General features: G+C 43.2%; 3 protein-coding genes and 1 long non-coding RNA gene across 4 annotated transcripts; 2 read left to right on the top strand and 2 right to left on the bottom strand.

The window, feature by feature from the left end:
* The first annotated feature begins 2,032 nt into the window (after positions 1-2,032).
* LOC145879937 (Cl-/H+ antiporter 5b) lies at positions 2,033-7,016 on the top strand. Its single transcript, XM_082977209.1, is given in 5 exon segments — positions 2,033-2,150; positions 3,051-3,091; positions 3,093-3,171; positions 3,240-3,348; positions 6,659-7,016. Coding segments are annotated over 5 exon segments (438 nt in total). The 3' UTR covers positions 6,750-7,016.
* Positions 7,017-36,068: 29,052 nt separating this feature from the next.
* Positions 36,069-116,975, bottom strand: tnfsf10l (TNF superfamily member 10, like). Its single transcript, XM_014207390.3, has 6 exons — positions 116,488-116,975; positions 86,148-86,297; positions 42,347-42,383; positions 41,938-42,045; positions 39,250-39,413; positions 36,069-37,249 (listed from the first exon to the last, which is right to left on the bottom strand). Exons 1-6 carry the CDS (start codon positions 116,710-116,712, stop codon positions 36,959-36,961), a joined length of 975 nt encoding a protein of 324 aa, XP_014062865.1. The 5' UTR covers positions 116,713-116,975; the 3' UTR covers positions 36,069-36,958.
* LOC106609049 (uncharacterized) lies at positions 113,677-114,480 on the top strand. Its single transcript, XR_001329626.3, has 3 exons — positions 113,677-113,765; positions 114,038-114,122; positions 114,401-114,480. It is a non-coding gene; the product is annotated as an uncharacterized LOC106609049 (long non-coding RNA).
* Positions 116,976-129,581: 12,606 nt separating the features above from the next.
* On the bottom strand, positions 129,582-136,726 carry si:dkey-171c9.3 (uncharacterized). The gene is made up of 2 exons (XM_014207446.3): positions 136,636-136,726; positions 129,582-133,526 (listed from the first exon to the last, which is right to left on the bottom strand). Exons 1-2 carry the CDS (start codon positions 136,636-136,638, stop codon positions 132,186-132,188), a joined length of 1,344 nt encoding a protein of 447 aa, XP_014062921.3. The 5' UTR covers positions 136,639-136,726; the 3' UTR covers positions 129,582-132,185.
* Between the last annotated feature and the right edge of the window lie 7,453 nt (positions 136,727-144,179).

The following is a 144,179-nucleotide window of genomic DNA, read 5'->3' as shown; positions in this document are numbered from 1 at the left end:
ACATGGTGCCGAAGACGTGAGTAGTGGACTGTCGTTCTTTTTCAGATAGAGAGGGAGAGAGAAAGAGAGAATGACACAGAGAGAGAGTGTGTCTCTATACTTATTTTACTTGTAATGAATGACCCTCTCTGTTTTTCTCCTGTTTTGATTGTCTAAGTAACTGATTGATTGGTTGATTAATTGATTAACACAATTATTAAGTAATTGATGAACTTACTGACTGATTGACTTCCTCCAATCCCCCCTCATCTTCCCAGGAAATAACACTCGTCCTGGCCACTACCCGGTGCTAGAGGTCCTGGTTGTAAATGGAGCTACAGCCCCACTATCCTTCCCTAATAGGTAGTAGTTATAATGTGTGCCAGTATAACATGTACTAATGCACTACCAGTGTGAAATAGCACACACATACTGTATACACATTATAAACAATTTGCTGATGTTGGGTTACCAAGTAGCTTTTATTAATGAATAAAACTAAAAACAAACTTCAGTTACACCTGCTTTGGCCTGGATTTGTCAATATATAGTTCATACATGCATAATCTATGAGCAGAATTACTCTCTTACTGCAATTATCCACAAAATCTGTAGTTTGACCTATTTCTGGAAGCTGTGCGATGCCATTTAACCTACATGTTCCCTCACGTGGGCCAGCCACCCAGCAATTTGAGTTTCAGCCAATGAGCTTCAACCCCCTCGCCATTTGAGTGACAGTTAGCAAGATGCACACACAGCAAAGTGAGCTCAATAACGTGGTGCACATATCTGTACATACAGTGCCTTCGGAAAGTATTCAGACATTTTGTTACGTTACAGCTTTATTCAAACATTTCCCTCATCAATCCACACACAATACCCCATAATGATAAAGCAAAAACTTAAATTTTATTGTTACTAATTTATATATTTAAAAAAAATTAGACCCTTTACTCAGTACTTCGTTGAAGAACCTTTTAGCGATTACAGCATCGAGTCTTCTTTGGTACGCTACAAGCTTGGCACACCTGTATTTGGGCAGTTTCTCCCATTCTTCTATGAAAATCCTCTCAAGCTCTGTCAGATTGGATGAAGAGCGTTGCTGCACAGGTATTTTCAGGTCTCTCGAGAGATGTTCGATCAGGTTCAAGTCCGGGCTCTGGCTGTCCCAGTCTGAGGTCCTGAGCGCTCTGGAGCAGGTTTTCATCAAGGATAGCTCTATACTTTGCTCTGTTCATCTTTACCTCAATCCTGACAACTCTCCCAGTCCCTTATGCTGCCACCAATATGCTTCACCGTAGGGATAGTGCCATGTTTCCTACAGTCGTGACGCACAGCATTCAGGCCAAAGAGTTCAATCTTGGTTTCATCAGACCAGAGATTCTTGTTTCTCATGGTCTCAGAGTCTTCAAGTGCCTTTTGGCAAACTCCAACTGGGTTGTCATGTGCCTTTTACTGAGGAGTGGCTTCCGTCTGGCCACTCTACCATAAAGGCAGGCCTTTTTGGTGGAGTGCTGCAGAGATGGTGGTCCTTCTGGACGGTTCTCCCATCTCCATAGACGAACTCTAGAGCTCTGTCAGAGTGATTATCGGATTCTTGGTCACCTCCCTGAACAAGACACTTCTCCCCCGATTGCTCAATTTTGCTGTGCGGCCAGCTCTAGGAAGTCTTGGTGGTTCCAAACTTCTTCCATTTAAGAATGATGGAGGCCACTGTATTCCTGGGGTCTTTCAATGCTGCAGAAATGTTTTGGAACCCTTCCCCAGATCTGTGCCTCGACACAATCCTGTCTCGGAGCTCTACAGAAAATTCATTTGACTTCATGGCTTGGTTTTTGCTCTGACATGCACTGTCAACTGTGGAACCTTATATAGACAGGTGTGTGCCTTTCCAAATCATGTCCAATCAATTGAATTTACCACAGGTGGACTCCAATCAAGTTGTAGAAACATCTCAAGGATGATCAATGGAAACAGGATGCACCAGAGCTCAAGTCCGCGTCTCATAGCAAAGGGTCTGAATACTTATGTAATAAGGTATTTCTGTTTTGCCATGGAACAGATGGTGTTAAACCACCCTGACAGGGTCATCTTCAAGGGCTGTTGCTCTCCAGGGGTGGACTCTATCACCCCAGGGTTGAATGACATGGTGGGGGCTGCTGCATGTTTGGGTAAGGAGATCACTAAATGGCCATGATGGGAGGGTCAACAGGGTTGAGCTTAGGGATAGGTGTATGGTTGGAGTTAGTAGGGATGTGCATCATTCCCTTTCAAGACGATTCAATATGTATCTCGATACCTGGACTCTGAAACAACACAGGAAGAATACGTTTTTGTTTGAAACGATTCGGGTCGATTCGGTTTGATTAGAGGAACGAATTTTGTTTGATGCAATTCAATGGATTAGCATTTGTTGATGCACTAACACATGATGCGCCCTACATGGTCAGACCCTCCCTTGGTAGTGCTCAGGAGGGTATGAGTGTAAGGACGGTGGAGGGGATGGTAGCAGACACAGGATTCGTCCTGGTGGTCTCACAGGAATCTCAGAGACTAGTAGTCTTTGTACTGAGGAGGGTCCTGGTCATATCTCTGGGGTGGGGGGTGTGTGAGATGCAGAACCAACTATCTCATTATTTTTCTTTCTCACAGTAACCATTCTCTCTGCTACTCACCCATTGTTTGTCTGTCTCTTTTTGTTGGTCTCTGTATCTCTGTCTGTCTCTCTCTCCTTCGCTCATTGTGTCTATGTTTGCTTTGTGTTTGCCAATCACTGGCACAGGTGATGTGTGTGTTTGCCAATGGACATGTTTGACAATGAGGTGTGAGGCAATGTTGTGAGCAATGTTGGACTGTGTGGCTGATCTGTACTTGTTAACGTGTGTCTGTTAATTTGTAATCTTCAGCCATGTGTGTCCGTGAGGCCCATTACAAATCAGTATCTGTTTGCATATCGCTGTGTGTATGTACTTTAGTTGTATGCATCTATGATGAAATCCTCCCCACTTTCTCTACATCCTCCTTCCCCACGTTCCCACCTCCATCCCCCCTCCCTCTCCTTCCCCTTTTAGACAAGGCTCGCATGCGACAGGAGGTGGTGGTCAGTGCCTCGTTTAATGTTCTTCAAGGAACACGTGCCCCCTCCGGACCCCCCCCGGGCCCCCTCCGGACCCCCTGTTGTCAAACTGAGGGGTAAGGTCTCACTCACATGGATAGTATGTTATATAATATTATGTTTAAAATATGTTATATTTCAATAGGTATCCTGGACCTTTGTCCCTTCCCAGTGACAGACCATACCCCCATGGAGATAGCTGTGGACATCTTCAGGAAGCTGGGACTCAGCCAGTGACTGGTCACACATAACGGGTGAGTAGGGGAGAGGGTGTGTGTGGGTCAGGGTTGGGGTCAAATCAATTTAAATTCACTCAATTCAGGAAGTAAGCGGAAATTCTAATGTACATTTTTCTCAATGCTTCTCCATGAGCAAAATTTTGCATTTGAACTTCAGTTGGGACTGAACTGAAATGGAATTGACCCCAACTCTGGTGTGTTTACTGTAGCAAGTTTGGTTTGAAAGAGCCTAATGGGGAGAGAGCAAAACGGAGAACAGCTTGATGGCAAGGAGGGTTGTTTCTCAGAACCTCAGATAACTGAATAGAATGATGCTCTGTAATCACCAAAACATTCCATTCTATTGTCTTTACAACATACGAGATTCCATGAAAAATTACTGGTCTTGGTGGTTTCAAACTTCTTCCATTTAAGAATGATGGAGGCCACTGTGTTCTTGGGGACCTTCAATGCTGCAGAAATGTTTTGGTATCCTTCCCTAGATCTGTGCCTCAACACAATCCTGTCTCAGAGCTCTACGGACAATTCCTTCGACCTCATGGCTTGGTTTTTGCTCTGACGTGCACTGTTAACTGTGGAACCTTGTATAGACAAGTGTGTACTTTCCAAATCATGTCCAATCAATTGAATTTACCACAGTGTACTCCAATCAAGTTGTAGAAACAATGATGATCAATGGAAACAGGATGCACCTGAGCTCAATTTCGAGTCTCATAGCGAACGGCATTTTTTTTTATATTTTTAATACATTTGTTTACATTTCTAATACCTGTTTTTGCTTTGTCGTTGTGGGGTATTGTGTGTAGATTGATGAGGATTTTTTTGAATGTAATATATTTTAGAATAAGGCTGTAACGTAATAAAAAGTACTTTCTGAAGCCACTGTATGTAAGAATGCTGTTCTTTGACTATAGCTCAGCCTTCAACACCACAGCTCCCTCCAAGCTCATCATTAAACTCAGGGCCCTGGGTCTGAACCTCGCCCTGTGCAACTGGGTCCTGGACTTCATGACGGGCCGCCCCCCAGGTCGTTAAGGTAGGAAACAACACCTCCACAACCCAAGTGTGCACGCCTCCAACTCAATCATCAAGTTTGCAGATGACACAACAGTAGTAGCCCTGATTACCAACAATGACGAGACAGCCTACAGGGAGGAGGGCCCTGGTGGAGTGGTGCCAGGAAAATAACCTCTCCCTCAACGTCAACAAAATGAAGGAGCTGATCGTGGACTTCAGGAAACAGCAGAGGGAGCACGCCCCTATCCACATCGACAGGACCGTAGTAGAGAAGGTGAAAACAACAGAGCCTCTTCAAACTCAAGAGGACATCAACCACCCGAGCCATGGCCTGTTCACCCCGCTATCATCCAGAGGGTGAGCCAGTACAGGTGCATCAAAGATGGGACCGAGAGACTGAGAAACAGCTTCAATCTCAAGGCCATCAGACTGTTAAATAGCCATCACTAGCTGGCTTCCGCCCGGTTACTCAACCCTGCACCTTAGAGGCTGCTGCCCTATGTAAATAGACATGGAATCACTGGTCACTTTAATAATGACACTCTAGTCACTTTAATAATGTTTACATACCGCTTTACTCATTTCATATGTATATACTGTACTCTATCCTACTGTATTTTAGTCAATGCCACTCCGACATTGCTCGTCCTAATGTTGATATATTTCTAAATTCCATTCTTTTACTTTGAATTTGTGTGTATTGTTGTGAATTATTAGATACTATTGCACTGTTGGAGATAGGAACACAATAATTTTGCTACACCCGCAATAACATCTGCTCTCTCTATATATGTGTGACCAATACAATTTGATATGGCCGTTGTTGGCAAAAAAGCATCATTAAATTGTTGCCAGCAGCACAGTTACAGTCACCAACAATCTGGATAACATGAAAACAACCTAACCAGCTCTGCTAGAGTGAGTGAAATGGTCAGAGGTATTCTCTCATTTGTGTCTGGAAGTAGCTAGCAAGCCCAGTTAGCTTGGGTGCTTGACAGCAGTTCAGAAGTCTCAGATCAACCCTTCTCCTCGGCCAGAGCGTCCAGTGCGCTCTGACCGCTCCGATAGCGAAACGCTATGAATTTACGAACAGACAATCTGAAAACGCTCTGAATTTACGAACGCCAAGAGAGCACTCTGAGCGCACTCTGGCACTCCAGATTGAGTTTACGAACACACCCATAGACTGAGCAGCTGAATCCAGGTAAAAGCTATGATCCCTTGTTGATGTCACCTGTTAAATCCACTTCAATCAGAGTAGATGAAGGGGAGGGGACAGGTTAAAGAAGGCTTTTTAAGCATTGAGACATGGATTGTGTATGTGTGCCATTCAAAGCTCGAATGGGCAAGACAAGACAAATATATAATTATTTAAGTGCCGGGGTATGGTAGCAGGTGCCAGGTGCACCGGTTTGAGTATGTTAAGAACTGCAACGCTGCTGTGTTTTTCAAGCTCAACAGTTTCCCATGTGTATCAAGAATGGTCCACCACCCAAAGGACATCCAGACAACTTGACACAAGTGTGGGAAGCATTGGCGTCAACATGGGCTAGGATCCCCGTGGAATGCTTTTGACACCTTGTAGTCCATGCCCCGACGAATTGAGGGCAAAAGTGAGTGCAACTCAATATTCGTGTTCCTAATGTTTTGTACACTTGTATTTTGTCTATTTGTCTCTCTCAGAACATCAATAGATACATTTAGGGTATACAATAGAAAAGGAAAAGTGTGTGTTTGTGTGCGCGTCTGTGTGTCTGTGTGTCTGTGTGTATGCGTGTCTGCGTGTGTGTGAATACATCCTCATCTCCATTCCCAGAGAATGAGTGACAGTGAACATCCCTCTCTCCTCTCCTCCCTCCATCCCTCCATCTAAACAACATCATAGCCTGATTAGAGAGAGGGTGGAGTCTGTCAACAGAACAGAATCTTCACTACACACACACACACACACACACACACACACACACACACACACACACACACACACACACACACACACACACACACACACACACACACACACACACACACACACACACACACACACACACACACACACACACACACACACACACACACACACACACACTTAGACCCGGAAACCTTGTATGGTGATGTCAGTGTGTATTGTTTGGTTGTCTAGTAGGATGGCTCTTGTTGATTTGAACACAAAACCAGACCTTTGAATTGGATACAAGTTTCCTCTCTTTCATAAAGATCTCTCTTATGTGCAATTTAAAACTCTCTCTTTCCCTCTATCTCCACCTCTCTCTTCCACCCGTCCCACTCTCTCATCACCCTCTCTCAGGATGTTGTTGGGAATCATCACTAAGAAGGACATTCTGAAGCACATGGCACAGATGGCCAACAGAGACCCACACTCCATCCTCTTCAACTGACCTCCTCTCCTACTTCCATATCATGCACTCCTCTATGGGACTAGAAAGAGGATGACTGGCTAATTAAGACTGTCTCCATACTCTTCAACTGAGCTCCTCTCCTCCTTCCATCCCTCATGCACTTCTCTATGGGACTGGGAAGAGGACACCCACCATTTTGGACACCTCCTTTCCTCTGTCTCCTTGCATCCCGCCATCTCTCCTTTAATCCACTGCCCCATGGGAATGAGAAGAGGACACCATCCCCATAGGAGCGAAGATACATGAAGACTGTCTTGCTGCCCTAATAAAAGTGGGGACTCTCAAGGGAGGGAAGGAGAGATTGTGGAAAAAGAAGTGGCTACAGACAGAAGATATCATAATGGCAAATCATGAAGGAATATTTATGATGCATTGATACCACTGACACAGACAGGATGGGAAAATGAGGGGAAAGAGAAGGGTAGGGATAAGAAGGGTGAGGAGAGGTGGTGGGAAAGGGCTGACTTAAGTGTTACTGATATTAGCCACAGTTAGAAACATAGCCCCAAGCTAGCTTCCTCTACCCTCAGGGAAGGGATAGGTTGGGAAAAGAGGATTCAGATACTTGCGCACACAAACAAACACACACCAAAGACTCTCTGGCTGCCTGGGAACTACTCCGAGACATATTCAACAGACTGCGAGAGCTGCAATATCGCACACACACAGAGAGAGAGACAGGCCAACGCTGTAAACACCAATCTGTGCCTTCTTCAGGAATTTATTAGACAGATGTCTATGGTCATAATCTCTGTGAGAATGTATATTTAAGGTATCTTTAACAAGCAAGAAGTGTGTGTGGGTTGGGGGCGGAGGTGTGTGTGTGTGTACGGACTGTGTGTCAAAGTGTTGTGTGTGTGTGTGTGTATGCATGTGTCTAAGTGTGTGTGTGCAAGTGTGTGCTGAAGTAAAGCTAGAACACAAAAGGGAAACATCAGTTTAGTATTCCTCCTAAAATAGTCCCCATTACTGCATAGGTATGTTTCCATGACAACCTTGTTGCCTTCGTCAATTTGATACGCAACAGGCGTGGGAAAAGGATGACAACACACACACACACACACACACACACACACACACACACACACACACACACACACACACACACACACACACACACACACACACACACTGACAAACTGTCCGGTTATTTGAATACAATGCAGTTAATTACAGGTGACTTCCACAACTACAACAGAATGCTAGAGAGCTAAACGGACACAAAGAGACTTCACATGGTGATCAGGTTACTGACCTGCTCAGATTCACACATTCCTCAAACACTTACTTGTTGGAAGACACACACAGGGACACACACGTGTGCGTGTGTTTGTGTCTGCGCATATGTGTCCTCAGGTGTGGGAGTATTTTACAAAAAGTGAAAGATTGCCAATATGGAACAGTTTCTGAGTTGAAAGATTTGACATTAAGGAAGTTCACACCCATGTTCCAAGTTAGTCAAGTTGTCAGTTTAACCTTGTCAGTTTAAATTGTTTGTCAAGTTGCCGATTTAATATGGTCAGTTTAAATTAGTCAAGTTGTCGGTTTAACCTTGTCAGGAATCTCGTGGTCTTTTCTCTTCTCTTTTTCTGATCCTTAAATCTTTTTTGAATTGTGAATCAAATGGGAATCAATTCTAAATCGAATTGTAATGAAATGGAACCCAACAAACTGTAGTGCAGTTCTTTGATCCAACGACTAAGGGTTACTCGTGCACATACACATAGACGCAGTATTGCTGTACTGAAGGTACTGTTAGTAAGGTAGAGGTCTCACAAAACTGTGTGTGTGTGAGAGCTGGGGTGTCAGTGTGTGTGTGTGTCGATGAGTTCTTGTGATGTCTTGTGTTTATAATCAACAATGTTATCGGATTATCTCATAATCGTATCCTTATGTTCTTGTAGGAAAAACCATTTTAATCACATCTTTCATATCAAATCAAATGTATTTATATAGCCCTTCGTACATCAGCTGATATCTCAAAGTGCTGTACAGAAACCCAGCCTAAAACCCCAAACAGCAAGCAATGCATGTGAAAGAAGCACGGTGGCTAGGAAAAACTCCCTAGGAAAAACTCCCTAGAAAGGCCAAAAACCTAGGAAGAAACCTAGAGAGGAACCAGGCTATGAGGGGTGGCCAGTCCTCTTCTGGCTGTGCCGGGTGGATATTATAACAGAACATGGTCAAGATGTTAAAATGTTCATAAATGACCAGCATGGTCAAATAATAATAATCATAGTAGTTGTCGAGGGTGCAACAAGCACGTCCGGTGAACAGGTCAGGGTTCCATAGCCGCAGGCAGAACAGTTGAAACTGGATCAGCAGCACGGCCAGGTGGACTGGGAACAGCAAGGAGTCATCATGCCAGGTAGTCCTGAGGCATGGTCCTAGGGCTCAGGTCCTCCGAGAGAACGAAAGAAAGAGAGAAAGAGAGAATTAGAGAGAGCATATTTAAATTCACACAGGACACCGGATAAGACGAGAAATACTCCAGATGTAACAGACTGACCATAGCCCCCCGACACATAAACTACTGCAGCATAAATACTGGAGGCTGAGACAGGAGGGATCAGAAGACACTGTGGCCCCATCCGATGATACCCCCGGACAGAGCCAAACAGGCAGGATATAACCCCACCCACTTTTCCAAAGCACAGCCCCCACACCACCATATATTCACTGTTTCCTTTTTATTATGGCATTATTGCCGTCATTCATCAGTTTATCCACCCATCCCTCCCACATGCTCACTTCCATCTTGTTATGTGTCCCAAATGGCACCATATTCACTATATAGTGCACTACTTTTGACCAGGACCCATAGGGAAGTAGTGCAGCATGTAGCGAATAGGCTGCTATTTGGGACGCAAGCCCTGGTCACTCCTTTTTATTGTCATCCCTCTATCCACCCATTCAATCTGTTTATTCCCCCATCTTCCTCATCATCACATCATGACATAAAGACACAAGGAGTTTGTTTTGGCACCTGCTGTGATTCTCATGCTGTACTTGTCCACTCATTTCTCTCTCCATCTTAATGTGATTCTCATGTTCACGGACACTCATTTTATCACTAAATCTCACACTCACCCATTCCTCCATCCATCCACCCATCCTATCCTCTATTCTTTTGTTCTCTCAGTCTCTGTCCTCAGACAACTCTCTCTCTTCCGTACTGTCCCCACCGTCCCTCTCTCTCTTCCGTCCGAAGCGACAAAACATTCCAAAGATGATTTCACAATTTCTCTCTCTCTCTCTCTCTCTCTCTCTCTCTCTCTCTCTCTCTCTCTCTCTCTCTCTCTCTCTCTCTCTCTCTCTCTCTCTCTCTCTCCTCTCTCTCTCTCTCTCTCTCTCTCTCTCTCTCTCTCTCTCTCTCTCTCTCTCTCTCTCTCTCTCTCTCTCTCTCTCTCTCTCTCTCTCTCTCTCTCTCTCTCTCTCTCTCTCTCTCTCTCTCCTCTCTCTCTCTCTCTCTCTCTCTCTCTCTCTCTCTCTCTCTCTCTCTCCCCCCCCTTGGAACTGGAAGTGCAATAAGATAAAGGGTTGGGTAAGGTTTTGAGCGGGGCACTGGACAGTTTTTTCCTTCTCTCACTGTAGGGGCCACTTCCTCTGCTACTGCCAACCTTTGTGTGCTTGGCTGGGGTTTAAAGCCTTATCATTGAGACGGATCACTGAGACTGTGCTTACAATGAGCACCTCCATACTTCCTAAAAACCTTATCAGAAGTTTAATGATTTTTCATTCTGAATGTGGAATGTTGCATTGTTTTCATGCCCTATGAGGTATTCCAAAATTCCGTGTCCCTCCCAGAATTACAAAAGAGTCCAAATTCCTCTGAAGTCTGGGCAATGTGCTCGTTGCACTCGTATTGTTCTGTGTGTGTGTGTGTGTCTGTGTGTGTGTGTCTCTGTCTCTGTCTCTGTCTCTGTCTCTGTCTGAGCCACACACACACAGTTGTCTGGCCCCAGTTGGTCTATCCAGGATGTTGTTGGTTTGTTTCCTAGACCTGGCCACAGACAGAGGGTGTAGGGGGTGAGGAGGGGTGTGGGCTCCAGTCTTAGAAAGCCAATTTCCTGACTGGCCCTTAGAACAACAGAGAACTCTATAGACTAATAACACTGGAGAGAATGGAGAGAATGTCAACGTTGCAGATACGAAAAAGTGTGTGCGTGTGTATATGAGAGAGAGGTGTGTGTGTGTGTGGCAGGATGGGAGGTGGTGGAAAAAAGGGGGATTAAAAGAGGGATTAGTCCTTGTTCACACTCCTTAGAAAATAATGAACGAGGGAGGAGGGAAAAGAGAACGGTTAGTCAAACAAGACCCTAAGACTCACATAGCCTTCACTGGTCACCTCAATCATACCACAAGTGTGGGCATAGAAATTGAATGATGCGGTTCAATGTCTTACATGTAATTGACATGCCTTGATTGAACTCTGTGGATCATGTAATTGTTTCACTAATTGTAATTATCTCAACGTCGATCAGAAGTAAGAACTCCTAATGGCCAGTTGGAGTTAAGCATTATACAGAACAATACGAATAATTTACCTAAACCACTTGGCTGTAAGTTCTAGAACTTGGCCATATTTTAGAACTGACCTAAACACTGCTGGGGAACTCTATTTGGCCCCATCCAAGAGGACCACATGCGCGCTTACACATGCAAACACACACGCACGCACGCACGCACACACACACGTTATGATTTTTTTTGCAGGACGTAACACATCATACGAAATGGATGACGTAGTACACAATTGGATGACGTAGTATACACAAAAAAGGGACCAGTTTTGGCATGTGAGACCCACTTTAAAAACTACTGGCTGAAATTATACAAAAGTTCTGGAGCATCACTTCAAGATTCGATTTAGCTGGCCCTGGTGGACGGAGATTGCACCAGGTGAAAAGTGATTGCATTTGTTTTTAAATCGGGCTAACTCCCGGGTGTGAGCCAGGTGCCACGTTCAAAGCCCACGTCAAAGTCGATTCAAAACAAGGTGAGGTATGTCAAGCACGTGGAGTAATGATTTAGAATGCAAGTGTTCACATACAAAAGTTGTTTGCTCTTGATAATAACGCATGTGTGATCAACTGACTCGATTTGGTCTTATGTAGCAAAATTTGAAATAGTTTTTTTTTTACATTGGATAAAAGTAGAGAATCAGAGCTAGAAAATGGTATAATCATACACTATACACACACAATGGGAAAGAAATTGTGCTTTGAAAGTTGATGAACTTGTAACCCCACTTTTGAGAAAATGGCCCTTGAATGTTTTGGTACACCTACTGGAGAGCTCTTTGTTTACACCCATTCAGCATCGTTCAAACCCTCTTAAGCCTTAGTCCCACCCATCTCTTTAAGGATTCACATGCGAAGCCATGTGCTAAACAGACCTTGGACATCACATTACCGTCTCTGGTAAACACGCACTATATCAAATAAAATCAACATTTATTTGTCACATGCACAGGATACAGAAGGTGTAAACGGTACAGTGAAATTGTTACTTGCATAATGTAGTCTTGTTTAGCCGTGAGTTTTTTTGTAAAGCTAACTAGCTAAACAATGAACCACAATCCAAACTCATAACATTACTACCCTGCATGAATCTGCAGGTACCTAACCAACTAGGTTCAATGTTAGCTAGCTAGCTAACATTAGGCTATAACTAGCAATGCAAATAGTTCTGAGATATGAATACTATTACTATACAGATCATAGCGAGCCAGCCAGCTAACATTAGCTAGTTAGCTAACAGTACGCTTTAACTTGCAATGAAAACAGCTTTGACAAAATTTGAAACATTTAATTTTTGAAAATGTAACTCACTAGACTCTCTTACATGGATGAACGCTTCTCCCTCTGTCACGTATGCTATGGTTGCACTTAGTTTAAAGATGTACTGCTGAGAAAGGTGTTTCATATAACAGCCTTCTCTGTATGTTCTCTTTTTGACTCCCTCCACATATTTGCAATCAAACGGCAGAATTTTCTCCATCTCCTTAGCTATCATACTCTGCTTCCACCGGGCTTTCCAGTGATTTTGTCACTCGGCCCTCCAGAAAGTGGAGAGCAACACTTCTGCAGTTCTTTGTGATGTCTTTCAAAAAAGCCACGTTAGAAAGGATTACCAACACATACTGAGCAGCTCATGTTATAGACAGAAGCGGGCTACATGGCAGACCAATCCGAACTCATCTCGGAATGACCAGCCCATCCATTAGCTCAGGTAAGGCTAGCGGAAAGGTTCCTGCCTCTCCTGTCAAGTAGTGACGCGTGACATATGCCTTGTTTCCTGAAATGAGTCACATGTACTTTTAAAAGTAAAACTAGTTTGAAAATCTGAACATAGACACTTCCGTTCAAAAGTTTTGGGTAACTTAGAAATATCCTTGTTTTTTAAAGAAAAGCACCTTTTTGTCCATTAAAATAACATCAAATTGATCATAAATACAGTGTAGACATTGTTAATGTTGTAAATGCCTATTGTATCTGGAAATGGCAGATTTTTTTGTGGAATATCTACTGTACATAGATGTACAGAGGCCCATTATCAGCAACCATCACTCCTGTGTTCCAATGGCACGTTGTGATGGCTAATCCAAGTTTATCATTTTAAAAGGCTAATTGATCATTAGAAAACCCTTTTGCAATTATTTTAGCACAGATGAAAACTGCTTTGCTGATTAAAGAAGCAGACTAGTTGAGTATCTGGAGCATCAGCATTTGTGGGTTCGATTACAGGCTCAAAATGGCCAGAAACAAAGAACTTTCTTCTGAAACTCGTCAGTCTATTCTTGTTCTGAGAAATGAAGGATATTCCATGTGAGAAATTGCCTAGAAACTGAAGATCTCGTACAACGCTGTGTACTACTCCCTTCACAGAACTGCGCAAACTGTCTCTCACCAGATTAGAAAGAGAAGTGGGAGGCCCCGATGCACAACTGAGCAAGAGGACAAGTACATTAGTGTCTAGTTTGAGAAACAGATGCCTCACAAGTCCTCAACTGGCAGCTTCATTTAATAGTATCTGTAAAACACCAGTCTCAATGTCAACAGGGAAGTGGCGACTCCGGGATGCTGGCCAGCAAGACAGAGTTGCAAAGAAAAATCCATATCTCAGACTGGCCAATAAAATAAAAGATTAAGATGGGCAAAAGAACACAGACACCGGACAGAGGAAGATTGGAAAAAAAGTGTTATGGACAGACAAATCTAAGTTTGAGGTGTTCGGATCTCAAAGAAGAACATTTGTGAGACACAAAAAATGAAAAGATGCTGGAGGAGTGCTTGACGCCATCTGTCAAGCATGGTGGAGGCAATGTGAAGGTCTGGGGGTGCTTTGGTGGTGGTAAAGTGGGAGATTTGTACAGGGTAAAAGGGATCTTGAAGAAGCAAGGCTATCATTCCATTTTGCAACGCCATGCCAAACCTGTGGACGGAGCTTAATTGAAGCCAATTTCCTCCTCCAACAGGACAATGACCCAAAGCACAGCTCCAAATTATGCAAGAACTATTTAGGGCAGAAGCAGTCAGCTGGTATTCTGTCTATAATGGAATGGCCAGCACAGTCACCGGATCTCAACCCTGAGCTGTTGTGGGAGCAGCTTGACTGTATGGTACGCAATTTAGTGCTCATCAAGACAATCCAATTTGTGGGAGGTGCTTCAGGAAGCATGGGGTGAAGTCCCTTCAGATTACCAAATTGACAACTAGAATGCCAAAGGTCTGCAAGGCTGTAATTGCTGCAAATGGACGAAAGCAAAGTTTGAAGGACACAGTTATTATTTCAATTAAAAATAATTATTTATAACCTTGTCAACGTCTTGACTATATTTCTTATTCATTTTGCAACTCACTTCATGTATTTTTATGGAAAACATGGACATTTCTAAGTGACCCCAAACTTTTGAACTAGTGTGTATGTATTTATATATATCCATTGATTATTGTCTATTAAACTGAGTGTGGTTACCTTTCTCCAGGCCCATCCCTCAGCTTTTTACCAAAACAGAGGCAGGGCGAACATTTTGTTATTGTTTCATCTGTGGATTTGCCCTTTAAACAGCTGCATATTATCAAGATATCAAAGTGTCACCAACAAAAAGGTAAACAAAATGCCTACAGCAAATGCAGCATATGGCATTCATTTTTCACATGTAAATAGCACTTTTCAGTAGTGATCAAAGCATGCCATTCCATGATTGCAGCGTTTGTTTTTCAACTTGAATCAATGAGCCCAATCAGTCCTCCATGACAACAAAATCCTAAACAACAGAGTAGGGCTGGCTAATAAGTCCTTAGTTTTGGGGCTATGGTCAGGTAAAACAATTTGGCTCATCTATACTTCTGTCACACCCTGATCTATTTCACCTGTCCTTGTGATTGTCTCCACCTCCTCCAGGTGTCGCTTATTTTCCCTGGTGTATTTATCCCTGTGTTTCCTGTCTCTCTGTCCCAGTTTGTCTTGTATGTTCAAGTCAACCAGCGTGTTTTTTTCCCCGTGCACCTACTTTTCTATTAGCTTGTACTAGTCCTTCCGGTTTTAACCTTTGCCTGTTTTCTGGACTCCATTCCCGCCTGCCTGACCATTCTGCCTGCCATTCTGGATCTCTGAACTGGTTTTGACCTTTTTGCCTGTCCATGACCATTGTCTTGCTTACACCTTTTGGATTGTTAAACCTGTTATGGCTAGGGGAACACCGCTAGCGGAACCCCTCGACAATATCCGGTGAAATGGCAGAGCATGAAATAAAACAAATATTAAATATTTAACTTTCATACATTCACAAGTGCAATACACCAAATTAAAGCTGAACTTCTTGTTAATCTAGCCATCATGTCAGATTTCAAAAAGGCTTTACAGCAAAAGCACACCATACAAATATGTTAGGTCAGCGCCTAGTCACAAAAAAACATACAGCCATTTTCCAGCCAAAGAGGAGTCACAAAAAGCAGAAATAGAGATAAAATGTATCACTTTGATCTTCATCAGATGGCACTCATAGGACTTCATGTTACACAATACATGTATGTTTTGTTCGATAAAGTTCATATTTATATCCAAAAATCTCAGTTTACATTGGCGCATTATGTTCAGTAATGTTGTGCCTTGAAAACATCCGGCGAATTTGCAGAGAGCCACATCAATATACAGAAATACTCATAAACTTTGATGAAAGATACAAGTGTTATGCATAGTATTAAAGATAAACTACTCCTTAATGCAACCGCTGTGTCAGATTTCAAAAAGCTTTACGGCAAAAGCACACCATGCTGCAAATGGACGACACCATCTGAGTACAGCGCTCAGCCACCAAAACAAGCCATACAGATACTCGCCATGTTGTGGAGTCAGTAAAAGTCAGAAATTGCATTATAAATATTCACTTACCTTTGATGATCTTCATCGGAATGCACTCCCAGGAATCCCAGTTCCACAATAAATGTTTGTTTTGTTCGATAAAGTTAATCTTTTTGTCCAAATACCTCCTTTTTGTTTGCACGTTCAGTTCACTAATCCAAATGCACAAGACGAAAAGTCAAAAAAGTTCCATTACAGTTTGTAGAAACATGTCAAACGATGTATAGAATCAATCTTTAGGATGTTTTTTTTATCATAAATCTTCAATAATATTCCAACCGGACAATTCCTTTGTCTTTAAAAATGAAAGGGAACGCAGCTCGCTCGCAAGACTTAGCTCATGGCATTCTGCCCGACCCCTGATTCAAACAGCTCTTATTCTCTCCCCCTTCACAGTAGAAGCCTGAAACAATGTTCTAAAGACTGTTGACATCTAGTGGAAGCCTTAGGAAGTGCAATATGACCCCATTTACACTTTATATTGATAGGCAATCACTTGAAAAACTACAAACTTCAGATTTCCCACTTCCTGGTTGGATCTTTCTCAGGTTTCCGCCTGCCATATAAGTTCTGTTATACTCACAGACATCATTCAAACAGTTTTAGAAACTTCAGAGTGTTTTCTATCCTAATCTACTAATTATATGCATATTCTAGTTTCTGGGCCTGAGTAACATGCAATTTACTCTGGGCACGCTTTTCATCCAAACTTCCCAATGCTGCCCCCTATCCCTAAAGAGTTTTAATAAACCATCTCCTGTGTCTGCATCTGGGTCTCGCCTTGTGCCCTTATAACTTCCATATTTCAAAGTCCTATTCTTGAAGATCAAGGGGTATAAGATTTATTGGAAAGACTGGAATTCTGATATACTTTGGTTTCTAATGTAAAGATATAATTTAATCGTATTATTATATGTAGTAGAAAGCGATGGGTTAGAAGAAGCCTACATAACCAACCCATAAAGTAAAGTGTAACATCTATATATGGCCAGCTATGTAAACTTTAACATTGATTTATGCTCCAATACATGTCGTTCAATTGGTAACATACATTTTTGTCTTCTAATGCATTTTAGGGGGAAAGTCATCTAACACCAACTGAACGTAATCAGATTACGTTACTGAGTTTGGGTATTCCAAAAATTACGTTACTGATTACAATTTTGGACAGGGAGCTAATAACAATAATGGATTACTTTTAGAAAGTGACCTACCCAACCCTGTATTTTGTAGAGAGTTGTGTTTACTGTTTTGCAAAATAAAAAATGTGTAGATTTTTATTGTATGTGAGAGCAATGAGCAATTACTTAGTTTTGCTAAAAATAATACTATCGTGCTCATTAGGTTATGATGGAGATCAAGTCGACCCCAGTTTTATTAAAAGTGTCTTAGCAACCGAGAAAAATTGTAACCATTCCATCAATCAAATGTCCCACAGTTATGAGGCAAAGGTGTGGGCACACACACGACTCGAATTACACAAATTCCTTCAGCACATTGGACTCATAAACACTGACTGAGGGACCAATAGGAATGTGTGTCATTCGAGTCACAAGGCCAGGGTGGAATCCTCTCTCCCTCTAACCATGACTTATAGGACCAGTCTATACAGGCCAGGGTCAGTACTCTAATACTTGGTTTCCCTCTCTCCACCTCCCTTCTTCCCTCTCTCCTCTACTACAGTATAGGACTTTAGTAATTTATTTGGCTTCCCTCTCTGCTCTCCATACTGCGCCTGTGTAACAGAAGTGGTTTGAACCCAGTGAAATAAAGCAAAAACAAGAAGCTGAGAGACAAAACCAAAGTTAGGGTGGCAATTACAATGTGTTGTAGCTGGCTTCAAAAGTGGAAAACCGTCTACCCCGGGCAGCCTTGCGTGCCAGCCTCTACTAGGTCAACCCTGAAAGACAGATTGTCCACATCAATAGGACATCCTGGTTTAAATAAAGTTGATATCTTAATATTGGATTTGTTATGTGAGGTATCCTGCCGTTTGTATCTGTTTCTACTTTTGTACTAAAACAAATACATACCAGCAGCCAAACCAGATGATGGTCGAGTCTCCACAAGTTCAAAGCGGACAAATGTTACAATACATATTGGTTTGATACATACTGCATGCCACGCACACACTTGAGTTCAAAGCAGACAAAAGGTTTGATACTGGTTTGATACATACAGTACATCTAATGCAGCCATGAAAATAGACAGAATACTATTTATAATATCATTGGTTGCAGAGCAACTGTGGGTGTGTCCCAAATGGCACCCCACCTGTAACTGCTGCATAGATCATGGAATCATATGGACATTGGGCTTTACACATCACAGTTCTAAGGGGAGAAAATTATTTTATACATAGAAAATATATTTTATACATAGAGTACGTAGCCTTAGCCATACATACATGAGGGATACACTTTCCTACATTTGGTCAGGCATGGGAACCGTCAGAACACCATTTGTATCATGGCAGGCAGCAATGGAACCAATTGAATAGTCCCAACCTAACTTCTCCCATCTCAATCAAATGGGCGAGGTTGCTCAAAGGCCTACTTAAAAGAAAACAACATTTGAACCTGTGAAGGACTGGAAGGGCTTAGACAACATAATTGACAACACACTGGCCCTCATTTTGACTTCACGCCTTTGACTGATGAGAATTCAGTTTGGTAGAAAAAGACTGGTAAACCCAGCTAACAATTCTAGGAAAAGAAAATGTTTTCGTAATGTTACCTGTAATGTTACCCTGATGTTTGAGGGTCCAGTTTTCCGTTTAGTTATGGGAACATTCCATGTTATCAAAAATCTTCTGAGAACCTATTTAGCACGTTTTGGTGTTAGAGTTAGAAACATTTCCTTAAATGTCAAACACAACTTACCCAGAATGTGGTTACCATGTTCTCAGAATATCCTATATTAACTTCTGGACACGTTTCATAAGACGCTGCAAGAACATTTGTGTGTCCAGGTTTCAGAGGGTTAGGCGAATATTTCATCAATGTCACACCAAACATACACAGAAAATGGTTGCTATGTTCTCCAAATATAAGATACTGTTCTAGACAAGTTTCATTGGAACGTTGCAAGAACATTCCTGTGATCAAAGAAGTTTTTAAACATAGGACATTCTGTCATGGTCCCCTGGAGGTTTTTGTCTAGTTCCCAGCTTGCTCCGGGGAACCTCCCTAAAGACATTTTTAAGACGTCGCCTGATGGTCCCAAAGAAGCGCTCTCCTCCCAAAAAATGTTCATTACACATTACCTCTTGCTACTGTTGCTGAGCCTATTAAGGTTCTGATTGGTGAACCAGTGATCCATTCACAACTCTTTGTTTGTTGGCAAGGTTAGGGACCCCAGGAAAATTCCCTTGAGGTTAGAAACCTGGAGTTGTGTGTGTGTGTGTGTGTGTGTGTGCCAGATACATTAATACATCATAAATCGTTATTATTCCCGCCGTCATTTTTCATGTGGTATTGATATGATTGATATGATGAGATGTTTACGATAGGAGCGAGAGGTCAGTGGTTAGAGCCCTCGTCAGAATATTCTCCAACGGTTTGGCCTGTTGGCATGACTCTGACCGGTTGACCACAGTGGGCCGGCTGAGATCACTGGATTGGCGTCACCAGGCATTTGCTTCTTTATCTTTCCATTCTCAATTTTGTCCACATCATTTCAGGAAAAGCGCAACCAACTAAAACATCCAATGCGTGCTTCCCCACCAAATGATGACAATCTGTGGCATTTAGGAAGACTAAATTGGTCTTGTTCCAAAACGCATCCTTCCTCCCTTTATTGAAGTAACCACTGAATTGATATGACCACTGATCTGATATCAGTCAATCAGTCAATCAAATGTATTTATAAAGCCCTTCTTACATCAGTTGATGTCACAAAGTGCCTCTACAGAAACCCAGCCTAAAACCCCAAACAGCAAACAAAGCAGGTGTAGAAGCACGGTGGCTAGGAAAAACTCCCTAGAAAGGCCAGAACCTAGGATGAAACCTAGACAGGAACCAGGCTATGAGGGGTGGCCAGTCCTCTTCTGGCTGTGCCGGGTGGAGATTATAACAGAACATGGCCAAGATGTTCATAGATGACCAGCATGATCAAATAATAATAATCACAGTGGTTGTTGAAGGTTCAACAGGTCAGCACCTCCGGAGTAAATGTCAGTTGGCTTTTCATAGCCGATCATTCAGAGTATCTCTACCGCTCCTGCTGTCTCTAGAGAGCAGGTCTGAAACAGCAGGTCTGGGACAGGTAGCACGTCCAGTGAACAGGTCAGAGTTCCATAGCCGCAGGCAGAACAGTTGAAACTGGAGCAGCAGCACGGCCAGGTGGACTGGGGACAGCAAGAAGTCATCAGGCCAGGTAGCCCTGAGGCATGGTCCTAGGTCCTCTGAGAGAAAGAAAGAAAGAGAGAATTAGAGAAAGCATACTTACATTCACACAGGACACCAGATAAGGCAGGAGAAATACTCCAGATATAACAGACTGACCCTAGCCCCCGACACATAAACTACTGCAGCGTAAATACTGAAGGCTGAGACAGGAGGGGTCGGGAGACACTGTGGCCCCGTCCGACGACACCTCCGGACAGGGTCAAACAGGCAGGATATAACCCCACCCACTTTGCCAAAGCACAGCCCCCGCACCACTAGAGGGATATTTTCAACCACCAACTTACCACCCTGAGACAAGGCCGAGTATAGCCCACAAAGATCTCCGCCACAGCACAACCCAAGGGGGGTGTCAACCCAGACAGGAAGATCACGTCAGTGACTCAACCCACTCAAGTGACGGACCCCTCCCAGGGACGGCACAGCAGAGCACCAGCAAGCCAGTGACTCGGCCCCTGTAATAGGGTTAGAGGCAGAGAATCCCAGTGGAGAGCGGGGAACCAGCCAGGCAGAGACCGCAAGGGTGGTTCGTTGCTCCAGTGCCTTTCCGTTCACCTTCACACTCCTGGGCCAGACTACACTCAATCATAGGACCTACTGAAGAGATGAGTCTCCAATAAAGACTTAAAGTTTGAGACCATGTCTGCATCTCTCACATGGATAGGCAGACCATTCCATAAAAATGGAGCACTATAGAAGAAAGCCCTGCCTCCAGCTGTTTGCTTAGAAATTCTAGGGACAGTAAGGAGGCCTGCGTCTTGTGACCATAGCATACGGCAGGACCAAATCGGAAAGATAGGTAGGAGGAAGCCTATGTAATGCTTTGTAGGTTAGCAGTAAAACCTTGAAATCAGCCCTTGCTTAACCTCTTGCTTAACCTTAACCTCTGCGTCTTGTGACCATAGCATACGGCAGGACCAAATCGGAAAGATAGGTAGGAGGAAGCCTATGTAATGCTTTGTAGGTTTGCAGTAAAACCTTGAAATCAGCCCTTCGTTCCGCTAGCGGAACACCTGCTCCAATATCCAATGATAGGCGTGGCGCGAATTACAAATTCCTCAAAAATACAAAAACTTCAATTTTTCAAACATATCACTATTTTACAGCATTTTAAAGACAAGACTCTCCTTTATCTAACCACACTGTCCGATTTCAAAAAGTCTTTACAGCGAAAGCAAAACATCAGACACCCATTTTTCAAGCTAGCATATTACGTCACAAAAAACAAAACCACAGCTAAATCCAGCACTAACCTTTGATGATCTTCATCAGATGACACGCCTAGGACATTATGTTATACAATACATGCATGTTTTGTTCAATCAAGTTCATATTTATATCAAAAACCAGCTTTTTACATTAGCATGTGATGTTCAGAACTAGCATTCCCACCAAACACTTCCGGTGAATTTACTAAATTACTCACGATAAACGTTCACAAAAAACATAACAATTATTTTAAGAATTCTAGATACAGAACTCCTTTGTGCAATCGAGGTGTCCGATTTTAAAATAGCTTTTCGGTGAAAGCACATTTTGCAATATTCTGAGTAGATAGCCCAGCCATCACGGCTAGCTATTTTGACACCCACCAAGTTTAGCCCTGACCAAACTCCGATTTACTATTAGAAAAGTTTGATTACCTTTGGTGTTCTTCGTCAGAATGCACTCCCAGGACTGCTACTTCAATAACAAATGTTGGTTTGGTTCAAAATAATCCATAGTTATATCCAAATAGCGGCGTTTTGTTCGTGCGTTCAAGACACTATCCGAAGTGTAAATAAGGGTCACGCGCACGACGCATTTTGTGACAAAAAAATTCTAAATATTCCATTACCGTACTTCGAAGCATGTCAACCGCTGTTTAAAATCAATTTTTATGCCATTTTTCTTGTAAAAAAGCGATAATATTCCGACCGGGAGTGGTGGTTTTCGTTCAAAGACGAAAGAATAAAAACATGGAGTCGACTCGTGCACGAGCCTCAGTCTCATAGTACTCTGACCGGCCACTATCCAAACGCGCTAATGTTTTTCAGCCAGGGCCTGCAAAGCCACGATTCAGCTTTTTGCCGCCTTCTGAGAGCCCATGGGAGCCGTAGGAAGTGTCACGTAACAGCAGAGATCCCCTGTTTTGGATAGAGATAATCAAGAAGGCCAGGGAATTGTCAGACAGGGTACTTCCTGTACAGAATCTTCTCAGGTTTTGGCCTGCCAAATGAGTTCTGTTATACTCACAGACACCATTCAAACAGTTTTAGAAACTTTGGAGTGTTTTCTATCCAAAGCTAATAATTATATGCATATTCTAGTTTCTGGGCAGGAGTAATAATCAGATTAAATCGGGTACGTTTTTTATCCGGCCGTGAAAATACTGCCCCCTAGCCATAACAGGTTAACAGGAAGCCAGTGTAGAGAGGCTAGCACTGGAGTAATATGATACAATTTTTCGGTTCAAGTCAAGATTCTTGCAGCCATGTTTAGCACTAACTGAAGTTTATTTTGTGCTTTTTCCGGGTAGCCGGAAAGTAGAGCATTGCAGTAGTCTAACCTAGAAGTGACAAAAGCATGGATACATTTTTCAGCATAATTTTTGGACAGAAAGTTTCTGATTTTTGCAACGTTATGTAGATGGAAAAAAGCTGTCCTTGAAACTGTCTTGATATGTTCGTCAAAAGAGAGATCAGGGTCCAGACTAACGCCGAGGTCCTTCACAGTTTTATTTTAGACGACTGTACATCCATCAAGATTAATTGTCAGATTCAACAGAAGATCTCTTTGTTTCTTGGGACCTAGAACAAGCATCTCTGAGTTTAAAAGTAGAACATTTGCCGCCATCCACTTCCTTATGTCTGAAACATAGGCTTCCAGGGAGGGCAATTTTGGGGCTTCACCATGTTTCATCGAAATGCACAGCTGTGTGTCATCCGCATAGCAGTGAAATTTAACATGATGTTTCCGAATGACTTCACCAAGAGGTAAAATATATAGTGAAAACAATAGTGGTCCTAAAACGGAGCCTTGAGGAACACCGAAATTTACAGTTGACTTGTCAGAGGACAAACCATCCACTGAAACAAACAGATATCCTTCTGACAGATAAGATCTAAACCAGGCCAGAACTTGTCCGTGTAGACCAATTTGGGTTTCCAATCTCTCCAAAAGAATGTGGTGATCGATAGCTTCAAAAGCATTACTAAAGTCTAGGAGCACGAGGACAGATGCAGAGCCTCGGTCTGATGCCAATTGTGTAAGGTCAGTGTTAGGGAAGGATGGAAAGACGCAGTTTTTTAACTTTTTGATCAGACCACGGGGCACCACAGAGCAACAGCTGAATGGTATCACTAGGTGGAGATGACTCAATGTTGAAACACAACACATCTTCGGTTGGCATGCCCACTGTCTACTCCTTATCTCTGGTCTCTCATAAAACATTTTTGCATAATGATTCTTAGTGAGATCACCATGGTTACATAAAGATAGATAAATACAGAAATGTAATATCATGAAAGTACATTGTCAGCAGATGAGGTGAGTTTGTCAAATAATCTTTGAAAATACTTTGAGAACCAGAGGGGTCCAATACTACAAAGCAGGATCAACGCATGAGCCAGCTAATTTGCTTAAATATTCTGAAATAACAGTTTTTTAAAGATAAGTTTGAAATGAGCATGGTCTAATTGACTCAACAACTGAAAACACATCAAAAAGGACCAAGGCACTCTTCATATAATTCATTAAAATTTCAAACTAAAAACAAATATCTCATTTTGGATTTCTTAATTAAATCAGAAACTCTATAGTTATTTCTGGTTGTTTATCAATATAAGCTGGCTAAGGCCTCGATTCAATCAGATCAAATTAAATAAAAATCTATAAAATGTGTCACATGTTTCGTAAACAACATGTGTAGACCAACAGTGAAATGCTTACTTATGGGCCCTCCCCAACAAAGCAAAGAGAAAAATATAAAAATAATTGAAAAAATTTGGAATAAATACATAATGAGTAACAATAATTTGTCTATATACACGGGGTACCAGTACAGAGTCGATATGCAGCAGTACACGGTAATTGAGGTAGATATGTAAGTATTGGTCAAGGTAAATTAACTAGGCAACAGGATAGATAAACAGTAGCAGCAGCTTATGTGTTGAGTCAAAAGAGTTACTGCAAAAAGGGTAGAATTGGCAGGCTGACTGCTAGGAAGGTCCACCAGAGCTGTTGCCAGAGAATTGAATGTTAATTTCTCTACCATAACCCGCCTCCAACGTTGTTTTAAAGAATTTGGCAGTACGTCCAACCGGCCTCACAACCGCAGACCATGTGTAACCATGCCAGCCCAGGACCTTCTTCACCTGAGACCAGCCACCCGGAGAGCTGATGAAACTATGGGTTTTCACAATTGAAAAATGTCTGCACAAACTGTCAGAAACCGTCTAAGGGAAACTCATCTGCTTGCTCGTCGTCCTCGCCAGGGTCTTGATCTGACTGCAGTTCGGCGTCCTAACTGACTTCAGTTGGCAAATGCTTCACTTCGATGGCTACTGGCATTCTGGTTTCAACTGTACCGGGCAGATGGCATCGTGTGGGAGAGCGGTTTGCTGATGTCAACATTGTGAACAGAGTGCCCCATGGTGGCACTGAATTTGAATTTGAATGCACAGAGATACTGTGGTGTGATCCTGAGTCCCATTGTCGTGCCATTCATCTGCCGTCAACACCTTATGTTTCAGCATGGCCCCATGTTACAAGGATCTGTGCACAATTCCTGGAAGCTGAAAATGTCCCAGTTCTTCCATGGCCTGCAAAATCACCAGATATGTCACCCATTGAGCGTGTTTGAGATGCTCTCAATCGACGTGCACAGCAGCGTTTTCCAGTTCCCGCCAATATCCAGCAACATCGCACAGCCATTGAAAATGAGTGGGACAACATTCCACAGACTACAATCAACAGCCTGATCAACTCTATGCAAAGGAGATGTGTCGCGCTGCATGAGGCAAATGGTGGTCACAACAGATACTGACTGGTTTTCTGATCCACGCCCCTACCAACAAATGCATATCTGTATTTCCAGTCATGTGAAGTCCATAGATTAGTGCCAAATGTATTTATTTCAATTTGTATTTGTATTTATTATGGATCCCCATTAGCTGCTGCCAAAGCAACTTGCTTGTTCCATAAGGTGTTTTTTTATCTGTTTTTTTTATCTAATTTTACTGCTTGCATCAGTTACTTGATGTGGAATAGAGTTCATGTAGTCATGGCTCTATGTAGTACTGTGTGCCTCCCATAGTCTGTTCTGGACTTGTGGCATGTCTTCTGGGGTATGCATGGGTGTCTGAGCTGTATGCCAGAAGTTTTGACAGACAGCTCGGTGCATTCAACATGTCAATACCTCTCATAGATAAAAGTAGTGATGAAGTCAATCTCTCCTCCACTTTGACGCAGGAGAGATTGACATGCATATTATTAATATTAGCTCTCTGTGTACATCCAAGGGCCAGCCGTGCTGCCCTGTTCTGAGCCAATTGCAATTTTCCTAAGTCCTTTTTTGTGGCACCTGACCACACGACTGAACAGAAGTCAAGGTGCGTCAAAACTAGGACCTGTAGGACCTGCCTTGTTGATAGTGTTGTTAAGAAGGCACGGCATCGCTTTATTATAGACAGACTTCTCCCCATCTTAGCTACTACTGCATCAATATGTTTTGACCATGACAGTTTACAATCTAGGGTTACTCCAAGCAGTTTAGTCAAATAATTTCCGCGTTATTTATTACAAGATATAGTTGAGGTTAGGGTTTAGTGAGTGTTTTGTTCCAAATACAATACTTTTAGTTTTATAAGTATTTAGGGCTAACTTATTCCTTGCCACCCACTTTGAAACTAACTGCAACTCTTTGTCAGTCATTTCAGTCGCTGTAGTAGCTGACGTGTATAGTGTTGAGTCATCAACCCACACATAGACACTCTGGCTTTACTCAAAGTCAGTGGCATGTCGTTAGTAAAAATGTAAAAAAGCAAGGGGTCTAAACAGCTGCCCTAGGGAATTACTGATTCTAACTGGATTAAATTTGAGAGGCTTCTATTAAAGAACAGCCTCTGTGTTGTGTAGACAACTCTTTATCCACATTATAGCAGGGGGTGTAAAGCCATAACACATACATTTTTCCAGCAGCAGACTATGATCGATAATGTCAAAAGCTGCACTGAAGTCTAACAAGACAGCCCCCACAATTATTTTATCATCAATTTCTCCCAGCCAATCATCAGTAATTTGTGTAAGTGCTGTGCTTGTTGAGTGTCTTTCCCTATAAGCGTGCTGAAATTCTGTTGTCAATTTGTTTACTGTAAAATAGCATTGTATCTGGTCAAACACAATTTCCAGAAGTTTACTAAGGGTTGGTAACAGGCTGATTGGTTGGCTATTTGAGCCAATAAAGGGGGCTTTACTCTTCTTGGGTAGTGGAATGACTTTAGCTTCCCTCCAGGCCTGAGGGCACACGCTCTCTAGTAGGCTAAAATTGAATATGTGGCAAATAGGAGTGGCGTTATCGTCTGCTATTATCCTCAGTAATTTTCCATCCAGATTGTCAGACCCCGGTGGCTTGTCATTGTTGATAGACAATAATAATTGTTTAACCTCTTCCACACTGACTTTACGGAATTCAAAAGTACAATATTTCTGTTTCATAAGTTGGTCTGATATACTTGGATGTGTAGTGTCAGCGTTTGTAGCTGGCATGTCATCCCTAAGTTTGCTTATCTTGCCAATGAAAAAGTAATTAAAGTAGTTGCCAATATCAGTGGGCTTTGTGATAAATGAGCCATCTGATTCAATGAATGGAGCCGAGCTGGATTTTTTCCCAAAAATGTAATTTAAGGTGCACCAAAGCTTTTTACTATCATTATTTATATAATTTATCTTTGTTTCATAGTATAGTTTATTTTTATTTAGTTTAGTAACATGATTTCTTAATTTGCAGTACATTTGCCAATCAGTTGGTCTGCCAGACTTAATTGCCATACCTTTTGCCTCATCCCTCTCAACCATACCATTTTTCAATTCCTCATCAAACCAAGGGGATTTAACACGTTTTACAGTCATTTTCTTAATGGGTGTGTGCTTGTTAGTAACTGGAATAAGTAGTTTCATGAATGCGTCAAGTGTAGTGTCTGGTTGCTCCTCATTACACACCACAGACCAGCAAATATTCTTTACATCATCAACATATGAATCACTACAAAACGTATTGTATAACCTCTTATACACTATATTAGGCCCAGCCTTTGGAACTTTGGTTTCCTAGATATGGCTATTATATTGGGATCACTACATCCTATGGATTTGGATACTGCTTTAACACAAATTTCTGCAGCATTAGTAAAGATGTGATCAATACATGTTGATGATTTAGTTCCTGTGTTGTTTGTAACTACCCTGGTAGTTTGACTGACAACCTGATCCAGGTTGTAGGCACTGGTTACAGTTTTACGTTTTTTCTTGAGTGGGTAGCTTAATGATAGCCAGTCAATATTTAAATCAGCCAGAAAATATACTTCTCTGTTGATATCACATACATTATCATGCATTTCATACATTATCCAGATACTGACTGTTAGCACTTGGTGGTCTATAGTAGCTTCCCACAAGAATGGGATTTTGGTGAGGCAGATGAACCTGTAGCCATACTATTTGACATTAGATCGTCCCTAAGCTTACTGGAATGTGGTTCTGAATATAGACCGCAACACCGCCACCGTTGACCATTTCTGTCTTTCGGTAAAAGTTATTAACCATGTATTGCTACCACTGTATCATCGAAGGTATTATCAAAGTGAGTTTCAAAGATAGTCAGAATAGGAATGTCATCTGTTAAAAGCAAGTTATTGACTTCATGGACCTTGTTTCTTAGGCTACATATGTTAATATGGGCTATTTTTAGCACTTTTCTGGGTTGCTTAATTGTTTTTAATGCTTTACTGGGAAGCTTATCAGTGGTAGACCTACTCATGTTATTTACATCATTGGAGCTGATGGTGAGCTGCATAAAGTGGTCTTCCTACCAGTGCACACCGCTAACAGTGTAACTCTGGTTTATAGGCTCATGATTACTGCTGTAGAATAAACAGATGTATTCGGTGCAATTAGGGGTGCATACATTTAATTACTTCCATTGTGTTTGCCAATGCCTCTAAGACCCCTAAGATCATGTACTTGACTTCTCCTTATATGAACTGTAACTCAGTAAAATCTTTGAAATTGTTGCATGTTCCGTTTATATTTTTGTTCAGTGTATTTAGCAGTCTTATGGCTTGGGGGTAAAAGCTGTTCAGGGTCCTGTTGGTTCATGACTTGGTGCAGAGATCGTTAACCTATGTTTGGAGGTGTTGGAGGTTTAACTGCGGTATGAGCTGACAAATAGGTGAGCGGCTGCTCGTGTGTGTCACAAACCACTCCCTTCCATATGACTGCTACTGCGTTAGAAGCTCAAAACGGCAATCGAAGGTTCATTGCATCCAATGGCTACCGATAAAGTAACACAAGGAGCTGCTTGTGGATTTGACAGCTCTAACAGAGTTCCACCTCCGACACCACCAAAACATCGACTATGCGGCTGTGAGCAAGTGTGGATCTGATTAGAATCTAGTCTTAACTAATTGATCCGGTTTTGTAGTATACCACTCTGGTAATAAGGAATCCAATCCATTACAGTATTACCATTATTCAGCACTTTATTTAACACACATTTAACATCATAGTCAAAGGAACATCAGAATACAATGTATACACGTTCCACAAGTGGCCTATCATTATCAAACGAGTTAAAACAGAAAAACATTTGTAAAGGAGTGTAGGAAAGGATAGGATTGTTTCCCAAATGGCACACCATTTTTTATTTAGTGCACTTCTTTTGATCAGGCCAATAGTGGCCTGGTCAGAAGTTGCACACATTGTAGGGAATAGAGTGCGATTCGGGACACAGTTTAGGAGAGAACGTATGGTTGAAGCATGTAAAAAAAAGAAGAAAAAAAAGGAAACAATACACCTTTTGTTCTGAGAATGTGCCCTTTGGTTTTATAATGGTTTTCTCCTCTCTCTGTTTCTCTTATACACACCACAGAGAGAGAGAGATTGACACACAGAGAGCGCAGTATAGCTATGTAGAATAAGATCTCAGTCTTTATCACATTTCACACCCATCCCTTACACATGCAGCTACTACACCTCTCTCAACACCCATGCGTACACGCACGCACACCTAGAGTTCACTGAACCATATTCCCATGAAAAAAAAAAAAACTCTAATTTTACAACTGAACTGTTACAATATACTCTGTATCTTTTTCAAGGACAGGGAGAGACTTTGAAAGTAACCAACATAGTATCTGGCAGTGATTACATTTATGATTATAGTGTATCAATTCAGGCTTTCAAAGGCATATTTACATATAAAAACACACACAGGACCCAAGGTGCAAATCTTCTATAATGGGTATTCCCAAACTGAATTGAGAGACGAGCTTAAAGTTTTCCTAACTGACCATAATTTTCACTTGTCTGACCGCTGTCATGATGACGAGTTTCTCACACGACTGGCCTATCTGGGTGATGTTTTTTCTCGCCTGAATGATCTGAATCTAGGATTACAGGGACTCTCTGCAACTATATTCAATGTGCGGGACCAAATTGAGGCTATGATTAAGAAGTTGGAGCTCTTCTCTGTCTTTATTAAGAAGGACAACACACAGGTCTTTCCATCATTGTATGATTTTTTAGTGTGAACTCAAGCTTACGGACAATGTCAAATGTGATACAGCAAAGCAGCTGAGTGAATTGGGTGTGCAATTATGCAGGTACTTTCCTGAAACGGATGACAGAAACAACTGGATTCGTTATCCCTTTCATGTCCTGCCTCCAGTCCACTTACCGACATCTGAACAAAAGAGCCTCATTGAAATTGCAACAAGCGGTTCTGCGACAATTGAATTTAATCAGAAGCCACTGACATATTTCTGGATTGGGCTGCGCTTAGAGTATCCTGCCTTTTGAAATCGTGCTGTTAAGACACTGATGCCCTTTGCAACCACGTAACTGTGAGAGTGGATTCCCTCACTAGCATGAAAACTAAATACAGGCACAGACTGTGTAGAAAATGATTTAAGACAGACTCTCTCCAATACAACCCAACATTGCAGAGTTATGCACATCCTTTCAAGCACACCCTTCTCATTAACCTGTTGTGAGTTATTCACAATTTTCGGTGAACAAATAAGGTTTTATATGTAAAGAGCAAAATTATTGATTATTATTATTATTTGTGCCCTGTTCCTAAAAAGAGCTCTTTGTCACTTCCCACAAGCCGGGTTGTGACAAAAACTCACACTCATTCTTATGTTTAAATATGTATCGCATAGTGTGTGTGTGGTAGGCTTACAATGATGGCAAAAAAACAACATTTGAAAGTGCGCTGACCCTGGTGCTAGAGGGGGTATGTAGCTGGAGGTTGTTTGAAGGGGTACGGGACTATAAAAAGTTTGGGAACCATTGTTCTATAACACAAAAAATTTCATATTCACATAACCAACATGCTACAACGTAGAGAAATTGAATTTGCTGGACTGAATATGTATGTAATAAACGTACAGCTCCAATGTGTGTGTGTGTGTGTGTGTCACAATTGTCGTATTGATGAGACCAAAACGCAGCAGGTATGTGTATGCTCATCTTGACGTTTTAATAAATTCAAAATGAACACAAAAGTAACAAAAAAGAACGAACGATCAACAAAAGTCTGGTAAGGCACAAGGCTAAACACAGAACAATCTCCCACAAATGACAAACAAACACACCCTAATATATGGGACTCTCAATCAAAGGCAAATAGACAACACCTGCCTTCAACTGAGAGTCCCAACCCCAATTAACCAAACATAGAAACAGACACACTAGACTAAACATAGAATACATGAAAATCAAACAGTGCCCAAAACCCCCGGAATACTTAAATCAAATGCCCCTTCAACAAACACACCCCCCGAACCACATAAAACTAATACCCTCTGCCACGTCCTGACCAAACTACAATGACAATTAACCCTTATACTGGCCAGGACGTGACAGTACCCCCCCCTAAAGGTGCTAACCCTGGAAGCACCTGAAGAATAACAAAACCCCAAATAACAACAAAAAAATCCCCCTAAACTAAAGGGAGGGAAGGGAGGGTGGCTGCCGTCACCGACGGCACTTGTGCTACACCCCCCCTCCCCAACCCACCTATGCAGGTGGTGGTTCAGGCTCCGGCCTATTGTCCTCCAGAGTGCCGACCGACCCGATCAGCCTCGGACCGTAGGCAGACTTCCCCTGCTCCGGATCACGGGCAGACCTCCACCTCTCCACCCTGTATGCAGACTCAGCATTTAAACAGTTAATCTCTTTAAGTTCTGAATTGTCAGGCTTACTCAGTTCAAGGTTGCTGCTAGACTCCCTTGGGTTTTGGTCATCGGCAAACTCTGGGCCGATGGGCCACTCTGGCTGATCCTGGCCGATGGGGCACTCTGGCAGCTCCGGGCAGTCTGGCCACTCTGGCAGCTCCGGGCAGTCTGGCCGCTCTGGCAGCTCCGGGCAGTCTGGCCGCTCTGGCAGCTCCGGGCAGTCTGGCCGCTCTGGCAGCTCCGGGCAGTCTGGCCGCTCTGGCATCTCCGGGCAGTCTGGCCGCTCTGGCAGCTCCGGGCAGTCTGGCCACTCTGGCAGCTCCGGGCAGTCTGGCCACTCTGGCAGCTCCGGGCAGTCTGGCCACTCTGGCAGCTCCGGGCAGTCTGGCCACTCTGGCAGCTCCGGGCAGTCTGGCCACTCTGGCAGCTCCGGGCAGTCTGGCCACTCTGGCAGCTCCGGGCAGTCTGGCCACTCTGGCAGCTCCGGGCAGTCTGGCAGCTCCGGGCAGTCTGGCCACTCTGGCAGCTCCGGGCAGTCTGGCCACTCTGGCAGCTCCGGGCAGTCTGGCCACTCTGGCAGCTCCGGGCAGTCTGGCCGCTCTGGCATCTCCGGGCAGTCTGGCAGCTCCGGGCAGTCTGGCAGCTCCGGGCAGTCTGGCAGCTCCGGGCAGTCTGGCAGCTCCGGGCAGTCTGGCAGCTCCGGGCAGTCTGGCCGCTCCGGGCAGTCTGGCCGCTCCGGGCAGTCTGGCCGCTCCGGGCAGTCTGGCCGCTCTGGCAGCTCCGGGCAGTCTGGCCGCTCTGGCAGCTCCTGGCAGTCTGGCCGCTCTGGCAGCTCCGGGCAGTCTGGCCGCTCTGGCATCTCCGGGCAGTCTGGCCGCTCTGGCATCTCCGGGCAGTCTGGCCGCTCTGGCATCTCCGGGCAGTCTGGCCGCTCTGGCATCTCCGGGCAGTCTGGCCGCTCTGGCATCTCCGGGCAGTCTGGCCGCTCTGGCATCTCCGGGCAGTCTGGCCGCTCTGGCGGCTCCTGACTGACGGGCGGCTCCTGACTGACGGGCGGCTCTGGCGGCTCCTGACTGACGGGCGGCTCTGGCGGCTCCTGACTGACCGGCGGCTCCTGAATGATGGGCGGCTCTGGCGGCTCCTGACTGACGGGCGGCTCTGGCGGCTCCTGACTGACGGGCGGCTCTGGCGACTCCTGACTGACGGGCGGCTCTGGCGACTCCTGACTGACGGGCGGCTCTGGCGACTCCTGACTGACGGGCGGCTCTGGCGACTCCTGACTGACGGGCGGCTCTGGCGACTCCTGACTGACGGGCGGCTCTGGCGACTCTTGACTGACGGGCGGCTCTGGCGACTCTTGACTGACGGGCGGCTCTGGCGACTCTTGACTGACGGGCGGCTCTGGCGACTCTTGACTGACGGGCAGCCCTGGCGATGTCGGACTGGGATGACGCACTTGAAGCCTGGTGCGTGATGCTGGTACTGGACGTACCAGACTGGGAACACGTACCTCCAGGCTAGTGCGGGGAGCTGGCCTGGGGCTCCATTCTTGCCCCGCAAAACTGCCCTTGTGCCCCCCCCCAAAAAAATTATTGGGGCTGCCTCTCGAATTTCCTAAACTCTTCCATCGCCCTGGAAACGCTCCTCCTTAACTCGGCCCATGTCCATCCTTCCTCCTCGTTCCTCTGCTGCTTGGTCCTGGTTTGGTGGGAGATTCTGTCACAGTTGTCGTCGGTAAAGGAGGACCAAAACGCAGCAGGTATGTGTATGCTCATCTTGACGTTTATTATCTCAGAATGAACATACAAAAATAACAAAAAAAGAACAAACGATCAACAAAACAGTCTGGTAAGGCACAAGGCTAAACACAGAACAATCTCCCACAAATGACAAACACAAACACACCCTAATATATGGAACTCTCAATCAAAGGCAAATAGACAACACCTGCCTTCAACTGAGAGTCCCAACCCCAATTAACCAAACATAGAAACAGACACACTAGACTAAACATAGAATACATGAAAATCAAACAGTGCCCAAAAACCCCGGAATACTTAAATCAAATGCCCCTTCAACAAACACACCACCCCGAACCACATAAAACGAATACCCTCTGCCACGTCCTGACCAAACTACAATGACAATTAACCCTTATACTGGCCAGGACGTGACAGTGTGTGTGTGTGTGTGTGGTGGTGTTGTATCTAAGCCTAAAGGTCCATGTTCATAACTGTTGTCAGATTGTGTGTTGGGAAACCTTGTGTGTGTTGTACTACACTGTATGAAACTGAACTACAATGATATATCAACCCAAAGAGGAAATCTATAGAGGAACAGAACATGCTGGGGAACAATGTATCTATAACATACTCTGTCTTGTTTACGGTTGCAAAATTACAGTTACTTTCCCAAATTCTCAGGTTTTCCAAAAAAGACGTGTTTGGGGTCCTGTGTGGCTGTGTTGGTAAAACATTGACGCTAGTAATACCAGGGTAATGGGTTTTATTCCCGTTGGAGCTACTAATAGGAATATGTAGCAGGTTGACATGAGTCTTGTCCTGGAGGCAGGTCATAGTATGTTACGATTCCCGGGTTTCCTACTTATTCCCTCCTAATTCTAGCAATCTTCCAACATTTTGGGAAAGTTATCGGAATGAACTTAACTGGCAGGTGCCTTGGTACCGTTAGTGGGGTGTAGTGTTTTTTTGGGTCTCCTTACGATATTTTTGCAACTAGTAGGAGTGTCTATGTATGAGCGAGGGTCCAGTGAGAAACAAATGTTGGAAGTGACAGGATTAAAACAGCAACCAAACTAATAAAGATGGCTGTCACACTTGTGAAAAATAAATAAAAAATGATGGTTCACTTGGTGTCTCCACCCTCTCCCTCAACTTTACACAGTATAATAACTATACAGATGGAGGCTCTTAATTTGCAGTGCAGGACATTTCTAAATTGTTGTGTATTTGAGGTTTAAAAAGGCTTCTGAAGTTTGTAATTTCCACTTTGAAATTTCAGACTTGATTTTCCCTTACGAAAAATGTATCAACCCCCACAAAAATGTCCATGAATTATAATATAATTATAATAATTCACATTTCCTGTTGCTGCAGGATTATGTTCCTGCTGTAGCAAACTGGATCAAATTAAGATCCTACATCTGTACATACACTATAAACACAGATACAACCCACCACAGATTCTCTGAAGCAGAGGTTAAATTGTACGTCACCCAGCTTTGTGTGTGTGTGTGTGTGTATATGTGTAAGAGAGAGAGAGTGTGTGGACGTGTGGGTTGCATGTGCTGCGGAGTCCCTATCATGTGAATGTCTATGCATTTGAATGTGTTGCGTGTTCTGCGGTGTCCCTCTTGTGTGTCTGTGTGTTTTTCTGCATGTGTCTCGTGTCTGGTGTGTCTGACTGTGTGTGTGGGTGTATTTCGTGTTCCTCTTTGAGAGAGAGAAAGTATTTGTGTGTGTGTCTGTGTGTGTATTGTGTGTGCCTCTTTGAGAGACAGAAAGTGTTTGTGTGTGTTGCATGTTTCTCTGTAAAACAAAGAATACAAAGCTGGCAGGCGCACCCCCAAACAAGCCCTGCTGTATATTTGTTTAACCTTTCCTCCGAGACAACCACGGAGCCAATGAACACTGAAGACACACACACACACACACACACACACACACACACACACACACACACACACACACACACACACACACACACACCACACACACACACACACACACACACAGCCTCCGCTTGTGCACTTACAATTACCAGACGACAAAGGGAGGTGTTGTGTGTGTCTCAGAGAGAGAAGTGAAGTGTGTCTGTAGGGCAGGGAGCAGTGCTGTGCTGTGTATGGTTTGTGTTTAGATTAATGTGTGTTTACTTTCTGCCGATTGTTGCTGACTGGCATGGGCTTAAAGTAGGTCCGACAGTGGGTGTGTGTGTATGTGTTTCCCGGCATCAGTATGCTGTTCCACAGGTTACATTGGACAGACAGGTGAAGACCAGAGAGATTCCAGAGAGAGAGAGAGAGATTTCAGAGAGAGAGAGCAAGAGAGAAAGAAAGACAGAGCAAGAGAGACAAAGTTTATTTAAGAGACTGGTAGGGCCGCATACCCCTCTTTTGCGCACTCTCTCTATGTCCTTTCTTTGTACTGTCTGTTCCATTCCTCTGCCCTTTCCTTATCCTCCTCTTCTTCTCCTTTATCCAATCCATAACTGTGTTCAACAGTGTCCAATGTCGTTTAAACAACAACGAAACAGAGTCCTCTTCCAATCTGTCGTACATCCAAAGTTTAAAAGTCCTGCAGCAAGCAAAAGTCATCCACTCTTCTTCTTTCTCTAAATGGTCTTGTATACAACATATTAGTAATTTTTCTAATTTCCCAAACTGCCAAATGTCCAGTTAGAACCCTTGGAACAGACAGTCAACTTCACAGAACTAGAATGATTAGAATATAATTGATTCTAGTTCTGTGCTCAACTCCTTTCTATACAGTCAGTATGTAATGTATGTATAAATGGCACAGATACAGTGAGCATACTGCACCAGTCTTGGCTATCACATCATCACATATATTTCTTTGTCCTTTTTTTCTGCTACCGTTCTGTTCCATAGTTCCACAGTTCCACATTATATGATGTGAATTATAAAGCAATACATTCTTCTGTCTTTTGATTCTCTGTGTCCATCCAATGTTTTCAGGTTCATAACTCCCTCCTTCACATGTAGAATCTACAGATCTATTTACAATTCACTTTGGAAAGAACGGGGGAGTTAGTCCTTGGGGTCTCAACCTTCCCTCCTTCTCTCCTCTAATCCCTCCTTTCACCCCCTTTCCTCACTCTGGCAATGTCCTCACCCTGCCTCCGTTCCTCACCCTCTCCTTTTCATCCCACCCCATACCCTCTTCTGGCAGTGGTCTCCCCTATCTCTCCCCTCCATCTCCCCCTCCATCCATCTTTACAGATCCAAACGGAACGCCCCAAAATAACTTGATGACTCCTCTGCATGAACCATGGTGGGGGAAGAGACTGAGACGAAGAGCTCATCCCCGGCCCTCAGCTCAAACAGCCCTCCCTGGTAGACAGAGTGGAGGGCGTACTCTGCCTCTGGGGCCCAACACTTAGTGCCTACGCCCTTCAACAGCTGGATGGGCCGCAGGTAGGACGTCTTCTTGTAGACACACTGGACCAGCTGGTGACTGGCTGTTGGCTGGTCCCCTTCAGTGGGCGATGGGTAGCGAAAGTAGACCTAGGGATGGAGGGACGAGGGAGGGAGGGAGGGATGGAGGGAGAGAGATATACATATTACTCAGCGTGATAAAATGAATTATGATATGATTATAATGCAGTAGAAGACTTGTCTTAAGGATGTATCACCACTTAATAGTCTTATTATGATCGCATTTGATGCTCACTATATTAAAAAAAAACTTTGAGTCTCATACCTGGTCCCACAATTATACAGTGCCTTGCAAAAGTATTCATCCCCCTTGGCATTTTTCCTACTTTGTTGCATTACAACCTGTAATTTAAATAGATTTTTATTTGGATTTCATGTAATGGACATACACAAAATAGTCCAAATTGGTGAAGTGAAATGAAAGTGAAATCACCCCCTTTGCTATCAAACCCATAAATAAGATCTGGTGCAACCAATTACCTTCAAAAGTCACATAATTAGTTAAATAAAGTCCACCTGTGTGCAATATAAGTGTCACATGATCTCAGTATATATACTTGTTCTGAAAGGCCCCAGAGTCACTACTAACACTACTAAGCAAAGGGCACCACGAAGCAAGCGGCACCATGAAGACCAAGGAGCTCTCCAAACAGGTCAGGGAAAAAGTACAGATCAGGGTTGGGTTATAAAAAAATATCTGAAACTTTGAACATCCCATGGAGCACCATTAAATCCATTATTAATAAATGGAAAGAATACGGCACCACAACAAACCTGCCAAGAGAGGGCTGCCCACGAAAACTCATAGACCAGGCAAGGAGGGCATTAATCAGAGGCAACAAAGAGACCAAAGATAACCCTGAAGGAGCTGCAAAGCTCCACAGCGGAGATTGGAGAATCTGTCCATAGGACCACTTTAAGCCGTACACTCCACAGAGCTGGGCTTTACGGAAGAGTGGCCAGAAAAAAGGCATTGTCTAAAAGCATGTGGGAGACTCTCCGAAACATATGGAAGAAGGTACTCTGGTCAGATGAGACTAAAATTGAGCTATTTGACCATCAAGGAAAACACTATGTCTGGTGCAAACCCAACACCTCTCATCACCCAGAGAACCCCATCCCCACAGTGAAGCATGGTGGTGGCAGCATCATGCTGGGGGGGATGTTTTTCATCAGCAGGGACTGGGAAACTGGTCAGAATTGAAGGAATGATGAATGGTGCTAAATACAGGGAAATTCTTGAGGGAAACCTGTTTCAGTCTTCCAGAGATTTGAGACTGGGATGTAGGTTCACCTTCCAGCAGGACAATGACCTTAAGCATACTGCTAAAGCAACACTCGAGTGGTTTTAGGGGAAACATTTAAATGTCTTGGAATGGCCTAGTCAAAGCCCAGACCTCAATCCAATTGAGAATCTGTGGTATGACTTAAAGATTGCTGTACACCAGCGGAACCCATCCAACTTGAAGGAGCTGGAGCAGTTTTGCCTTGAAGAATGGGCAAAAATCCAAGTGGCTAGATTTGCCAAGCTTATAGAGACTTACTGCAAAAGGTGGCTCTACAAAGTATTGCCTTTGAGGGGGGAGGGGGGTAAATAGTTATGCATGCTTAAGTTCTGTTTTTTTGTCTTATTACTTGTTTGTTTCACAAGAAAAAATATTTTGCATCTTCAAAGTGGTAGGCATGTTGTATAAATCAAATGATACAAACCCCCCAAAAATACATTTTAATTCCAGGTTGTAAAGGCAACAAAATAGAAAAAATACCAAGGGGGGGTGAATATTTTCGCAAGCCACTGTACATGCACTGTGTGAATTGGAAATGTGTTTTTTGCATATCCCAACTCTCCTTGGGACAATCTCGGAGAGTGGGGTCAACGAAAGGGTCAGCCATTATCAATGGCAACCTTGGAGCAATTAGAGTGAAGTGCCTTGCTCAAGGATACGTCGGCAGATTTGTCACCTTGTCGGTTTGGGGATTCAAACTAGCTACCTTTACTTGCCCAATGTTCTAAACGCTAGTCTACCTGCCGCCCTTATACAGTATACTTCAATGTCAAATGTGTTTACCTGAGAGTACATGTAGTAACGCCCATCCTGGGGCACACGCAGCCTCCCATTGGCTAAGGTCATGTTGTAAAGGTGGGCTCCGAAGCTCTGATTGGTCCATGAGCGGACTGGGTGGCGACATGATTGGTGGAGGTCGGGCTGCGGGGTGGGATACACGGGAGACCCTGTTGGAGAGAGAGAGTGTGCGCAAGAGAGAGAGCGAGGAAAGGAGAAAAATGGGCAGCAGCGGGCACAGAGAAAAAAACGATGCGAGGGTGAAACGGAGGGAGAGGCAGAAAAGAAGGGAGCATAGGAGGAGTAACCAAACAGACAAGTAATATTCCTGCAGGAAAATCTATATCAGTTAAGTGTGAATGTGTCCCAAATGGCACACTATTCCCTATTAAGTCCTATTGGCCCTTTATAAGGTACACCTATTTATTAAAGGGTCGGACCCCCCTTTGCCTCCAGAACAGCCTGAATTCTTCATGGCATGGATTCTACAAGGTGTAGTTCAAACATTACTCAATTGGTATCAAGGGACCTAACATGTCCCAGGAGAACATTCCCCGCACCATTACACCACCGCCACCAGCCTGTACCATTAACACCAGGCAGGATGGGACCATGAACTCATGCTGCTTACGCCAAATCCTGACTCTGCCATCAGCATGACACAACAGGAACCAGGTTTCATCGCCTCCTAAATTGTCCAGAGTTGGTGATCGCGTACCCACTGAAACAGCTTGTTCTTGTTCTTAGCTGATAAATGTGGAAGCCGGTGTGGTCGTCCGCTGCAATAGTCCATCCGTGACAAGGACCGACGGAGTTGTGCGTTCCGAGATGCTGCTCTGCCCACCACTGTTGTACTGCACCGTTACTTGCCTGTTTGTGGCCCGCCTGTTAGCTTGCATGATTCATGCCATTCTCCTTCGAGCTCCCTCATCAATGAGCTGTTTTCACTGCCACTGACTGGATGTTTTTTTTTCTCCAGACCCCTTGACTTTTTCCAAATTTTGTTATGGTACAGCCTTATTCTAAAATGGATTCAATTGTTTCCCCCCCCAACCTTATCAATCTGCACACAATAGCCAATAATGAAATAGCAAAAACAGTTTTTTTTGTGCAAATGTATTAAAAATAAAAAACAGAAGTACCTTATTAACACAAGTATTCAGACCCTTTGCTATGAGACTCGAAATGGAGCGGCTCAGGTGCATCCTGTTTCCATTGATCATCCTTGAGATGTTTTTACAACTTGATTGGAGCCCACCTGTGGTAATTAAATTGATTGGACATGATTTGGAAAGGCACACACTTGTCTATATAAGGTCCCACAGTTGAGCAAAAACCAAGGCATGAGTTCGAAGGAATTGTCCGAAGAGCTTCGAGACAGGATTGTGTTTTTGATTTGCATTATGTGGTATTGTTTGTAAATTGATGAGGGAAAAAAACGATTCAATACATTTTAGAATAAGCCTGTAACGTAACAAAATGTGGAAAAAGTCAAGGGCTCTGATGCAAGATGTCTTTAATTTGAACAAACTGATTCCTAATGTTCCTATTTGTTAAACCAAACAAATGCGCTTGCATGGATGCACACACAAACACACACACATTCATAGCCCTTTGAAGTGTGTGTAAGTGTGCATGCACGCCTGCGTGCGTGTATGCATGTGTACATTCCTGTAATGTCTCCTAGGGCTTTTTGGCTGGTCTGGAATGGACTTCCTTATTGCCTTACAAGAAGAGCCAGGAGTTTTGCCAAGACAGGAGACCTTCCAGATCAGGATAAACTTCTGGCACTCATAAGGAATTAAAGTGACTTATTTCCTTATGAGAAAACTTGACTCCCTCTCTTCCTCCTGACTGTTTTTTTTTATTTTTTATTTAACCTTTATTTAACTAGGCAAGTCAGTTAAGAACAAATTCTTATTTACAATGACGGCCTTGGAACATTTTTTTACCTCGTCAGCTCAGGGATTTCATCTAGAATACTTTCGGTTAATGGCCCAACGCTCTAACCACTAGGCTACCTGCCGCCCCTGTTGCCTAGCAAAGAGACAGGCCTTGGCCTGGATGGCTAGAGGGAGAGAGGGAGAGAGGGAGAGAGGGAGGGAGAGAGAGAGAGAGAGAGAGAGAGAGAGAGAGAGAGAGAGACCGTGCCCTGAAGAGCAGTGGATGCTGCTAAGGGGAGGACGGCTCATAATAATGGCTGGAATGGAGTAAATGGATTGGTGAAAAACAGATGAAAACCATGTGTTTGATACCATTCCATTTACTCCCTTCCAGACATTATTAAGAGCTGTCCTCCACTCAGCAGCCTCCACTGCTTTAGAGCTGATGGTAATAACACCAGAAACGCAGGCCAAACCTGACTACAACCTGCTGTAGCATTTCAAATAATTTCCCATAAATAGCCTACTATTTGAAAGTATTTTCAAATACTTACTTCTAATACTATTTCTAAATACCTGGGTTAAATCCTTTGGAGTGTATTTGAGTATTTTCAAATACTTTCCAATTGTATTTCCAAATACATTCAAATATTAAACTAGCTGTCTTTTCAAACAACAAATATCTAAATTACAAATGTAAAAGTAACTGAAAAGTAAATAGAAAAGTAATTGAAATACCTTAAATAGTATTTGAACCCAGGTCTGGTACACACACTAGCACAGACAGAGAGACACACACACACACTCTCACCTTGAGTGCTGCTGTCTCTGAGGGTCAGGTGGGCTGACGGCCGCTGGGGCACAGAGGTAGCGAACTTTGAGCCCGAAGTGTTGAAGGTGTGCGGTAACGTTCTCGCATCTGACAGAGAGAGACGCATAAACATGACATCATCATCATTACCATCATCACCACCACTATCGAGGTCATGACAGATAAAGACAAAATGTAGTTCCAGATTCAACACCACGATAGGGGGTATACATGTACTGCATGTATAGATAGTTTTGTCATTGTTTTTTTTTGTCACACAATAGGTCATGCAGGTAGAGTATGATAGGAGATAGGTATTCCGGTTGATAGAGTTTTAATTGTTGTCATTGTTACTGAGCGTCACACAACGGTCATACAGACAGGTACAGTATTTGAGAGATTGACTCACCTTGAAATGTCTGTTTTGAGATTATGTTCTCTGTCACCTATAAAATTAAGATAAAGATGTCGTATGAGAACAGTTGGCATTGGTGCTGGCAGAGACTAGATCAGCATCATTATCTTTATGATAGAAACTTCCAAAGTATAGACATCGAAAGTAAAAAAAAAACAACCAGCATCATCATTATCCCCATCTTCATCACTATCAGTCACGTGCTGAGGTTAAGTTTCTCCCTTATGCCGTTTCACTGGCATGTACTGTAGTCTTGACTTACTCAAACTTAAGACACTGATACAGTCAAGCTTTCATTTCATAACACACTCCATCTCGCTCTCTTTCACTCCTTCTCAAATCCCTTACTCCTTTGACGGAGGTTTGGTGGGTACGTGCGAAAGATAAACAAACAAAATAAAAAGATCCAAGAAGAGATATCACTTATTTGTTGGGCAGAGTGTGTTTGTGGGATAGATTCAAGATGCATTGCTGAAGTTCTGCTCCGGGCATAAAGATATTGTAGGAAAACGTCTCAGGAAAGCCCGTGTGATGGTATTTACACAATGCATGTAGGCAGTGGAAAGACGGATATAGACATTGTGGGAGAACATAGCAGGAAAGCCAGTGTGATGGTATTTACACAAAACATGCTGACAATTGGCAGCAACAACCAGTGATATTTCAAACTGTACTCTGTACTTTGTGTACGGTATGTGTATATAGCCTTGTTACTGTTATGTTATTGTGTTACATTTAGAATTTTTTACTTTAGTTTATTTGGTAAATATTTTCTTAACTCTTCTTGAACTGCACTGTTAAAACCTCTATGGGCTAGGTGGGACGCAAGCGTCCCACCCGTGGTGCACTCCATCAACAGCAGGTGCATTTCAAGAGCGGCAAATTTGAATCCAAATAAATGTCAAAATTCAAATTTTTCAAACATACAACTATTTTACACCCTTTGAAAGATAAACATCTCCTTAATCTAACCACGTTTTACGATTTCAAAAAGGTTTTACGGCGAAAGCATAAATTTAGAGTATGTTAGGACAGTACATTTACAAGAGTTGTGTGTAATGTTTTGTCAATTCAAAGACAGGGTCACCAAAACCATAAAACCAGCTAAAATGATGCACTAACCTTTTACAATCTCCATCAGATGACACTCCTAGGACATTATGTTAGACAATGCATGCATTTTTAGTTCTATCAAGTTCATATTTATATCCAAAAACAGCGTTTTACTATGACATTGATGATGAGGAAATCGTTTCCCTCCAATAACCGGCAGTCAAGTCAGCAACACAAATTAAATAATTAAAATTAGAAAACATTGGTAAAATATTATATTGTCATTTAAAGAATTATAGATTTACATCTCTTGAATGCAATCAACTTGCCAGATTTAAAAATAACCTTACTGGGAAATCACACTTTGCAATAATCTGAGCACTGCGCCCAGAAAAATAAGCGTTGCGATACAGACAAGCCGTCATGTTGGGGAGATCTAAAATCAAAAATACTATGTAAATAATCCATTACCTTTGATTCTCTTCATCAGATGTCACTTCCAGGTATCACAGGTCCATAACGAATGTAGTTTTGTTCAAAAAAGCTCATCATTTATGTCCAAAAATCTCCGTCTTGTTAGCACATGATCTAAGCCCGCCGGACTTCACTTCATGAACGAGGGGAAAAAATATATTTCCGTTCGTTCAAACATGTCAAACGTTGTATAGCATAAATCATTAGGGCCTTTTTTAACCAGAACATGAATAATATTCAAGGTGGACGAATGCATTCTCTTTTATAACGTATTGGAACGAGGGTACCCAACATGAACTCGCGCGCCAGGTGTCTAATGGGCCATCATCGTTCCATGGCTCTTGTTCGGTCAGATCTCCCTCCAGAAGACTCAAAACACTTTGTAAAGGCTGGTGACATCTAGTGGAAGCAATAGGAAGTGCCAAAATATTCCTTAGCCCCTGTGTTTTTCAATGGCATAGGTTTAAAGGTAATACAACACATCAGGTATCCACTTCCTGTCAGAAAATGTCTCAGGGTTTTGCCTGCCAAATGAGTTCTGTTATACTCACAGACACCATTCAAACAGTTTTAGAAACTTTAGAGTGTTTTCTATCCATATATAATAAGTATATGCATATTCTAGTTACTGGGTAGGATTAGTAACCAGATTAAATCGGGTACATTTTTTTATCCAGCCGTGCAAATACTGCCCCCTAGCCCTAACAGGTTTTAAGGGCTTGTAAGTAAGCATTTCAAGGTAAGTTCGGTGCCGTTGACAAATAATGTTTGATTTGATTTGTTGTTAGAAAGACCCTGTTCTCTGTCTGTCCGTCTATGTACACTACCGTTCAAAAGTTTGGGATCACTTAAAAATGTCTTTGAAAGAAAAAATATTTTTTTGACCATTTAAATAACATCAAATTGATCAGAAATACAGTGTAGACATTTTTAATGTTGTAAATTACCTTTGTAGCTGGAAACAATAGGCGCACAGAGGCGCACAGAGGCCCATTATTAGAAACCACCACCCCTGTGTTCCAATGGCACGTTGTGTTACCTAATCCAAGTGTATCATTATAAAAGGCTAATAGATCATTAGAAAACCCTTTTGCAATTATGATAGCACAGCTGAAAACTGTTGTTCTGATTCAAGAAGCAATAAAACTGGCCTTCGTTAGACTGGTTGAGTATCTGGAGCATCAGCATTTGTGGGTTCGATTACAGGCTTAAAATGTCCAGAAACAAAAAACTTTCTTCTGAAACTCATCAGACTTTTCTTGTTCTGAGAAATGAAGGCTATTCCATGTGAGACATTGCCAAGGAACTGAAGATCTCATACAACGCTGTGCACTACTCCCTTCACAGAACAGCGCAAACTGGCTCTAACCAGAATACAAAGAGGAGTGGGAGGCCCCGGTGCACAACTGAACAAGAGGACAAGTACATTAGAGTGTCTAGCTTGAGAAACAGACGCCTCACAAGTCCTCAACTGGCAGCTTCATTAAATAGTACCCGTAAAATACCAGTCTCAAAGTCAACAGTGAAGAGGTGACTCTGGGATGCTGGCCTTCTAGGCAGAGTTCCTCTATCCAGTGTCTGTGTTCTTTTGCCCATCTTATTCTTTTCTCTTTATTGGCCAGTCTGAGATATGGCTTTTTCTTTGCAACTCTGCCTAGAAGGCCAGCATCCAAGAGTCGCCTCTTCACTGTTGACGTTGAGACTGGTGTTTTGCGGGAAGAACAAACAGGACAATGACCCCAAGCATATAACCAAAGCAACGTTGGAATGGCTTCAGAACAATGTGATGGTCCCATGTTTCATGGAACTAACACTTTACATGTTGCGTTTATATTTTTGTTCAGTGTATGTTAGTTCAGCTATACGCCCAAATGTTGAGCAAACTCACAATCCTATTGCAACTGGTTACCTTACAGTTGTACGTTGAGTAAACTTCAATGCTATTTTGTTGAGAAAACTCACAATCCTATTGCTGCTGGTTGCTTTACAATTGTACATTGATAACATTTTATTTTACAGTGCACGCATACATACACAAAACACACACACACACAAGACAATTGCTTTCACATTGCAGTTTTGGTTTATAGCGCGAAGATCTGTGTTCTAAATGTGACCAGGGTTAAAGATTGAGCACCGACTGCAACCATAACAGTAAAACCACCAGCTGCAATAACAACAACAAACAAACAAAGTCTTCAACCTTTCACCCTTTTTACAGAGGCCCTAGTACAGTACAGACCCTGTAGAGAACGAACTGAGACACAGGGTCCTGATTCACTTAAAGGGATAGTGCAAGATTTTCAGACGAACTCGGATACCATTTTTATATCTCTGCATCCAAGATAAAGGAAGTTAAACGTAGTTTCGCGAGTCAATGCTAACTAGCGTTAGCGCAATGACTGGAAATCTCTGGACGCAGAGACCTAAAAATGGTATCCACGAGTTCATCTGACTAGGGAAGTAGATAGAGGGCTTCAATGCCAAAATCTTGACCTATCCCTTTAAAGTTCTTAAGAACGAATTTGAAAAAGTTCTTAAGATGATTCTGCACAGAGCCTTACTGGGCCAGTAATCAAACTAGGTGTGCTGATCTAGGATAAGTCCCCCCCCCCCCCCCCCCATGTAATCTTATTAATTACGATCTATGAGGGCCAAACTGATCCTAGATCAGCAGAACTACACCGTCATGCTTCGTGAATATGGCCACTGATATCAGAAAAAGCAGATAAACAGGGTCTTGATTCACTAAACATTCTTAAGAAGGAATTTGAGAAAGTTCTTACGATTTTGTGTACGTACTTCATAACTTCCTTAAGAACTTATTTGCGTTTTTTTTGTTACGAAGCTTCTTGGATTTTTTTCTCTAGAATGTTTTACTGAATCCATGCCCTCGTTATTCACTGGAAAAGATAGTGAAAAGGAAAGAAGGAAAGAGGGAAAACAAGGGGAGAGGGAAAGAGGGAAAGACAAGTATGCACATGAACAAGTATTAGGCCTACTCTGGGAGCTTAGAAGAAGATTGAAACCCAATCCTTTAATATGTGTGTGTGGTGCAGGTCTGGGCCAGTCTAAGCTCTCCATAGCTATGTGGTGCAGAAAGGGAAACTTATCTTGCCATAATCTACTCAAATAAGTTACCGTTTCTCAGTTCCTTCAGCAGGGCTGATGATTAATATGTAACTTATATCTCATTTAAGAGACAGATATAGAAATATGATAGATAGAATGAACATGGTCTGAGTGATATACACATCTGGATCTATGGAACGGACAGGGAACCTTATCTAGGTCTGATCTAATCTAATAAGTTACTGTTTTCCCGTTCTTTCAGCAGGAGTTAACATTAATAAGTAACTTATACCTCCTGTAAGACAGTTCTAGAAATACAGTAGAATGGTCACAGTCTGAGTGATATACAGATCTGAGCTAGTGGTCTTAAAGTGGGTGAATCTTAACTAGTACTAATATACTCGAAGAAGTTACCATTTCTGTCTTTCAGCACGGCCAATGCTGTAATAAGTAATTTATACCCTCCTATAGGTATAGAATAGAAATATAGTATATTGAATTTGTATTTGTATTTATTATTGATTCCCATTAGCTGCTGCCAAGGAAGTTGACAAATATTACAATATTACAAACATTACAATACATTCAGAACAGATTTCACAACACACTAAGTGTGTTCCCTCAGGCCCCTACTCCACTATCAAATATCTACAACACAAAATCCATGTGTACTTGTGTATAGTGCGTCTGTTATCATGTGTGTGTATGCATGTGTCTGTGTGTAGGTTTGTGTTGCTTCACAGTCCCCGCTGTTCAATAAGGTGTATTTTTATCTGTTTTTTAAAATCTGATTCTACTGCTTGCATCAGTTACCAGATATGGAATAGAGTTCCATGTAGTCATGGCTATATGGAGTACTGTGCTCCTCCCATAGTTTGTTCTGGACTGTGAAGAGACCTCTGGTGGCATGTCATGTGGAGTATGCATGGGTGTCTGAGCTGTGTGCCAGTCGTTTAAAATGACAGCTCTGTGCTTTCAACATGTCAATACCTCTCACAAATACAAGTAGTGATGAAGTCAACCTCTCCTCCACTTTGAGCCAGGAGAGATTGATGTGCATATTATTAATGTTTGCTCTCTCTGTACATCCAAGGGCCATCTGAGCCAATTGTAATATTCTAAAGTCCCTCCTTGTGGCACCTTTTATTTATTTTTATTTCACATTTATTTAACCAGGTAGGCCAATTGAGAACAAGTTCTCATTTACAACTGCGACCTGGGTAAGATAAAGCAAAGCAGTGCGACAAAAAACAACACAGATTTACACATGGGATAAACAAACGTACAGTCAATAATGCTATAGAAAAATATTTATACAGTGTGTGCAAATTAAGTAAGGAGGTAAGGCAATAAATAGGCCAAAAGTGGCAAAGTAATTACAATTTAGAAATTTACACTGGAGTGATATATGTGCAGATGAGCATATGCACGTAGAAATACTGGTGTGCAAATGAGCAGAAAAACAAAAACAAATATGGGGATGACGCCTTGATAAGTTCCTTTCCTGAGGATGGCTCACCTCTCACAGTTCTGGGTGACTTTAACCTCCCCACGTCTACCTTTGACTCATTCCTCTCTGCCTCCTTCTTTCCACTCCTCTCCTCTTTTGACCTCACCCTCTCACCTTCCCCCCCTACTCACAAGGCAGGCAATACGCTTGACCTCATCTTTACTAGATGCTGTTCTTCCACTAATCTCATTGCAACTCCCCTCCAAGTCTCCGACCACTACCTTGTATCCTTTTCCCTCTCGCTCTCATCCAACACTTCTCACTCTGCCCCTACTCGGATGGTATTGCGCCGTCCCAACCTTCGCTCTCTCTCTCCCGCTACTCTCTCCTCTTCCATCCTATCATCTCTTCCCTCTGCTCAAACCTTCTCCAACCTATCTCCTGATTCTGCCTCCTCAACCCTCCTCTCCTCCCTCTCTGCATCCTTTGATTTCCTCTGTCCCCTATCCTCCAGGCCGGCTCGGTCCTCCCCTCCTGCTCCGTGGCTCGACGACTCACTGCGAGCTCACAGAACAGGGCTCCGAGCAGCCGAGCGGAAATGGAGGAAAACTCGCCTCCCTGCGGACCTGGCATCCTTTCACTCCCTCCTCTCTACATTTTCCTCTTCTGTCTCTGCTGCTAAAGCCACTTTCTACCACTCTAAACTCCAAGCATCTGCCTCTAACCCTAGGAAGCTCTTTGCTACCTTCTCCTCCCTCCTGAATCCTCCTCCCCCTCCCCCCCCCCTCCTCACTCTCTGCGGATGACTTCGTCAACCATTTTGAAAAGAAGGTTGACGACATCCGATCCTCGTTTGCTAAGTCAAACGACACCGCTGGTCCTGCTCACACTGCCCTACCCTGTGCTTTGACCTCTTTCTCCCCTCTCTCTCCAGATGAAATCTCGCGTCTTGTGACGGCCGGCCGCCCAACAACCTGCCCACTTGACCCTATCCCCTCCTCTCTTCTCCAGACCATTTCCGGAGACCTTCTCCCCTACCTCACCTCGCTCATCAACTCATCCTTGACCGCTGGCTACGTCCCTTCCGTCTTCAAGAGAGCGAGAGTTGCACCCCTTCTGAAAAAACCTACACTCGATCCCTCCGATGTCAACAACTACAGACCAGTATCCCTTCTTTCCTTTCTCTCCAAAACTCTTGAACGTGCCGTCCTTGGCCAGCTCTCTTGCTATCTCTCTCAGAATGACCTTCTTGATCCTAATCAGTCAGGTTTCAAGACTGGGCATTCAACTGAGACTGCTCTTCTCTGTGTCACGGAGGCTCTCCGCACTGCTAAAGCTAACTCTCTCTCCTCTGCTCTCATCCTTCTAGACCTATCTGCTGCCTTTGATACTGTGAACCATCAGATCCTCCTCTCCACCCTCTCCGAGCTGGGCATCTCCGGCGCGGCCCACGCTTGGATTGCGTCCTACCTGACAGGTCGCTCCTACCAGGTGGCGTGGCGAAAATCTGTCTCCGCACCACGTGCTCTCACCACTGGTGTCCCCCAGGGCTCTGTTCTAGGCCCTCTCCTATTCTCGCTATACACCAAGTCACTTGGCTCTGTCATATCCTCACATGGTCTCTCATATCATTGCTATGCAGATGACACACAATTAATCTTCTCCTTTCCCCCTTCTGACAACCAGGTGGCGAATCGCATCTCTGCATGTCTGGCAGACATATCAGTGTGGATGACGGATCACCACCTCAAGCTGAACCTCGGCAAGACGGAGCTGCTCTTCCTCCCGGGGAAGGACTGCCCGTTCCATGATCTCGCCATCACGGTTGACAACTCCCTTGTGTCCTCCTCCCAGAGTGCTAAGAGCCTCGGCGTGACCCTGGACAACACCCTGTCGTTCTCCACTAACATCAAGGCGGTGACCCGATCCTGTAGGTTCATGCTCTACAACATTCGCAGAGTACGACCCTGCCTCACACAGGAAGCGGCGCAGGTCCTAATCCAGGCACTTGTCATCTCCCGTCTGGATTACTGCAACTCGTTGTTGGCTGGGCTCCCTGCCTGTGCCATTAAACCCCTACAACTCATCCAGAACGCCGCAGCCTGTCTGGTGTTCAACCTTCCCAAGTTCTCTCACGTCACCCCGCTCCTCCGCTCTCTCCACTGGCTTCCAGTCGAAGCTCGCATCCGCTACAAGACCATGGTGCTTGCCTACAGAGCTGTGAGGGGAACGGCACCTCCGTACCTTCAGGCTCTGATCAGGCCCTACACCCAAACAAGGGCACTGCGTTCATCCACCTCTGGCCTGCTCGCCTCCCTACCTCTGAGGCAGCACAGTTCCCACTCAGCCCAGTCAAAACTGTTCGCTGCTCTGGCACCCCAATGGTGGAACAAGCTCCCTTACGACGCCAGGACAGTGGAGTCAATCACCACCTTCCGGAGACACCTGAAACCCCACCTCTTTAAGGAATACCTGGGATAGGATAAAGTAATCCTTCTAACCCCCCCCCCTTAAAAGATTTAGATGCACTATTGTAAAGTGGTTGTTCCACCGGATATTATAAGGTGAATGCACCAATTTGTAAGTCGCTCTGGATAAGAGCGTCTGCTAAATGACTTAAATGTAAATGTAAATGTAGGTAGGTCGTTGGTTGGTTGGATGGGCTATTTACAGATGGGCTGTGTACAGCTGCCGCGATCGGTAAGCTGCTCTGACAGCTGACGCTTAAAGTTAGTGAGGGAGAAATAAGCCTTCAACTTCAGTGATTTTTGCAATTCGTTCCAGTTATTGGCAGAAGAGAACTGGAAGGAAAGGTGGCCAAAGAAGTGTTGGCTTTGGGATGACCAGTGAAATATACCTGCTGGAGCGCATGCTACAGGTGTGTGCTGCTATGCTGACCAGTGAGCTGAGATAAGGCAGAGCTTTACCTAGCAGAGACTTATAGATGAGCTGGAGCCAGTGGGTTTGGCAACGAATATGCAGCGAGGACCAGTCAACGAGAGCATTCAGGTCGCAGTGGTGGGTAGTATATAGGGCTTTGGTGACAAAACGGATGGCACTGTGATAGACTGCATCCAATTTGCTGAGTAGAGTGTGGGAGGCTATTTTGTAAATGACGTCGCAGAAGTCAAGGATCGGTAGGATAGTCAGTTTTACAAGGGTATGTTTGGCAGCATGAGTGAAGGAGGCTTTGTTGAGAAATAGGAAGCCGATTCAGATGTAACTTTGGATTGGAGATGCTTAATGTGAGTCTGGAAAGAGAGTTTACAGTCTAGCCAGACACCTAGGTATTTATAGTTGTCCACATATTCTAAGTCAGAACCGTCCAGAGTAGTGATGCTAGTCGTGCAGGCAGGTGCAGGCAGCGACTGGTTGAAGAGCATGCATTTAGTCTTACTTGCATTTAAGAGTAGTTGGAGACCACGGAAGAATTGGTGTACGGCGTTGAAGCTCGTCTGGAGGTTTGTTAACTCAGTGTCCATAGAAGGCCCAGAAGTATACAGAATGGGGTCGTCTGCATAGAGGTGAATCAAAGAATCTCCAGCAGCCAGAGCGGCATCATTGATATATACAGAGAAAAGAGTCAGACCAAGAATTGAACCCTGTGGCACCCCCATAGAGACTGCCAGAGGTCCGGACAACAGGCCCTCCGATTTGACACACTGAACTGTATCTGAGAAGTAGTTAGTGAACCAGGCGAGGCAGTCATTTGAGAAACCAAGGCTGTTGAGTCTGCCGATAAGAATGTGGTGATTGACAGAGTCGAAGGCCTTGGCCAGGTCGATGAAGACGGCTGCACAGTACTGTCTTTTATTGATGGCGGTTATGATATCGTTTAGGACCTTGAGCGTGGCTGAGGTGCATCCGTGACCAGCTCGGAAACCAGATTGCATAGCGGAGAACGTACGATGGGATTCGAAATGGTCGGTGCTCTGTTTGCTCACTTGGCTTTCGAAGACTTTATAAAGGCAGGGCAGGAAGGATATAGGTCTGTAACAGTTTGGGTCTAGAGTGTCTCCTCCTTTGAAGAGGGGGATGACCGTGGCCGCTTTCCAATCCTTAGGAATCTCACATGATACGAAAGAGAGGTTGAACAGACTAGTAATAAGGGTTGCAACAATGGTGACTGATCATTTTAGGAAGAGAGGGTCCAGATTGTCTAGCCCAGCTGATTTGTAGGGATCCAGATTTTGCATCTCTTTCAGAACATCAGCTGTCTGGATTTTGGTGAAGAAGACCCGGGGGGGGGGGGGGGGAGAGCTGTTGGCCGGGGTTGGAGTAGCCAGGTGGAAAGCATGGCCAGCCGTTGAGAAATGCTTATTGAAATTCTCGATTATCGTGGATTTATCAGTGGTGACCGTGTTTCCTAGTCTCAGTGCAGTGGGCAGTTGGGAGGAGGTACTCTTATTCTTCATGGACTTTAGTGTCCCAAAACCTTTTGGAATTAGTGCTGCAGGATGCAAACTTCTGTTTGAAAAAGCTAGCCTTTGCTTTCCTAACTGACTGTGTGTATTGGTTCCTGACTTCCATGAAAAGTTGCATATCGTGAGGACTATTCGAAGCTAGTGCAGTACACCACAGGGTGTTTTTGTGCTGTTCAAGGGCAGTCAAGTCTGGAGTGAACCAAGTGCTATATCTGTTCTTAGTTCTACATTTTTTGAAAGGGGCATGCTTATTTCTAATGGTGAGGAAAGCACTTTTAAAGAACAACCAGGCATCCTCTACTGACGGGATGAGGTCAATATCCTTCCAGGATACCCGGGCCAGGTCGATTAGAAAGGCCTGCTTGCTGAAGTGTTTTAGGGAGCATTTGACAGTGATGAGGGATGGTTGTTTTACCGCGGACCCATGAAGGACGCAGGCAATGAGGCAGTGATCACTGTGATCTAGAACTAGAACCAAAAAATGTGATCATATTACTCCAGTGCTAGCCTCCCTACACTGGCTTCCTGTTAAGGCAAGGGCTGATTTCAAGGTTTTACTGCTAACCTACAAAGCATTACATGGGCTTGCTCCTACCTATCTTTCCGATTTGGTCCTGCCGTACATACCTACACGTACGCTACGGTCACAAGACGCAGGCCTCCTAATTGTCCCTAGAATTTCTAAGCAAACGGCTGGAGGTAGGGCTTTCTCCTATAGAGCTCCATTTTTATGGAATGGTCTGCCTACCAATGTGAGAGACGCAGACTCAGTCTCAACCTTTAAGTCTTTACTGAAGACTTATCTCTTCAGTAGGTCCTATGATTAAGTATAGTCTGGCCCAGGAGTGTGAAGGTGAACAGAAAGGCTGGAGCAACGAACCGCCCTTGCTGTCTCTGCCTTGCCGGTTCCCCTATTTCCACTGGGATTCTCTGCCTCTAACCCTTTTACAGGGGCTGAGTCACTGGCCTACTGGTGTTCTTCCATGCCGTCCATGGGAGGGGTGCGTCACTTGAGTGGGTTGAGTCACTGACGTGGTCTTCCTGTCTGGGTTGGCGCCCCCCCCCCCCCCCCCTTGGGTTGTGCCATGGCGGAGATCGTTGTGGGCTATACTCGGCCTTGTCTTAGGACGGTAAGTTGGTGGTTGGAGACATCCCTCTAGTGGTGTGGGGGCTGTGCTTTGGCAAAGTGGGTGGGGTTATATCCTGCCTGTTTGGCCCTGTCCGGGGGTATCATCGGATGGGGCCACAGTGTCTTCTGATCCCTCCTGTCTCAGCCTCCAGTATTTATGCTGCAGTAGTTTATGTGTCGGGGGGCTAGGGTCAGTCTGTTACATCTGGAGTATTTCTCTTGTCTTATCCGGTGTCCTGTGTGTATTTAAATATGCTCTCTCTAATTCTCTCTTTCTCTCGGAGGACCTGAGCCCTAGGACCATGCCTCAGGACTACCTGGTATGATGACTCCTTGCTGTCCCCAGTCCACCTGGCCGTGCTGCTGCTCCAGTTTCAACTGTTCTGCCTGCGGCTATGGAACCCTGACCTGTTCACCGGACGTGCTTGTTGCACCCTCGACAACTACTATGATTATTATTATTTGACCATGCTGGTCATTTATGAACATTTTAACATTTTGACCATGTTCTGTTATAATATCCACCCTGCACAGCCAGAAGAGGACTGGCCACCCCTCATAGCCTGGTTCCTCTCTAGGTTTCTTCCTAGGTTTTTGGCCTTTCTAGGGAGTTTTTCCTAGGGAGTTTTTCCTAGCCACCGTGCTTCTTTCACATGCTTTGCTTGCTGTTTGGGGTTTTAGGCTGGGTTTCTGTACAGCACTTTGAGAATATCAGCTGATGTACGAAGGGCTATATAAAAATAAATTTGATTTTGATTTTGATCCTGGTTGAAAACAGCAGAGGTGTATTTAGAGGGCAAGTTGGTCAGGATGATATCTATGAGGGTGCCCATGTTTATGGATTTGGGGTTGTACCTGGTAGGTTCCTTGATAATTTGTGTGAGATTGAGAGCATCTAGCTTAGATTGTAGGACGCCGGGGTGTTAAGCATATCCCTTGGCCTCCCGGGTGGTGCAGTGGTCTAAGGCATTGCAGTGCTAGCTGTGCCACCAGAGACTCTGGGTTCGAGCCCAGGCTCTGTCGCAGCCGGCCGCGACCGGGAGGTCCATGGGGCGGCGAAAAAAATAAATAAAAAAAGCATATCCCAATTTAGGTCACCTAGTTGTACGAACTCTGACGATAGATGGGGGGGTGGGGCAATCAATTCACATATGGTGTCCAGGGCACAGCTGGGAGCTGAGGGGGGTCTATAACAAGCGGCAACAGGGAGGGACTTATTTCTGGAGAGATGGATCTTTAAAAGTAGAAGTTCAAACTCTTTGGGCATAGACTTGGATAGTATGACAGAACTCTGCAGGCTCTCTTTACAGTAGATTGCAATTCCGTCCCCTTTAGCAGTTCTGTCTTGACGGAAAATGTAATTGGGGATGGAAATTTCCACATTTTTGGTGGCCTTCCTAAGCCAGGATTCAGACACGGCTAGGACATCAGGGTTGGTGGAGTGTGCTAAAGCAGTGAATAAAGCAAACTTAGGGAGGAGGCTTCTGATGTTAACATGCACAAATCCAAGGCTTTTACGGTTGCAGAAGTCAACAAATGACAGTGCCTGGGGACACACAGGGCCTGGGTTAACCTCTACATCACCAGAGGAACAGAGGAGTAGGATGAGGGTACGGCTACAGGCTATAAGAACTGGTCGTCTAGTGCTTTGGGAACAGAGAATAAAAGGAGCAGATTTCTGGGCGTGGTAGGATAGATTCAGGGCATAGTGTACAGAGAAGGGTATGGTAGGGTGCGAGTACAGTGGGGGTAAACCTAGGCATTGAGTGACAATGAGAGAGGTTGCATCTCTGGCGGCGCCAGTTAATTAAGCTACAGTACCTGCCTTGGGACCTGCTTTGTTGATCGTGCTGTTAAAAACCTCACTAGGGTAGGGGGCACTATTTTCACCTCCGGATGAAAAGCGTGCCTAAAGTAAACTGCCTGCTACTCAGGCCCAGAAGCTAGGATATGCATATAATTGGTAGATTTGGATAGAAAACACTCTAAAGTTTCCAAAACTGTTAAAATAATGTCTGTGAGTATAACAGAACTGATATGGCAGGCGAAAACCTGAAAGAAATCCATCCAGGAAGTCTGATTTTTTTATGTTTGTAGTTTTCTATTGAATGCCATTGCAGTATCCATTGACTTAGGACTCAAATTGCACTTCCTATGGCTTCCACTAGATGTCAACAGTCTTTAGAAATTGTTTCAGGCTTGTATTCTGAAAAATGAGGGAGTAAGACCACTTTGAATGAGTGGACACTGCAGTGTCCCAGAGGTTTTCATGCGCATGACCGAGAGCACGCCTTTCTTGTTTTCCTTTTATATTGACGAAGCTATTGTCCGGTTGAAATGTTATTGATTATTATGACTAAAAACAACCTGAGGATTGATTATAAACATCATTTTACATGTTTCTACGAACTTTACTGATACTTTTGGATTTTTCGTCTGTCTGTTTTGACTGCCTTTGAACCTGTAGATTACTGAACAAAACGGAGGTTTTTGGATATAAAGAGGGACTTTATCGAACATTTATTGAGTAAATAGGAGTCTTGTGAGTGCAACCATATGAAGATCATCAAAGGTACGTGATTAATTTTATCACTATTTCTGACTTGTGTAACTCCTCTACTTGGCTGGTAACTGTTTGTAATGATTTGTCTGCTGGGCGCTGTTCTCAGATAATCGCATAGTATGCTTTCGCCGTAAAGCCTTTTTGAAATCTGACACCGTGGTTGGATTAACAAGAATTTTTATAATGAGAATTTCTCTTTTTGTATTTGGCGCTCTGCAATTTCACTGGATGTTGGCCAGGTGGGACGCTACCGTCCCAGGTACCCATATGATTAAGAAGGTAGAGCTGCGCTTTATTATGGACAGACTTCTCCCCATCTTAGTTACTGTTGTATCAATGTGTTGTGACCATGCCAGTTTACAATCGAGGGTTACTACAAGCAGTTTAGTCACCTCAACTTGTTCAATTTCCACATTATTTATTACAAGATTTAGGGTTTTGTGAAAGATTTGTCCCAAATAGAATGCTTTTAGTTTTTGAAATATTTAGGACTAACATTCCTTGCCACCCATTCTGAAACTAACTGCAGCTCTTTGTTAAGTGTTGCAGTCATTTCAGTCGCTGTAGTAGCTGATGTGTTGAGACACACTGGCTTTGCTCAAAGTGGCATGTTGTTAGTAAAAATGTTGTTTGACCCTTCCAGAACAACCACCTTGTTCACAAACATAGAATCATTCACAGCCTAAAATATCTCAAATTCATTCTATAATTTTTTCTATGATTTCAGACAGTCACAAACACAACATGGTATTGCCTCTATTGTGACTTTTTCTCTGTAGGACACTGTGGAGCAATCACAGCCATAGACTTCACGCCTGACATCCAATCTCATGATAACCCCTATACTGGAGTTTCCAGTCCTCTATATGCTTCACCTGCATTCATGGGCCAGGGAGGGGCAAGACAGTGCTGAAGCCCTCTTTAGAATAGGCATAGCACCTCTTTAGAATAGGCATAGCACCAGCAAAAAACAATCTATAACACATCCTACCCTAAATTGTTTGTATTTATTGGAGGTATTGCCTAAGAAACAAACAACTCCTCTACATTATTCACTGTTATATCACATTGGCAGGCACTCACTGGCCTGTCCAGCAGCCAAAGTGTGAGTGTGTGTGTGTGCACGTACACACATTTACCTGTCCAGCAACCAGACTTGAATTATCAATCCCTGGATGAGCCGCTCCATATAAACACAATCCATTAAAAGACATTCCTTAATCAAAAGTGGTGCTTTACAAAGGGAATAGGGTGCCATTTGGAACACATCCTATGATAAAAGTTTGTAAATATCTCACCTCTTAAAGTTTAGGATAAACTTGTCCAGAGTTCACAGTTTGACAATCTTCTGGTTCTACATGTTATATGTTTACTATGAATGTCATACACTGAATAATAAGTATACTAGATCAGCATACCAAATGGCACCCAATTTCCCAATATAGTGCACTACTTTTGACCAGAGCCCTATAAGCCTTGGTCAAACGTAGTGCATTAAATAGGGCATAGAGTCCTGTTTACTATGACTGTCATACACTGCTCAAAAAAATAAAGGGAACACTAAAATAACACATGCTAGATCTGAATGAATGAAATAATCTTACTAAATACTTTTTTCTTTACATAGTTGAATGTGCTGACAACAAAATCACACAAAAATAATCAATGGAAATCCAATTTATCAACCCATGGAGGTCTGGATTTGGAGTCACACTCAAAATTAAAGTGGAAAACCACACTACAGGCTGATCCAACATTGATGTAATGTCCTTAAAACCTGTCAAAATGAGGCTCAGTAGTGTGTGTGGCCTCCACGTGCCTGTATGACCTCCCTACAACGCCTGGGCGTGCTCCTGATGAGGTGGCGGATGGTCTCCTGAGGGATCTCCTCCCAGACCTGGACTAAAGCATCCGCCAACTCCTGGACAGTCTGTGGTGCAACGTGGCGTTGGTGGATGGAGCGAGACATGATGTCCCAGATGTGCTCAATTGGATTCAGGTCTGGGGAATGGGCGGGCCAGTCCATAGCATCAATGCCTTCCTCTTGCAGGAACTGCTGACACACTCCAGCCACATGAGGTCTAGCATTGTCTTGCATTAGGAGGAACCCAGGGCCAACCGCACCAGCATATGGTCTCACAAGGGGTCTGAGGATCTCATGTCGGTACCTAATGGCAGTCAGGCTACCTCTGGCGAGCACATGGAGGGCTGTGCGGCCCCCCAAAGAAATGCCACCCCACACCATGACTGACCCACCGCCAAACCGGTCATGCTGGAGGATGTTGCAGGCAGCAGAACGTTCTCCACGGCGTCTCCAGACTCTGTCACGTCTGTCACATGTGCTCAGTGTGAACCTGCTTTCATCTGTGAAGAGCACAGGGCACCAGTGGCGAATTTGCCAATCTTGGTGTTCTCTGGCAAATGCCAAACATCCTGCACGGTGTTGGGCTGTAAGCACAACCCCCACCTGTGGACGTCGGGCCCTCATACCACCCTCATGGAGTCTGTTTCTGACCGTTTGAGCAGACACATGCACATTTGTGGCCTGCTGGAGGTCATTTTGCAGGGCTCTGGCAGTGCTCCTCCTGCTCCTCCTTGCACAAAGGCGGAGGTAGCGGTCCTGCTGCTGGGTTGTTGCCCTCCTACGGCCTCCTCCATGTCTCCTGATGTACTGGCCTGTCTCCTGGTAGCGCCTCCATGCTCTGGACACTACGCTGACAGACACAGCAAACCTTCTTGCCACAGCTCGCATTGATGTGCTATCCTGGATGAGCTGCACTACCTGAGCCACTTGTGTGGGTTGTAGACTCCGTCTCATGCTACCACTAGAGTGAAAGCACCGCCAGCATTCAAAAGTGACCAAAACATCAGCCAGGAAGCATAGGAACTGAGAAGTGGTCTGTGGTCACCACCTGCAGAAACACTCCTTTATTGGTGGTGTCTTGCTAATTGCCTATAATTTCCACCTGTTGTCTATTCCATTTGCACAACAGCATGTGAAATTTATTGTCAATCAGTGTTGCTTCCTAAGTGGACAGTTTGATTTCACAGAAGTGTGATTGACTTGGAGTTACATTGTGTTGTTTAAGTGTTCCCTTTATTTTTTTGAGCAGTGTATATTCATGCTGTTTCACATGTGTACTTAGAGGAACAAAAGTTAATATATGCCACCTATACAACAACATAGGCCTATATATCCTTTAAGCAGGGTTCATACAGACATTGGGAAGTCAAATTCAAGGACTTTTTCAAGCACTTAATTGTATTTTTCAAGGACCGAAATGTTATACAATTGTATAATTTATATAATAGTACATATAATGCCTAATATAGAACCCCTCCCTAATAATAATATATTTTATTTTTTTTAACCTTTAATTTAACTAGGCAAGTCAGTTAAGAACAAATTCTCATTTTACAATGACTTTAAGACGCCAACACTTTTTTTAGGCCTTGCCATTGTATTGATATTGTAATTATTATTACATTATAAAATATGTGAGAATAATGTGGACATTGCCTGACTAAATAGCCTATGTGGCCGACGCAGGCAGAGATAAGCCATGGATAACGGTAGCATTAATCTCACCATCACTGTTTTTATAATGAGAAGGTGACCAAAAACCAGCTTTGTTTTTTAATGGAAGTATTTGTATGAAAAGCCCAGTTGAAGCCAATATTAGATGTTGTCGTGCTCATAATAACAGCACATGCTTTTACCGCAAAAAGAGCAGCACAACACACTTCAGTTAAAGCGGCAGGAAACAAACAAAAGTGGCCACATCTCTCACAAAAATCACGGATAATTATAAGGGAGCAGGAGAACAGAAATTGGCTACAATAATTACAATAACTTTTCAAGCACCAAATTGAATAAATATTTGATTTTCAAGGTAGGCCTATTCCAGTACTTGATTTTCTGAGCTCCAAATTCAAGTTCATCTAGGCTACTTCAAGCCCCTTGTATTGTTTAAAATTGCTGTTTGTTGTCATTACATCCAGAATAATTAATAGGAATGGCTTTGTATGTTGTGCAATAGTCTATCCTATACCCTATTGCTCACAGTAGACTCGGTGTCCAATCCGAGGCACAAAAACGTATTAAAACATTAACTCAATACCTTGACGCTTTCTTTGTTAAATCTAATGAGACCCTGCTGTAAATCAAGCAGACAACAGATGATCTTATAATAAAAAGCATGAGCTGGCGCACACCCACAAAAAAGTTGATAGAGGTGCTGACTAATGGCGAGTAAACGGTATGCTATAAAAATAAAAAAATATAGTCACACTATATACAAGCTCCCAGTTATTTATTGGGTAACCACCAACGTTTCGGCATCACTGTGTCTTCTTCAGGTTGAAGAAGGCACAATGATGAAGAAGGCACAGTGATGCCAAAATGTAATTACTGGAAGCTTTTATGTAGTGTGTGTGACTTTATTTATTGTTATTGCAAACAACAGATGATCAACATTAATTCGCTAGGGATATTAGATACAACGTGGATCCAGGCACAACTGTCTTCAATGGGGTACCGAATGAGACACCAATATATTCTGAACATTAAATCATGAACACCTTTTTTTTCCAGCACTTGGCCTGTTGTTGCATCGCAGGCGCTATCACAACAGCTGTTGTTCACTTGACTGTCATTCGGAAAATTCCTTCCAGGATCAGATGATGATGCGTAAAAATATAATGGCGTAACTAATCAGCTGGACACCAAATGGCATCCAACAAGTAGTATGTATAATTATTGAAGAACCACGTTAACGACAGTGTCGATTTAGGTTTTACGTATCAAGGTATGGTGACTCAGTTAGAAAAATTCATTTTTGCAATGCATACATTGTTTTGGATTTGTGTGCCCATGAAAACAGTTTTCACCCAATAACATAAGGATACAGGAAATTATATGTAGTTACACTGCATTTCTGGGATTTCTACACAAAAAATACTGTAGGACAGCTAGATCCAGGATTCTTACATGGTTCAAGTTTAATGGCTAATTTAACTGGTTAATGCTTAATATATGATATAAAGTAATTGCCATAAATGCAAGGACAGAAAAGTAATGTTTTATGTCACACAATTTTTGGACAAATCTGTCAAGACACCAACCATGATAAAGGGTTAAACATAGGTTTTAAATCAACTTGTGAATTTTATTGAAAATAGCAATGATCCATCCTTATATCTTAATGTAATGACATGAAAACAATTGGCAGATTACTATCAATGACTTACCAACAGCTGTAACAAGTTGTCCAGTGTAGGGAATCTTCACTGGTACCTTAGCTTATAGAAAGACCCATGTAAAATGAGTGCACAAAACATTATGAACACCTGCTCTTTCCACGACATAGCTTTTACCTGGATTTACCTGGATTCACCTGGTCAGTCTATGATCCTTTATTGATGTCACTTCTTAAATCCACTTCAAATCAGCGTAAATGAAGGTGAGGAGACAGGTTAAAGAAAGATTTTTAAGCCCTGAGACATTGAGACATGGATTGTGTATGTGTGACATTCAGAGGGTGAATGGGCAAAACAAAATATTTAAGTACCTGGTATTGGTATTTAAGTGCTTGGTATGGGTATGGTAGTAGGTGCCAGGTGTACCGGTTTGTGTCAAGAACTACAACGCTACTGTGTTTTTCACACTCACTGAGTAGATGCAGTTTACTCAGTGTGTGTGTGCGTGGTACTCAGTGTGTTCCTATGTGTGGTGTACTCAGTGTGTGTGCGCGCATGTGTTCCTACGTGCAATACTCTGTCCTCTCCACTGCACCGTAACCTAAGTATGTAACCTGACTCTCAGACATACCAACTCTGACTGAGCTGCTGCACATTGTTGGCAGAGAGAGAAAGAGAGAGGGCGGAGAGAGACCAGTTTACAGTACACAGCAATACTACCACCACAACCCCGCCATACCAACTTGACCTTAGCTACTTTATTAACCAGCCTCCGTCTCTCCCTTTCCCTCTCTCCGTTTCTACACACTCTGCTTCCTTGTTCTTTCTCTCTGTCCCTATAACTCTACCTTTTTTCACTCTCTCTCTCAAGCTCTCTCTCTCCCTCTCAATCATTCCATTATTTTATTTTCCTCTTCCAAACAGTCTGCTTTGTTCACAGGTTATGGAGCAAGACCCCCGTAGCACGCTCCACTCCAAGATAATAATTTTCCCCCTTTATTTCTTCCTCTCTTTTTTTCTCCTTTTTTTGCTTTTTTTAAAAGACACAATGGGCAAACAGACAGACAGACAACTCCGAACTGGGTGGAACGCAAACCTTGACCCAGGACGGAGACAGGGATGGCGGGAGCAAGGGACGATGGAGGGACGGATGGAGAGCAAAGAGAGGGGTAGACACTAGACAAACAGATGCCTTTTGTGACCCCCCACACCTGGCTGTCATTCGTTATTCATTTTTAACCCTGTTGAATATAGCCCACTTTGTTGGTACACATCACGTCCCATACCTCCTCATCCTCGGGCAGGTGTTGAAGGGAGGGAAGGAAGAAAATAACACAAAGAGCACGCTGTTGTATTCGGCGAATGTGACAAATAGAAATTTGATTTGATGAGTGTGTGCATGTGTGCTCTTTGATGTGTTAGATGGTTAAGCAATGTATCTACAGTAACCAAGATCTAGACAAAATCTATCTACAGTTACTACATATTCCCCTCTATTTACTTCCTTCCCTCCCTACAACCCATGCCCGAGGACAAGAAACTTCCGAAATTAACCAGCAATTTGTGTGTGTGTGTGTGTGTGTGTGTGGGGGGGGGGGGGGGGGGGGGTTAAAAAGAAAGGATTGGAATGAGGAAGAGGGAGGGAGGGCGGACAAAACGAGCCATTGAGACTGGGCAGCGGAAGAGGGGATAGTGAGGATTATCTACAACGTTTGGAGAAGGCTAGCTGAGGAGGGGGGTCACGTATAACACACATGCAAGGAGCAGAGGAGAGATGGATAAATTAACAATTTGGATGACTATGGATCAGATGAGTGGAGGAGAGAAGGAGAAAGGAGAGGAGGATGGATGAGATACGAGGATGACTATGGGTCAGATGAGTGGAGAAGAGGGGGAGAAAGGAGAGGGGGATGAATGAGAAGGACTATGAGTGCTGTATGGTCTCCTTGTCTCTAAGGTGTTAATAATAGATTATACCAGCCATGTCTGGTTAAAGCCACATGTGCCTAAGAGATTAGAATGAATGAAGGAACACCAGTGTTCTCTTCAAGTTGACCTGACATACTTGTTCCCTTCAAGTAAAAAATAAAATAAAAATCAACTTATTTAACCAGATAGGCCACTTGAGAACAAGTTCTCATTTTCAACTGCCAACTGGCCAAGATAAAGCAAAGCAGTGTGACACAAACAACACAGAGTTATACATGGAATAAACAATCGTACAGTCAATAACACAATAGAATAAAATCTATATACAGTGTGTGCAAATTAGGTAAGATTAGGGAGTTAAGGCAATAAATAGGCCGTAGTGGCAAAGTAATTACAATTTAGCAATTAATCACTGGAGTGATAGATGTGCAGAAGATGATCTTGCAAGTAGAGATACTGGGGTGCAAAGGAGCAAAAAAAAACAAAAAAACAATATGGGGATGAGGTAGTTGGATGGGCTATTTACAGATGGACTATGTATAGGTGCAGTGATCTGTGAGCTGCTCTGACAGGTGATGCTTAAAGTTAGTGAAGGAGATATGAGTCTCCAGCTTCTGTGATTTTTGCAATTCGTTCCAGTCATTGGCAGCAGAGAACTGGAAGGAAAGGCGGCCAAAGGAGGAATAGGCTTTGGGGATGACCAGTGAATTATACCTGCTGGAGTGCATGCTACGGGTGGGTGCTGCTATGGTGACCAGAGAGCTGAGATAAGGCAGGGCTTTACCTAGCAAATACTTATAGATGACCTGGAGTCAGTGGGTTTGGCGACGAATATGAAGCGAGGGCCAGCCAATGAGAGCATACAGGTCGCAGTGGTGGGTAGTATATGGGGCTTTAGTGAGAAAACAGATGGCACTGTGATAGACTGTATCCAATTTGCTGAGTAAAGTGTTGGAGGCTATTTTATAAATGACATCGCTGAAGTCAAGGATCAGTAGGATAGTCAGTTTTACGAGGGTATGTTTGGCAGCATGAGTGAATGATGCTTTGTTGCGAAATAGGAAGCCGATTCAGATTTTGGATTGGAGATGCATGATGTGAGTCTGGAAGGAGAGTTTACAGTCTAACCAGACACCTAGGTATTTGTAATTGTCCACATATTCTAAGTCGGAACCGTCTAGAGTAGTGATGCTGGACGGGCGGGCAGGTGCGGGCAGCGATCGGTTGAAGAGCATGCATTTAGTTTTACTTGCATTTAAGAGCAGTTGGAGGCCACAGCAGGAGAGTTGAAGCTCGTCTGGGAGTTAGTTAACACAGTGTCCAAAGAAGGGACAGAAGTATACAGAATGGTATCATCTGCATAGAGGTGGATCAAAGAATCACCAGCAGCAAGAGCGACATCATTGATGTATACAGAGAAAAGAGTCGGCCCGAGAATTGAACCCTGTGGCACCCCCATAGAGACTGCCAGAGGTCTGGACAACAAGCCCTCCGATTTGACACACTGAACTGTATCTGAGAAGTAGTTAGTGAACCAGGCGAGGCAGTCATTTGAGAAACCAAGACTGTTGAGTCTGCCGATAAGAATGTGGTGATTGACAGAGTCGAAAGCCTTGGCCAGGTCATTGAAGACGGCTGCAGGGTACTGTCTTTTATCGATGGCGGTTATGATATCGTTTAGGACCTTGAGCGTGGCTGAGGTGCACCCGTGACCAGCTCGGAAACCAGATTACATAGCAGAGAAGGTACAGTGGGATTCGAAATGGTCGGTGATCTGTTTGTTAACTTGGCTTTCGAAGACCTTAGAAAGGCAGGGTAGGATAGATATAGGTCTGTAACAGTTTGGGTCTAGAGTGTCTCCCCCTTTGAAGAGGGGGAATTTGACAATTTGTTTATCTTCAAGTTGACCTAACTTGTTCCCTTCTAGTTGACATTACTGTACTCTTTACAGTGAAGCATCAGTGTCACTGCCCTTTAGTAGCTCCCATGGAGGGTGTCTAGCAATGGAGCATTGGTCTTTAATGGTCTCCAACCCTGGTACAGGAGAGCTACTGTATGCAGGCTTACACTGGCACATCTGATTCAGCTAAACAACTAATCGTCAGGAGCACAAAAAGGTTTCAACCTTTTGGTCTTATCTAAGGCTATAGGACTTCCGTTTACATTCCTAAGCACTAATGCATACATGCCATCACTAATCCCTCTCCTGCCTTCTCTAAGTTTTCCTCCCCTCCCTCTCCTTCTCCATACACTCTCCTCTCCCTCTGTTTCAGCCATCTCTTTTCAGAAATGTGTAATCTCTCTAGTTCAAGCCACTATCCCCACCTGCTTCAAGATTTCCACTAGCATCCCAGTGCCCAAGAAAGGGAAAGTAACTCAACTGAATCACTACTAACCTATAGCACTCACCTCTGTTATCATGAAGTGCTTCGAGAGGCTAGTCAAAGATCACATCACCTCCTCCCTCCCTGACACACTTGACCCTCTCCAATTTGCCTATCGCCCTTACAGACCAACTGATGACGCAATCGCCATTGCACAATGCCCTCACCCTTCTGGAAAAAAGGAATGCATATGTGAGGATGCTGTTCATCGACTACAGCTCAGCCTTTAATAACATAGTACCCTCTAAGCTCACCACAAAGCTCATGGCCCTGGGTCTGAACTCCCTATGCAACTGGGTCCTGAACTGCCACCAGGTGGTGAAGATAGGCAACATTATCTCCTCGACACTGATTCTCAACCCAGGGCCCCACAAGGGTGCGTCCTCAGTCCACTCCTGTATACCCACGACTGTGTGGCCTCATTCAGTTCCAACTCCATCATCAAATTCAGAGTTCCAACTCCATCAAATTCGCTGATGACCTGAAAGTTGTAGGCCTGATTACCAACAACGACGAGGCGGCCTACAGGGAGGAGGTAGGCACTCTGACGGCATGGTGCCAGGTAAACAACCTGTCCCTCAACATCAGCAAAACAAAGTAGTGGATTGTGGCCTTCAGGAGGAACCAGGCTGGGCACGCGCCATCCTCATCAACAGGGAGACAGTCAAAAACTTAAAGTTCCTTGGCTACACAACTCCAAGCAGCTGAAATGGTCAAATTACAAGGACACTGTGGTGAAGCAGGCATGACAGCGACTCTTCAACCTCAGGATGCTGAAGAAATTCTGCCTGTCCCAACGGGCCCTCAGTGTTCTACAGGCGCAACATTGAGAGCATACGGTCGGGCTGCATCACAGCCAACTCCATCGCCGCGGATTGCAAGGCAATACAGTGGGTGGTACGCTCAGCCGAACGCACCATTGAGTGCACACTGACTGTCCTCCAGGACACCACCAATATTTTATTTATATAATTATTTAATATTACATGTATTGCTTTAATTTCATTTTGACCTTCATTGTTGGAGCGTGGACCTTAAGATGTTCCCTGTAATTACACCTGCAACCCTGTACATGTGACTATTCAAATTATAATCTAATAGCTCTCGTTCTCTCCCTGTGCTTCAGCCCTCTCTCCATACCCCACATCTGGAACCACAAAAAAGGTGTTACATCTAACACACACAGGAGGTCCAGCGGACACGAAAAACACTGTCCCCTTTCTTTTGTTGTCTCCATTCCTCTATTTCTCTCCATTCCTTAGTCTTCCTCTCTTTCCCCTCTATTCCACTCTCTCTCCTTCCCTCCATTCCGCTCTGTTCCTCTCCATACAGTAAATAAGTCTGTGTTCCACGGTCAGGAATTCGACTACGTCATAGAAACTTACTCTCTCTCCCAGTGATAATAACTACCAGGTGTGTCCGCTACATGTTCTAAAGAATGGAATGCCTTCGTGAAAAGTAGGTTGAGTCTTTTCTTTCTCTTTTTTCCTTTTCAATTTCCCTCCTCTGTTCTTCTCCCTCTCTCTCGCTCTTCCATCATTCCCAGACTCTTCCATTTATCTCTCCTCTCCTCTTTTCATCCATCAATCTCTTTTATTTAACTTATCTCCATTGATTAACCTCCCTCCATTCTCTACCACCTTTCTTCATCTATCACTCACTTTTCTTTTTCTCTACCCTGCCTCTCCATCATCAAGTACGAGGACAGATTTTTAATTGCGTTATTCATCGTTGTGGCAATAGGCCTAACCAATCACAGCATTCCGTGGATCTATGTTAATACACTTCATGTCTCCGAGTGTGATTGTGTGTGCCCGCAGTGTGTGTTTGTGTGCGCGCGTATATGTATGTGTGTATAGTATTTGTGTGTGTGTTGTTGTCCATGTGTTTCACATTAGGATCTAGAATGCCTCTGTCTCTGCTGATAGATAATGGACTACAGCCGCTCTCAATTAGCACACAGATTTGATGACCCACTGGGAGTGTGTGTGTGGGCGTATGTGGGAGAACCCCAAAATACTTTCTTACAGACAGAGAGAGAGTGTGTCTATAGGAAAGGCAATGCATTACACTGTGTCTTAATGACAGCTATCGAGAGTTCAAGCTAAAGTGCGTATGTGTGATTGTGTGCATCCACTTGCTCAATCGCTCGAATGTGTATCTTGGATAGGGAGATATAATATATTCCATATTAACAGTGGCTATGTGAGGGCTCTAGCAAAACGGTTTGGTTAAAGCTAGGCCAGTTTTTCAGCTCAAGTGTTTTATACAAAGACAGAATCTAACACAGACCAGCCAAAGCTCCACAGAAAACCATTGGCACTCATTAGCCTGAGTATTTTCATGCAAGAACACGGAGCAGAAAGAGCAAGCCAAGTGCTGGGTTTGGCTTACGCTACCCTAATGTTAGCCATATAGCCTAACACTTGTTAACCCTAATTGAAAAAAAAAAAGCCTTGCCCTAGTTGCATAGAACATTAAGTGTTTCCCTTAAGGATTTACCTTAAGGAATAATTTTCCCTTACCTTAGGGAATTGTTTAAAGTGGAATTGACAAGAGTTTTAGCAACATAAAATCTGTTCATATACACACAGGTAGAATAGGACACTTTTTATTTAAAAAAATTGACAAGCGAACACTTAGATGGTCATTTTCAAAAAAAAATTCATAGAATGTTTGGGAATGACTTATAGTAAGGCATTTGTGAAAATTCAACATGCAATGTAGAGTAGGAAAGCGGCCATGCGTTTGGACAATTAATAGACACTGCAGTAAATAAAACCTAACAAACTTGTCCAGGACCGGAGTCTAAGCAGACATAGCCAATCAGAGCTACAGTAGGCCTATATGCAAATAAGCCATTTGCCACAATGGCCTGAAATCAATCATTTGAACTGGAATGTGTGTTTACAGGCAGTAGCAACAGTTTGAATTCAGCTCATTAGAACGCATTTGCCAAAAGCCACCTTCATGGATATCAGCAAATATGTGAATACTACGGGTGCCCTCTTACGTGTGGGAACTTCACAGTTCTATTGATCAAACAACCAGGAAAAGGTAGGCTCTCTCCCCCTCAGCTACCTATAAACATCAACTACGAGATCACCAACTAATGCTAGACAGAGAGAGGTAAGCTAAAATCTAACCAGGGAACATTAGATAAATCCACTCAAACATTTTAAACCGAAGTCAGAGTGCAACATTTTCATAGCGTAGCTAGGACTATTGCATGTACACTTTCGCCCGCTGCATGCTGTAAATGGGACAAACGAAAGCAGCGTAATTTAAGTTAAATTCACAGATGCGCATCAGGCTGTAAGTTCATATAGTAGATGACTCAACTGTTGTCTCATTTATACTCGCTTGTGTGTTCTATTCGGCCTGCGAGGCCTTGTGTTTGACACGTGTGCTAGCCTATTAGCCATGTTATGACTGACTTGTGATCATTGCCCTTGCTAGTTTGATTGTATTGACATCCCCAGCCTTAGTTACAGTCGTCCATTTTTCTTCAAAATATTGAGTCATTGAAACTGAAACGGTGCATCCCGAATGGGTGGAGGCAGCAAACAATGTACAAGGCCAGCTGTGATTTACAACCTGATAGCAATATTTTTGTGACAACCAAGAAATGTATTGGTGAATTAAACTCAGCAAAAGAAGAAACGTCCTCTCACTGTCAACTGCGTTTATGTTCAGAAAACTTAACATGTGTAAATATTTGTATGAACATAACAAGATTCAACAACTGAGACAAACTGAACAAGTTCCACAGACATGTGACTAACAGAAATTGAATAATGTGTCCGTGAACAAAGGGGGGGGGGGGGGGGGTCAAAATCAAAAGTAACAGTCAGTATCTGGTGTGGCCACCAGCTGCATTATGTACTGCAGCGCATCTCCTCCTCATGGACTGCACCAGATTTGCCAGTTCTTGCTGTGAAATGTTACCCCACTCTTCAGCCAAGGCACATGTAAGTTCCTGGACACACCACACCATGACGGACCCTCCACCTCCAAATCGATCCCGCTCCAGAGTACAGGCCTCGGTGTAATGCTCATTCCTTCGACGCTAAACGCAAATCCGACCATCACCACCTGGTAAGACAAAACCGCGACTCGTCAGTGAAGAGCACTTTTTGCCAGCCCTGTCTGGTCCAGCAATGGTGGGTTTGTGCCCATAGGCAACGTTCTTGCCGGGGATGTCTGGTGAGGAGCTGCCTTACAACAGACCTACAAGCCCTCAGTCCAGTCTCTCTCAGCCTATTGTGGACAGTCTGAGCACTGATGGAGGGATTGTACGTTCCTGGTGTAACTCGGGCAGTTGTTGTTGCCATCCTGTACCTGTCCCGCAGGTGTGATGTTCGGATGTACTGATCCTGTGCAGGCATTGTTACATGTGGTCTGCCACTGCGAGGACAATCAGCTGTCCATCCTGTCTCCCTGTAGCGCTGTCTTAGGCCCCTCACAGTACCGACATTGCAATGTATTGCCCTGGCCACATCTGCAGTCCTCATGCCTCCTTGCAGCATGCCTGAGGAACGTTCACGCAGATTAGCAGGGACCCTGGGCATCTTTCTTTTGGTGTTTTTCAGAGTCAGTAGAAAGGCCTCTTTTGTGTCCTAAATCTTCATAACTGTGACCTTAATTGCCTACCGTCTGTAAGCTGTTAGTGTCTTAACGACCGTTCCACAGGTACATGTTCATTAATTGTTTATGGTTCATTGAACAAGCTTAGGAAACAGTGTTTAAACCCTTTACAATGAAGATCTGTGAAGTTATTTGGATTTTTACAAATTATCTTTTAAAGACAGGGTCCAGAAAAAGGGACGTTTCTTTTCTTGCTGAGTTTATATTAATCATGTATTGAACTGCATCCATCTATTCTGCCAACAATGCCTTACTGTACGTCATGGAATTTTTTGTTAAATAGAACCTATTTTTAAAACCTCTTATGAAGTTAGTTTTGAAGCATAAACTGGGAATTTGATATTTTTAACAAATATTATAAATTTCTGTTTCATATCTGCAAAGTAGTTAACATGCTGTCAGTTCCACTTTAAGGGCGTTGCACAGAGCCCCTAAACGTTCCTTAGGTAAGGGCATAATGTCAAAAGTGCATAATGTCAAATGTGCATAAAGATGGCAGAACTCAGATATGACATTGTTTTGGCACGATCCAGTGAGTTTGTAAACTACGGTGCGCGACATGGTTCAATGTGCTAATAAATCAGCACAAAATAACGTTTCGGTTTTTCACATTGCCTGGATCTTGAAGCTAAAATTGGGATCATGTGTTCTCAGCTAATATCCTTATAAAAAAATAGTAATGGAGAGCAATGTACAATACAGTTTTCAAGAGGGGAAGTAATATTTTACAAGTATCTACTTTTCTTCTCCAAGAACTTGGGCTACAATACAGTGGGTGCAGTCAGGCAGATGGTCATTCTGAATGAGACATTGTGTAGCCTCAGGGGGTTCGCTTTGGACAAGCTCAGTCTCATACATCCCCAATCCAAGTCAATTAACAGGCACATACATTCACATGCACACTCGTGCATGCACAAACAAATATATACATGCACACTATCCAAGTAAATTTACACCACAAGAAATAAGACATTCCATTTCTATTACAACTGGCGACAGGACTGGCGATAAGACAATTGTATAATTGTGGTGGAACGGTGACTGTCAGAGTGTGTGTCTGTATTGAAGTGGAGAAGTAAGGAAATGAGGGGGATGCAGAAATAATCAGACACCAACACAGATGAGGAATGCCTGTGGTGGTGTCTGTGTTAAGGTAGTGTGTGGTACAGACTATGACTCATCATTAAACTTACTGACTCAGTAGAAATCAAGGTAATCTGAACCAAAAGCAGACCTATGTGACCCAGGGTCCATATGTATCAAGCACCTGATTAGGACTGCTGATCTAGGATATGGTGGTCCTGACTGCCATGTAATGTTATTCATTGTGATCTAAAAGGCAAAACGGATCTCCGATACAGATGGCCCGAGATCTATGTGACTCATTGTACTACCAGAGATGGCTGATTTAGGTTGTGTTGATCTATGATGGTCAGACTCTGTGAATGGTGCCCCATATTTTAGGGGCAAGCGAGCTCAACTGAGTGTGTGGTTACGTGTGTATGTGTGGCTTTTGACTGTGTGTGCACGCGTGTTCACATGTACATGTTACATGGGTGTTAAAAACCCCATTAAATGGAAGACACCATATAGCTTTATGAAGGATCCCTAAACATGACAGACGGAACTAAATCCAAACACTTTAACCCAATGCTGTCAAACCCAATGCTCTCCTCACAGTAAATTTGCGATCTGATTTTTAACAGTGTTAAATGTAACACTTTCTTAGAAATTATATGTGACCATTTCATACAGTGTGAAACTAATACTTTTCAAAGTGTTGATAAACCAACACCCCAAGAGTCTTGGGTACATAATACCATGGGTGTTACAAATTTCAAATCATTGATGATGCTGTTACACTTTCTCAGTGTTAGGGAATCAAAAAATGTGGTGTTACAGTAACTTTTTTCGGGGGTGTTGTTTTAACAGAGGTACCAGTACCACCCATGACTATGTTTGCTAGTGACAGAGACATGATTGTTGCATTCAATGGCTTTCAACCTGTAGCCTTAACCAAGTGAGTGCCTAAGTGAATATTTTATCATAAATATTTTATTTATGACAATACATTTTTTTATTTATTTTTTTACAATACTATACTTTGACAGCCAGCTTTACCCTAACACAGTTGTTTGAAACTTCTGGTTTGCAGGCCACATCAGCAAGTCACATTATATTGGCTGACAAAGTGTTATATAATTCCTATTGGAATCCAGCCAGAGTTAGGATAGCCAACAATTGGAACTTTAAACACCCGCAACTGCAGTTAGAATGACTGCCAAGGTTGGAAAGATTTATAAATAAGACTACCTAATAGGCTTGGGCAGTATCCAGATTGTCATACCTATATACCAACCTTGTGCCATACCAGGATATGCGGTAATACTGGCACTGAACACAAGGGGCGCTGTTTTCGAACTCCACTGATAGCATTGCTATCCTTCGGATTACAGAGTAACAAGTACATGTAACATCTCATAAAGAATGCTAACTAAATGCTAACGAGCGCATTGCAAACATTTTGTACAGTTTCTGACCTAAACTATAGAAATATACAAGTAATTCAAAACACAGTTTGCTGCATGCATAAATAAAAATTTGCCAGAAAGGCTCCTGATCCAGGAGCGGATTCTTTGCTGTTATCAAGCGAATGCTTAATTTTGGAAGACGCTAACCCTTAGCTAGAAAGCTAACTAGCTACTAAATTAGCAAACCAAATGCACAACTGCAAAGCATTTAGTACATTTTAGACAGTTAACTTAATAGCTATAAAATATCTATATGGCAAACATTTAGTTGTGAATTCCATACTGTATTTAGATCACCTGGCGCATGCTGCACAACAATGAGTGACTCAGAAGGCTCCGGTCTCTCGCCTTTGTGTGCTTGTAAACAAACACCACATGACTGGGGACTACTTTAAGCTTCATAATAACGTGAACGGTGAAATGAAGAACGCAATGTTCTTTATCTCCTAACGTATTGCACAACTAGACTGCAGGTATTTACTTAAAGTACCTACAAATATTCAAATTTATTTAAAAAACTTCAAAGAAATCATTTCAATGGTATTGAAAAACCATCCCGTGGCTTTTTCCAAATACCCCGGTATACCGTATATACTTTCGTAATAGTTTCTGAATGCACTGTATATATTTACACTCCGGACTCTGACATTGCTGGTCCTAACATTTCTATATTTCTTAATTCCATTCTTTTACTTATTGTCACGTCCTGACCAGTATAAGGGGTTATTTGTTATTGTAGTTTGGTCAGGACGTGGCAGGGGTGTGTTTGTTTAGAGTATTTTGGGGTTTGTTGGACAATGTTCTTATTTAAGAGGGGTGTTTGTTTAGAGTGTTTCGGGGTTTGTTGGGTTATGTTCTTGTTAGTCTATTTCTATGTTAGTTCTAGTATGTCTATTTCTATGTGGTGTTTGTTGGGTTGACCTTCAATTGGAAGCAGCTGCTCCTAGTTGCTTCTAATTGAAGGTCCTATTTAAGAGGGGTGTTTTTCTATGGGATTTTGTGGGTAGTTGTTCTTTGTATAGCTGTAAGCCTTACAGGACTGTTTATCGTTGTTGTTTTTTGTATACGTGTGTTTTGTTTTGGTTTTCCTTCTTTCTACCTAATAAAAAGATGAGTATACACACTCCCGTTGCGTTTTGGTCCAATCCATACGAAGCCCGTGACACTTATAGATTTGTGTGTACTGTTAGATATTACTGCACTGTTGGAGCTAGAAAAACAAGCATTTCACTACACCAGCAGTAACATCTGCAAAATACAAAGCACGTGTATGTGACCAATAACAGTTGATTTATGTGATAATGAGGTCCCTCTCATTTCGTTTTCAAAATCAAAGAGTTAACGTAAATTAACTCAACACAGTCGAGTTAGTGGTGATTCCACTGTGATTCAAATAACACTTCATTTATTCACTGCAGGTGGTGTTGATGTCAATCCCACTGGTGGAAACCCCACTAGAATCAACACTCAGATACAACACTCAAAAACACTTTTTACCCTAACACTTAGATTTAACACCAGTAAATTTGCTGTGCTCTCACACAGAATGGAATGTACGTAGAGGACCTTCATGCTGACAGCCAGTGGAATGTTCCCTGAACACCAGTGTTATTCAAATAAATAGTGGATTGGTCTGAGTCAGCCAATCTGCACCTAGTATTTGGCTCGTCAGTTGTACAATGTATAATTTAGAACTATTTACCGCTTCAATGTCACACACACAAACACACACACACACGGGGCACATTGGCTTCCTCAGACCAATCCACTATTTATTTGTAGAACACAGGTGTGAATCTATATGATTATTTACAGTCCTTCGACTTGGCCACACAATAGAACTCTGGCGTGATAGAATTCAAAAATATAATTTTTTTACAGGTGATGACAAAGGCATAAAATGAATGCCAAGCGTCAGATCTGGAGGAAACCTGGCACCATCCCTACAGTGAAGCATGGTGGTGGGAGCATCATGCTGTGGGGATATTTTCAATGACAGGGAATGGGAGACTACTCAGGATCAAGGGAAAGATGAATGGAGAAAAGTACAGAGAGATCCTTGATGAAATCCTGCTCCAGAGCGCTCAGGACCTCGGAAGGTGAACATTTGCCCTAGTCAACAACCCTAAGCACACAGCCAAGACAACGCAGGAGTTGCTTCGGGACAAGTCTCTGAATATCCTTGAGTCACCCAGACAAAGTACAGACTTGAACCCGATCAAACATCCCTGGACAGACCTGAAAATATCTGTGCAGCGACACTCCCCATCCAGCCTGACAGCGCTTAAGAGGATCTGCAGAGAAGAATGGGAGAAACTCCCCAAATACAGGTGTGCCAAGCTTGTAGCGTCATACCTAAGAAAACTCGAGGCTGTATACCACAACCCCTTGGGCCTTATTGCTTAAATATCTACTGTAGGGATAGGGGGCATAGCCTATATCTGTGAGGTCTTATCTTAGAGATGTATGCCTTGATGCCCTTGGCCAGTTTGATGCAGGGCCCTATCTAGGGAATAAGTTGTGTCTGTGTTCGTCTTACCTTAGATGTACAGTACCAGTCAAAAGTTTGGACACACCTACTCATTCAAGGGTTTTCTTTATTTTTACTATTTTCTACATTGTAGTCAAAACTATGAAATAACACATATGTAATCATGTAGTAACAAAAAAAAAGTGTTAAACAAATAAAAATATATTTGAGATTCTTTAAAGTAGACACCCTTTGCCTTAATGACAGCTTTGCACACTCTTGGCATTCTCTCAACCAGATCATGAGGTAGTTACCTGGAATGCATTTCAATTAACATTTATGTGTTGTTCGGGTCTGTGGGACCAATTTTCAATGTTTACTAAAGTAAAAAGGTTTTTTCAACCTGAGACACATTGGCCTTGGCTCATTTTCTGTGAATAACATGTAAAATAACACATCGTCATTGAGTGCACACTGTGCACCCCCCTAAATATTTACATTACATATGTGGTGTCCGGGTCCACTGGACGGAAATAAAAGTAATAAAAGTGTGGAAAAGTGTGTAGGTGAAAACAAGTAAAAATTAAACAAAAAGGTTTTCTGTGTGCCTTCACTCTTGTCTTCCTCCTCTCTGGGGCCTGCTGTTTCAACATAGCACCAATAACCTGTCTCACTCCCTGCCTGTCTGCCTGTCTCCCGCTTTTCTCGCTCTCACTTTACCCTTTGTAGTGTGTGAAATTACACAAATGTCTTGCGGGAACCTGCACACTTATTACAATACATTATTTCGATACATTGTAAAAAATTCTGTATTTCCCACACTCTACCCCAGCCAGGTGCAAATTGGGGGAGGGACAAAACAAATAAATACTTTGCATGTGTGGCTCCTTACGACAATCAATCGGTATGGCAAAAAAGAATCTCTGCTCAGAGGGCCTGAGAAATATTTTTGCAAAGAGAGAAGCTAGTGTGGAAGGAGCGTGTCCCACTTCGGAAGATGAAGAATTTTCAGAATATGAGGATCACGTCTCTGTCAATTCGGAGTCTGACAGTGAGTTGGAAGAAGAGGAAGAGATTGACACTCAGCCAACCCCAGGACCTCCCCGTCAGCAGTGAGCCCCAGGACCAGCCTCATTTACATGCATACTTTGGGGTTCAAATCAAATCAAACTTTATTTGTCACATGCGCCAAATACAACAGGTGTAGACCATACAGTAAAATGCTTACTTAACCAACAATTAAGTTTTAAGAAAATCCCTAAAAGATGAGAATAACAAATAATTAAAGAGCAGCAGTAAATAACAATAGCGGGGCTATATACAGGGGGTACTGGTACAGAGTCAATGTGTCAATGTGCAGGGGGCACCAGTGTCGAAGTACTTGAGGTAATTATGTACATGTAGGTAGAGTTATTAAAGTGACTATGCATAGATAATAACAGAGAGCAGCAGCAGCGTAAAAGGGGGGGGGGCAATGCAAATAGTCTGGGCAACCATTTGATTATAATCTTCATCCGGCACAGCCAGAAAAGGACTAGCCACCCCTCATAGCCTGGTTCCTCTCTAGATTTCTTCCTAGGTTTTGGCCTTTCTAGGAAGTTTTTCCTAGCCACCGTGCTTCTACAGCTGCATTGCTTGCTGTTTGGGGTTTTAGGCTGGGTTTCTGTAGAGCACTTTGATATATCAGCTGATGTAAGAAGGGCTATATAAATTAATTTGATATGATTAGCTGTTCAGGAGTCATGGCTTGGGGGTAGAAGCTATTCAGAAGCCTCTTGGACCTAGACTTTGGCGCTCCGGTACCGCTTGCAGTGCAGTAGCAGAGAGAACAGTTTATGACTAGGGTGGCTGGAGTCTGACAATTTTTAGGGCCTTACTCTGTCACCACCTGGTATAGAGGTCCTGGATGGAAGAAAGCTTGGCCCCAGTGATGTACTGGGCCGAACGCACTACCCTCTGTAGTGCCTCGCGGTCGGACGCCGAGCAGTTGCCATACCATGCAGTGATGCAACCCATCAGGATGCTCTCGATGGTTCAGCTGTAAAACCTTTTGAGGATCTGACGACCCATGCCAAATCTTTTCAGTCTCCTGAAGAGGAATAGGTTTAACTTGTGTGCTTGGACCATGTACGTTTGTTGGTGATGTGGACGCCAAGGAACTTGAAGCTCTCAACCTTCTCCATTACAGCCCTGTCGATGAGAATGGGGGCGTGCTTGGTTCTCCTTTTTCTGTAGTCCACAATCATCTCCTTTGTCTTGATCATGTTGAGGGCGAGGTTGTTGTCCTTGCACCACATGGTCAGGTCTCTGACCTCCACTCTACAGGCCGTCTCATCGTTGTCGGAGATCAGGCCTACCACTGTTGTGTCATCGGCAAACTGAATGATGGTGTTGGAGTCGTGCCTGGCCGTGCAGTCATGAGTGAACAGGGAATACAGGAGAGGACTGAGCACGCACCCCTGAGGGGCCCCCGTGTTGAGGATCAGCGTGGTGGATGTGTTGTTACAGTGAGGGAAAAAAGTATTTGATCCCCTGCTGATGTTGTACGTTTGCCCACTGACAAAGAAAAGATCCATCTATAATTTTAATGGTAGGTTTATTTGAACAGTGAGAGACAGAATAACAACAAAAAATCTAGAAAAACACATTGATTTGCATTTTAATGAGGGAAATAAGTATTTGACCCCCTCTCAATCAGAAAGATTTCTGGCTCCCAGGTGTCTTTTATACAGGTAACGAGCTGAGATTAGGAGCACACTCTTAAAGGGAGTGCTCTTAATCTCAGTTTGTTACCTGTATAAAAGACACCTTTCCACAGAAGCAATCAATCAATCAGATTCCAAACTCTCCACCATGGCCAAGACCAAAGACCTCTCCAAGGATGTCAGGGACACGATTGTAGACCTACACAAGGCTGGAATGGGCCACAAGACCATCGCCAAGCAGCTTGGTGAGAAGGTGACAACAGTTGGTGCGATTATTCGCAAATGGAAGAAACACAAAAGAACTGTCAATATCCCTCGGTCTGGGGCTCCATGCAAGATCTCACCTCATGGTGTTGCAATGATCATGAGAACGGTGAGGAATCAGCCCAGAACTACACGAGAGGATCTTGTCAATGATCTCAACGCAGCTGGGACCATAGTCACCAAGAAAACAATTGGTAACACACTACGCCGTGAAGGACTGAAATCATGCAGTGCCCGCAAGGTCTCCCTTATCAAGAAAGCACATATACCTGCCCGTCTGAAGTTTGCCAATGAACATTTGAATGATTCAGAGGGCAACTGGGTGAAAGTGTTGTGGTCAGATGAGACCAAAATGGAGCTCTTTGGCATCAACTCAACTCGCCGTGTTTGGAGGAGAGGGTATGCTGCCTATGACCCCAAGGACACCATCCCCACCGTCAAACATGGAGGTGGAAACATTATGCTTTGGGGGTATTTTTCTGCTAAGGGGACAGGACAACTTCACCGCATCAAAGGACGATGGACGGGGCCATGTACCGTCAAGTCTTAGGTGAGAACCTTCTTCCCTCAGCCAGGGCATTAAAAATGCGTCGTACAAAATAAGCAGGGGATCAAATACTTTTTTCCCTCACTGTACCTACCCTTAGCACATGGGGGTGGCCTGTCAGGAAGTCCAGGATCCAGTTGCAGAGGGAGGTGTTTAGTCACAGGGTCCTTAGCTTAGTGATGAGCTTTGAAGGCACTATGGTGTTGAACGCTGAGCTGTAGTCAATGAATAGCCTTCTCACATACGTGTTCCTTTTCTCCAGGTGGGAATGGGCAGTGTGGAGTGCAAAAGAGATTGCATCATCTGTGGATCTGTTGGGGCGGTATGCAAATTGGAGTGGGTCTAGGGTTTCTGGGATAATGGTGTTGTGAGCCATGACCAGCCTTTCAAAAAATGTCAGGGCTGCAGATATGAGTGCTACGGGTCGGTAGTCATTTAGGGAGGTTAGCTTGGTGTTCTTGGGCACAGGAACTATGGTGGTCTGCTAGAAACATGTTGGTATTACAGACTCAGATGGGGAGAGTTTGAAGATGTCAGTGAAGACACTTGCTAATTGGTCAGCACATGCTCGGAGTACACGTACTGGTAATCTGTCTGGCCCAGCGGCCTTGTGAATGTTGTCCGGTTTTAAAGGTCTTACATCGGCTGCGGAAAGCGTGATCACACAGTCGTCCGGAGCAGCTGATGCTCTCATGCATGTTTTAGTGTTACTTGCCTCGAAGCGAGCATAGAAGTTATTTAGCTCGTCTGGTAGGCTCGTGTTACTGAGCAGCTCTTGGCGCTGCTTCCATTTGTAATCTGTAACAGTTTGCAAGCCCTGCCACATCCGACGAGCGTCAGAGCCGGTGTAGTAAGATTCTATCTTAGTCCTGTATTGACGCTTTTCCTGTTTGATGGTTCGTCGGAGGGCATAGCAGGCTTTCTTATAAGTTTCCAGGTTAGAGTCCTGCTCCTTGAAAGCAACAGCTCTCTCCCTTTAGCTCAGTGTTAATGTTGCCTGTTGCCTTCTGGGGTATGTACGTACAGTCACGATGTCCTCGATGTACTTATTAATGAAGCCAGTGACTGATGTGGTGTACTCCTCAATACCATTGGAAGAATCCCGAAACATATTCCAGTCTGTGCAAGCAAAACAGTCCTGTAGTTTAGAATCTGCTTCATCTGACCACTTGTTTTATATACAGAGTCACTGGTGCTTCCTGCTTTCATTTTTGCTTGTAAGCAGGAATCAGGAGGACAGAGTTATGGTCAGATTTGCCAAATGGAGGGCGAGGGAGAGCTTTGTATGCATCTCTGTGTGTGGAATAAAGGTGCTCTAGAATTGCTTTCCCTCTGGTTGCACATTTAACATGCTGGTAGAAATGAGGTAAAACTGATTTACGTTTCCCTGCATTAAAGTCCCCGGCCACTAGGAGCGCCGCCTCTGGATAAGCGTTTTCCTGTTTGCTTGTGGCGGAATACAGCTCATTGAGTACGGTTTTAGTCCCTGGCTCGGTCTGTGGTGGTATGTAGACAGCAAGAAAAATACAGATGAAAACTCTCTAGATAGATAGTGTGGTCTACAGCTTATCATGAGATACTCTACCTCAGGTGAGCAAAACCTTGAGGCTTCCTTGGATATCGTGCACCAGCAATTGTTTACAAATATGCATAGCCCCCGCCCCGTGTCTTACCAGAGGCTGCTGTTCTGTCTTGCCGATAGAGTGTATAACCCACCAGCGTTATGTTCTTAATGTCTTCCTTCAGACACGACTTGGTGAAACATAAGATATTACAGTTTTAATGTCCCGTTGGTAGGATATACGTGCTTTCAGTTTGTCACATTTATTTTCAAGCGATTGAACATTAGCTAGCAGAACGGAAGGCATGGGCAGATTAGCAACTCGTCGCCTGATCCTCACAAGGCATCCTGATCTCTTTCCGCAAAACCTACGTTTCCTTTTCCGGCGAATTACGGGGGATCTGGGCCTGGTCGGGAGTCCGCAGTACAGTTGAAGTCGGACGTTTACATACACCTTAGCCAAATACATTTAAAAACTCAGTTTTTCACAATTCCTGACATTTAATCCAAGTAAAAATTCCCTGTCTTAGGTCAGTTAAGATTACCACTTTATTTTAAGAATGTGTAATGTCAGAATAAAAGTAGAGAGTGATTTATTTCAGCTTTTATTTCTTTCATCACATTCCCAGTGGGTCAGAAGTTTACATACACTCAATTAGTATTTGGTAGCATTTCCTTTAAATTGTTTACCTTGGGTCAAACGTTTTGGGTAGCCTTCCACAAGCTCCCCACAATAAGTTGGATGATTTTTTTCCGATTCCTCCTGACAGAGCTGGGGTAACTGAGTCAGGTTTGTAGGCCTCCTTGCTCGCACACGCTTTTTCAGTTCTGCCCACACATTTTCTATAGGATTGAGGTCAGGGCTTTATGGTGGCCACTCCAATACCTTGACTTTGTTGTCCTTAAGCCATTTTTCCACAACTTGGCTTGCAAGTATGCTTGGGGTCATTGTCCATTTGGAAAACCCATTTGCAACCAAGATTTAACTTCCTGACTGATGTCTTGAGATGTTGCTTCAATATATCCACATCATTTTCTTACCTCATAATGCAATCTATTTTGTGAAGTGCACCAGTCCCTCCTGCAGCAAAGCACCCCCACAACATGATGCTTCCACCCCGTACTTCACAGTTGGGATGGTGTTCTTCGGCTTGCAAGCATCCCCCTTTTTCCTCCAAACATAACGATGGTCATTATGGCCAAACAGTTCTATTTTTGTTTCATCAGACCAGAGGACATTTCTCCAAAAAGTATGATCTTTGTCCCCATGTGCAGTTGCAAATCGTAGTCTCGCTTTTTTATGGCGGTTTTGGAGCAGTGGCTTCTTCCTTGCTGAGCAGCCTTTCAGGTTATGTCAATATAGGACTCGTTTTACTGTGGATATAGATACTTTTGTACCTGTTTCCTCCAGCATCTTCACAAGGCCCTTTACTGTTGTTCTTGGATTGATTTGAACTTTTCACGCCAAAGTACATTCTTCTCTAGGAGACAGAACGCACCTCCTTCCTGAGTGGTATGATGGCTGTGTGGTCCCATGGTGTTTATACTTGCATACTATTGTTTGTACAGATGAACGTGGTACCTTCAGGCATATGGAAATTCCTCCCAAGGATGAACCAGACTTGGAGGTCTACAATGGGTTTTTTCTGAGGTCTTGGCTGATTTCTTTTGATTTTCCCATGATGTCAAGCAAAGAAACACTGACATTTGAAGGTAGGCCTTGAAATACATCCACAGGTACACCTCCAATTGACTCAAATTATGTCAATTAGCCTATCAGGAGCTTCTAAAGCCATGACATCATTTTCTGGAATTTTCCAAGCTGTTTAAAGGCACAGTCAACTTAGTGTATGTAAACGTCTGACCCACTGGAATTGTGATACAGTGAATTATAAGTAAAATAATCTGTCTGTAAACAATTGTTGGAAAAATTAATTGTCCTAACCGAATTTCCAAAACTATAGTTTGTTAAGAAATTGGTGGAGTGGTTGAAAAACGAGTTTTAATGACTCCAACCTAAGTGTATGTAAACTTCCGACTTCAACTGTATATCCCTCGCATCCTACTCATTGAAGAACTCCGTCTAATTTGAGGTGAGTGATCCAACTTCTGATGTCCAGAAGCTCTTTTCGGTCATAAGAGACGGTAGCAGCAACATTATGTACAAAACAAATTACGAACAACAGAAAAAAACTAAATAGCAAGGTTGGTTATGAGCCGATAAGACAGCAGCCCTACCCTCCGGCGCCATCTTGTATTCTTATCCTTGCTGGTGTTTTCAGATCCAATGGGGAATCCACAGAATCCTTGTGGGATGCAGCAACTGGCAGAGAACTTTTCTGTGCAACAATGTCTCTGGAAACTTCCACATTACTTCCAGGATTATCCGATTCGATAACCGAGACACCAGATCAGCTTGGCGGCAGAGAGACAAGCTAGCTGCAATCAGGTCAGTGTGGGAAAAGTGGGTGGACCACCTTGCCCTGTTTTACAACCTTGGGCCCAACATTACTGTTGAAGAGCAGCTTATGCCATTTAGTGGCCGCTGCCCCTTCAGGCAGAACATACCGTCTAAACCTGCAAAATATGGAATCAAGATCTGGGCTGCCTGTGATGCTGCTTCATCATATGCGTGGAACTTGCAAGTGTATACGGGAAAGCCAGATGGAGGAGCCCCTGAGAAATACCAAGGGATGCCGGTAGTCCTGGACATGACACAGGGACTCCGTGTCCAGAACATCACATGCAATAACTGTTTTACTTCGCACAAGCTGGGACAGGAGCTCCTCAAGAAGAAGCTGACAATGGTAGGAACCATACAAAAAAACAAGACAGAGCTCCCACCTCAGCTGTTGAATACACGGAACAGGTCTAATAATTCCTCTAAGTTTGTGTTCACAGCCTACACGTCCCTAGTGTGCAGCATACCAAAAAAAAAGGCAAACGTGGTAGTCATGAGCACGCTGCATAGGAATGGGAGAATCTGTGCCCGGGAACATAAAAAAACAGAATTCATAATGATTAAAATGTCACAAAAGGAGGGGTGGACAATTTAGACAAGCTGGTGACTGGCTACAGCTGCAAAAGAAGAATCCTACGCTGGCCACTTGTGATATTCTTCAATATCTTGGACATCTCGACATACAACGCGTTTGTCATCTGGATGGCGTTGAACCCAGATTGGAGCAGAGGGAAGCTCCAGAGAAGATGGCTCATTCTCGATGAGCTGGGCAAGGCATTGGTAAGACCTCAAATCCACAGGCAACATATCCCAAGGACCCCAGCTTCTGCAGCCATCGTGAGGAGGATTCAGGTGCCCCATCTGCCCGACCCATAGAAACAACACCTCCAATACCGGAAGAAAGTGTGGGTGATATTGTTGCATGTGTGTGTGTCTGACTCTCTTACCTTGGCCTGCAGTAACTATACATGTGCGTGAGATGTTAGTAAAATTCCTGAAGTGTTTTCATCATTCTAGATTGTAGCAACAACAAGAAGCGCTGTGATGTGTGTGGACCCAAGAAGGACAGGAAGACAGTACACATGCATCAAGTGCAAGAAATACATTTGTAACACACACAGTAAAAAAAAAAACTATGTCCCTCATGTGGTGTGTAGACAGGCCTTAATTTGTGTTCAATGGGGCTCATTTATCATTTCCATAAAATACTGTATGTAAAATGTGTCCTTCCGGTTTGTTCAGTTCCAAGCAATAAACATCAATAGTGATGAAAATACTTGTTTAATTTATATTTGTTCAAGATAAACATGATTTATTCTACCGATTTCTTGAGCATAAGTTTTTTAATTTTAAATAAATTAATAGCACCTATTATTGATAAATGTGATCTAGCAGAGGTAAATGGCAAATATTAACCATGTATGCTGTCTATATTGCTTGTAATTGATATCAGTCAACATCTCAGTATTTTTACGTAAATCGTTATGGCTGTATTGTTTTAAAAACCCAATAATGTTGTGGGTCCATCAGACACATGAACATTGGGTAATTAACAAAAACATGGAAAACACACAAGAGTTTTAACAGGTGTGCCTTGATAAAAGTTAATTTGTCGAATTCCTTTCCTTCTTGATGCGTTTGAGCCAATCAGTTGTGTTGTGACAAGGTAGGGGTGGTATACAAACGATAGCCCTATCTGGTAAAAGACCAAGTCCATATTAGGGCAAGAACAGCTCAAATAAGCAAAGTCATGAAGGTCAGTCAATGCGGGAAATTCCAATAACTTTGAACGTTTCTTCAAGTGCAGTCAAAAACCATCAAGCAGTATGGTGAAATTGGCTCTCATGAGGACCGCCACAGGAAAGAAAGACCCAGAGTTACCACTGCAGCAGAAGATACGTTCATTAGACTTACCAGCCTCAGAAATTGCAGCCCAAATAAATGCTTCACAAAATTCAAGTAACAGACATCAACATTAACTGTTCAGAGGAGACCACGTGAATCAGGCCTTCATGGTCGATTTGCTGCAAAGAAACCACTACTAAAGGACCAATAAGAAGAAGAGACTTGCTTGGGCCAAGAAACACGAGCAATGGACATTAGACCAGTGGAAATATGTCCTTTGGTCTGATGAGTCCAAATTTGAGATTTTTGGTTCCAACAGCCGTGTCTTTGTGAGAAGCAGAGTAGGTGAACGGATTATCTCTGCATGTGTGGTTCCCACCGTGAAGCACGGAGGAGGAGGTGTGATGGTGCTTTGCTGGTGACACTGTCTGTGATTTATTTAGAATTCAAGGCAAACTTTAGCAGCATGGATACCACAGATTTATGCATTGATATGCCATCCCATCTGGTTTGTGCTTAGTGGGACTATCCTTTGCTTTTCAACAGGACAATGACCCATCACACATCCAGGATGTGTAAGAGCTATTTGACCTGGAAGGAGAGTGATGGAGTGCTGGCCTCCACAATCACCCGACTTCAACCCAATTGAGATGGTTTGGGATGAGTTGGACCGCATAGTTAAGGAAAAGCAGCCAACATGTGCTCAGCATATGTGGGAATTCCTTCAAGAATGTTGGAAAAGCATTCCAGGTGAAGCTGGTTGAGGGAATGCAGAGTGTGCAAAGCTGTCATCAAGACAAAATGTAGCTATTTGAGGAATCTCAAATATATTTCGATTTGTTTAACACTTTTTTGGTTACTACTTGATTCCATATGTGTTATTTCATAGTTGTAATGTCTTCTCTATTATTCTACAATGTAGAAAATAGTAAAAATAAAGAAAAATCCTTGAATGAGTAGATGTGTCCAAACTTTTGACTGGTACTGTAGGTCTTGATGCCATCAGCCAGTTTTATGCAGGGTCGTATTGTAGTGCACTATCTAGGGAATACGTTGCCATTGAGCCCTACATCTGTGTTCTTCTTACCTTAGAGATGTAGGCCTTGATGCCCTCGGCCAGTTTGATGCAGGGCTCTCCAAACAGCTGAGCCAGGTTCTCTGGGATGTCTTGGTCTTTATCCAGAGCATTTAACAGACTGAGACACTTCAGCTCCTCTGTTACACCCTGGCTACGCACCTACAGGGAGGAGAGAATAGGAAAACTTGGGTTACTAGAGATAGTATAAGTGTACGTAGCAGTAACAAAGCATTCAGCAGACTGATACACTTCAACTGCTCTGTAATGCCCTGGCGATACATTTTTTTATTTTTTATTTAACCTTTAACTAGGCAAGTCAGTTAAGAACAAATTCTTATTTACAATGATGGCCTAGGAACAGTGGGTTGTTGCCTTGTTCAGAGGCAGAATGACAGATTTTTACCTTGTCAGCTCGGGGATTCGATCTAGCAACCTTTCGGTTACTGGCCCAACGCACTAACCACTAGGCTACCTGCCGCCCCAGCTTTGCTGGTGACACTGTCTGTGATTTATTTAGAATTCAAGGCTAACTTTAGCAGCATGGCTACCACAGTATTCTGCAGCGATACGCCATCCCATCTGATTTGCGCTTAGTGGGACTATCATTTGCTTTTCAACAGGACAATGACCCATCACACATCCAGGCTGTGTAAGGGCTATTTAACCTGGAATGCGATGCGATGCATCTACAGGGAGCAGAGAATAGAAAAGACTTAGCGTGACATAAAGCCATATAAGCAATGCATAGAGTGATATAAAGCATTCAACAGACAGAAACTTTAGCTCCTCTGTTACGCCCTGGCTACGCACCTACAGGGAAGGGGACAGGGAAAACATATTTTAGGAGAGGTAGTGTAAGTGTTATAAGTGTGACATATGGCATTCATAGGCACTTTGAATGTCACAATCAATGAGCGATTGCGTCAATGGTGGCAGACCAACAGCAAGATGAGAACAAGATCGGTCATTTTATGAATGTTAGTGCTTTCTAGAGGTCGACCGACTATGATTTTTCAACGCCGATACCGATACCGATTATTGGAGGACCCAAAACCCCGGTACCGATTAATCTGACGTTTTTTTTGCATGTATTTATTTATTTGTAATAATGACAATTAAAACAATACTGAATGAACACTTATTTTAACTTAATATAATACATCAATAAAATCAATTTAGCCTCAAATAAATAATGAAACATGTTTAATTTGATTTGAATAATGCAAAAACAAAGTGTTGGAGAAGAAAGTAAAAGTACAATATGTGCCATGTAAAAAAGCTAACATTTAAGTTCCTTGCTCAGAACATATGAAAGCTGGTGGTTCCTTTTAACATGAGTCTTCAATATTCCCAGGTAAGATGTTTTAGGTTGTAGTTATAATAGGAATTATAGGACTATTTCTCTCTATACGATTTGTATTTCATATACCTTTGACTATTGGATGTTCTTATAGGCACTTTAGTATTGCCAGTGTAACAGTATAGCTTCCGTCCCTCTCCTCGCTCCTACCTGGGCTCCAACCAGGAACACATCGACAACAGCCACCCTCGAAGCAGCGTTACCCATGTAGAGCAAGTGACGTTTGAAACGCTATTAGCGCGCACCCCGCTAACTAGCTAGCCATTTCACATCGGTTACACCAGCCTCATCTTGGGAGTTGATAGGCTTGAAGTCATAAACAACGCAATGCATTGCGAAGGGCTGCTGGCAAAACGCACGAAAGTGCTGTTTGATTGAATGCTTACGAGCCTGCTGCTGCCTACCATCGCTCAGTCAGACTGTTCTATCAAATCATAGACTTAATTATAACACACAGAAACACGAGCCTTAGGTCATTAATATGGTCGAATCCGGAAACTATCATCTCGAAAACAAAACGTTATTCCTGTTACATTGCACAACCTTCAGTGTTATGTCATAATTACGTAAAATTCTGACAAATTACCCAAAGTGTTGCATATACCCTGACTGCGTGCAATGAACGCAAAATGACACAATTTCACCTGGTTAATATTGCCTGCTAACCTGGATTTCATTTAGCTAAATATGCAGGTTTAAAAATATATACTTCTGTGTATTGATTTTAAGAAAGGCATTGATGTTTATGGTTAGGTACAGTCGTGCAACGATTGTGTTTTTTTCGCAAATGCGCTTTTGTTAAGAAAGGCATTGATGTTTATGGTTGGAGCAACGTGTACCTAAGCGATTATATGCAACGAAGGACAGGCTAAATAAAGTTGTAATATCATCAACCATGTGTAGTTAACGAGTGATTATGATTGATTGATTGTTTTTTATAAGATAAGTTTAATGCTATCTAGCAACTTACCTTGGCTTCTTACTGCATTCGCGTAACCTCGTGGAGTGCAATGTAAAGCAGGTGGTTAGAGCGTTTGACTAGTTAACCGTAAGGTTGCAAGATTGAATCCCTGAGCTGACAAGGTAAAAATCTGTCTTTCTGCCCCTTTCTGCCCCCTGAACAAGGCAGTTAACCCACCGAATATGTTCTTAACTGACTTGCCTAGTTAAATAAAGGTAAAAAATACAATTAATTTTTTTTTAAATCGGCCAAATCGGCGTCCAAAAATACTTATTTCCGATTGTTATGAAAACTTGAAATCGGCCCTAATTAAATCGGCCATTCCGATTAATCTGTCGACGTCTAGTGCTTTCATTACGTCTGGAATGTGTCATCCTTAATAACAGTTTCAATGACATTCACAGACTGCTTAACTAGCGGTTGTCAAGGTTGTCTAAAGGATCGGACCAAAGTGCAGCATGGTTGTAGTTCCACAAATGTATTATTCCGTGAAACGTTGCAATACACAAATAACTTGAATAACAAAAGCAACAAACCGTGACGCAGAGAGAAATAAACACTTCTCAAAAGAAAACAACCCACAAACACCAGTGGAAAAAACCCCTACTTAAATATGATCTCCAATTAGAGACAACGAGGACCGGCTGCCTCTAATTGGAGATCATCCCAAAAAACCCAACATAGAAACCTAGAATAACCACAGAAATAGATAACATAGAAAACCACCCAAAAACACCCCGTCACGCCCTGACCTACTCTACTATAGAAAATGACATCTTACAAGGGTCAGGACGTGATAGGTGGGTGGGCATTCTATGTTTTTGTTTTCTATGTTTTGGCCAGGTATGGTTTCCAATCAGAGGCAGCTGTCTATCGTTGTCTCTAATTAGAAGCCATACTTAGGCAGCCTGTTTTCCTGTGTTGGTGTGGGTAGTTGTTTTCCGTTTTGTTAGTATACCTGACAGAACTGTTGGCTGTCGTTTTGTTGTTTTTTGTTTAAGTGTTTTCATTAAAGTAAAGTATGAGCACTCTACATGCTGCTCCTTGGTCCCCTTGATATGACCCTCGTTACAGCGGTTTGATTCTCCTGGAATGAACTCGAACATACACCCAGATCCCCAGATATCTAATAGGCCAATAAACCAACCACTCCTCCAGGGCACACAGGAAATACTCAGATTTCTCTCTTTTCTTGCTCTCTTTTTGTCTTTCTCTCCATCTGAGACTCAGACTCTTTCTATCCCCCACTCAGATCCCTGCAGTTAATTTCTGTATTACGTTTGAGTCTGTGTGTAATTGAGTGTGTGTGTAATTTGGGGCCAGGGGTACGGAACCGGTTGGCCTTTAACAAGGCCCAACAGTTGCTTTCTTCACATTCTCTCAGACATACTGTTGACGTTTGAATGGTTCTCCATCCACCTAATAAAGGGGGAGTGAGGGAGGAGAGGGGGGACATAGGAGTGATTCCTCACGAAACCCAGTCAACAAAAGAAAGACCTATGGATTATATTTAATGAAAATTCGCCAAATCATGATTAGTCCTTGTTGACATATATACTGTATCTAAACCCATAATTGAGGAATAATTTATAAAAGGCCTTTCCAGGACTCCATAATGTTTCATCTGTTTTGATTTCAAGAAAACTTTTTTTACATTAATTTGACACGTACCAAAACAGGGTGTGATCATTCTACAGTGGACCGTACAGCGTACACTCAAACCAGAGTGACTAGAATGTATTAAGAACGTCCAGCTTCAATTGACACAACAGTCAACGTTTGAGCTGGCAACACTGTTTTTTACAAACATTTTGCACAAACAGTCCTTACAAATGTGACCAGTTTATTTTTGGATGCAATGTTCAGACATCCACAGAAGTGGCGACAGCATAACACAATCATCCAAACCGGAAAATGTAGGCCACATTAGTCCTAGCGCTAACTGAGGAAAGATTGACCTAACACAAGCAGTCATATTCAACTAACTCTCGGCTGACAGAAATCACAATATTAATTAGACAATAGAAATTACGGGTGAGCTTACCATTGATCGAAAATTTCATAAAAAACTCTTTCCAAAAATCGAAAGTAATCCGATGGGTAGTTTGTGGACACTGCCATGTTTAATTTTTCTGGTCAACCAAAGATAAGACTAGATGAGTTTGATCTGTTTGCAGTATGCATGTTGAAGGGGGTGTGTCGTCTACCATCACTCACTTACCATCATTCACTTCCGGAAGTTTACTCGAAAGATGAGTGAACCATCCCTCACCTCATTTTGTTATAACATCTTGGGTTTGACAAACGTTTACGTGACAACCAGAATGCATTGTATAATGTCAACAAACATGGCGCCCCATATACCTGGCATATAGCTTAGTATTAGCTCATCATAATCAGTACAACCTTCAAAAAAGTATTTTACACACATCAAATGTGTCCATTACAATCTATGCATGAATAGGAATGCATGATTTGGCACCAGAACTTGAAAACGTAAATACATTATGAAAACAGTAAATACAGTTGAAGCCAGAAGTTTACATACACTTAGGTTGAAGTCATTAAAACTCATTTTGCAACCACTCCACAACTTTTTTCTTAACAAACTATAGTTTTGGCAACTTGGTTAGGACATCTACTTTGTGCATGACAAGTAATTTTTCCAACAATTGTTTACAGACCGATTATTTTACTTAAAATTCACTGTGGGTCAGACGTTTACATACACTAAGTTGACTGTGCCTTTAAACAGCTTGGAAAATTCCAGAAAATGATGTCATGGCTTTAGAAGATTCTGATAGGCGAATTTACATAATTTGAGTCAATTGGAGGTGTACCTGTGGATGTATTTCAAGGCCTACCTTCAAACTCAGTGCCTCTTTGCTTGACATCATGGGAAAATCAAAAGAAATCAGCCAAGACCTGAGAAAATAAATTGTAGACCTTCACAAGTCTGGTTCATCCTTGGGAGCAATTTCCAAACACCTGAAGGTACCACGTACATCTGTACAAACAATAGTACGCAAGTATAAACACTATGGGACAACGCAGCCATCATACCGCTCAGGAAGGAGACGCATTCTGTCTCCTAGAAATGAACATACTTTGCTGTGAAAAGTGCAAATCACTCCCAGAACAGCAGCAAACGACCTTGTGAAGATCCTGGAGGAAACAGGTACAAAAGTATCTATATCCATAGTAAAACGAGTCCTATATTGACACAACCTGAAAGGCCGCTCAGCAAGGAAGAAGCCACTGCTCCAAAACCGCCATAAAAAAGCCAGACTACGGTTTGCAACTGCACATGGGGACAAAGATCATACTTTTTGGAGAAATGTCCTCTGGTCTGATGAAACATAAATAGAACTGTTTGGCCATAATGGCCATTGTTATGTTTGGAGGAAAAAGGGGGAGGCTTGCAAGCCGAAGAACTCCATCCCAACCGTGAAGCATGGAGATGGCAGCATCATGTTGTGGGGGTGCTTTGCTGCATGAGGGACTGGTGCACTTCACAAAATAGATGGCATCATGAGAAGGAAAATGATGTGGATATATTGAAGCAACATCTCAAGACATCAGTCAGGAAGTTAAAGCTTGATCACAAATGGGTCTTCCAAATGGACAATGACCCTAAGCATACTTCCAAAGTTGTGGCAAAATGGCTTAAGGACAACAAAGTCAAGGTATTGGAGAGGCCATCAGAAAGCCCTGACCTCAATCCTATAGAACATTTGTGGGCAGAACTGAAAAAGCGTGTGCGAGCAAGGAGTTCTACAAACCTGACTCCGTTACACCAGCTCTGTCAGGAGGAATGGGCCAAAATTCACCTAACTTATTGTGTGAAGCTTGTGGAAGGCTACCCGAAACGTTTGACCCAAGTTAAACAATTTAAAGGCAATGCTACCAAATACACTCAATTAGTATGTAAACTTCTGACCCACTGGGAATGTGATGAAAGAAATAGAAGCTGAAATAAACCACTCTCTACTATTATTCTGACATTTCACATTCTTAAAATGACGTGGTGATCCTAACAGACCTAAGACAGGGAATTTTTACTAGGATTAAATGTCAGGAATTGTGAAAAACTGAGTTTAAATGCATTTGGCTAAGGTGTATGTAAACGTCCGACTTCAACTGTATATTATGATCCACACATATATACGGTATGCTACAATCAAAACGACAAGACGATATACAGAAAATAAAGGACTTACTTTGATTGGAATGCACACATGTACAAAGTTATTATTTGTAAGGACAAAAATGAAGGCAATGCAAGCGCCAGCCAGAAAATGTGCCAGGGGGAAAAAGTTTGTGCTAGATTGTGTAAATGTCTGCATACTTGATATGGGGAAAGACTAGGGAGGTGCTTGGGCTCTCATCGAAAAGAGTCAAGCCTCAAACAAATTGTCCACAACAGTGAAATGGGCTACATCTATTTGAAATAATGAGGAGGCGGAACATACCTGAATTCAAACTGTTGTTAGAAAATAAAACTTGTTGTAAAATAATTTCAAATTGACAAGTTTAAATATAGCCTATAGATAATTTGCAGGCAGCGTGTGTCTTGGTTTGAGGGCAGGGTGGGTTAACGTTCATGTTGCGTAACAATCACATTTTGGAACAGTGAGTGCATTCTGACATCACGTTAGAGATATTTGGAACTCACACGTGAAAAGGTTCATTTATGAATATGAAATATATAAACATAAATATAGAAAACATACCATTTGGATTTGGCAAAATTATGAATATATTGTTGAACATAATATACTCTATGGACATATCAATGTTCCAGAGTGGGATCTCTGCTAGTTTTAAAGTTATGGCCCATTTTATATAGAGAAATTGGTATATTAGGCAATGTATCCAATCACAGCCCTCCTTTTACTTGCATCATTGCACATTCTGTAAATCACCAGCAGAGGGCGGACATTTTGAATCCATTTTCACATTCACTCTGTTGGTAATGCTTACTTAAAGTTTCATATGACACAAATGTTTGCTATGTAGCACTTACAGACTAAATACTATGGAGTCTTAAAAGAGGCCTGGGTAAGGCCAAAATGTCATAAATATGCCAACTTTGATCAATTATTTCTCCTTTTAGATACAAATGTCAAATACATGTCAACAATGCTTTCTCCAATGGACTATTCTATGGATTACATTTTCTGAAAATCCTCAAAATCATGGTCTTATTTGTCTGTGTTCATGAGGAATCACTAGTATAAAACAAAATTCTGGCACATTCTACTTACGGGAAGTGTCTGGGTCTTCCAAAACAGTGGCTGGCTGCGCCTCAATCCAATATTGCCAGACATGGGGTGTGTCTCCATACTCTTGACAGTAGCATCCGCTCATCTCTTTTCCTTAGTCTAAAACGTTGTTAAAGTGCATGACTAATTTGTAAAAATAGAAGAGCGATTGCTTTTTAAAATATTTCACCATATTGCTGTGTTTTCAGATGAGTGTTAATGTAGAAGAGGAGACGAGGAAAAGGAAGCCACGTTAGACTATTGAGATGCACCCTATGTCTGGCTGGACTGCTGACTTTGCATTGTCTTTGTGATATCAGTGAGAGTTGATGTTTCGTGCATGAGTGTGCATGGCATGAAAAAGTAAAAGTGGGTTATTGGTGTCTTTGTAGGCCTTCGCCAAATGATTTGTTATTAAGGGGTATTAGTTTTGACAGGACTAGTTAGGGAGTGGTAGGATTGGTGTGTGTGAGTCCAAACCTCATTATTATAATAGAGATAATATCTACTTGAGGGCACTGGAGAGATAATGGGATAATTAAAAAGTCTTAAAGTACAGTTATTTTAACAGATGTTTACAGCAGGGGAGTGGAGACTGCAGTGTGTGCAAGTGTGTGTGTGTAATCCTTCCCTCCCATTAGATAAACCCCTATTACAGGATTAATATGTCATTAACTCTTCCCATAGCCAGGTAGAGGGGTCAGAGAGGACAGGAACACACACAAATCGACAAAGCCCCACAGATCTCAGGAACGCCATCAAGGAAGTGGGGAACAATGTAGCAGTGTTACCTCCGGACTCCCAGACACCAGGCACTGGCCATGGCCCAGTGTGTGTGTGTTCACAACGCAGGATTTTTACCAAGTCTTATTTCAGGTGATTATGGAAGAGAAGCCAGCCATGCAACTCAAAGCCGGGCCCAGAGACCTGGACTGTGTGTGTGTGAGGGAGTGTGTCTGTGTGTGTCATGCATGTGTCTATGTTTACGTGCTTCTGTACATTACATTTTGTAAGTGTGTAAGTGTGTTTCACCCCTCCCTACACTGTTAGTACAAGAGCGCAAAGGAGGAAAAGGAGGGAGGAAAAAGAGGAGTGTAGGAGTTCAGCCATGCTGTAGGGCAGGCATCATCAACTAGATTCAGCCTCGGACTGATTATTTTCTTGAGCTTATGGTCAGGTGGCTGGAACAGAACTACAAATAATTTGTAGACTGCAAATTGAACGCAAGAAGCACAAACAGACATATTTGACTAAAACAATCATTTCAAACCTGATGATGGCCCATGTTAACTCCAATGCTGCCCACAGTTGTGTCAAGTTGTCTGGATGTCCTTTGGGTGGTGGACCATTCTGGATCTGTCATTCTCATTTAAACCAAGTCTAGGAAGAGGCAGATCTGTTCTATGTGTTATTTCAATGATTCCCTTGCTGATCTCATGGTCTGTTTGGCGTTGCCACAAATGTTAAGGTCAGCAGTTATGGTAATCTGATCCTACATCAGAACAACATGGGGCTTCAGTTCAGCCAACTAACAGACAGAACCCGCTGCTTCCTGGGTTCCGTCCCAGGGTTCCACTTCCATCTATGACTCATCGCATTCTACTGTGTCCAAAATCGCTCATGCATCCAAGTGGCTACTGCCTTCAAACGCCGAGCGCGTCCAAGACGCTAATGTTGTCACTAACCTCTGACCTCTCATCTGAACCTCCTGCTAAAGAACACAAGAGCTAGGATCATTTTCATAGAACAGCCTGAAGCCACTGGATTCTCTGTCATGGAGGAGTGAGAGGGAAAATAAGTTTTAGGGAGATGAGGCAAAAAGGGGTTAAAGAGAGATTGGGAAGATAAAAAAAAATAGGGAAGAGGTGAGGGAGGGGTTAGGGAAAGGGGAGAGAAGACAGAAGGGAGTGAGAGCAGAGAGAGGAGAAGGAAGAGAGGCGACAAAGAGGTTAGGAAAGAGGGGAGAGGACAGCGGAGAAGGGAGTTGAAGGGATAGAATACAGAAAGGAGAACGAAGAAGGGGGAAAAGGAGGGTAAAGAGAAATATAGGCCTCAAGTCGGGGAGAGAGAGAGAAGAGAGAATGCGAGAGAGGAGAAAAAGAGGGGAATGTTCTTCCAGTAGCTTTAATTAATAGCTATAGAAATGAGAGTTGACTGTGGGACAGGAGGGTCCAATTTATGAAAGGTTAAAGGTAAATTAAAGGTTAAAGAACTTCCATCCAAAATACTTCTAATCATATAAAGAATTCAGTAAAACCATTATTTAAATGTGTTCCCGGCTCTTTTTCTCCTTCTCCCTCTATCCCCACCTCTTTCTCCATACCCAACTCCCCCCCCCTCAGCCTCTCTCTCCCTCCCCATCTCTCCGTCTCTCTAGCCCTCCCTCTCCCCTCGTATCTGTCTCTCTCCCTCCCGTCTTTCTCTCCCTCCCCATCTCTTTCCCTATACCTCCCCGTCTCTACTTCCCTTCCCCCTCTTTCCATCCCTCAGTCTTTCTCCTCTCCCCCTCCCTCCCACCTCTCTCTCTGTCTCTCTCCCCCCCCCCCCCAGTCTCTCTTTCTACCTCCCCTGTCTCTCCCTCTCCATCTCCCCATCTCTTTCTCTCTCCCCCTCCCCAGTCTTTCTCCTCTCCCCGTCTCCCTCCCACGTCTCTCTCTCTGTCTCTCTCCCTCCCCATCACTCTCTGTCTCTCCCCCATCTCTTCATCTCTCCGTCTCTCTCTCTCCCGTCTCTATGTCTCTCCCTCCACCCGTGTCTCTTTGTCCTTCCCCATCTACCTCTCTCCCTCCACCGGTCTCTAAGTCTCCCCTCCCCCCAGTCTCTCTCTCTGTCTCTCCCTTCCTCCCTGTCTCTCTCTTCCTACCCCTGCTCTCCATCGCTCCCTCCCCGCCTCTCTCTCTCTCTCCCCCGACTCTCAGTATCTCCTTCCCCTGGCTCTCCATCCCTGTCTCTCAGTCTCTCCATCCCTGTCTCTCCGTCTCCCTCTCTCCATTCTCCGTCTATCCATCCGCCGTATCTCCCTCTCTCCCCCGGCTCTCAGTATCTCCTTCCCCTGGCTCTCCATCCCTGTCTCTCAGTCTCTCCATCCCTGTCTCTCCGTCCCTGTCTCTCCGTCTCCCTCTCTCCATTCCCCGTCTATCCATCCCCCGTCTCTCCCTCTCCCCCGTCTCTCCCTCTCCTGTCTCTCTCCTTCCCCCCCATCTCTTTCTGTCTCTCGCTCTCATCCCGTCTCTCTCGGTCTCTCCCCATCATTCTGTGTCTCTCCCTCCCCATGTCTCTCCCTTCCAACATCTCCCTCCTTCCCTGCCCCCTGCAACTCTCTATCCCTCGCCCCGTCTCTCTCTTGCTCTCCCTCCCCCATCTCGCTCTCCACCCTCGTCTCTCTCCCCCTCATCTCTCTCTCCCCCTCGTCTCTCTCCCTGCCCCCGTCTTTCTGTCTCCCTCTCTCCATTCCCAGTCTATCCATCCCCCAGTCTCTCCCTCTCCCCCGTCTCTCTCTCTCTCCCCGTCTCTCTCCTTCGCCCCGTCTCTCGCTCTCCATCCAGTCTCTCTCGGTCTCTCCCCATCACTCTGTCTCTACCTCACCCAGTCTCTCCCTTCCACCGTCTCTCTCCCTGATCTCTCTCCCTCCCTGCTCCTCTGTCCCTCGCCCAGTCTCTCTCTTGCTCTCCCTCCCCGTCTCCCTCTCGCTCCCTCCCCCCTGCAACTCTCTGTCACTCGCCCCGTCTCTCTTGCTCTCCCTCCCCCGTCTCCCTCTTGCTCTCCCTCCCCGGCTCCCTCTCCGTCTCCCTCCCTGCAACTCTGTCCCTCGCCCTGTCTCCCTCTCTCTCTCCCTTCCCCATCTTGCTCTCCCTCCCCCGTCTCGCTCTCCCTCCCTCCCCGTCTCTCTCTCCATCCCCCAATCGCTCTCTTCCGTCTCTCTCTCCCACGTCTCTCTCCCACGTCTCTCTCTCTCACGTCTATATCTCTCTCTCTCCCACGTCTCTCTCTCTCCCCCCGCCTCCGTCTCTCGCCCTCCCATCTCTCCCACCCCCCTCTCTCTCTCGCCCTCCTCCGTCTCTCTCCCTCCCCCCTCCGTTTCTCTCTCTCCCTCATCATCTGTCTCTCCCTCCCCCGTGTCGTTCTGTCCCTCCCCGTCTATAGCCATCTCCCTCCCTCCATCTCTGTCTCTCCCTCTCCCCGTGTCTCTGTCCCTCCTCATGTCTCACTCCCTCCCTGTCTCTCTCCCTCCCACCCACGTCTCTCTCCCTCTTTCCTCCAGTTTCTCATTCCCTTCAACGTCTCCCTCCATCTCTCTCTCTACCACCGTCTTTCTCTGTCTCTTCCCCCATCCCTCTCCCTCCCCTAGTCTCTCCCACTCTCCCTCCCCCAGTCTCCCCCCCAGTCTCTCCCACTCTCCGTCTCTCCCGAGTGGCCAGCGGTCTAACGCGTGGCATCTCATTGCTAGAGGCGTCACTACAGACCCTGGTTCGATTCCAGGCTGTAACACAACCAGCCGTGATTGGGAGTCCCATAGGGCGGCACACAATTGTCCCAGCGTCTCTCTCCCCTACCGTCTATCTCCCTCTCGCTCTCCCCCTCTGCCCATCTCGCTGCCCCTCCCTGTCACATGCAGTTTAACGCGTCCCAAATGGTACTCTACTCCCTATAAAGCACATTACTTTTGACCAAGGGGACATAGGGTGTGCGCACGCATGTTTGCGTGTGTTTCCGTCTCCGTATATTTGTAGTACACGCTGACATAATCTATAGCAGTGACACTATCCTCTCTTCTTCCCGCTCATTTGTTGACTGATCTTGACCTATTGCTCTCACCATTTCCTTTTCTATTTCGCTCTTTACTTCCCCCTCCTCCCTCCTTTTTTCATCTCTCTCCCCCTCCCACCTGTCTCCCTCTCTTCTGATAGAGAAAATAAGTTCTATGGTCAACAAAAATGCCTATAACCATCCCTGGAAGATCCGCTCTATTTATAAACGCACAAAAACTGTATATAAAAAGTTTGGCGTTATGCAAGTCAGTTGCACAACACTCATTGTCAGGAGAGAATGAATTGAGAGAGAGAGAGGGTAGAAAGAGAGAGGGGGGAGAGAGAGCGGAAAGATGGATAGAGAGAGAGACAGAGAGGGAGATAAGTGAGAAGGAAAGAGAGAGTGTGTGTACTTTGGCAGAAGGGAATGTGTGTGAGGTTTATATTAGTAGCTTTGAGGGAAATTTCATGCATTGTGCTATTAAGATAAACCGCTAAAAGATTTGTATATATACACACATATATACTCACACACTAATCTTATACTATAGGAGACAATTAAAGAGAAGTATGTTGATATTTCCAAAGTCTTTCCCAACAGTGTTTTGTATCCAATCCAAGCACACGGAGTTGGCATAGCAGAAATTATGTCTGCGTCTCGTCCAAGGAACTTAAATTTATATTTTTTCCCCTCTCTGTCTCTCTTTCTCCAACTCCCTCTCTCTCCTTCTCCCTTTCTGCTGGAACGAGCATAGCCTTGCATTTTTTGTATTTTTTTTGTTTCACCTTTACTTAACCAGGTAGGCAAGTTGAGAACAAGTTCTCATTTACAATTGCGACCTGGCCAAGATAAAGCAAGCAGTTTGACACATACAACAACACAGTGTTACACATGGAGTAAAACAAAAATACAGTCAATAATATAGTAGAAAAATAAGTCGAAATACAATGTGCGCAAATGAGGTGAGATAAGGGAGGTAAAGGCAAAAAAGACCATGATGGCGAAGTAAATACAATATAGCAAGTAAAACACTGGAATGGTAGATTTGCAGTGGAAGAAAGTGCAAAGTAGAAATAGAAATAATGGGGTGCAAAGGAGCTAAATAAATAAATACAGTAGGGGAAGAGGTAGTTGTTTGGGCTAAATTATAGATGGGCTATGTACAGGTGCAGTAATCTGTGAGCTGCTCTGACAGCTGGTGCTTAAAGCTAGTGAGGGAGATAAGTGTTTCCAGTTTTAGAGATTTTTGTAGTTCGTTCCAGTCATTGGCAGCAGAGAACTGGAAGGAGAGGTGGCCGAAGGAGGAATTGGCTTTGGGGGTGACCAGAGAGATGCTGGAGCGCGTGCTACAGGTGGGTGCTGCTATGGTGACCAGCGAGCTGAGATAAGGGGGGACTTAACCTAGCAGGGTCTTGTAGATGACCTGGAGCCAGTGGGTTTGGCGACGAGTATGAAGCGAGGGCCAGCCAACGAGAGCGTACAGGTCGCAGTGGTGGGTAGTATATGGGGCTTTGGTGACAAAACGGATGGCATTGTGATAAGACTGCATCCAGTTTATTGAGTAGGGTATTGGAGGCTATTTTGTAAATGACATCGCCGAAGTCGAGGATCAGTAGGATGGTCAGTTTTACGAGGGTATGTTTGGCAGCATGAGTGAAAGATGCTTTGTTGCGAAATAGGAAGCCAATTCTAGATGTAACTTTTGATTGGAGATGTTTGATGTGAGTCTGGGAGGAGAGTTTACAGTCTAACCAGACACCTAGGTATTTGTAGTTGTCCACACATTCTAAGTCAGAACCGTCCAGAGTAGTGATGCTGGACGGGCGGGCAGGTGCAGGCAGCGATCGGTTGAAGAGCATGCATTTAGTTTTACTTGTATTTAAGAGCAGTTGGAGGCCACGGAAGGAGAGTTGTATGGCATTGAAGCTCGTCTGGAGGGTAGTTAACCCTTTCACACGTACCATCACACAGGGTGTGATCGTTCTACAGTGGTCCCTGAAGCGTATGATCACACCCCATGTGATTAGAACACTCATTTAGAACGGCCAGTTTCGAATGACGCAACAATCAGCATTTGAGCTGGCCACACTTTTTTCAGAAACTATTTACACAAACACAGTCCTTACAAAGTTATGTCCAGAATGTTAGCAGTTTATTTTTGAATGCAATGTTCAGATATTCACAGAAGTGTATATAGCACAACATGATCATCCTAACCGGAAAAATGTAGTCTACATTTGTCCTAGCGCTAACTGAGGAAAGATTGACCCAACACAAGCAGTCATATTTTCTAACTCTCGGCTGACATTAACTACAATATGAATTAGCTAATAGCAATTACTATGTATAATTAATCACATCAAGGGTGAGCTCACCATTGATCTAAATAATTAGGTAAAACACTTTCTAGAAATTGAAAGTAATCCGTTGATTAGTTTCAGCGCGCAGCCATGCATTTTTTCCTCACAGAAACCGAAGATAATAAGAGAAGACAAGATGAGTTTGGTCTGTTTATAGTATGCTTGTTGAAGGGGTGTGTCATCTACTGTCGTTCACATCCCACCATTCATTTCCAGAAGTCCTCAAAAAATGAGTGAACTCTTACTCTCCTCATTTTGTTATAACATCTTTGGTCAAACAGATGATTACGTGAAACCCAGAATGCATTGTATGTCAACAAACATGGCTCCATACACATAGCTGGAATTAGCTTAGCTCATCATAATCAGTACAACCTTCAAAACATTATTTTACACACATACTATGCGCCCATTACAATTTATGCAAAAATCGGAACGCATGATTTATCACAGGTAATTGAAAAACGTGAATAAAATACTAAATATATCAATAATACCACACAAAGCATTTTCTGATAGTGATTTATTGATACAAATGGCGCGTGCAGGCAGTCAATCACGGTAACCTCCCAATCTGAGCCATTCAGTGTTGTTGTAACAATCACATTCTGGAATGAAGAGAACGTTCGAACATCACGTGCATAAAAAAAACTCACGCTGGGGCGACCGTTAGAGATATTTGGAACTCACACGTGAAAGGGTTAACACAGTGTCCAAAGAAGGGCCAGAAGTATACAGAATGGTGTTGTCTGCGTAGAGGTGGATCAGAGACTCACCAGCACCAAGAGCGACATCATTGATGTATACAGAGAAAAGAGTCGGCCCAAGAATTGAACCCTGTGGCACCCACATAGAGACTGCCAGAGGCCCGGACAACAGGCCCTCCGATTTGACACACTGAACTCTATCATCAATTAGACACTACATTATAGAGGTTTGTCTGTATCAGCATGATATTGACCTGTCTAGTGTTAACGTTTACTCTGTTTAAATCAATACGCAAAATCAATTACACTACCGGTCAAAAGCTTAAGAACACCTACTCATTCAAGAGTTTTTCTTTATTTTTACTATTTTCTACATTGTGGAATAATAGTGAAGACATCAAAACTATAAAATAAAAAAAGTGTTAAATCAAAATATATTTTGAGAGTCTTCAAATATCCAACCTTTGCCTTGATGACAGCTTTGCATACTCTTTGCATTCTCTCAACCAGCTTCATGAGGTAGTCACCTGGAATGCATTTCAATTAACAGGTGCCAATAACTTTGAAAGTTTCTTCAAGTGCAGTCGCAAAAACCATCAAGCGCTACGATGCAACTGGCTCTCATGATGACCGCCACAGGAATTGAAGACCCAGAGTTACCTCTGCTGCGAAGGATAAGTTCATTAGAGTTAGCAGCCTCAGAAATGGCAGCCCAAATAAATGCTTCATAGAGTTCAAGTAACAGACACATCTCAACATCAACTGTTCAAAGGAGACTGTGTGAATCAGGCCTTCATGGTCGAATTGCTGCAAAGAAACCACTACTAAAGGACACCAATAAAAAGAGACTTGCTTGGGCCAAGAAAGACGAACAATGGACATTAGACCGGTGGAAATTTGTCCTTTGGTCTGATGAGTCCAAATTTGAGATTTTTGGTTCCAACCGCTGTGTCTTTGTGAGACGCTATGTGGGTGAACGGATGATCTCTGCATGTGTATTTCCCACCGTAAAGCATGGAGGAGGTGTGATGGTGTGGGGGTGCTTTGCTGGTTACACGGTCAGTGATTTATTTAGAATTCAAGGCACACTTAACCAGCATGGCTACCACAGCATTCTGCAGCGATACGCCATCACCCCTGGTTTGGGCTTAGTGGGACTATCATTTGTTTTTCAACAGGACAATGACCCAACACACCTCCAGGCTGTGTAAGGGCTATTTTACCAAGAAGGAGAGTGATGGAGTGCTGCATCAGATGACCTGGCCTCCACAATCCCCCAACCTCAGCCAAATTGGGATGGTTTGGGATGAGACGGACCGCAGAGTGGAGGAAAAGCAGCCAACAAGTGCTCAGCATATGTGGGAATGCCTTCAAGACTGTTGGAAAAGCATTCCAGGTGAAGCTGGTTGAGAGAATTCCAAGAGTGTGCAAAGCTGTCATCAAGGCAAAGGGTGGCTATTTGAAGAATCTCAAACATATTTTGACGTGTTTAACACTTTTTTGGTTACTACACATGATTCCATATGTGTTATTTCATAGTTTTGATGTCTTCACTAATAAAGAAAAAGCCTTGAATGAGTAGGTGTTCTACAACTTTTGACCGGTAGTGTAGGTTATATCCCCTTCATGCTCACTTGGAGAAAACATGGAAGCCCCTGTTGTTCCGGATGACTGTGTGATCTCACTCTCCATGGGATGTAAGCAAAACTTTTAAATCATGTTAACATTTGCAAGGCCTCCGGGCTAGATGGAATACCAGGACCGGCCCGTTCGCAGAGCATGCAAGGACCAACTGGCAAGTGTCTTCACAGACATTTTCAATCTTTCCTTGTCCCAGTCTATAATCCCAACATGTTTCAAGGTGACCACCATTGTCCCTGTTCCCAAGAACTCCAAGGTAACATGCCTATATCGCCTTGTAGCACTCACATCTGTAATTATGAAGTGTTTTAAAAGGCTGGTCATGACACACATCAACACCATCATCTCAGACACCCTGGGCCTACTCCAATTCGCATACCGCCCCAACAGACGGTGCAATCTTAATTGCACATCACACTGCCCTCTCCCACCTGGACAAGAGGGAAAATAACTATGTGAGAATTAGGCTTGGGCGGTATACCGTATATATCATAAACCGAGGGTGTTTGGAAAAAGCCACAGGATGGTTATTCAATACTGTCACTTTCAAAACTACTTCTTAGAATTGTATCAATACATTTGAATATTTGTAGCTACCTTTTTAAGTTAATACCTGCAGTCAACTTGTGCAATATGTTAGGAGATGAAGCAGATTGAGTTCTTCATTTCACCAGTGTAACGGCGTTGGTAGTCGTGGTGTTAGGAATGAGGCGCAGGAAGCAACGAGCACAGGGAGTGTTGTTTTTTAATAACACTTTGAGAGAAAAAACAAAGTTCCCAAACACAGGGGAATAAATATAAGGTATGACAATGCCAAGCCGACACGAACTAGACAGTCGAATACAACAATTAATCCCGCACGACAAGGAGCGGGCCAGCTAAACTAAATAGCCCCTCTAATGGCTAATTGACCACAGGTGTCTAAAATAAAAAAAGGGGAAAAGCAAAAGGGAATCGGTGGCAGCTAATAGGCCGGTGACGACGACCGCCGAGCGCCACCCGAGCAGGAGGGGGTGCCACCGTCGGTGGGAATCGTGACAACCAGTCACATTATTTTACATTATGAAGCTTACCGTAGTTCCCCAGAACAGTTGAGCCTGTCACGCATTTATTTCTAAATAGCACAACGGGAGAAAGCGAGAGCCGGTGAATCCATACCTTCTATATCTATCGGCGAGTCTCTGTTGTGTGGCGCACATGAGGTGATGAAGTTACAATTGTATTCAATTCACTACAAAATGTTTGCAATCCGATATCTTACAATGGCTTTCTGTCAGAAGTCAAAGAGCTCTGGATGAGTTCCGTACAGCTGCCATTTTTCCCCGTTTTTTTCTTTGTGTACACATGCAGCTCTTCCTTCAGAAAAGCATGCATCACAACTATGTTAATTTGAACAATTTCTTTAGTTCAATAGCTACTAGCTATGCTTGATTCACTTTATGTGCTTGATTTTCCTGTCTTTGCAATTAGTTTATGGCCATTTTTGCTTGTTAGCATTTAGTCAACAATATCTATGTGATTTCGCTATTAGTTTGTGCAAATGTTTATAGCATTCTCGTAAGAGAGGCCCAATGGGCATTTCTTACTTTTTTAATCGCCCCCTTGTGTGCTATGCCGGTAATACCGTAAATCCCGGAACGAGAGGAGAATATTATTGTAACATGAAAATATGGTTACCTCCCAGGCCTAGTAAGAATGCTGTTCATAGACTACAGCTCAGCGTCCAACACCATAGTCCCCTCCAAGCTCATCCCCAAGCTCGGGACCCTGGGACTGAACACTCCCCTCTGCAACTGCATCCTGAACTTCCTGACGGGCCCAGGTGGTGTGGGTAGACAACAACACCTCTGCCAAGCTGACCCTCAACACAGGGGCCTCTCAGGGGTGTGAGCTTAGTCTCCTCCTGTACTCCCTGTACACCCACGACTGTGTGGCCATACACAATTCTAATACCATCATCAAGTTTACTGACAACACGACAGTGGTAGGCCGGATCACTGATGGCGATGAGACAGCCTACAGGGAGGAAGTCAGAATTGCCAGTGTTGTGCCAGGACAGTCACTCTCCCAATGTCCGTAAGACCAAGGAGCTGATCATAAACTACAGGAACTATGCAAATAGTCTGGGTAGCCATTTCATTAGATGTTCAGGAGTCTTATGGCTTGGGGGTAGAAGCTGTTTAGAAGCCTCTTGAACCTAGACTTGGCGCTCTGGTTCCCGTTGCCGTGCGGTAGCTACGTTGCCGTGCGGTAGCTAAGAGAGAACATTCTATGACTAGGGTGGCTGGAGTGTTTGACAATTTTTAGGGCCTTCCTCTGACACCGCCTGGTATAGAGGTCCTTGATTGCAGGAAGCTTGGCCCCGGTGATGTACTGGGCCATACACACTACCCTCTGAAGTGCCTTGCGGTCAGAGGCCGAGCAGTTGCCATACCAGGCAGTGATGCAACCAGTCAGGATGCTCTCGATGGTGCAGCTGTAGAAAATTGAGGATCTGAGGACCCATGACAAATCTTTTCAGTCTCCTGAGGGGGAATAGGTTTTGTCGTGCCCTCGTCAAAACTGACTTGGTGTGCTTGGACCATGTTAGTTTGTTGGGGATGTGAACGCAAAGGATCTTGAAGCTCTCAACCTGCTCCACTACAGCCCCGTCAATGAGAATGTGGCGTGTCTTGATCACGTTGAGGGAGAGGTTGTTGTCCTTGCACCACACTGTCAGATCTCTGACCTCCTCCCTATAGGCTGTCTTGTCATTGTCGGTCATCAGGCCTACCACTGTTGTGTCATCGGCAAACATAATGATGGTGTTGAAGTCGTGCCTGCCCGTGCAGTCATGAGTGAACAGGGAATACAGGAGGGGACTGAACACGCACCCCTGAGAGGCCCCTGTGTTGAGGATCAGCGTGGCGGATTTGTTGTTACCTACCCTTGCCACCTGGGGGCAGCCCGTCAGGAAGTCCAGGATCCAGTTGCAGAGGGAGGTGTTTAGTGACAGGGTCCTTAGGTTAGTGATGAGTTATGGTGTTGAACGCTGAGCTGTAGTCAATGAATAGCATTCTCACATAGGTGTTCCTTTTCTCCAGGTGGGAAAGGGCAGTGTGGAGCGCATTAGAGATTGCATCAGCTATGGATCTTTTGGGGCAGTATGCAAATTGGAATGGGTCTAGGGTTTCTGGTATAATGGTGTTGATGTGAGCCATGACCAGCCTTTCAAAGCTCTTCATGGATACAAACTTGAGTGCTACGGGTCGGTAGTCATTTAGGCAGGTTACCTTATTGTTCTTAGGCACAGGGACTATGGTGGTCTGATTGAAACATGTTAGTATTACAGACTCAGACAGGGGGGTTGAAAATGTCAGTGAAGACACTTGCCAGTTGGTCAGCGCATATTCAGAGTCCTGGTAATTCGTCTGGCCCTGCGGCCATGTGAATGTTGACCTGTTTAAAGGTCTTACTCACATTGGCAGCGGAGAGCGTGATCACACAGTCGCCTGGAACAGCTGATGCTCTCATGCCTGTTTCAGTGTTACTTGCCTCGAAGCGAGCATAGAAGTTATTTAGCTCGTCTGGTAGGCTCGTGTCACTGGACAGCTCTTGGCTGTGCTTCCCTTTGTAGTCTGTAATAGTTTGCAAGCCCTGCCACATCCGACGAGTGTCAGAGCCGATGTGGTACAAGTCGATCTTAGCCCTGTATTGATGCTTTGCTTGTTTGATGGTTCATCGGAGGGCATAGCGGGATTTCTTATAAGTTTCCAGGTTAGAGTCCCGCTCCTTGAAACGGCAGCTCTACCCTTTAGCTCAGTGTGGATGTTGCCTGTAATCCATGGCTTCTGGTTGAGGTATGTACATACAGTCAATGTGGGGACGACGTCATCGATGCACTTATTGATGAAGCCAGTGACTGATGTGGTGTACTCCTCAATGCCATCGGAAGAATCCCAGAACATATTCCAGTCTGTGCTAGCAAAACAGTCCTGTTGTTTAGCATCTGCTTCATCTGACCACTTTTCTATTGACAAGTCACTGGTGCATCCTGCTATCATTTTTGCTTGTAAGGAGTAATCAGGAAGATAGAATTAGGGTCAGATTGGGCAAATGGAGGGTGAGGGAGAGCTTTGTACGCATCTCTGTGTGTGGAGTAAAGGTGGCCCAGAGTTTTTTCCCTCTGGTTGCACATTTAACATGCTGATAGAAATTAGTTAAAACTGATTTAAGTTTCCCTGCAGTAAAGTCCCCAGCCACTAGCAGTGCCGCCTCTGGAAGACCCTTTTCCTGTTTGCTTATGGCAGTATACAGCTCATTGAGTGCGGTCTTATGCCAGCATTGGTCTGTGGTGGTATGTAGACAGCTATGAAAAATACAGATGAAAACTCTAGGTAGATAGAGTATCTCATGATAAGCTGTAGACCACACTACCTCAGGCGAGCAAAACCTCAAGACCTCCTTAGATATCGTGCACACTAAGCGCACACTCTCAACATCTAAACAAGTTCAAGTCGAGCACTCATTTAAGAGTAAGACAACTCAAAGGCGAAATCCATTAATGCCACAATAATGGAATTCAATACCCTTGACAATCAACAGTGTTCTGTCGTGGATGACGTTGGCTTTCGCCGACTGGTCGAGCCCCAGTACACACTATTTTTCAGATGTTGCCCAACCGGAGTTATACAGTATTGTTGAAACTCACATCCATGAGCGTCACTGTTATTAGCTTCACGACTGACATTTAGACCAGCGATGTCAGCCCCATGAGCATTATGAGTCTGACAGCACAGTGAGTCTGACAGCACATACTGAGGAAAGCTCAAGAATGTGCTGGTTCTCATACCGCTGCTGCCATTTCAATGGCATTTGAGAACATGTTTGAAACATGAACACTCCTAGCTCCATTCGAACAACTGACTCAACTGTGTCTTCAGCAGATGGGATACCCTGTCATGGCATCAAAACGCCTGCTAAACAAAATTGCCAACACAGACCGTGAGGTTAAAACTTACAAAAGTACTCGAGGCTATGAACAAGCGATTCGGTGACATGCTCTCTGAACCTCTTTACTGTGTCGCCACCATGCTCGATGCTAGATACAAGGACCGCTACTTCGATGCAGACAAGAAACGGGGTTTATGTGAAATGTTACATACACAGCTGGACAAGATGGAAATGGACACAGTGACAGTGCGCACCGAGGAAGAGAGGCCTCAGACAGACAGATATGAAACTTTACTGTTTGACATGCATGATGAAATCCTGGTTGAGAATGACACGACTGAACAAATTAACAACGACACAGCACAGCAAGTAAGTGAAAGAAATAGGTTTTGATTATGTTTTACTGGTAATGGGGATCTACGTAAATGCCAACCAAATAACTTTTTGGTCAGTGTGTGTGTGTGTGTAAAACTTTTATTTAACCCAGGCAAGTCAGTTAAGAACAAATTCTTATTCACAATGACGGCCTACCCCAGCCAAACCCGGACGTCCCTGGGCCAATTGTGCGTCGCCCTACGGCACTCCCAATCACGGCCAGATGTGACACAGCCTGGATTCGAGCCAAGGACTGTAGTGAAGCCTCTTGCACTGAGATGCAGTGCCTTAGACCGCTGTGTCCATGTGTGTGTGTTAACTATTTACTGTACTAGAATGCTTAAAAGGCCACTAAAATGTAAAAAATTGGTCATCGGTATAGTTTTTTTTTTGCCAAGGAAAGTATTACATATCGGTATCGGCCAAAAATGTAATATCAGTGCATCACTAGCAAATGTTGCATTGATTCAATCACAATTGCCACAGAAAAGGGTTGTTAGTGTTAACTAACAGGGAAAACTCTAGAAAGTTAAGTGAAGTTCAAACTCGTGCTTCTCTCCGTGGGCTGATTGTTCCCACTAAACTGTGCAAGTACTTTGCTCACAAGCTTATACAGTTGAAGTCGGAAGTTTACATACACCTTAGCCAAATACATTTAAACTCAGTTTTCACAATTCCTGACATCTAATCAGAGTAAAAATTCCCTGTCTTAAGTCTGTAAGGATCACCACTTTATTTTAAGAATGTGTAATGTCAGAATAATAGTAGAGAGAATGATTTATTTCAGCTTGTATTTCTTTCATCACATTCCCAGTGGGTCAGAAATTTGCATACACTCAATTAGTATTTGGTAGCATTGCCTTTAAATTGTTTAACTTGGGTCAAACGTTTCAGGTAGCCTTCCACAAGCTCCCCACAATAAGTTGGGTGAATGTTGGCCCTATCCCCCTGACAGCGCTGGTGTAACTGAGTCGGGTTTGTAGGCCTCCTTGCTCGCACACACTTTTTCGAATTTTCCATAGGATTGAGGTTAGGGCTTTGTGATGGCCACTCCAATACCTTGACTTTGTTGTCTTTAAGCCATTTTGCCGCAACTTTGGAAGTATGCTGGGCGTCATTGTCCATTTGGAAGACCCATTTGCGACCAAGCTTTAACTTCCTGACTGATGTCTTGAGATGTTGCTTCAATATATCCACATAATTTTCCTTACTCATGAAGCCATCTATTTTGAGAAGTGCACCAGTCCCTCCTGCAGCAAAGCACCCCCACAACATGATGCTGCCACCCCCGTGCTTCACGGTTGGGATGGTGTTCTTCGGCTTGCAAGCTTCCCCCTTTTTCCTCTAAACATAACAATGGTCATTATGGCCAAACAGTTCTATTTTTGTTTCATCAGACCAGAGGACATTTCTCCAAAAACGATGATCTTTGTCCCCATATGCAGTTGCAAACCGTAGTCTGGCTTTTTTAAGGCGGTTTTGGAGCAGAGGCTTCTTCCTTGCTGAGCGGCCTTTCAGTTTATGTTGATACAGGACTCGTTTTACTGTAGCCCATCAGAAGCTTCTAAAGCCATGACATAATTTTCTGGAATTTTCCAAGCTGTTTAAAGGCACAGTCAACTTAGTGTATGTACACTTCTGACCCACTGGAATAGTGATTCAGTGAAATATAAGTGAAATAATCTGTCTGTAAACAATTGTTGCAAAAATTACTTGGGTCATGCACAAAGTTGATGTCCCTAACCAACTTTCCAAAACTATAGTTTGTTAACAAGAAATTTGTGGAGTGGTTGAAAAACGAGTTTTAATGATGCCAACCTAACCTCTTACATCTAGACGTTCCGCTAGCAGAACACCTGCTCCAATATCCAATGATGGGCATGGCGCGAAATACAAACTCCTCTAAAATCCGAAAACTTCAATTTTTCAAACATATGACTATTTTACAGCATTTTAAAGACAAGACTCTCGTTAATATAACCACACTGTCCGATTTCAAAAAGGCTTTACAGCGAAAGCAAAACATTACATTATGTCAGCAGAGTACCCAGCCAGAAATAATCAGACACCCATTTTTCAAGCTAGCATATAATGTCACAAAAAACAAAACCACAGCTAAATGCAGCACTAACCTTTGATGATCTTCATCAGATGACACACCTAGGACATTATGTTATAAAATGCATGCATGTTTTGTTCAATCAAGTTCATATTTATATCAAAAACCAGCTTTTTTACATTAGCATGTGACGTTCAGAACTAGCATAACCCCCGCAAACATCCGGTGAATTTACTAAATTACTCACGATAAACGTTCACAAAAAACATAACAATTATTTTAAGAATTATAGATACAGAACTCCTCTATGCACTCGATATGTCCGATTTTAAAATAGCTTTTCGGTGAAAGCACATTTTCAATATTCTCAGTAGATAGCCCAGCCATCACGGCTAGCCATTTAGACACCGACCAAGTTTAGCCCTGACCAAACTCCGATTTACTATTACAAAAGTTTGATTACCTTTGTTGTCTTCGTCAGAATGCACTCCCAGGACTGCTACTTCAATAACAAATGTTGGTTTGGTCCAAAATAATCCATCGTTATATCCAAATAGCAGCGTTTTGTTCGTGCGTTCTAGACACTATCCGAAGTGTAAATAAGGGTTACGAGCATGGCGCAATTCGTAACAAAAGATTTCTAAATATTCCATTACCGGACTTCGAAGCATGTCAACCGCTGTTTAAAATCAATTTTTATGCAATTTTTCTCGTAAAAAAGCGATAATATTCCGACCGGGAATCTGCATTTAGGTAAACAGAGGAAAGAAAACAAAGCATTCTGTCGACGCGGGCACGAGCCTGAGTCTCACAGTACTGTAACCAGCCACTACCCAAACGCGCTACTTTGTTTCAACCAGAGCCTGCAAAGCCACGATTCAGCTTTTTGCCGCCTTCTGAGAGACCATGTGAGCCGTAGGAAGTGTCACGTAACAGCAGAGATCCTTTGTAATGGATAGAGATGGCAAAGAAGGCCAAGAAATGGTCAGACAGGGTACTTCCTGTACAGAATCTTCTCAGGTTTTGGCCTGCCAAATGAGTTCTGTTATACTCACAGACACCATTCAAACAGTTTTAGAAACTTTGGAGTGTGTTCTATCCAAAGCTAATAATTATATGCATATTCTAGTTTCTGGGCAGGAGTAATAGTCAGATTAAATCGGGTACGTTTTTTATCCGGCTGTGAAAATACTGCCCCCTATCCATAACAGGCTAAGTGTATGTAAACTTCTGACTTCAACTATATATATATATAAAACATAATATGTGATCCGTTTCAAGAAGCTAGGCCAATGTCGCACGTCACTACTACACAGGAGAGGCATTTGAAAGTTTTTCCAGAATTACCTTCTGGAACATGTGAACTTTCATGTGCCTTAATAACAAATGTGTATGCCATCTGTAAATACGAATAAAATTGTTAAATTACGAGCCTAGTTTCCAGGAAAAAGTCAGGAACCTTCCCGCTAACCGTGATTGACTGAGATAAAGGATGGGCTGGACATGTCAAGAGATTAGTTCAGGTTGGTCTGCCATGTAGCACGCTTCTGTCTATAACATGTTAAATATATAGTGTTAGCAATGGAGAACTGCAAAAGTGTTGCTACTGCTCTCAACAATATTGCTGCCCTGAAGATCAGTGGGAACAAATTGTGATGGTCTACTTTCTGCACACGATCAGTGTGAACCGGGATGACTTGACACAACGGCCAAACAATTTTTAGCTAGCTACAAACCAAATGGAAAAGACACGCTCCCGTGAAGTGTTCATCCATGTATACAGGTAAGACTAACTATATTTTCAGATATTATAAGTTCCTAATTTTGTCAGAAAGTCGTTTTCATTGTAAGTTAAAGCGTACTGTTAGCTAGCAAGTGAACTGTTAGCTAACAAGCAATCTGTGTAGTAATCTTATTTGTATCTCAAACAGCCATTTGTATTGCTAGTTATAGCCTTATGGCTAAGCCCGCTACGCTCCGATAACACTGTCAAACTAAGAATTGATGATATAACTAGCAATCAAAAAGAAACTGAGGAACGACTCAAACTCCCCACCTTATGCTCTCCAAATGGATGTTAGCTGTGAGGGCCAAGATACACTGACTTTTGTTTGCTACATGTCGGGGGTGCTATTCACGAAGACATATTGTTCTGTCTCACGATTCCCGAGCAAGAAACGGCACGTACGAGGTACGCACTGTTAACCACGCCTCCTGACTTTGAGAATTTCCGATGCGACATGCATCAAGCACACTCATCTCAGTAGTGGTGGTGAGATAAGTGCTCTTATGTCAGACTAATTTGCAATTGAATGTCATAGCCCCACATAAGTATATGATGGTGAATTGAGAATACAATCAGAAGTACAGTTAGAATGTTTTGCAATTGACTGCGATAACCTTTTTTATTGGGGCTAACATTCGCTGTTAATTACATAATTTATTTTCACGTGGTTGGGCTCGCGAGAAAGTTCTTGTATCAAAATGGGGTCGTAGGCCCAAAAAGTTTGGGAACCCCTGGGTTAGTGTTAGGTTTAGAATAGGGCTTAGGGTAAGGGTTAGGTTTAAGTTTAGGGTTAGAAAAGGGTTAAGGTTAGGGTTAGTAGATAGACTAGTCAGTAACATGTTACTGACTAGTCTATCTGTAGATGCTCTATGAAAAGGCAACCTTATGCTGTTATTGGGCTATGTAGCATATACTCTTAGAAAATATTGTTATTTTGGGGTTCTATATAGAACCCTTTGGCTCTTTGGATGATATTTAAGATCACTAAAAAAGGTTATACATTTATTTACCCCATGAGGGCAAAGAACCTTGAGCGTTTTAACCCTACCCCAGAGTGTGATGTGGAGCGGACATCCGACACCTTAACTCTCTATGGCAGGGGGAGATCGAATTTGTATTTTACAAAATTGTTACCGAGGTCAGAGTGTCAAACAGCAAGGTTCATAGAGAAAGGTTCATACAAACCTGCACTGTTGCAAACTAAGTGCTAGCTAGGAGCAAGAGGAAATAATGTGTTTAATAAAAACACTCCTATAAACACATGATTTCCTCTTGCTTTAAAATAAATAGAAATTAAGGGGTTCTATACAGAACCTTTGATAATTTCAAATTTTAACTGCCCTTCAGAATTAAAAACCAACTGCCATTAAAGCATGAAGACGCACGAGGAAGGTGGTTGAACATGCAAATAGACTATTTTTCAATTTATTAAGGTAAACAAAGTTGATTATTTAATTCAAATATATGAAGCCAAAGTCATGTGATGAACTATGGGCTAGATAGATAAAGTTGTATTAGAATTTGTGCACCGTTTGTAAGCTAGCTAGCGAGCTGAAAAAGCTAGGCTACTTTAATAAACCACTTTACAAGCTAGCTAGCTTACAAATAAATATACTTTTTAAATTATGGAATATGAAAAATAGAGCTACAGACCCAGCCTGACATTGGAAATTAGCTAATTGTTCATTTTATTTGAGTATTTCAGTGAGGGGACTATTTTCTTGTAGTCAAAGAAGACTGTTGCTGACCTTTGTTGAAATTACGTGATGGCCAGTGGGCTGACAGAGGAGGTATGTATCTAAATGATTTATTAGTAAAGTATTATATATGCTATAATAAGTCTTTGTGATTCAATAGCCTAGTTAATCATGAATTGGCTTTTAACACACTATGTTTTGCTCAGTCTGGCAGTAACCCAACTATCAGAGGCAGAGGATCTCTTTTGGCTGCTGCTGACAACAGCTGGATGCAAATTGCTCTTCTACATCATAATAATATGTCTACGTAGCATTTTATCTTCATTTTGGCATATTAATTCATGTTTCTGCTCCTTTCTTCATATTCTCAGGAACCAGCCAGGCAACCACCCAAAATGTACTGTTCCATAAAGAAGTCAGTCAGAGTTGTTACCAAGATTGACATGGGCCATCATTCAAACAAAGGGATGCCGCCCAGGCCACCAGAGCATACTTCCAAACTATGTTTGCATATAGCGAAAATAAAATCGCAAAAATATGCTGGTCTTTTTCTCCATTATTTAACAGTTTATTCTATTATATTCTTAGCTAAAAAAAGTAGTAGCCTTAATTCATAAATTACACCATACAGGGTTCCAGAGTACCAGTCAAAAGTTTAGACACACCTACTCATTCAAGGGTTTTTCTTTGTTTTTACATTGTAGAATAACATATATGGAATCACGTAATAACCAAAAAAGTGTTCAAATCTTCAAAGTAGACACCCTTTGACTCAGTGACAGCTTTGCACACTCTTGGCATTCTCTCAACCAGCTTCACCTGGAATGCTTTTCCAACAGTCTTGTTGGCTGCCTTTCCTCCACTCTGCGGTCCGACTCATCCCAAACCATCTCAATTGGGTTGAGGTCGGGTGATTGTGGAGGCCAGGTCATCTGATGCACCACTCCATCACTCTCCTTCTTGGTTAAATAGCCTTTACAGAGCCTGGAGGTGTGTTGGGTCATTGTCCTGTTGAAAAACAAATGATAGAAATACTAAGCACAAACCAGATGGGATGGCGTATCGCTGCAGAATGCTGTGGTAGCCATGCTGGTTAAGTGTGCCTTGAATTCTAAATAAATCACAGACAGTGTCACCAGCAAAGCAACTTGACACCATCTCACCTCCTCCTCCATGCTTCACGGTGAGAACCATATGCAAAGATCATCCGTTCACCTACTCTGCTTCTCACAAAGACACGGCGGTTGGAGAGGACAGATTTCCACCGGTCTAATGTCCATTGCTCGTGTTTTTTGGCCCAAGCAAGTCTTTTTTTCTTAATGGTGTCCTTTAGTAGTGGTTTCTTTGCAGCAATTTGACCATGAAGGCCTGACTCACACAGTCTCCTCTGAACAGTTGATGTTGAGATGTGTCTAACTAGAACTGTGAAGCATTTATTTGGGCTGCAGATAGTTGCCGATTTCTGAGGCTGGTAACTCTAATGAACTTATCCTCTGCAGCAGAGGTAACTCTGGCTCTTCTTTTCCTGTGGCGGTCCTCATGAGATTCAGTTTCATCATAGCGCTTGATGATTTTTGTGACTGCACTTTAAGAAACTTTCAAAGTTCTTGAAATTTTCCAGATTGACTGACCTTCATGTCTTAAAGTAATAATGGACTGTCATTTCTCTTTGTTTATTTGAGCTGTTCTTGCCATAATATGGACTCTGTCTTTACCAAATAGGGCTATCTTCATTATACCAACCCTACCATGTCACAGTACAACTGATTGGCTCAAACGTATTAAGATGGAAAGAAATTCCACAAATTAACTTTTAACAAGGCACATCTGTTAATTGAAATGCATTCCAGTTGACTACCTCATGAAGCTGGCTGAGAGAATGCCAAGAGTGTGCAAAGCTGTCATCAAGGCGAAGGGTGGCTACTTTGAATAATCTAAAATATATTTAGATTTGTTTAACACTTTTTTGGATGCTACATTATTGCATGTGTTATTTCATAGTTTTTACGATTATTCTACATGTAGAAAATAGTAAAAATAAAGAAAAACCCTTGAACGAGTACATGTGGCCAAACTATTGACTGGTACTATTTATTTATTTATTTGCTCAGAAAACGTGGGGGCTAAATAAAACCACAAATAATGTGTAAGGCTACGCCAGGGTTCCACAACTGTTAGATTATTGATGAACAATCTAACACAAACAACATGGTTGGCCGCTATTGTCACAGGCGACATTCCAGTTAACATTTTCGGTCACACGATTTCCTAAAACTTTGTTAAATAGTGCATAAAGTTCGTCCACAACAGTGTTGGAATATCATCAGGCACGTCTCGTCATGAAACTTTATTCAAGTGTTCGTTAAACTCCAAAACTGCACTGCTGCTGCGGCCAACCCAACACTCTCCTCTCTCCCTCTTCCTTCTCCAATCCACTGAACAAAAACCAATTCCTTACCTGTGATACTGACATATTCAGGTACACGAAAAGTCCGGTGGTCGAGGCAATCTGTAGAACGATCACCACAATCACCACCATTGCGATCCACATCTTGGATGGCGCGGCATCGCGACGCGTGTTTACCGCAGCCGCCGTGGCCGGGACCATCATATACGTTGTGGATTCGCTGCTGATGCTTCTGAAGTAATCCTGCTGCTGCTGAAGGCTGTTCGGCGTGGCCATGGTAGCATTCCCGACACATGAGTATCCGTCAAAAACAACAACGAAGTCAAGGACGGGACGTGTATATTAAATCAATGTCCTGGCTACATGAGCGTGTCTCCTGCTTTTCGAGTCGGAAAGAGCCCCTTCAATGAATTTAGCGTGGGAGGAGGAGTGTAACCACTCCAGTCGTTTATCCTATTCCCCTCTGCCCCGAAGATTTGAGAGAAAGTTGACTGGGGTAACCACGTTCCAATCCTGCACACAGAGAGTGTGCGCAACCTGCCTCCCCTCTAGTTCCTTCAAGACAGAGATGCGTGCGTGATGTTAACCTCTCAGTTACCTCCTGAGAGAGTCCACCGCCACTGCACTGACCAGAATAGGACAAATATTTAGCCAAAACTCTAGAAAACTGAGCCTTGATTAAATATTTGAACTTTCCCTTGGCAATTCTATTTTATTGTTAGTATGGCTATGGAAATGTGTATTTGAAATGAATGGTTATTTTATTTTATCATGAAAAATTTAAACCTAACTAAAGTGTTTTTCATCTAACTTATATTTATTATTAAGAATAGATTACATTTGTGAAACTAAAAGGGAATCATTTATGGTAAAATAAACAACTTTCATCTCAAACACAAACTCCCAATGAAGATGCATTAAGTTGCATTTGAAATGACTGTAAAAGAAGCAGATAGATGTGAACAGATAAGTGACTGCTATTAGCGTTGTAAATATGTCTATCTTTATTAATAATCTTGATTTCCTTTCCGTCTCTCCCACTTTCTGTCTCTCGTCTCTACAGCTGTGTCATCATGTGTGAGCCAAGGGGACCACTGCTTGTCTCATTGCTCCATGAGTGTATGCTCTATATTGAGATGGGAGACAGATTGTGGGGGAGACTGGTTTTTGGACCCCGCCAGACAGACAGCCCTGATACTGAGGACCTCTCCCCCTCACACCCTCAAACTTTATTATACGACCAACTGACCGAATGGAGCCCTGGGAGAAAGGGAGTAGCCTAGGTTTATGAATAAATCATCCCCAGACACAGACACAGACTAATCTAAGGTCAGTTGTTTTGGGTGTTTTCTCTCCCAAATAGTTTGGCACAAGTACTTTGATTCTTACACTTCATAGTAGCGCACAGATGTGTGGTGATCCCTTTTCCAAACAAGTATGGCAGGCCTATTCCTCTCTACCTCTCCAAATGAGTATGACATCTCCTTCTCATAATACCTGGAAGCAGGGGAAGGAAAGCCCTGTCGCTTTTATGCTCCCATTCCGGTAAAGAGGTGAAACCACAGGTCTGCTCCTGATGTCAAAGGAGAAAAAAACTCTTCACAGAGATGTTCAACATGGTTGCGTTGATGAGCAACAATAAACCAATCAGACATTCATATGACAGAGCTGGCCGCAATCATTTGATTCAAATGATAGGGGGACTCCAAAAAAAAGTGTTTGAACCAATGACCTACAGAGATAAAATGATATACAGTATATGTCTCTGAGCGACAAATGTACCTTTTCTTGAGTCAGGCTTTTAATGTATACCCACTGAGCACAGACGTCAATTCAACGTCTATTCCTTGTTGGTTCATTTCATTGAAATGACGTGGAAACAACGTTGATTCAACAAGTGTGTGCCCAGTGGGTAGTGTAGTGATAGCCTATCTACTGTGCAACTGGGACTGCACAAAATTATCAATGTATGTAATCCACATGTGTTACTATTCAGACAAAAAGGAGTGTGTGTGTGTTCAAACTGTATTTCACCTGTAAACTGCCTGGATGGAAAAATAGGTGATTGCAAAGTTAAACAAACCATACAACTCTATGCACAAGGTACAGATGCAAAGTTTGGTAACAAAATGACGGCACAAACAGCACAAACCTTCATTGTTACCGAACTTTGCATATGCACTGTTCTTCAAGTAAATGTGTTTTTGTAACATTTTCTGTGGAAATTATTAAAGGTAGTCCTTGTGCATAGAGTTCTATGATTTGTTGAACTTTGCAATCATGCGTTTTTGTTTGACATACATTTTAAAGGGTAAAATCTGAGTCTCAGTATCACTCTGTTACTGTGGAATTGCCCAGCAGATCTCTCACTCACTCACTCACTCACTCACTCACTCACTCACTCACTCACTCACTCACTCACTCACTCACTCACTCACACACTCACTCACACACACACACACACACACACACACCTTGCCGTGAAGACTACTCTTCTGAAACTCTGTGCATGTATCCATCCATCTAAACCTGGGCTCTTTGTATATATATTTTGTATGTTTATGGCTTATGTGTGTATGTTCCTGTCCATATTGTGTCCCGCGGAAGGGCTGCCCGTGGCCAAATGTGGGAGGCAAAAGTTCACAATCTACATTCCTGCCATGTTAGATATCTGAGCTGGGGGAATACATCAGACACACACGCACTCACGCATATGCGCACGCGCGCAGGCAGGCAGAAACACACCTCAGCCAAACATGCGTACACACACACAAAAACATACCTTAGCCACACACACACACCGGACGCACACACACACACAGTGCCGTTTCTAGGCATAACCGACATAAGCAGCTGCCCCGCTAGGGGGCCCCCAACTCAAAAAGTATGTTCAGCTTACTGTTAGTTAGTACAGTAGAATACACCACGTGCAATTTAGAAATTTGGTAGTGCATCAGCAGTTTTCCTCTTTTTACTGTATGTCAGTCACTGACAGTCACTCAATTAGCCCATGTCAGCACTTTATAGATTGCTAGGTAAATTAGTCTAGCCAGCAATCTAAACCTTCTAGTAATCATGGCTGAATTACTGACCAGACACACAAGGCATGTGCCCAGGGACCCTGACCTCTAGGGGGCCCCCATTGATTTTGTTAGTCACTCTCACTGCTATATCATATGAACATGGCATGCACAATATATACAGAAGTATGTGAAAACCCCTTCAAATTAGTGGATTTGGCTAATTTAGCCACACCCGTTGCTGACAGGTGTATAAAATCGACCACGCAGTCATGCAATCTCCATTGGCAGTAGAATGGCCTTACTGGAGAGCTCAGTGACTTTCGACGTGGCAATATCATAGGATGCCACCTTTCCAACAAATCAGTTCTTCAAATTTATGCCCTGCTAGAGCTGCCACGGTCAACTGTAAGTGCTGTTATTGTGAGGTGGAAATGTCTAGGAGCAACAACGGCTCAGCAGTGAAGTGGTAGGCCACACAAGCACACAGAATGGGGACCACCGAGTGCTGAAGCACATAGCGCATAAAAATCTTCTGTCCTCGGTTCCAACTCTCACTACCGAGTTCCAAACTGCCTCTGGAAGAAATGTCAGCACAATAACTGTTCGTATTGAGCTTCATGAAATGGGTTTCCATGGCCGAGCAGCTGCACACAAGCCTAAGATCACTATGCGCAATGCCAAGCGTCGGCCGGAGTGGTGTAAAGCTCGCCGCCAATGGACTCTGGAGTAGTGGAAAAGCATTCTCTGGAGTGATGACTCACGCTTCACCATCTGGCTGTCCAATGGACGAATCTGAGTTTGTGGATGCCAGAAGAATGCTACCTGCCCCATTGCATAGTGCCAACTGTAAAGTTTGGTGGAGGAGGAATAATAGTATGTTTCTGGCTAGGCCCCTTAGTTCCAGTGAAAGGAAATAATTGTATATTTTTTTTTTAACCCTTTTCTCCCCAATTTCATGATATACAATTGGTAGTTACAGTCTTGTCCCATCGCTGCAAATCACGTACGGACTAGGGAGAGGCAAAGATCAAGAGCCATGCGTCCTCCAGAACACGACCCTGCCAAGCCGCACTGCTTCTTGACACACTACGCGCTTACCCCGGAAGCCAGCCGCACCAATGTGTCAGAAGAAACACTGTACAACTGGTGACTGTGTCAGCATGCATGCTCCTGTCCCACCACAGGAGTCGCTAGAGTGCAATGGGACAAGGACATCCCGGCCGGCTATAGCTAGGTTGCAATGGAGCCCGCTTTGCCTGGAATAGCTAACGAATGTTTCCAGCGCTGTAGAAGCTGTGTTTATTACGCACTTGTCCAGGACAGTGTTAACAATCCGAAAGTTCCAATGCTTAAAACACAAGTCTCAATTCTGTGCAAATTTATGGAGAAAAATGTTTGTCTTTCTCAACGCTGCCTTGTCATCTGTCCCTATCTGAATGGCCTGTGCTACCTGGAACTTGCCTGCCAAGGAAACCGAAGGCAGCAGCATGCTGCTAAGCAGACGGGAGTAACTGCAAGAGGTTCGGAGCTGCACCGGTGCCTGATCTACCTGCGCCTTCATCATATCAAAAATCAAATCACATTTTATTTGTCACATACACATGGTTAGCAGATGTTAATGCGAGAGTAGCGGAATGCTTGTGCTTCTAGTTCCGACCGTGCAGTAATATCTAACAAGTAATCTAACAATTTCACAACAACTACCTTATACACAGAAGTGTAAAGGAATGAATAAGAATATCTACATAAAAATATATGGATGAGCGATTGCCAAACGGCATAGGCAAGATGCAGTAGATGGTATAGAGTACAGTATATACATATGAGATGAGTGATCAGATGAGTAATGTAGGGTATGTAAACATTATATAAAGTGGCATTGTTTAAAGTGGCTAGTGATACATTTATTACATCCAAATTTTAATAATTAAAGTGGCTAGAAATGAGTCAGTATGTTGGCAGCAGCCACTCAATGTTAGTGATGGCTGTTTAACAGTCTGATGGCCTTGAGATAGAAGCTGTTTTTCAGTCTCTCGGTCCCAGCTTTGATGCACCTGTACTGACCTTGCCTTCTGGATGATAACGGGGTGAACAGGCAGTGGCTCGGGTGGTTGTTGTCCTTGATGATCTTTTTGGCCTTCTTGTGACACCGGGTGGTGTCCTGGAGGGCAGGTAGTTTGCCCCGGTGATGCGCTGTGCAGACCTCACTACCCTCTGGAGAGTCTTACGGTTGTGGGCGGAGCAGTTGCCGTACCAGGCAGTGATACAGCCCGACAGGATGCTCTCGATTGTGCATCTGTAAAAGTTTGTGAGTGTTTTTGGTGACAAGCCGAATTTCTTCAGCCTCCTGAGGTTGGAGAGGCGCTGTTGCGCCTTATTCACCACGCTGTCTGTGTGGGTGGACCATTTCAGTTTGTCCGTGATGTGTACGCCGAGGAACTTAAAACTTTCCACCTTCTCCACTACTGTCCCGTCAATGTGGATAGGGGGCTGCTCCCTCTGTTGTTTCCTGAAGTCCACGATCATCTCCTTTGTTTTGTTGACATTGAGTGTGAGGTTATTTTCTTGACACCACACTCCGAGGGCCCTCACCTCCTCCTTGTAGGCCGTCTCGTCTTTGGTAATCAAGCCTACCACTCGTCTGCAAACTTGATGATTGAGTTGGAGGCATGCCACGCAGTCATGCGTGAACAGGAAGTACAGGAGAGGGCTGAGAACGCATCCTTGTGGGGTCCCAGTGTTGAGGATCAGCGGGGTGGAGATGTTGTTTCCTACCCTCACCACCTGAGAGCGGCCTGTCAGGAAGTCCAGGACCCAGTTGCACAAGGCGGGGTCGAGACCCAGGGTCTCGAGCTTAATGACGAGTTTGGATGGTACTATGGTGTTACATGCTGAGCTGTAGTCTATGAACAACATTCCTACATAGGTATTCCTCTTGTCCAGATGGGTTAGGTTAGTGTGCAGTGTGATTGCGATTGTGTCTTCTGTGGACCTATTGGGGCGGTAAGCAAATTGGAGTGGGTCTAGGGTGTCAGGTAGGGTGGAGGTGATATGGTCCTTGACTAATCTCTCAAAGCACTTCATGATGACGGAAGTGAGTGCTACGGGGTGATAGTCATTTAGCTCAGTTACCTTAGCTTTCTTGGGAACAGGAACAATGGTGGCCCTCTTAATTAAAGCATGTGGGAACAGCAGACTGGGATAAGGATTCATTGAATATGTCCATAAACACACCAGCCAGCTAGTCTGCGCATGCTCCGAGGACGCGGCTAGAGATCCCATCTAGGCCTGCAGCCTTGTGAGTGTTAACACCTTTAAATATTTTACTCATGTTGGCTGCAGTGAAGGAGAGCCCACAGGTTTTGGTAGCGGGCCGTGTCGGTGGCACTGTATTGTCCTCAAAGCGAGCAAAGAAGTTGTTTAGTTTGTCTGGGAGCAAGACATTGGGATCCGCGACGGGGCTGGTTTTCTTTTTGTAGTCCGTGATTGACTGTAGACCCTGTCACATACCTCTCGTGTTTGAGCCGTTGAATTGCGACTCTACTTTGTCTCTATACTTATGCTTAGCTTGTTTGAATGGCTTGTGGAGGGAATAGCTACACTGCTTGTATTCGGTCATGTTTCCGGTCGCCTTGCCCTGATTAAAAGCCGTGGTTCGCGCTTTCAGTTTTGCGCGAATGCTACCATCAATCCACGGTTTCTGGTTGGGGAATATTTTAATAGTCGCTGTGGGTACAACATCACTGATGCACTTGCTAATAAACTCGCTCACCGAATCAGCGTATTCATCAAAACCTTTGAAATGCTATTACTTCAATTTCTCAAACATATGACTATTTTACAGCTATTTAAAGACAAGACTCTCGTTAATCTAACCACACTGTCCGATTTCAAAAAGGCTTTACAACGAAAGCAAAACATTAGATTATGTCAGCAGAGTACCAAGCCAGATAAATCAGACACCCATTTTTCAAGCTAGCATATAATGTCACAAAAACCCAGAAGACAGCTAAATGCAGCACTAACCTTTGATGATCTTCATCAGATGACAACCCTAGGACATTATGTTATACAATACATGCATGTTTTGTTCAATCAAGTTCATATTTATATCAAAAACCAGCTTTTTACATTAGCATGTGACGTTCAGAACTAGCATACCCCCGCAAACTTCCGGGGAATTCTCTAACAATTTACTAAATTACTCACGTTAACCGTTCACAAAAAGCATAACAATTATTTTAAGAATTATAGATACAGAACTCCTCTATGCACTCGATATGTCCGATTTTAAAATAGCTTTTTGGTGAAAGCACATTTTGCAATATTCTAAGTACATAGCCCAGCCATCACGGGCTAGCTATTTAGACACCCGGCAAGTTCAGCACTCACCAATATCAGATTTACTATTATAAAAGTTTGATTACCTTTTGTTGTCTTCGTCAGAATGCACTCCCAGGACTGCTACTTCAATAACAAATGTTGGTTTGGTCCAAAATAATCCATCGTTATATCCGAATAGCGGCGTTTTGTTCATGCGTCCCAGACACTATCTGAAATGGTAAATCAGGGTCGCGCGCATGGCGCAATTCGTGACAAAAAAAATCTAAATATTCCATTACCGTACTTCGAAGCATGTCAACCGCTGTTTAAAATCCATTTTTATGCCATTTTCTCGTAAAAAAGCGATAATATTCCGACCGGGAATGTCCATTTAGCTAAACAGAGGAAAGAAAACACAGCTTTCGGTCGACGCGGGCACGAGCCTGAGTCTCACAATACTGTAACCAGCCACTACCCAAACGCGCTACTTTTTTCCAGCCAGAGCCTGCAAAGCCACGATTCAGCATTTTACCGCCTTCTGAGAGCCTATGGCAGCCGTAGGAAGTGTCACGGGACAGCTAAGATCCTCACTCTTCAATAAACAGAGACAAGAAGAACGACACCTTGTCAGACAGGCCACTTCCTGCATGAAATCTTCTCAGGTTTTTGCCTGAGGGTGTTTAGGGGTGTTTTCTATCCAAAGCCAATAATTATATGCATATTCTAGTTACTGGGCAGGAGTAGTAACCAGATTAAATCGGGTACGTTTTTTATCCAGCCGTGTCAATACTGCCCCCTATCCCCAACAGGATAACATAATGTCCTAGGGTTGTCATCTGATGAAGATCATCAAAGGTTAGTGCTGCCTTTAGCTGTGGTTTTGTTTTTTGTGACATTATATGCTCGCTTGAAAAATGGGTGTCTGATTATTTCCTGCTGGGTACTCTGCTGACATAATCTAATGTTTTGTTTTCGCTGTAAAGCCTTTTTGAAATCGGACAGTGTGGTTAGATTAACGAGAGTCTTGTCTTTAAAATGCTGTAAAATAGTCATATGTTTGAAAAATGGAAGTTTTCGGATTTTAGAGGAGTTTGTATTTCGCGCCACGCCGTCATTGGATATTGGAGCAGGTGTTCCGCTAGCGGAACGTCTAGATGTAAGAGGTTAAACAAATTCTTCAAAGTAGCCATGATTAACAACTCATGGTGTAATTGTGATAACATACAGGAACTCAAGTCCTTTTGTTCACCTGACCTAGAATACCTCACAATCAAGTGCAGACCGTATTATCTCCTAAGAGAATTTTCTTCAGTTATCGTCACAGCCGTGTATATCATCCCTCAAGTTGTTACCACGACAGCCCTCAAAGAACCACATCTCCTGAGGCCGAATTAATTGTAGCTGGGGATTTAAAAAAAGCAAATTTGATGAAAGGCCTGCCGAAGATCTATCAACACATTGACTGTAGCTCTCACGCTGCTAAAACACTCGACCACTGCTACTCCAACTTCCGGGATCCCTACAAGGTCCTATCCCGCTATCCTTTCAGCAAATCTGATCACAACTCAATTTTGCTCCACCCTTCCTACAGGCAGAAACTCAAACAGGAAGTACCCATTCTAAGGACTATTCAACGCTGGTCTGACCAATCAGAATCTATGCTTCAAGGTTGTTTTGATTACGTGGACTGGGATATGTTCTGGGTAGCCTCCGAGAATAATATCGACATATACACTGATACGGTGACTGAGTTTCTCAGGAAGTGTATAGGAGATGTCATACCCACTGTGACTAATAAAACCTACCCTAACCAGAAATAATGGATAGATGGCAGCATTCACACAAAACTGAAAGTGCGAACCATCGCATTTAACAATGGCAAGGTGAATGGGAATATGGCCGAATACAAACAGTGTAGTTATTCCCTCCGTAAGGCAATCAAACAGGCAAAATGTCAGTATAGAGACAGAGTGGAGTCGCAATTCAACAGCTCAGACACGAGACGTATGTGGCAGGGTCTACAGACAATCACGTAAAACAAAGGGAAAATCCGACGTCTCGCTTCCAGACAAGCTAAACACATTCTTCGCCCGCTTTGAGGATAGCACAGTGCCACCAACGTGGCCCGCTACCAAGGACTGTGGGTTCTCCTTCTCTGTGGCCAATGTGAGTAAGACATTTAAGCGTGTTAACCCTCGCAAGGCTGCCGGCCCAGACGGGATCCCTCGCTCGTCCTTAGAGCATGCACAGGCCAGCTGGCTGGAGTGTTTACGGGCATATTCAATCTCTCCCTATCCCAGTCTACTGTCCCCACATGCTTCAAGAGTTTGTCCACTATTGTTCCTGTACCCAAGAAGGCAAAGGTAATTGAACTAAATGACTATCGCCCGTAGCACTCACCTCGGTCATCATGAAGTGCTTTGAGAGACTAGTCAAGTATCATATCAACTCCACCTTACCTGACACCCTAGACCCAGTCCAATTTGCTTACCGCCCCAATAGATCCACGGAAGATATAACCGCCATTGCACTGCACACTGCCCTATCCCACCCGGAAAAGAGGAATACCTATGTAAGAATGCTTTTCATTGACTGTATCTCAGAATTCAATACATAGTACATTCCAAGCTCATCACTAAACTTGAGGCCCTGGGTCTGAACCCTGCTCTGTGCAACTGGATCCTGGGCTTTCTGATGGGCCGCCCCAGGTTCTGAAGATAGGGAAAAACCCCTCCACTTCGCTGATACTCAACACTGGGGCCCCACAAGGATGTGTGCTCAGCCCCCTCCTGTACTGCCTGTTTGTCCATGACTGCGTGGCCTCGCATGCCTCCAATTCAATCATCTGATTACCGACAATGATGAGATAGCCTACAGGATGGAGGTGAGTGCCCTGGGAGTGTGGTGCCAGGAAAATAACCTCTCACCCAATGTCAACAAAATAAAGGAGCTGATCAAGGACTTCAGGAAATAGCAGAGGGAGCACCCCCCTTTCCACATCGACGGGACCGCAGTGGAGATGGTAGAAAGCTCCAAGTTCGTCTGCGTACATATCACTGACAAACTGAAATGGTCCACCCACACAGACAGTGTGGTGAAGAAGGCGCTACTGCACCTCTTCAACCTCAGGAGGCTGAAAAAATGTGGCTTGGCACCTAAAACCCTCACAAACTTCTACAGATGCACAATTGAGAGCATCCTGTCGGGCTGCATCACTGCTTGGGGCGGCAGCGTAGCCTAGTGGTTAGAGCGTTGGACTAGTAACTGAAAGGTGCAAGATCGAATCTCCAAGCTGACAAGGTACAAAATCTGTCGTTTTGCCCCTGACCAAGGCAGTTAACCCACTTCCTAGGACGTCATTGAAAATAAGAATTTGATCTTAACTGACTTGCCTAGCTAAATAAAGGTAAAATAAAAAAAGGCAACTGCACCGCCTGCAACCGCAGGGCTCTCCAGAGGGTGGTGTGGTCTGCCCAACGCATCACTGGGGGAAAACTACTTGTCCTCCAGGACACCTACAGCACCCGATGTCACAGGAAGGCCAAAACGATCATCAAGGCCAACAACCACCTGAGCCAATGCATGTTCACCCCGCTATCATCCAGAAGGCGAGGTCAGTACAGGTGCATCCAAGCTGGGACCGAGAGACTGAAAAACATCAGACTGTGAAATTCTGTTACTTAGCCATCACTAGCACATTAGAGACTGCTGCCTTATATACATAGACTTAAAATCACTGGCCACTTTAATAATGGAAAACTAGTCACTTCAATAATGTTTACAAATTTTGCATTACTCATCTCATATGTATATGTAACCGATGTGAAATGGCTAGTTAGTTAGCGGTGGTGCGCGCTAATAGCGTTTCAATCGGTGACGTCACCCGCTCTGAGACTTGAAGTAGGGTTGCCCCTTGCGTTGCAAGGGCCGCGGCTTTTGTGGCGCGATGGGTAACGATGCTTCGTGGGGTGTCAGTTGTTGATGTGTGCAAGGGTCCCTGGTTCGAGCCCGGGTTGGGGCGAAGAGAGGGACGGAACCTACACTGTTACATATATATTGTTTTCTATCCTATTCTACTGTATCTTAGTCTATGCGCTCTGACATTGCTCACCCAAATATTTATATATTCTTAATTCCATTCCTTTACTTTAGATTTATGTGTATTGTTTGGAAATTGTTAGATATTACTGTTAGATATTACGGCATTGTTAGAGCTAGAAACACAGCCACTCCTCCATTTCAGCACGCTCCCCACTGGGTCTGCGCCACACCAAACGACGGGCATCACAAACACCATGAATTTTCAACTTCCAATACTCCACGTCCACACTTAAGACTACCCCAGAAATCACTCCTTTCAATGGTGCCCCTATTCCTTAGAGCAAAGCAAAAAACAGATATTGACCCAAGATGTGTGACACGAAGCGCCTGCTACTTCTGGTCAGAAGAAACACAAACAAATATCACAAGTCCACTACAGGTTACCTGAACTGATTCAACTGCAACCCATTAGTTTGAATTTCACACTAAAATCACTTGTTTTTCTAGTCAGAGTTTTCTTGTCGTCTCAATATGCCTCCCTTTCTCCACCCAAATACACACACACACACACACACACACACACACACAGACACACACACACACACACACACACACACACACACACACACACACACACACACACACACACACACACACACACACACACACACACACACACACACACACACACACTAACACAAGCTCACCAGAGAAAAAAAACACACACACTGACCTCATCCTTACTCCCACTCTCTCCCAGGACCGGGTGAAGAAATCATAAGCCAGGGGGCTTCTTTTTTTTGTAGAAGTGGGGAGTATTTTCCTGGCATGGTTTAGATCCACTAGTAGAATCTATGCCAAGGTGCATTGAAGCTGTTTTGGCAGCTTGTTGTGGCGCAACACCCTTTTAAGACACTTTATGTTGTTTTCTTAATTTTGGCAGATACCTGTATGTGCTTGTAATAAAACTTAATCCACAGTTATTTTTGACCCTCTGTGGCTAGATTATTCTCTTTGTGTAACGGGGTGAGTGACTGGTTGCCGGGAAGTCAGGCGCAGGAGAGCAGAGATGGGTGATAACAGGAGAACTTTAATATACACCCTGGCCCAAAGGCACAGGCGAGGCAGCACAAAGCACAACCATGGTAACATGAACTGGATTAAAGAAAACAAACAAACCTAGCGCAAGCCAGCCTGTAGCGTAACACCCTACACAAAGAACAATTCCACACACAGACATGGGGGAAACAGAGGGTAATATACATTTAGTCTGATTAGGGAATGTGAACCAGGTGTGCGGGAAAACAAGACAAAACAAATGGAAAATGAAAGGTGGAGCGGCGATGGCTAGAAGACCGGTGACTTCGACCGCCGAACGCCGCCCGAACAAGGAGAGGGACCGACTTCGGCGGAAGTCGTGACACTTTGGTTTATTTTGAACATTGAGATCGTGCTCCTGTGGTTGGATAAAAAATGTATTATAATACAGTATATTTGGGCCCAGTACATGCTTGGGCCCAGGCACTGACTCATACAATTCACCAGTCACATATTTATTAAGCATTTTGTATTTACTGTTATTAACCTTTCCACATGTACCAACACACCTGTGTGATCATTCTACAGCGGTCCTTGTAGCATACGATCAAACCGGTGTGATTAGAAAGCGTATTTAGAACGTCCAGTTTCGAATGACGCAACAATCAGAATTTGAGCTGGCCACAGTTTGTTCAGAAACAGTTTGCACAAACACAGTCCTTAACAAAGTTATGTCCAGAATGTGAACAGTTTATTTTTGGATGCAATGTTCAGACATTCACAGAAGTAGCTACAACATAACACAATCATCCAAACTGGAAAAATGTAAACTACATTTGTCCTAGCGCTAACTGAGGAAATATTGATATATCACAAGCGGTCATGTATTTATAACTCTCGGCTGACATAAACTACAATATGAATTAGCTAATAGTAATTACTATTTATAATTAATCACATCATGGGTGAGCGAAATAATTGAGTAGAACACTTTCTAGAAATCAAAAGTAATCCGATGATGGGTAGTTTGTGCGCTCTGCCATGCTTGTTTTTTTTTGCATCAACCAAAGATAATCAGAGGAGACAAGATGAGATTGGTCTGTTTATAGTATGCATATTGAAGGGAGGGAAATGGACTACTTCTATGTGAATTAATGAAGAAGCAAATATTGTCAATTTTCTCTTTCAGTTAAAGTGCACTAGGTTCAAGTGCATGACAACATTGTCTGACCATTAACTCTAACCTTATGGCAGAGAATATTGTCAGTAAACAATTATACATTAACAATGCATTCTTCATTTTGGGTTTAGGTTATAGCCCATGTACATCAACCTCATCGGTTCTGACAATACTAGCATGTCATTTTGACCACTAACTCCAACCTTGTGGCAATATCATCAGAAGTTAGCCAATTTAAAGTGTCTTCTTAATTAGGTCTATAGCTCTTGTAAACAAACCTAATCCTAATTGTGGGTTAAGGTTGTGTCATATATATACTGCTCAAAAAAATAAAGGGAACACTTAAACAACACATCCTAGATCTGAATGAAATAAATAATCTTATTAAATACTTTTTTCTTTACATAGTTGAATGTGCTGACAACAAAATCACACAAAAATAATAATTGGAAATCCAATTCATCAACCCATGGAGGTATAGATTTGGAGTCACACTCAAAATTAAAGTGGAAAACCACACTACAGGCTGATCCAACTTTGATGTAATGTCCTTAAAACAAGTAAAAATGAGGCTCAGTAGTGTGTGTGGCCTCCACGTGCCTGTATGACCTCCCTACAATGCCTGGGCATGCTCCTGATGAGGTGGCGGATGGCCTCCTGAGGGATCTCCTTCCAGACCTGGACTAAAGCATCCGCCAACTCCTGGACAGTCTGTGGTGCAACGTGGCGTTGGTGGATGGAGCGAGACATGATGTCCCAGATGTGCTCAATTGGATTCAGGTCTGGGGAATGGGCGGGCCAGTCCATAGCATCAATGCCTTCCTCTTGCAGGAACTGCTGACACACTCCAGCCACATGAGGTCTAGCATTGTCTTGCATTAGGAGGAACCCAGGGCCAACCGCACCTGCATATGGTCTCACAAGGGGTCTGAGGATCTCATCTCGGTACCTAATGGCAGTCAGGCTACCTCTGGCGAGCACAAGGGGGGTTGTGCGGCCCCCCAAAGAAATGCCACCCCACACCATGACTGACCCACCGCCAAACCGGTCATGCTGGAGGATGTTGCAGGCAGCAGAACGTTCTCCACGGCGTCTCCAGACTCTGTCACATCTGTCACGTGCTCAGTGTGAACCTGCTTTCATCTGTGAAGAGCACAGGGTGCCAGTGGCGAATTTGCCAATCTTGGTGTTCTCTGGCAAATGCCAAACGTCCTGCACGGTGTCGGGCTGTAAGCACAGCCCCCACCTGTGGACGTTGGGCCCTCATACCACCCTCATAGAGTCTGTTTCTGACCGTTTGAGCAGACACATGCACATTTGTTGCCTGCTGGAGCTCATTTTGCAGGGCTCTGGCAGTGCTCCTCCTGCTGCTCCTTGCACAAAGGCGGAGGTAGCGGTCCTGCTGCTGGGTTGTTGCCCTTCTACGGCCTCCTCCATATCTCCTGATGTACTGGCCTGTCTCCTGGTAGCGCCTCCATGCTCTGGACACTACGCTGACAGACACAGCAAACCTTCTTGCCACAGCTCGCATTGATGTGCCATCCTGGATGAGCTGCACTACCTGAGCCACTTGTGTGGGTTGTAGACTCCGTCTCATGCTACCACTAGAGTGAAAGCACCGCCAGCATTCAAAAGTGACCAAAACATCAGCCAGGAAGCATAGGAACTGAGAAGTGGTCTGTGGTCCCCACCTGCAGAACCACTCCTTTATTGGGGGTGTCTTGGTAATTGCCTATAATTTCCACCTGTTTTCTATTCCATTTGCACAACAGCATGTGAAATTTATTGTCAATCAGTGTTGCTTCCTAAGTGGACAGTTTGATTTCACAGAAGTGTGATTGACTTGGAGTTACATTGTGTTGTTTAAGTGTTCCCTTTATTTTTTGAGCAGTGTATATCAAGCTCATCAGTTTTGACATTACCAACTGTTTTCCAACTACAACACTTTCTTCAGGAGCTGACTATTACTCTAATGGTGCACTCTTGGGGTCAGTTATTTTTTCTTTACCACCAGGCCGTCCAACACAGTCCAACCAGCCTGGAAAACTACACATATTCGATTAGGGTGTAATTTGGGATGCAACCCTGGAGAGCTACATACACTGCTTCCTGGAGGCTTCCATTACACAACACCTCACCACAGCTCAGGCCAAGTCTTCAGGATAGGATTGACTGATTACAGAGGTTGGCGAGTGGGCTGGAGGGTGGGCTGTGTTGGTGGTCAGATCCAGATCCATCTCATTGGTTTTGGGTGAACAAAGTTGGACTCTGGATGACTGGTTGGGATTGGTTGGATAGGGATAGACAATTAGATGAGCCTCTTGGTCCACTGGATTTGGTTCCCTTCTCCCTGTCTGCTCCTGCCGGAGAACCAGGGAGTCATGGAGAGAGGCTGCATTCTGCTCTTCCCATCCCAGGGAGAGTGCATCTGAGACCAGCCTTCCAACGTACTTCCTCAGCCTCACCTCACTCATGGAGGATGTGATGATTTGATCAACCATTTGATCACATATCAGAGAGAGGTCGTCAATATTTGTCATGTTATTTGTCATCCAGGTGGTGATCTCATCAGAGAGTGCATCCACATATAGTGCATCCACATATGCCATCAGCTTGGCTCTCCTTCCGTGGGGTCCTCGCTCTTCATAACCGTCCGTCAAAATACCTGTTGGTAAATCAAACGCTTCCTCTTCTTTCCAAACCTCCTCTCTCTCAGAACACTCTAGAGAAAGAGAGCTCAACAGACGCCCCATGAAATCCTCCCCCTCCCGGGTGTCCTCGACCTCCCCCACATTCTCCAATGCGAGCCCTCCCTCTCTGTGCTTTTCCTTAGGGGTAGGGGGAGGGGGCGAGGGGAGGAACTCTTTAGCCAAACCCCCCTTTAGTTTTTGGGTAAAGCTAGCCCTGCTCTGGACCATCTCTGGGAAAAGAGGTGTGGTTGGGGGGGCATCTGGGTAGTCCAGTGATCCCACTGTAGGAAGCCCCGACTGGGGTAAGAAGGAGCAGTAGGAATGGGTGTGCTTGGAGGGTTGTGAAGTGGAGGTGGATGATCCAGAGCTGTGGGACTTGATGGTCACATTGGGATTATATTGAGGTTTCTCACCATTGCCACTCATCTCTGTGTGCATATGAACCTCCCCATGTTTTGTATTGTGTAGTTCCTGCTCCCTTCTATCTGAGGATGGGCTGGGGTTGGAATATGACCTAGATCTTGTATTAGACCAAAATATCTCACTTCTAATTGCTTCCTTCAAGGCAGCTGTGATGGCCAGAGAGGGTAACTTCTCAGCCAGTCTCTCCTGGACTGGAGGACACCCGGATGAGGACTCGTATGTAGCTGAGTATATTATGTCTTCAGCCATGGTGTGGGCAAAACCGTGAATGGTTCTTTCATTGTCTGGGCTGGGATCTAGAACCTTCAGGCCCACACTTTCTGGACTGGGTTCTGGAACATTCTGGACCCCATTCAATACCTCCATTGGAACCTATTAATAAAAAATAAAAACCCAAAAGACACATTTAGTTTGAGTTTATTGTACACATTTGGGAGCTAAGAGCTGTATTGTGGTACACAGTTACATTATTTGTTATTTATTTTGACTTCAAGTTCAGGGAGGTAAAGTACTAAAATAAAAATACTTTAAAGTACTACTTAAATAGTTTTTTGGGGTATCTGTAGTTTTGTTTACTACTTATATTTTTGACAACTTTTACTTCACTACATTCCTAAATAAAATAATGTACATTTTACTCCATACATTTTCCCTGACACCCAAAAGTACTCATTTTGATTCCTTAGCAGGACAGGAAAATGGTCAAATTCACACACTTATCAAGAGAACATCCATGGATATCCCTACTGCCTTTTGATCTGGCGGACTCACTAAACACAAATGCTTAATTTGTAAATTGTGTTGGAGTATGCCCCTGGCTATCTGTAGATTACTTCTTTTTTTTAAATGTGTTGTTTGGTTTGCTTAAGTAGTAATTTGAAATTATCTTTACTTTTACCAGGTGAATTTCACTTTTGCTTGAGTCATTTTCTATTAAGGTATCTTTACTTTTACTCAAGTATGACAATTGGATACTTTTTCCACCACTGTTCAAGTTGAAGTTTATGCTGTCTGTGTGTTCCTGTGTTTCTAACGTCACAGACTTCAGTAGGGTTGGGAAAATTCAGTGGTTGGAAACCACAGCCAGTGTATGTGTGTATGAGTGTTGTGCGTGAAAAAGACAGAGGTTGGAAACCCACAGCGAGCCAGCCAATCACCACAGCTGTCAAGGTTCCAGGAAGTTATTGGGTCACATGACAGACTGACAGGAATTGCAGTTTTATTTAGATCAGAGATGAAAGAGAAACCGTTTGGCTTTGTTCTTCAGTCTTTTACTGTGGTTGAATGTCTGACTTCATAAGAGCTTCTATGATACCTTGTAAAGCCAATACCTACTCTCTCTGCCTTCGCATGCTCTACAATATTAGGATACAACAAGAAAATGAGAATAAACATTTACAAAGTTAGACTAGAAGACCTTTATTATCCCAAACTTGGGAAATTCGATTGGCATTTTAAGCTTCACAACATCACCAAGTACGTTTAGATAACTATGAATACTAGGAAACATTTCACAACACTTACAAGTACAAAAAAAACGATTAAAACGCTATTGGCTTTCTCACTGCTATAACACATAATTGAACTGGCACAAAGTCAGGGCGTTTATTCCTGTCTATGTTATTACAGAGAACTGACCTGAAACCCAGGATGTGTTTTGATAGATGATGGAAGTGTGTGTGTGTGTTGGAGAATTTGACAGATGTAATACAGCCCAATAAAGGATAGTTCACAGTGGCAACAGTGTGTCAGGGTGTTCTAATGGATAACTGTATCCACATGTGAAATGTATTTGGTTTGAATGTGTGTGCAGTGGAGGCTCCTCAGAGGAGGAAGGGGAGGACCCATCCTCCTCAATGAATTTCATAAAAACAAAAAGTTATACTTTTTAGATAAACTATACTAAATATATTCCCATGTCACCAAATAATATTTAAAAACACAGTGTTTTGCAATGAAGGTCTACAGTAGCCTCAACAGCACTCCGTAGGGTAGCACCATGGTGTAGCCGGAGGACAGCTAGCTTCCGTCCTCCTCTGGGTACATTGACTTCAATACAAAACCTAGGATCTCACCCCCTTCCATAACTTACACAGTAATTATGACAACTTCTGGATGATGTCCTCCAAGATATCAGAGCCCTTGCAGCATGAACTGACATGTTGTCCATGCAATCAAAGGATCAGAGAATTCATTTTTTATATTATTTTATTTAACCTTTATTTAACTCGGCAAGTCAGTTAAGAACAAAGTCCTATTTACAATGACAGCCTACCCCGGGCAATGCTGGGCCTATTGTGCACCGCCCAATGAGACTCCCAATCACGGCCAATTGTGATACAGCCTGGAATTGAACTAGGGTCTGTAGTGATGTCTCTAGGACTGAGATGCAGTGCCTTAGACCGATGCACCACTCAGGAGTCCTATGAATCTAGTACTGAAAGCATAAGCTAGCTAGCACTGCAGTGCATAAAATGTGGTGAGTAGTTGACTTAAAGAGAGAGAAAGACAATACTTGAAGTTTTGAACAAATACATTTTTTCATTTCTTTTCACTTTCAGTTTCACTTACTTAGCTAGCAAATGCAGATAGATAGTTTAGCATACATATTGAAAAATAAAATGATTTTATCCTAATACAATGTTTTGTTTAAAAAGTAAAGTACTTCGTAAAGATAATTATGCTGTTGACCTTAACAAGGGCCACAGGATCAGTGGAAGCAAAATATCCCCATAACATCAAAGATGCACCACCACATTTTACCGTAAGTTTGAGGTCATTTTGTGCAACAGCATCATGAACCTTACCAAGTACCCGGACATTTTAACCAAAAAGCTGGTTACCTCTGCCAGGAGGCTGACACTTGGCTGCTAGTGGATCTTCCCGCAAAGCAATAAATGCAAGCACTAATCAAAATCCACAAAAAAATTGTTAATTGACCACAAAATCAACATTTCAGTCTCTGGACTTGACCCCATTTAAAATGTGGTTTGAATTGAAAAGGGCAGTCCATAATAGCTAACAAAGGATTTTAAGGATCTGGAAAGATTCTGTATGGAGGAATGGTCTAAGATCCCTCCCAACATGTTCTCCAACCTCATAAAACAATTTTAGAAAAAGGCTGTGTCATTATCCTCACCATTGAAGACTGTTATTGAAGAAAGGGGTGCCAATAATTTGTATTACTTTTTTTTTATTTTGTATTACTTGTTAAGAAAAATCTCTTTCTTTGAGAAATTGTATTAGCATAAAACAATAGAATTTTCTTTTTCTGAGCATCCAATATAACTCAGTATTTGTATTTCTTTTATACTGTCTTTTTGCTTATCTTTATCAAGGGTGCAAAAAATTATGGACCTGACTGTACATGATTTCTATAAATAAAGGATAGATAAATTAAGAGATTGGAGAAGAGACTAGTTCTAGAGAAGAGACAGTAAAGATAGTAAAGAAAAGCTTTTTAGGCCTGTAGGCTACTCACCATTTTCTATCTGCGAAAGAAGCGTCAGGCAAGAGAAGACAAGACAGGTTTGCTGTAGCATTGAGATGCAAATGGCCATGATGAGGAAATAGATATACTGTTATGAGCATATACTCACTTCCTGTGTGTGTAATATGAGACGGAGATATGAGAGAGAGTGAAAGCGAGATATTAAAAGGTCAAATGGTTATAGTGTGTTGTAATTTATGTTACCCTTTCTTTCTAATGCAAAATAATTATAGCACATGAAAATAGGACTAGGCCTGCCAATTTGTTAAAAGAATCCTAGGGACTTTTTGTAATATGAATTTGACTTTCAAATAGGAGTGTTTCAACAGTAAAAAAAAATATTTGGGTGAACTTTTTGTCTGTTGTAAACAAGCTAAATCTAGCTTGCTAACCTCATTTGGAACGTGCCTCCTGCAAATCACACTCACATAAATTGAAACTGTTCAATAGTGAAATGGTTGAATTGTTTTTATAGGTCAAAACAAAGACAGTACAGTATGAATATAGGCAGAAACTGCTTTTCCAAAAGAGTGGAGCTTGTCCGAAGTAATTTTGAGTTTTCTCATGTCGATTAACTCATGACATTCCTGGATTACTCATAACACTTATAAAGTCAGATTTAATCAACAAATATTGTAGTCAGTTAAAAAAGGGTTAAGGGTGCAAGACTGTGTAGGTAAATATCTGTCCGTCTTGGCAAAATCACCATGTAATGCTTGTTGTAGGGGATATCATGGCGACGTTGACTATCTAAACTCATGCGCAGAAACACGGCATTGGGTCTAACGGTCGTTGTGCAGGCCGTCAAATCAAAGGCACTCCTTCAATATGAAGTTGTTTTTGAAGAAAACATGTTCAGCTACTTAAGACATTGGCTCAAATCTAGGTTGAGGCTTTAGATTTTGAGAAAATTAACAACTAAGGAATAATTTTTCAGTTCTCTCTTTGACTTCTCAAACCCTAAACCACGGCCTGGTCTGCTTGATCTGTTTCGCAAGCCATCCCAGAAGTCTCATGATGTTGTCCCTCTGTGTTTAGAAATTCTGTGGTTAAAATCAGAGCAGAACTCTTGCAAAAATAAACTCAATGAGTTCCTATGGGTTTATTTTGGACCCTAAGCTTGTGCTACCTTCCTGCCTTTGAGACAACGGCTCCGATTGTTAGGGCAGAGACATGAGCATCATTATATACAGATTTCTGTTAATTAAAATTATATTTTCAGAAATATGCTATGTAGACCAAGCGCCTCTCCGACATTTAGAATATGGAGCCACTTCGGCTCTATTCATGGTTTTCTATCTGCAACGTATGCAACTGAACGTGGCCCTGATCTTGTAAAAGAAAGCAAAACCAGAGACAGTACAGTCCTGTTGCAAAATGTATTATGCAGAACTCCCACAAACGCTGCCTGCAGGAAACTACTACTACCGAATTTCGTAAGAATGCAAAAACCTCAACAAACACCAGCAAGCTCCAATTGGTTGCTAAAAGTAAAAAAATTCTTAAGGCTCCGCCACCTAACGAGCATCATAGCTGAGCACTGATAGGCTAACTAGCAACAAATTTCAACCAATCAAAGTGCGCTTGTTTGAAATGAAAAAGCGTTGCGGTAGCTTTTAACCTGTTGGGTCTAGGGGGCAGCATTTGCACGTCTGGATAAAAAAAATGTACCCGATTTAATCTGGTTACTAATCCTACCCAGTAACTAGAATATGCATATACTTATTATATATGGATAGAAAACACTCTAAAGTTTCCAAAACTGTTTGAATGGTGTCTGTGAGTATAACAGAACTCATTTGGCAGGCAAAACCCTGAGACATTTTCTGACAGGAAGTGGATACCTGATGTGTTGTATTGACTTTAAACCTATCCCATTGAAAAACACAGGGGTTTAGGAATATTTTGGCACTTCCTATTGCTTCCACTAGATGTCACCAGCCTTTACAAAGTGTTTTGAGTCTTCTGGAGGGAGATCTGACCGAACAAGAGCCATGGAACGGTGATGTCCCATTAGACACCTGGCGCGCTACTTCATGTTGGGTACCCTCGTTCCAATACGTTATAAAAGGCTATGCATTCGTCCACCTTGAATATTATTCATGTTCTGGTTAAAAAAGGCCCTAATGATTTATGCTATACAACGTTTGACATGTTTGAACGAACGGAAATATATTTTTTCCCCTCGTTCATGACGAGAAGTCCGGCTGGCTTACATCATGTGCTAACGAGACGGAGATTTTTGGACATAAATGATGAGCTTTTTTGAACAAAACTACATTCGTTATGGACCTGTGATACCTGGAAGTGACATCTGATGAAGAGAATCAAAGGTAATGGATTATTTACATAGTATTTTCGATTTTAGATCTCCCCAACATGACGTCTAGTCTGTATCGCAACGCGTATTTTTCTGGGCACAGTGCTCAGATTATTGCAAAGTGTGATTTCCCAGTAAGGTTATTTTTAAATCTGGCAAGTTGATTGCGTTCAAAAGATGTAAATCTATAATTCTTTAAATGACAATATAATATTTTACCAATGTTTTCTAATTTTAATTATTTAATTTGTGACGCTGACTTGACTGCCGGTTATTGGAGGGAAACGATTTCCTCAACATCAATGCCATAGTAAAACGCTGTTTTTGTATATAAATATGAACTTGATAGAACTAAAAATGCATGCATTGTCTAACATAATGTCCTAGGAGTGTCATCTGATGGAGATTGTAAAAGGTTAGTGTATCATTTTAGCTGGTTTTATGGTTTTGGTGACCCTGTCTTTGACTTGACAAAACATTACACACAACTCTTGTAAATGTACTGTCCTAACATACTCTAAATTTATGCTTTCGCCGTAAAACCTTTTTGAAATCGTAAAACGTGGTTAGATTAAGGAGATGTTTATCTTTCAAATGGTGTAACATAGTTGTATTTTTGAAAAATTTGAATTTTGACATTTATTTGGATTCAAATTTGCCGCTCTTGAAATGCACCTGCTGTTGATGGAGTGCACCACGGGTGGCACGCTAGCGTCCCACCTAGCCCCAAGAGGTTAATAAAGAATAACATCAAGACGAAGCAGTTGCTTTATAAGTGGAAGGCACTGTTGAGCGATACATCCCAAGCGGTTCGTGCTGATTGTACGGAGATTGTGACAGCCGGTTAAATGGCATCCCTTGAGAAAGCAAGAACAAGATGTACGTCAGGAGAAGTGCAGTATTATCATTTAGGAGACGTATACTTGGAATACGGAGGAGGAATGGAGGGAAAAAGAGAGGCAGAGGAGGTCTAAGAGTGAGAGGGAGGGAGACAGTGAGCTTGAGTCAGTTAAAAATGGCAGAAAAAAGGTAGATGGTTCGTTAAAGAAGAATGGTAGAAAGTGTCAGCAGAGTGATTTCAAGACAGGAGGGGAAATGGAAGTGAATGAGGGCAAAGTATTGGTGTTGGTAGGTGTGGTGAAGTTCTCGGAGCCCGAGGCTTGCACCGAGGGTCAGGATAAAGATGAGTCTGTGACAGTAGGACTGACATTTTGGGAAAAAGTGGATCCTTGCCTTTTAGCTGATCCATTTGTTGTGTCAGGGTTGGTGAAAACAGAGTTGGATACTGTGGAATCAGTGAGGGTAACCAGAAGTGGTCTTGTGATAATTGTTTGTGTTTCTGCTGGTCAGAGGGAGAAGGCGCTCGGCATTAAACAAACAGGGGCAAGAAATGTGAACAGTTTCGCTCTCAAGAAAAGGGTGCCGTTGAAACGAGTGATTACTGGGGTAGCAGTAAAAATGTAAAAGTTGACCAACTGAAGGGGAAGATTCCCGGTGTTTGTGATGACCGTCGTTTGGTGCAACGCAGACAGGGTGGCGAGAGTGGTGAAACAGAAGAGTCATTGTCTGTTCTTTTGAGTTTTGATGTTGAGTCTTTGCCTGACAAAGGCATGTTTGGTTATATAAGTTATCCTGTACGAGCTTTTGTGCCGAATACATTACGTTGTTACAGGTGTCAAGCTTATGGGCATGTGGTAGCAGTGTGTAGGAGGGAGGTTCCTAGCTGTGAGAAGTGTGCAGAAGGGCATGAGACAAAGGAATGTGTAGCATTGCAGAAAGTAGTGGTACAGTGAGGGAAAAAGTACTTGATCACCTGCTGATTTTGTACGTTTGCCCACTGACAAAGAAATGATCAGTCTATAATTTTAATGGTAGGTTTATTTGAACAGTGAGAGACATAATAACAACAAAAAAATCCAGAAAAACGCATATCAAAAATTGTATAAATTGATTTGCATTTTAATGAGGGAAATAAGTATTTGACCCCCTCTCAATCAGAAAGATTTCTGTCTCCCAGGTGTCTTTTATACAGGTAACGAGCTGAGATTAGGAGCACACTCTTAAAGGGAGTGCTCCTAATCTCAGTTTGTTACCTGTATAAAAGTCACCTGTCCACCGAAGCAATCAATCAATCAGATTCCAAACTCTCCACCATGACCAAGACCAAAGAGCTCTCCAAGGATGTCAGGGACAAGATTGTAGACCTACACAAGGCTGGAATGGGCTACAAGACCATCGCCAAGCAGCTTGGTGAGAAGGTGACAACAGTTGGTGCGATTATTCGCAAATGGAAGAAACACAAAAGAACTGTCAATCTCCCTTGGCCTGGGGCTCCATGCACGATCTCACCTCGTGGAGTTGCAATTATCATGAGAACGGTGAGGAATTAGCCCAGAACTACACGAGAGGATCTTGTCAATGATCTCAACGCAGCTGGGACCATAGTCACCAAGAAAACATTTGGTAACACACTACGCTGTGAAGGACTGAAATCCTGCAGCGCCCGCAAGGTCCCCCTGCTCAAGAAAGCACATATACATGCCCGTTTGAAGTTTGCCAATGAACATCTGAATGATTCAGAGGACAACAGGGTGAAAGTGTTGTGGTCAGATGAGACCAAAATGGAGCTCTTTGGCATCAACTCAACTCGCCGTGTTTGGAGGAGGAGGACTGCTGCCTATGACCCCAAGAACACCATCCCCACCGTCAAACATGGAGGTGGAAACATTATGCTTTGGGGGTGTTTTTCTGCTAAGGGGACAGGACAACTTCACCGCATCAAAGTGACGATGAACAGGCAAATGTACCGTCAAATCTTGGGTGAGAACCTCCTTCCCTCAGCCAGGGCATTGAAAATGAGTCGTGGATGGGTATTCCAGCATGACAATGACCCAAAACACACGGCCAAGGCAACAAAGGAGTGGCTCAAGAAGAAGCACATTAAGGTCCTTGAGTGGCCTAGCCAGTCTCCAGACCTTAATCCCATAGAAAATCTGTGGAGGGAGCTGAAGGTTTGAGTTGCCAAACGTCAGCCTCGAAACCTTAATGACTTGGAGAAGATCTGCAAAGAAGAGTGGGACAAAATCCTTCCTGAGATGTGTGCAAACCCGGTGGCCAACTACAAGAAACGTCTGACCTCTGTGATTGCCAACAAGGGTTTTGCCACCAAGTACTAAGTCATGTTTTGCAGAGGGGTCAAATACTTATTTCCCTCATTAAAATGCAAATCATTTTATAACATTTTGACATGTGTTTTTCTGTTGTTATTCTGTCTCTCACTGTTCAAATAAACCTACCATTAAAATTATAGACTGAACATTTATTTGTCAGTAGGCAAACATACAAAATCAGCAGGGGATCAAATACTTTTTTCCCTCACTGTAAATGGCTGAACTGATGCATTGCAAACATACAGGACAGACAGAGAGAAATTAATTAATTCACACAACTCCAGCTGTAGATACTGGTGTGAGTGATGTATTTATTGCCATTTTGTGTGTTCTAGCTAGTGTGACCGTGCATGATTTCAACATATCCATCCGTGCTGATATTGAAATGTAACTGTTCCACAAAACTGTGTGAAGGATAAATGTATATGCATTATGATAAATTAAGGTGTTCCATTTGCAGGTGTTCTAATGACATTTCCATATTTAAACTATCAAAATTTCTGATAAGTGCAGTTCAAACGGCAAAGGAAAGAGTCACATCACATTGGAATTTTATCTTGATAAATCCAACGCATCAAAGGAATATTGTCCATAAATCAAAACTAACATTTAGGCAGCTATACAAAACAAAATGTAAACCATTTTTAATTACAGGTTGTGCTGATAGAAGAAAAAATAGGTTTGCGACCTAACAGCTGGTGAGCACATCGGAGAAATGTAATACTGTTTAGAACAGAGAGAGGCCTATGGTGTCACCTGAGCTAACAGCGGCTAAATTCTTAGAGTTATTGTATAGACTTCACTGAGGAGGAAGTGAATGTCATAAAAAAAAATTAAATAGAGAAACATTCAAAAGTTATTTTTGTACTAAAAATATATTCACGTCACCAAATAATTGATTAAACGGAAGCAAACAGAACAAAACGGGCCTAAACATACCTGAATTTGTCCAATAGAAACTTGTTTGCAACAGTGGGACTAATGATTACACCCTAGACTAACTAGATGCAGACAAGAGTGTGCAAGGCGGTATCAACGTCAATGTCTGTCATCTTCATTGCTCAAATTTCTCTTGACCTATGCAGCTACATTGTAGACTTTCATTCATGGGCTAGGTCGTAGAAACCTCATGATGGGTGTAGGGAACATTTTAGTGTCAAGTAGTAACCTAAACCTATTGATGTTACTTTGAGCTGGGTAAATGGAATATGAATGACAGTCATCCGATATTCTGTAATAGAAATAAGGCCATGCTCATACAAAAATTATTGTCCTCCTTTATCGTAAACGGCACCGCCTGCCACCGATGAAAAAGAGAATATACAGTGTGGTTTGGCTATGCGGGTAGGGTAGTCTACATGATGAGATTATTATGTGTAAGAGCGAGAATATTTGTATTTGTTAAAACGGCAGTCAAGCATCAATCATCATGTCACCAGAATAAGACACTCAATATTTATTGGAAAGGTGCATCAAGATCACTGTGCACCTTCACCACACTGTTAAATTCATCATAACTTATTTCATCAGTAGCCTAATAAACTGCATAGTTTCCTGAGTTATAGTCGGAGGACCACACACCATAACATCGCGTGGCTCCAAGTTTATTTCGATATGACGGTTATAATATCAAGTAGGGCTCACCCCATTTAGTCGACTGGTTGATTGTTTGGTCAATAAACTAGTGGTCTACCGAGATTTGTTTGAGTCGAGCAGTGGCAAATATATAAAAAAAATATATATATGGCACGCGAGACATGTCTGATTCTCGACTTTCTGAGTGGACTAATCCATTGTGGAGGCCGCAGGGTTGTCACACCAGCATCACCAGTAGTACATTTACCGTTAATTCCCATAATTTCTAATCTACAATGCCTGTTTGGTTACAGTAATTTCTGTTAACTTACAGTCTTATAGTTGTCATTGTAGGAGTGGACACGTTGTTTGCAGAGCGCACGACCTAGGCTACGCTTGTGAGAAAACGTTTTGGTTTATTTCATTCCATTTATGACTTGTCAATTTATTAATTGTCTTTTGTTTGCAGA

Source organism: Salmo salar, chromosome 07, assembly GCF_965601325.2.
Source record: "Salmo salar chromosome 07, fSalSal1, whole genome shotgun sequence".
In the NCBI taxonomy this organism is placed as follows: domain Eukaryota; kingdom Metazoa; phylum Chordata; class Actinopteri; order Salmoniformes; family Salmonidae; genus Salmo; species Salmo salar.
The sequence above is the reverse complement of the archived record's forward strand: the minus strand, read 5'-3'. Positions and strand labels throughout refer to the sequence as shown.

Excerpts from the sequence above, each read along its gene's own strand:
- tnfsf10l (XM_014207390.3), bottom strand. The coding sequence starts at position 116,712 with ATGGCCACGCCGAACAGCCTTCAGCAGCAGCAGGATTACTTCAGAAGC. Across the intron at positions 86,298-116,487 it reads TGAATATGTCAGTATCACAG|GTGCGTAGCCAGGGTGTAAC; the intron begins GTAAGGAATTGG and ends TCCTCCCTGTAG. Across the intron at positions 39,414-41,937 it reads CAGAGACAGCAGCACTCAAG|GGTCTCCCGTGTATCCCACC; the intron begins GTGAGAGTGTGT and ends TCTCTCCAACAG.